General features: G+C 45.3%; 2 protein-coding genes across 3 annotated transcripts in view; one reads left to right on the top strand and one right to left on the bottom strand.

The window, feature by feature from the left end:
* sxph (saxiphilin) overlaps positions 1-60,298 on the top strand; it is a 410,934-nt gene extending 350,636 nt beyond the window's left edge. Inside the window, exons 10-17 of the mRNA XM_088000335.1 lie at positions 33,788-33,878; positions 37,348-37,404; positions 38,333-38,515; positions 41,791-41,953; positions 45,109-45,191; positions 55,463-55,641; positions 59,217-59,403; positions 59,775-60,298. Coding sequence (XP_087856461.1) covers positions 33,788-33,878; positions 37,348-37,404; positions 38,333-38,515; positions 41,791-41,953; positions 45,109-45,191; positions 55,463-55,641; positions 59,217-59,403; positions 59,775-59,824 — 993 coding nt within the window. The 3' untranslated portion in view covers positions 59,825-60,298. The remainder of the gene's footprint in view (positions 1-33,787; positions 33,879-37,347; positions 37,405-38,332; positions 38,516-41,790; positions 41,954-45,108; positions 45,192-55,462; positions 55,642-59,216; positions 59,404-59,774) is intronic.
* A 19,912-nt stretch (positions 60,299-80,210) lies between these two features.
* LOC122562843 (uncharacterized) lies at positions 80,211-141,108 on the bottom strand. 2 transcript variants are annotated; one of them, XM_088000188.1, is made up of 9 exons: positions 140,408-141,108; positions 118,540-118,586; positions 115,364-115,443; positions 108,050-111,299; positions 99,813-99,899; positions 92,596-92,767; positions 87,077-87,210; positions 86,917-86,988; positions 80,211-85,425 (listed from the first exon to the last, which is right to left on the bottom strand). In XM_088000188.1, exons 1-9 carry the CDS (start codon positions 140,984-140,986, stop codon positions 85,173-85,175), a joined length of 4,674 nt encoding a protein of 1,557 aa, XP_087856314.1. In that variant the 5' UTR covers positions 140,987-141,108; the 3' UTR covers positions 80,211-85,172. The 2 variants fall into 2 exon arrangements, with proteins under 2 accessions (XP_087856314.1, XP_087856315.1); XM_088000189.1 differs by lacking the exon at positions 99,813-99,899.
* Between the last annotated feature and the right edge of the window lie 3,071 nt (positions 141,109-144,179).

The following is a 144,179-nucleotide window of genomic DNA, read 5'->3' as shown; positions in this document are numbered from 1 at the left end:
TGTACCTCAACAAAGGATATTGTATCAATAACTGTACACCAACAACGGACAGTGTTATCCATAACTGTACCCCAACAAAGGTCAGTGTACCAATAACTGTACCCCAACAAAGGACAGTGCTCTCTATAACTGTACCCCAACAAAGCACAGTGTTATCCATAACTGTAACCCAACAAAGGACAGTGTTATCCATAACTGTACTCAGTGCTGTCCATAACTGTAACCCAGCAATGGGCAGTGCTGTCCATAACTGTACCCAACAAAGGACAGTGCTATCCATAACTGTACCCCAAAAAAGGACAGTGTTATCCATAACTTTACTCAGTGCTGTTCATAACTGTACCCCAGCAATGGGCAGTGCTGTCCATAACTGTACTCCAACAAAGCACAGTGTACCAATAACTGTACCCCAACAAAGGACAGTGCTATCCATAACTGTACTCCATCAAAGCACAGTGCTCTCCATAACTGTACCCCAACAAAGGTCAGTGTACCAATAACTGTACCCCCAAAAAGGACAGTGCTGTCCATAACTGTACCCCAACAAAGGACAGTGTTTTCCATAACTGTACTCCAACAAAGGACAGTGTACCAATAACTGTACCCCAACAAAGGACAGTGCTATCCATAACTGTACTCCAACAAAGGACAGTGTACCAATAACTGTACCCCAACAAAGGACAGTGCTATCCATAACTGTACCCCACCAAAGTACAGTGCTGTCCATAACTGTACCCCAACAAACGACAGTGCTGTCCATAACTGTACTCCAACAAAGGACAGTGTACCAATAACTGTACCCCAACAAAGGACAGTGCTATCCATAACTGTACTCCATCAAAGCACAGTGCTCTCCATAACTGTACCCCAACAAAGGTCAGTGTACCAATAACTGTACCCCCAAAAAGGACAGTGCTGTCCATAACTGTACCCCAACAAAGGACAGTGTTTTCCATAACTGTACCACAACAAAGGATATTGTATCAATAACTGTACCCCAACAAAGGACAGTGTTATCCATAACTGTACCCCAACAAAGGACAGTGCTCTCCATAACTGTACCCCAACAAAGGACAGTGTTATCCATAACTGTACTCCAACAAAGGACAGTGCTATCCATAACTGTGCCCCAACAAAGGACAGTGCTCTCTATAACTGTACCCAAACAAAGCACAGTGTTATCCATAACTGTAACCCAACAAAGGACAGTGTTATCCATAACTGTACTCCAACAAAGGACAGTGTTATCCATAACTGTATCCCAACAAAGGACAGTGCTATCCATAACTGTATCCCAACAAAGGACAGTGTTATCCATAACTGTACCCCAACAAAGGACAGTGCTATCCATAACTGTACCCCAACAAAGGACAGTGTTATCCATAACTTTACTCAGTGCTGTCCATAACTGTACCCCAACAAAGGACAGTGTTATCCATAACTGTACTCCAACAAAGCACAGTGCTCTGCATAACTTTACTCCAACAAAGGACAGTGTACCAACAACTGTACCCCAACAAAGGTCAGTGCTCTCTTTTAACTGCACCCCAACAAAGGACAGTGCTGACCATAAGAGTACTCCAACAAAGGACAGTACTATCCATAACTGTACCCCAACAAAAGACAGTGCTGACCATAAGAGTACTCCAACAAAGCACAGTGTTATCCATAACTGTACCCCAACAAAGGACAGTGTTATCCATAACTGTACTCCAACAAAGGACAGTGCTATCCATAACTGTACCCCAACAAAGGACAGTGTTATCCATAACTGTACTCCAACAAAGGACAGTGCTATCCATAACTGTACCCCAACAAAGCACAGTGTTATCCATAACTGTAACCCAACAAAGGACAGTGTTATCCATAACTCTACCCCAACAAAGGACAGTGTTATCCATAACTGTACTCCAACAAAGGACAGTGTTATCCATAACTGTACCCCAACAAAGGACAGTGCTATCCATAACTGTACCCCAACAAAGGACAGTGTTATACATAACTGTACCCCAACATAGAACAGTGCTATCCATAACTGTACTCCAACAAAGGACAGTGTTATCCATAACTGTACTCCAACAAAGGACAGTGTTATCCATAACTGTACCCCAACAAAGGACAGTGTTATCCATAACTGTACCCCAACAAAGGACAGTGTTATACATAACTGTACCCCAACATAGAACAGTGCTATCCATAACTGTACTCCAACAAAGGACAGTGTTATCCATAACTGTACCCCAACAAAGGACAGTGCTATCCATAACTGTACTCCAACAAAGGACAGTGTTATCCATAACTGTACCCCAACAAAGGACAGTGCTATCCATAACTGCACCCCAACAAAGGACAGTGCTGACCATAACTGTACCCCAACAAAGGTCAGTGCTGTCCATAACTGTACCCCAACAAAGGACAGTGTTATCCATAACTGTACCCCAACAAAGGACAGTGCTGACCATAACTGTACCCCAACAAAGGACAGTGCTGACCGTAACTGTACTCCAACAAAGGACAGGCTCTGCATAAGTTTACCCCAACAAAGGACAATGTACCAATAATTGTACCCCAATAAAGGACAGTGTTATCCATTACTGTACCCCAACAAAGGACAGTGTACCAACAACTGTAGCCCAACATATGACAGTGCTGTCCATAACTGTACCCCAACAAAGGACAGTGTTATCCATAACTGTACTCCATCAAAGGGCAGTGCTGTCCATAACTGTATCCCAACAAAAGACAGTGTTATCCATAACTGTACCCCATGAAAGGACAGTGCTGTCCATAACCGTACCCCAAAAAAGGAAGTTGTTATCCATAACTGTATCCCAACAAAGGACAGTGTTATCCATAACTGTACCCCAACAAAGGACAGTGTAATCCATAACAGGACCCCATGAAAGGACAGTGCTGTCCATAACTGTACCCCAAAAAAGGACAGTGCTATCCATAACTGTACCCCAACAAAGGACAGTGCTATCCATAACTGTATCCCAAAAAAGGACAGTGCTATCCATAACTGTACTCCAACAAAGGACAGTGCTATCCATAACTGTACTCCAAAAAAGGACAGTGCTGTCCATAACTGTACCCCAACAAAGGACACAGCTGTTCATAACTGTACCCCAACAAAGGACAGTGCTATCCATAACTGTACCCCACCAAAGTACAGTGATCTCCATAACTGTACCCCAACAAAGGACATTGCTGTCCATAACTGTACCCCAACAAAGGACAGTGCTGTCCATAACTGTACCTCAACAAAGGACAGTGTTGTCCATAATTGTACCCCAAGAAAGGACAGTGTTATCCATAACTGTACCCCAAGAAAGGACAGTACTGTCCATAATTGTACGCCAACAAAGGACAGTGTTATCCATAAATGTACTCCAACAAAGGACAGTGTTATCCATAACTGTACCCCAACAAAGGACAGTGCTATCCATAACTGTACCCCACCAAAGTACAGTGATCTCCATAACTGTACCCCAACAAAGGACAGTGCTGTCCATAACTGTACCCCAACAAAGGACAGTGCACCAATAACTGTACCCCACCAAAGTACAGTGCTGTCCATAACTGTACCCCAACAAAGGACAGTGCTGTCCATAACTGTACCTCAACAAAGGACAGTGTTGTCCATAATTGTATCCCAAGAAAGGACAGTGTTATCCACAACTGTACTCCATCAAAGCACAGTGCTCTCCATAACTGTACCCCAACAAAGGACAGTGTACCAATAACTGTACCCCAACAAAGGACAGTGCTCTCTTTTAACTGCACCCCAACAAAGGACAGTGCTGACCATAAGAGTACTGCAACAAAGGACAGTACTATCCATAACTGTACCCCAACAAAGGACAGTGCTGTCCATAACTGTACTCAGTGCTGACCATAACTGTACTCCAACAAAGGACAGTACTATCCATAACTGTACCCCAACAAAGGACAGTACTATCCATAACTGTACTCCAACAAAGGACAGTACTAAACATAACTGTACCCCAACAAAGGACAGTACTATCCATAACTGTACCCCAACAAAGGACAGTGTTATCCATAACTGTACCCCAACAAAGGACAGTGCTCTGCATAACTTTACCCCAACAAAGGACAGTGCTCTCCATAACTGCACCCCAACAAAGGACAGTGCTGACCAGAGGTGTACCCCAACAAAGGACAGTGCTGTCTATAACTGTACCCCAACATAGGACAGTGCTCTCCATAACTGCACACCAACAAAGGACAGTGCTATCCATAACTGTACCCCAACAAAGGACAGTGCTGACCATAACTGTACCTCAACAAAGGACAGTGTTATCCATAACTGTACCCCAACAAAGGACAGTGCTGTCTATAACTGTACCCCAACAAAGGACAGTGCTGTCTATAACTGTACCCCAACAAAGGACAGTGTTATCCATAACTGTACCCCAACAAAGGACAGTGCTATCCATAACTGTACCCCAACAAAGGACAGTGCTGTCTATAACTGTACCCCAACATAGGACAGTGCTCTCCATAACTGCACCCCAACAAAGGACAGTGCTGACCATAAGTGTACCCCAACAAAGGACAGTGCTGACCATAACTGTACCCCAACAAAGGACAGTGCTGACCATAAGTGTACCCCAACAAAGGACAGTGCTATCCATAACTGTACCCCAACAAAGGACAGTGCTATCCATAACTGTACCCCAACAAAGGACAGTGCTGACCATAAGTGTACCCCAACAAAGGACAGTGCTATCCATAACTGTACCCCAACAAAGGACAGTGCTGACCATAAGTGTACCCCAACAAAGGACAGTGCTATCCATAACTGTACCCCAACAAAGGACAGTGCTATCCATAACTGTACCCCAACAAAGGACAGTGCTGACCATAACTGTACTCCAACAAAGGACAGTGCTCTGCATAGCTTTACCCCAACAAAGGACACTGTACCAATAACTGTACCCCAACAAAGGACAGTGGTCTCCATAACTGTACCCCAATAAAGGACAGTGCTGACCATAAGTATACCCCAACAAAGGACAGTGTTATCCATAACTGTACCCCAATAAAGGACAGTGTTATCCATAACTGTAGCCCAACAAAGGACAGTGCTGTCCATAACTGTACCCAACAAAGGACAGTGCTGACCATAGGTGTACCCCAACAAAGGTCAGTGCTATCCATAACTGTACCCCAACAAAGGACAGTGTTATCCATAACTGTAGCCCAACAAAGGACAGTGTTCCAACAACTGTAGCCCAACATATGACAGTGCTATCCATAACTGTACCCCACAAAGGACAGTGTTATCCATAACTTTACTCAGTGCTGTCCATAACTGTACCCCAGCAAAGGACAGTGCTATCCATAACTGTACCCCAACAAAGCACAGTGCTCTGCATAACTTTACTCCAACAAAGGACAGTGTACCAATAACTGTACCCCAACAAAGGACAGTGCTGACCATAATTGTACCCCAACAAAGGACAGCGCTGTCCATAACTGTACCCCAACAAAGGACAGTGCTCTCCATAACTGTACCCCAACAAAGGACAGTGTTATCCATAACTTTACTCAGTGCTGTCCATAACTGTACCCCAGCAAAGGACAGTGCTATCCATAACTGTACTCCAACAAAGAACAGTGCTATCCATAACTGCACCCCAACAAAGGACAGTGCTGACCATAAGTGTACCCCAACAAAGGACAGTGCTGTCCATAACTGTACCCCAACATAGGACAGTGCTATCCATAACTTTACACCAACAAAGGACAGTGCTCTCCATAACTGTACCCCAACAAAGGACAGTGCTCTCCATAACTGTACCCCAACAAAGGACAGTGCTATCCATAACTGTACTCCAACAAAGGACAGTGCTATCCATAACCGTACCCCAACAAAGGACAGTGCTGACCATAATTGTACTCCAACAAAGGACAGTGCTGACCATAACTGTACTCCAACAAAGGACAGGCTCTGCATAACTTTACCCCAACAAAGGACACTGTACCAATAACTGTACCCCAACAAAGGACAGTGCTGTCCATAGGTGTACCCCAACAAAGGTCAGTGCTATCCATAACTGTACCCCAACAAAGGACAGTGTTATCCATAACTGTACCCAACAAAGGACAGTGCTGTCCATAACTGTACCCCAACAAAGGACAGTGTTATCCACAACTGTACCCCAACAAAGGACAGTGTTATCCATAACAGTACCCCAACAAAGGACAGTGTTATCCATAACTGTATCCCAACAAAGGACAGTGTTATCCATAACAGTACCCCAACAAAGGACAGTGTTATCCATAACTGAACCCCAACAAAGGATACAGCTGTCCATATCTGTACCCCAACAAAGGACACAGCTGTCCATAACTGTACCCCAACAAAAGACACAGCTGTCCATAACTGTACCCCAACAAAGGACAGAGTACCATTAACTGTACCCCATCAAAGGACAGTGTTATCCATAACTGTACCCCAACAAAGGTCAGTGCTCTCCATAACAGTACCCCAACAAAGGACAATGCTATCAATAACTGTACCCCCAAAAAGGACAGTGCTCCCCATAACTGTATCCCAACAAAGGACAGAGTTATCCATAACTGTACCCCAACAAAGGACAGTGCTGTCCATAACTGTACCCCAACAAAGGACAATGTACCAATAATTGTACCCTAATAAAGGACAGTGTTATCCATTACTGTACCCCAACAAAGGACAGTGTACCAACAACTGTAGCCCAACATATGACAGTGCTGTCCATAACCGTACCCCAAAAAAGGACAGTGTTATCCATAACTGTACCCCAACAAAGGACACAGCTGTCCATAACTGTACCCCAACAAAAGACACAGCTGTCCATAACTGTACCCCAACAAAGGACAGAGTACCATTAACTGTACCCCATCAAAGGACAGTGTTATCCATAACTGTACCCCAACAAAGGACAGTGCTCTCCATAACAGTACCCCAACAAAGGACAGTGTTATCCATAACTTTACTCAGTGCTGTCCATAACTGTACCCCAGCAAAGGACAGTGCTCTCCATAACTGTACCCCAACAAAGGACAGTGTTATCCATAACTGTACCCCAACAAAGGACAGTGTTATCCATAACTGTACCCCAACAAAGGACAGTGTTATCCATAACTGTATCCTAACAAAGGACAGTGCTATCCATAACTGTACCCCAACAAAGGACAGTGTTATCCATAACTGTACTCCAACAAAGCACAGTGCTCTGCATAACTTTACTCCAACAAAGGACAGTGTACCAATAACTGTACCCCAACAAAGGACAGTGCTCTCTTTTAACTGCACCCCAACAAAGGACAGTGCTGACCATAAGAGTACTGCAACAAAGGACAGTACTATCCATAACTGTACCCCAACAAAGGACAGTGTTATCCATAACTGTACTCAGTGCTGTCCATAACTGTACCCCAACAAAGGACAGTGCTATCCATAACTGTACCCCAACAAAGGACAGTGCTATCCATAACTGTACCCCAACAAAGGACAGTGCTGTCTATAACTGTACCCCAACATAGGACAGTGCTCTCCATAACTGCACCCCAACAAAGGACAGTGCTATCTATAACTGTACCCCAACAAAGGACAGTGCTGACCATAACTGTACCCCAACAAAGGACAGTGCTGACCATAACTGTTACCCAACAAAGGACAGTGCTGACCATAAGTGTACCCCAACAAAGGACAGTGCTCTGCATAGCTTTACCCCAACAAAGGACACTGTACCAATAACTGTACCCCAACAAAGGACAGTGCTCTCCATAACTGTACCCCAACAAAGGTCAGTGCTATCCATAACTGTACCCCAACAAAGGACAGTGTTATCCATAACTGTAGCCCAACAAAGGACAATGCTGTCCATAACTGTACCCCAACAAAGGACAGTGCACCAATAACTGTACCTCAACAAAGGACAGTGTACCAACAACTGTAGCCCAACATATGACAGTGCTATCCATAACTGTACCCCACAAAGGACAGTGTTATCCATAACTTTACTCAGTGCTGTCCATAACTGTACCCCAACAAAGGACAGTGCTATCCATAACTGTACCCCAACAAAGGACAGTGTTATCCATAACTTTACTCAGTGCTGTCCATAACTGTACCCCAGCAAAGGACAGTGCTCTCCATAACTGTACCCCAACAAAGGACAGTGTTATCCATAACTGTACTCAGTGCTGTCGATAACTGTGCCCCAACAAAGGACAGTGCTGTCCATAACCGTACCCCAAAAAAGGACAGTGTTATCCATAACTGTACCCCAACAAAGGACAGTGTTATCCATAACTGTACTCCAACAAAGCACAGTGCTCTGCATAACTTTACTCCAACAAAGGACAGTGTACCAATAACTGTACCCCAACAAAGGACAGTGCTCTCTTTTAACTGCACCCCAACAAAGGACAGTGCTGACCATAAGAGTACTGCAACAAAGGACAGTACTATCCATAACTGTACCCCAACAAAGGACAGTGCTGTCCATAACTGTACTCAGTGCTGTCCATAACTGTACCCCAACAAAGGACAGTGCTATCCATAACTGTACCCCAACAAAGGACAGTGTTATCCATACCCATACCCCAACAAAGGACAGTGCTATCCATAACTGTACCCCAACATAGGACAGTGCTCTCCATAACTGTACCCCAACAAAGGACAGTGCTGTCTATAACTGTACCCCAACAAAGGACAGTGCTATCCATAACTGTACCCCAACAAAGGACAGTGCTGACCATAACTGTACCCCAACAAAGGACAGTGCTGACCATAACTGTACCCCAACAAAGGACAGTGCTCTGCATAGCTTTACCCCAACAAAGGACACTGTACCAATAACTGTACCCCAACAAAGGACAGTGCACCAATAACTGTACCCCAACAAAGGACAGTGCTCTCCATAACTGTACCCCAACAAAGGTCAGTGCTATCCATAACTGTACCCCAACAAAGGACAGTGTTATCCATAACTGTAGCCCAACAAAGGACAGTGCTGTCCATAACTGTACCCCAACAAAGGACAGTGCTGACAATAAGTGTACCCCAATAAAGGACAGTGTTATCCATTACTGTACCCCAACAAAGGACAGTGTACCAACAACTGTAGCCCAACATATGACAGTGCTATCCATAACTGTACCCCACAAAGGACAGTGTTATCCATAACTTTACTCAGTGCTGTCCATAACTGTACCCCAACAAAGGACAGTGCTATCCATAACTGTACTCCAACAAAGGACAGTGTTATCCATAACTGTACTCCAACAAAGCACAGTGCTGTCCATAACTGTACCCCAAAAAAGGACAGTGCTGTCCATAACTGTACCCCAACAAAGGACAGTGCTGTCCATAACTGTACCCCAACAAAGGACAGTGCTGTCCATAACTGTACCCCAACAAAGGACAGTGTTATCCATAACTGTACTCCAACAAAGCACAGTGCTCTGCATAACTTTACCCCAACAAAGGTCAGTGCTCTCTTTTAACTGCACCCCAACAAAGGACAGTGCTGACCATAAGTGTACCCCAACAAAGGACAGTGCTGTCCATAACTGTACTCCAACATAGGACAGTGTTATCCATAACTGTACCCCAACAAAGGACAGTGTTATCCATAACTGTACCCCAATAAAGGACAGTGTTATCCATAACTGTAGCCCAACAAAGGACAGTGCTGTCCATAACTGTACCCAACAAAGGACAGTGCTGACCATAGGTGTACCCCAACAAAGGTCAGTGCTATCCATAACTGTACCCCAACAAAGGACAGTGTTATCCATAACTGTAGCCCAACAAAGGACAGTGTTCCAACAACTGTAGCCCAACATATGACAGTGCTATCCATAACTGTACCCCACAAAGGACAGTGTTATCCATAACTTTACTCAGTGCTGTCCATAACTGTACCCCAGCAAAGGACAGTGCTATCCATAACTGTACCCCAACAAAGCACAGTGCTCTGCATAACTTTACTCCAACAAAGGACAGTGTACCAATAACTGTACCCCAACAAAGGACAGTGCTGACCATAATTGTACCCCAACAAAGGACAGCGCTGTCCATAACTGTACCCCAACAAAGGACAGTGCTCTCCATAACTGTACCCCAACAAAGGACAGTGTTATCCATAACTTTACTCAGTGCTGTCCATAACTGTACCCCAGCAAAGGACAGTGCTATCCATAACTGTACTCCAACAAAGAACAGTGCTATCCATAACTGCACCCCAACAAAGGACAGTGCTGACCATAAGTGTACCCCAACAAAGGACAGTGCTGTCCATAACTGTACCCCAACATAGGACAGTGCTATCCATAACTTTACACCAACAAAGGACAGTGCTCTCCATAACTGTACCTCAACAAAGGACAGTGCTCTCCATAACTGTACCCCAACAAAGGACAGTGCTATCCATAACTGTACTCCAACAAAGGACAGTGCTGACCATAATTGTACTCCAACAAAGGACAGTGCTGACCATAACTGTACTCCAACAAAGGACAGGCTCTGCATAACTTTACCCCAACAAAGGACACTGTACCAATAACTGTACCCCAACAAAGGACAGTGCTGTCCATAGGTGTACCCCAACAAAGGTCAGTGCTATCCATAACTGTACCCCAACAAAGGACAGTGTTATCCATAACTGTACCCAACAAAGGACAGTGCTGTCCATAACTGTACCCCAACAAAGGACAGTGTTATCCACAACTGTACCCCAACAAAGGACAGTGTTATCCATAACAGTACCCCAACAAAGGACAGTGTTATCCATAACTGTATCCCAACAAAGGACAGTGTTATCCATAACAGTACCCCAACAAAGGACAGTGTTATCCATAACTGAACCCCAACAAAGGATACAGCTGTCCATATCTGTACCCCAACAAAGGACACAGCTGTCCATAACTGTACCCCAACAAAAGACACAGCTGTCCATAACTGTACCCCAACAAAGGACAGAGTACCATTAACTGTACCCCATCAAAGGACAGTGTTATCCATAACTGTACCCCAACAAAGGTCAGTGCTCTCCATAACAGTACCCCAACAAAGGACAATGCTATCAATAACTGTACCCCCAAAAAGGACAGTGCTCCCCATAACTGTATCCCAACAAAGGACAGAGTTATCCATAACTGTACCCCAACAAAGGACAGTGCTGTCCATAACTGTACCCCAACAAAGGACAATGTACCAATAATTGTACCCTAATAAAGGACAGTGTTATCCATTACTGTACCCCAACAAAGGACAGTGTACCAACAACTGTAGCCCAACATATGACAGTGCTGTCCATAACCGTACCCCAAAAAAGGACAGTGTTATCCATAACTGTACCCCAACAAAGGACACAGCTGTCCATAACTGTACCCCAACAAAAGACACAGCTGTCCATAACTGTACCCCAACAAAGGACAGAGTACCATTAACTGTACCCCATCAAAGGACAGTGTTATCCATAACTGTACCCCAACAAAGGACAGTGCTCTCCATAACAGTACCCCAACAAAGGACAATGCTATCAATAACTGTACGCCCAAAAAGGACAGTGCTCCCCATAACTGTATCCCAACAAAGGACAGTGATGTCCATAACTGTACCCCAACAAAGGACAGTGTTATCCATAACTGTACCCCAACAAAGGACACTGCTGTCCATAACTGTACCCCAACAAAGGAGAGTGTTATCCATAACTGTATCCCAACAAAGGACAGTGCTGTCCATAACTGTACCCCAACAAAGGACAGTGTACCAACAACTGTAGCCCAACATATGACAGTGCTGTCCATAACCGTACCCCAAAAAAGGACAGTGTTATCCATAACTGTACTCCATCAAAGGACAGTGCTCTTCATAAATGTATCCCAACAAAGGACAGTGCTGTCCATAACTGTAGCCCAACAAAGGACAGTGTTATCCATAACTGTACCCCAACAAAGGACAGTGTTATCCATAACTGTAGCCCAACAAAGGACAGTGTTATCCATAACTGTACCCCAACAAAGGACAGTGTTATCCATAACTGTAGCCCAACAAAGGACAGTGTTATCCATAACTGTACTCCAACAAAGGACAGTGCTCTCCATAACTGTACCCGAACAAAGGTCAGTGTACCAATAACTGAACCCCAACAAAGGACAGTGTTATCCATAACTGTACTCCAACAAAGGACAGTGCTCTCCATAACTGTACCCGAACAAAGGTCAGTGTACCAATAACTGAACCCCAACAAAGGACAGTGTTATCCATAACTGTACTCCAACAAAGGACAGTGCTCTCCATAACTGTACCCCAACAAAGGACAGTGTACCAATAACTGAACCCCAACAAAGGACAGTGTTATGCACAACTGTACCCCAACAAAGGACAGTGTCCCAATAACTGTACCCCATCAAAGGACAGTGCTCTCTATAACTGTACCCCAACAAAGCACAGTGTTATCCATAACTGTAACCCAACAAAGGACAATGTTATCCATAACTGTACTCCAACAAAGGACAGTGCTGTCCATAACTGTACCCCAACAAAGGACAGTGCTATCCATAACTGTACCCCAACAAAGGACAGTGTTATCCATAACTTTACTCAGTGCTGTCCATAACTGTACCCCAGCAAAGGACAGTGCTCTCCATAACTGTACCCCAACAAAGGACAGTGTTATCCATAACTGTACTCAGTGCTGTCGATAACTGTGCCCCAACAAAGGACAGTGCTGTCCATAACCGTACCCCAAAAAAGGACAGTGTTATCCATAACTGTACCCCAACAAAGGACAGTGTTATCCATAACTGTATCCTAACAAAGGACAGTGCTATCCATAACTGTACCCCAACAAAGGACAGTGTTATCCATAACTGTACTCCAACAAAGCACAGTGCTCTGCATAACTTTACTCCAACAAAGGACAGTGTACCAATAACTGTACCCCAACAAAGGACAGTGCTCTCTTTTAACTGCACCCCAACAAAGGACAGTGCTGACCATAAGAGTACTGCAACAAAGGACAGTACTATCCATAACTGTACCCCAACAAAGGACAGTGTTATCCATAACTGTACTCAGTGCTGTCCATAACTGTACCCCAACAAAGGACAGTGCTATCCATAACTGTACCCCAACAAAGGACAGTGCTATCCATAACTGTACCCCAACAAAGGACAGTGCTGTCTATAACTGTACCCCAACATAGGACAGTGCTCTCCATAACTGCACCCCAACAAAGGACAGTGCTATCCATAACTGTACCCCAACAAAGGACAGTGCTGACCATAACTGTACCCCAACAAAGGACAGTGCTGACCATAACTGTTACCCAACAAAGGACAGTGCTGACCATAAGTGTACCCCAAAAAAGGACAGTGCTCTGCATAGCTTTACCCCAACAAAGGACACTGTACCAATAACTGTACCCCAACAAAGGACAGTGCTCTCCATAACTGTACCCCAACAAAGGTCAGTGCTATCCATAACTGTACCCCAACAAAGGACAGTGTTATCCATAACTGTAGCCCAACAAAGGACAATGCTGTCCATAACTGTACCCCAACAAAGGACAGTGCACCAATAACTGTACCTCAACAAAGGACAGTGTACCAACAACTGTAGCCCAACATATGACAGTGCTATCCATAACTGTACCCCACAAAGGACAGTGTTATCCATAACTTTACTCAGTGCTGTCCATAACTGTACCCCAACAAAGGACAGTGCTATCCATAACTGTACCCCAACAAAGGACAGTGTTATCCATAACTGTACTCAGTGCTGTCGATAACTGTGCCCCAACAAAGGACAGTGCTGTCCATAACCGTACCCCAAAAAAGGACAGTGTTATCCATAACTGTACCCCAACAAAGGACAGTGTTATCCATAACTGTACTCCAACAAAGCACAGTGCTCTGCATAACTTTACTCCAACAAAGGACAGTGTACCAATAACTGTACCCCAACAAAGGACAGTGCTCTCTTTTAACTGCACCCCAACAAAGGACAGTGCTGACCATAAGAGTACTGCAACAAAGGACAGTACTATCCATAACTGTACCCCAACAAAGGACAGTGCTGTCCATAACTGTACTCAGTGCTGTCCATAACTGTACCCCAACAAAGGACAGTGCTATCCATAACTGTACCCCAACAAAGGACAGTGTTATCCATACCCATACCCCAACAAAGGACAGTGCTATCCATAACTGTACCCCAACAAAGGACAGTGCTATCCATAACTGTACCCCAACATAGGACAGTGCTCTCCATAACTGTACCCCAACAAAGGACAGTGCTGTCTATAACTGTACCCCAACAAAGGACAGTGCTATCCATAACTGTACCCCAACAAAGGACAGTGCTGACCATAACTGTACCCCAACAAAGGACAGTGCTGACCATAACTGTACCCCAACAAAGGACAGTGCTCTGCATAGCTTTACCCCAACAAAGGACACTGTACCAATAACTGTACCCCAACAAAGGACAGTGCACAAATAACTGTACCCCAACAAAGGACAGTGCTCTCCATAACTGTACCCCAACAAAGGTCAGTGCTATCCATAACTGTACCCCAACAAAGGACAGTGTTATCCATAACTGTAGCCCAACAAAGGACAGTGCTGTCCATAACTGTACCCCAACAAAGGACAGTGCTGACAATAAGTGTACCCCAATAAAGGACAGTGTTATCCATTACTGTACCCCAACAAAGGACAGTGTACCAACAACTGTAGCCCAACATATGACAGTGCTATCCATAACTGTACCCCACAAAGGACAGTGTTATCCATAACTTTACTCAGTGCTGTCCATAACTGTACCCCAACAAAGGACAGTGCTATCCATAACTGTACTCCAACAAAGGACAGTGTTATCCATAACTGTACTCCAACAAAGCACAGTGCTGTCCATAACTGTACCCCAAAAAAGGACAGTGCTGTCCATAACTGTACCCCAACAAAGGACAGTGCTGTCCATAACTGTACCCCAACAAAGGACAGTGCTGTCCATAACTGTACCCCAACAAAGGACAGTGTTATCCATAACTGTACTCCAACAAAGCACAGTGCTCTGCATAACTTTACCCCAACAAAGGTCAGTGCTCTCTTTTAACTGCACCCCAACAAAGGACAGTGCTGACCATAAGTGTACCCCAACAAAGGACAGTGCTGTCCATAACTGTACTCCAACATAGGACAGTGTTATCCATAACTGTACCCCAACAAAGGACAGTGTTATCCATAACTGTACCCCAATAAAGGACAGTGTTATCCATAACTGTAGCCCAACAAAGGACAGTGCTGTCCATAACTGTACCCAACAAAGGACAGTGCTGACCATAGGTGTACCCCAACAAAGGTCAGTGCTATCCATAACTGTACCCCAACAAAGGACAGTGTTATCCATAACTGTAGCCCAACAAAGGACAGTGTTCCAACAACTGTAGCCCAACATATGACAGTGCTATCCATAACTGTACCCCACAAAGGACAGTGTTATCCATAACTTTACTCAGTGCTGTCCATAACTGTACCCCAGCAAAGGACAGTGCTATCCATAACTGTACCCCAACAAAGCACAGTGCTCTGCATAACTTTACTCCAACAAAGGACAGTGTACCAATAACTGTACCCCAACAAAGGACAGTGCTGACCATAATTGTACCCCAACAAAGGACAGCGCTGTCCATAACTGTACCCCAACAAAGGACAGTGCTCTCCATAACTGTACCCCAACAAAGGACAGTGTTATCCATAACTTTACTCAGTGCTGTCCATAACTGTACCCCAGCAAAGGACAGTGCTATCCATAACTGTACTCCAACAAAGAACAGTGCTATCCATAACTGCACCCCAACAAAGGACAGTGCTGACCATAAGTGTACCCCAACAAAGGACAGTGCTGTCCATAACTGTACCCCAACATAGGACAGTGCTATCCATAACTTTACACCAACAAAGGACAGTGCTCTCCATAACTGTACCTCAACAAAGGACAGTGCTCTCCATAACTGTACCCCAACAAAGGACAGTGCTATCCATAACTGTACTCCAACAAAGGACAGTGCTGACCATAATTGTACTCCAACAAAGGACAGTGCTGACCATAACTGTACTCCAACAAAGGACAGGCTCTGCATAACTTTACCCCAACAAAGGACACTGTACCAATAACTGTACCCCAACAAAGGACAGTGCTGTCCATAGGTGTACCCCAACAAAGGTCAGTGCTATCCATAACTGTACCCCAACAAAGGACAGTGTTATCCATAACTGTACCCAACAAAGGACAGTGCTGTCCATAACTGTACCCCAACAAAGGACAGTGTTATCCACAACTGTACCCCAACAAAGGACAGTGTTATCCATAACAGTACCCCAACAAAGGACAGTGTTATCCATAACTGTATCCCAACAAAGGACAGTGTTATCCATAACAGTACCCCAACAAAGGACAGTGTTATCCATAACTGAACCCCAACAAAGGATACAGCTGTCCATATCTGTACCCCAACAAAGGACACAGCTGTCCATAACTGTACCCCAACAAAAGACACAGCTGTCCATAACTGTACCCCAACAAAGGACAGAGTACCATTAACTGTACCCCATCAAAGGACAGTGTTATCCATAACTGTACCCCAACAAAGGTCAGTGCTCTCCATAACAGTACCCCAACAAAGGACAATGCTATCAATAACTGTACCCCCAAAAAGGACAGTGCTCCCCATAACTGTATCCCAACAAAGGACAGAGTTATCCATAACTGTACCCCAACAAAGGACAGTGCTGTCCATAACTGTACCCCAACAAAGGACAATGTACCAATAATTGTACCCTAATAAAGGACAGTGTTATCCATTACTGTACCCCAACAAAGGACAGTGTACCAACAACTGTAGCCCAACATATGACAGTGCTGTCCATAACCGTACCCCAAAAAAGGACAGTGTTATCCATAACTGTACCCCAACAAAGGACACAGCTGTCCATAACTGTACCCCAACAAAAGACACAGCTGTCCATAACTGTACCCCAACAAAGGACAGAGTACCATTAACTGTACCCCATCAAAGGACAGTGTTATCCATAACTGTACCCCAACAAAGGACAGTGCTCTCCATAACAGTACCCCAACAAAGGACAATGCTATCAATAACTGTACGCCCAAAAAGGACAGTGCTCCCCATAACTGTATCCCAACAAAGGACAGTGATGTCCATAACTGTACCCCAACAAAGGACAGTGTTATCCATAACTGTACCCCAACAAAGGACACTGCTGTCCATAACTGTACCCCAACAAAGGAGAGTGTTATCCATAACTGTATCCCAACAAAGGACAGTGCTGTCCATAACTGTACCCCAACAAAGGACAGTGTACCAACAACTGTAGCCCAACATATGACAGTGCTGTCCATAACCGTACCCCAAAAAAGGACAGTGTTATCCATAACTGTACTCCATCAAAGGACAGTGCTCTTCATAAATGTATCCCAACAAAGGACAGTGCTGTCCATAACTGTAGCCCAACAAAGGACAGTGTTATCCATAACTGTACCCCAACAAAGGACAGTGTTATCCATAACTGTAGCCCAACAAAGGACAGTGTTATCCATAACTGTACCCCAACAAAGGACAGTGTTATCCATAACTGTAGCCCAACAAAGGACAGTGTTATCCATAACTGTACTCCAACAAAGGACAGTGCTCTCCATAACTGTACCCGAACAAAGGTCAGTGTACCAATAACTGAACCCCAACAAAGGACAGTGTTATCCATAACTGTACTCCAACAAAGGACAGTGCTCTCCATAACTGTACCCGAACAAAGGTCAGTGTACCAATAACTGAACCCCAACAAAGGACAGTGTTATCCATAACTGTACTCCAACAAAGGACAGTGCTCTCCATAACTGTACCCCAACAAAGGACAGTGTACCAATAACTGAACCCCAACAAAGGACAGTGTTATGCACAACTGTACCCCAACAAAGGACAGTGTCCCAATAACTGTACCCCATCAAAGGACAGTGCTCTCTATAACTGTACCCCAACAAAGCACAGTGTTATCCATAACTGTAACCCAACAAAGGACAATGTTATCCATAACTGTACTCCAACAAAGGACAGTGCTGTCCATAACTGTACCCCAACAAAGGACAGTGCTATCCATAACTGTACCCCAACAAAGGACAGTGTTATCCATAACTTTACTCAGTGCTGTCCATAACTGTACCCCAGCAAAGGACAGTGCTCTCCATAACTGTACCCCAACAAAGGACAGTGTTATCCATAACTGTACTCAGTGCTGTCGATAACTGTGCCCCAACAAAGGACAGTGCTGTCCATAACCGTACCCCAAAAAAGGACAGTGTTATCCATAACTGTACCCCAACAAAGGACAGTGTTATCCATAACTGTATCCTAACAAAGGACAGTGCTATCCATAACTGTACCCCAACAAAGGACAGTGTTATCCATAACTGTACTCCAACAAAGCACAGTGCTCTGCATAACTTTACTCCAACAAAGGACAGTGTACCAATAACTGTACCCCAACAAAGGACAGTGCTCTCTTTTAACTGCACCCCAACAAAGGACAGTGCTGACCATAAGAGTACTGCAACAAAGGACAGTACTATCCATAACTGTACCCCAACAAAGGACAGTGTTATCCATAACTGTACTCAGTGCTGTCCATAACTGTACCCCAACAAAGGACAGTGCTATCCATAACTGTACCCCAACAAAGGACAGTGCTATCCATAACTGTACCCCAACAAAGGACAGTGCTGTCTATAACTGTACCCCAACATAGGACAGTGCTCTCCATAACTGCACCCCAACAAAGGACAGTGCTATCCATAACTGTACCCCAACAAAGGACAGTGCTGACCATAACTGTACCCCAACAAAGGACAGTGCTGACCATAACTGTTACCCAACAAAGGACAGTGCTGACCATAAGTGTACCCCAAAAAAGGACAGTGCTCTGCATAGCTTTACCCCAACAAAGGACACTGTACCAATAACTGTACCCCAACAAAGGACAGTGCTCTCCATAACTGTACCCCAACAAAGGTCAGTGCTATCCATAACTGTACCCCAACAAAGGACAGTGTTATCCATAACTGTAGCCCAACAAAGGACAATGCTGTCCATAACTGTACCCCAACAAAGGACAGTGCACCAATAACTGTACCTCAACAAAGGACAGTGTACCAACAACTGTAGCCCAACATATGACAGTGCTATCCATAACTGTACCCCACAAAGGACAGTGTTATCCATAACTTTACTCAGTGCTGTCCATAACTGTACCCCAACAAAGGACAGTGCTATCCATAACTGTACCCCAACAAAGGACAGTGTTATCCATAACTGTACTCAGTGCTGTCGATAACTGTGCCCCAACAAAGGACAGTGCTGTCCATAACCGTACCCCAAAAAAGGACAGTGTTATCCATAACTGTACCCCAACAAAGGACAGTGTTATCCATAACTGTACTCCAACAAAGCACAGTGCTCTGCATAACTTTACTCCAACAAAGGACAGTGTACCAATAACTGTACCCCAACAAAGGACAGTGCTCTCTTTTAACTGCACCCCAACAAAGGACAGTGCTGACCATAAGAGTACTGCAACAAAGGACAGTACTATCCATAACTGTACCCCAACAAAGGACAGTGCTGTCCATAACTGTACTCAGTGCTGTCCATAACTGTACCCCAACAAAGGACAGTGCTATCCATAACTGTACCCCAACAAAGGACAGTGTTATCCATACCCATACCCCAACAAAGGACAGTGCTATCCATAACTGTACCCCAACAAAGGACAGTGCTATCCATAACTGTACCCCAACATAGGACAGTGCTCTCCATAACTGTACCCCAACAAAGGACAGTGCTGTCTATAACTGTACCCCAACAAAGGACAGTGCTATCCATAACTGTACCCCAACAAAGGACAGTGCTGACCATAACTGTACCCCAACAAAGGACAGTGCTGACCATAACTGTACCCCAACAAAGGACAGTGCTCTGCATAGCTTTACCCCAACAAAGGACACTGTACCAATAACTGTACCCCAACAAAGGACAGTGCACCAATAACTGTACCCCAACAAAGGACAGTGCTCTCCATAACTGTACCCCAACAAAGGTCAGTGCTATCCATAACTGTACCCCAACAAAGGACAGTGTTATCCATAACTGTAGCCCAACAAAGGACAGTGCTGTCCATAACTGTACCCCAACAAAGGACAGTGCTGACAATAAGTGTACCCCAATAAAGGACAGTGTTATCCATTACTGTACCCCAACAAAGGACAGTGTACCAACAACTGTAGCCCAACATATGACAGTGCTATCCATAACTGTACCCCACAAAGGACAGTGTTATCCATAACTTTACTCAGTGCTGTCCATAACTGTACCCCAACAAAGGACAGTGCTATCCATAACTGTACTCCAACAAAGGACAGTGTTATCCATAACTGTACTCCAACAAAGCACAGTGCTGTCCATAACTGTACCCCAAAAAAGGACAGTGCTGTCCATAACTGTACCCCAACAAAGGACAGTGCTGTCCATAACTGTACCCCAACAAAGGACAGTGCTGTCCATAACTGTACCCCAACAAAGGACAGTGTTATCCATAACTGTACTCCAACAAAGCACAGTGCTCTGCATAACTTTACCCCAACAAAGGTCAGTGCTCTCTTTTAACTGCACCCCAACAAAGGACAGTGCTGACCATAAGTGTACCCCAACAAAGGACAGTGCTGTCCATAACTGTACTCCAACATAGGACAGTGTTATCCATAACTGTACCCCAACAAAGGACAGTGTTATCCATAACTTTACTCAGTGCTGTCCATAACTGTACCCCAGCAAAGGACAGTGCAATCCATAACTGTACCCCAACAAAGGACAGTGTTATCCATAACTGTACTCCAACAAAGGACAGTGCTCTCCATAACTGCACCCCAACAAAGGACAGTGCTATCCATAACTGTACCCCAACAAAGGACAGTACTGTCCATAACTGTACCGCAACAAAGGACAGTGCTCTGCATAACTGTACCCCAGCAAAGGACAGTGCTATCCATAACTGTACTCCAACAAAGGACAGTGTTATCCATAACTGTACCCCAGCAAAGGACAGTGCTATCCATAACTGTACTCCAACAAAGGACAGTGTTATCCATAACTGTACTCCAACAAAGGACAGTGTTATCCATAACTGCACCCCAACAAAGGACAGTGCTATCCATAACTGTACCCCAACAAAGGACAGTGCTGACCATAACTGTACCCCAACAAAGGACAGTGTTATCCATAACTGTACCCCAACAAAGGACAGTGCTGAACCATAAGTGTACCCCAATAAAGGACAGTGTTATCCATTACTGTACCCCAACAAAGGACAGTGTACCAACAACTGTAGCCCAACATATGACAGTGCTGTCCATAACCGTACCCCAAGAAAGGACAGTGTTATCCATAACTGTATCCCAACAAAAGACAGTGTTATCCATAACAGTACCCCATGAAAGGACAGTGCTGTCCATAACCGTACCCCAAGAAAGGACAGTGTTATCCATAACTGTACCCCAACAAAGGACAGTGTTATCCATAACAGGACCCCATGAAAGGACAGTGCTGTCCATAACCGTACCCCAAAAAAGGACAGTGTTATCCACAACTGTACCCCAACAAAGGATACAGCTGTCCATATCTGTACCCCAACAAAGGACACAGCTGTCCATAACTGTACCCCAACAAAAGACACAGCTGTCCATAACTGTACCCCAACAAAGGTCAGTGCTCTCCATAACAGTACCCCAACAAAGGACAATGCTATCAATAACTGTACCCCAAAAAGGACAGTGCTCCCCATAACTGTATCCCAACAAAGGACAGTGCTGTCCATAACTGTACCCCAACAAAGGAGAGTGTTATCCATAACTGTACCCCAACAAAGGACAGAGTTATCCATAACTGTAGCCCAACAAAGGACAGTGCTGTCCATAACTGTACCTCAACAAATGAGAGTGTTATCCATAACTGTACCCCAACAAAGGACAGTGCTGTCCATAACTGTACCCCAACAAAGGAGAGTGTTATCCATAACTGTACCCCAACAAAGGACAGAGTTATCCATAACTGTAGCCCAACAAAGGACAGTGCTGTCCATAACTGTACCCCAACAAAGGACAATGTACCAATAATTGTACCCTAATAAAGGACAGTGTTATCCATTACTGTACCCCAACAAAGGACAGTGGACCAACAACTGTAGCCCAACATATGACAGTGCTGTCCATAACCGTACCCCAAAAAAGGACAGTGTTATCCATAACTGTACCCCAACAAAGGACAGTTTTATCCATAACTGTAGCCCAACAAAGGACAGTGTTATCCATAACTGTACCCCAACAAAGGACAGTGCTATCCATCACTGTAGCCCAACAAAGGACAGTGTTATCCATAACTGTAGCCCAACAAAGGACAGTGTTATCCATAACTGTACCCCAACAAAGGACAGTGTTATCCATCACTGTAGCCCAACAAAGGACAGTGTTATCCATAACTGTAGCCCAACAAAGGACAGTGCTGTCCATAACTGTACCCCAACAAAGGACAGTGCTATCCATAACTGTACCCCAAAAAAGGACAATGTACCAATAATTGTACCCGAATAAAGGACAGTGTTATCCATTACTGTACCCCAACAAAGGACAGTGTACCAACAACTGTAGCCCAACATATGACAGTGCTGTCCATAACCGTACCCCAAAAAAGGACAGTGTTATCCATAACTGTACTCCATCAAAGGACAGTGCTGTCCATAACCGTACCCCAAAAAAGGACAGTGTTATCCACAACTGTACCCCAACAAAGGACAGTGTTATCCATAACAGTACCCCATGAAAGGACAGTGCTGTCCATAACCATACCCCAAAAAAGGACAGTGTTATCCACAACTGTACCCCAACAAAGGACAGTGTTATCCATAACTGTACCCCAACAAAGGACAGTGTTATCCATAACTGTACTCCATCAAAGGACAGTGCTCTCCATAACTGTACCCCAACAAAGGTCAGTGTTATCCATAACTGTACCCCCAAAAAGGACAGTGCTCCCCATAACTGTACCCCAACAAAGGGCATTGTTATCCATTACTGTACCCCAACAAAGGACAGTGGTATCCATACCTGTACCCCAACAAAGGACAGTGTTATCCATAACTGTACTCCAACAAAGGACAGTATTATCCATAACTGTACCCCCAAAAAGGACAGTGCTCCCCATAACTGTACCCCAACAAAGGGCATTGTTATCCATTAATGTACCCCAACAAAGGACAGTGGTATCCATACCTGTACCCCAACAAAGGACAGTGTGATCCATAACTGTACTCCAACAAAGGACAGTGCTGTCCATAACTGTACCCCAACAAAGGTCAGTGTACCAATAACTGTACCCCAACAAAGGAGAGTGTTATCCATAACTGTACCCCAACAAAGGACAGTGTCCCAATAACTGTACCCCATCAAAGGACAGCGCTCTTTATAACTGTACCCCAACAACAGACAGTGTTATCCATAACTGTAGCCCAACATAGGACAGTGCTGTCCATAATTGTACCCCAACAAAGGACAATGTACCAATAATTGTACCCGAATAAAGGACAGTGTTATCCATTACTGTACCCCAACAAAGGACAGTGTACCAACAACTGTAGCCCAACATATGACAGTGTTATCCATAACTGTACTCCATCAAAGGACAGTGCTCTTCATAAATGTATCCCAACAAAGGACAGTGTTATCCATAACAATACCCCATGAAAGGACAGTGCTGTCCATAACTGTACCTCAACAAAGCACAGCGTTAGCCACAACTGTACCCCATCAAAGGACAGCGCTCTTTATAACTGTACCCCAACAAAGGACAGAGTTATCCATAACTGTAGCCCAACAAAGGACAGTGCTGTACATAACTGTACCCCAACAAAGGACAATGTACCAATAATTGTACCCTAATAAAGGACAGTGTTATCCATAACCGTACCCCAACAAAGGACAATGTACCAATAATTGTACCCTAATAAAGGACAGTGTTATCCATTACTGTACCCCAACAAAGGACAGTGTACCAACAACTGTAGCCCAACATATGACAGTGCTGTCCATAACCGTACCCTAATAAAGGACAGTGTTATCCATTACTGTACCCCAACAAAGGACAGTGTACCAACAACTGTAGCCCAACATATGACAGTGCTGTCCATAACCGTACCCCATGAAAGGACAGTGCTCTCCATAACTGTACCCCAACAAAGGGCATTGTTATCCATAACTGTACCCCAACAAAGGACAGTGTTATCCATAACTGTACTCCAACAAAGGACAGTGCTGTCCATAACTGTACCCCAACAAAGGTCAGTGTACCAATAACTGTACCCCAACAAAGGACAGTGTTATCCATAACTGTACTCCAACAAAGGACAGTGCTGTCCATAACTGTACCCCAACAAAGGACAGTATTATCCATAACTGTACCCCAACAAAGGACAGTGCTGTCCATAACTGTTCCCCAACAAAGGACAGTGTACCAATAACTGTATCCCAACAAAGGACAGTGCTATCCATAACTGTACCCCAACAAAGGACAGTGTTATCCATAACTGTACCCCAACAAAGGACAGTGTTATCCATAAATGTACCCCAAAAAAGGATAGTGTTATCCATAACTGTATCCCAACAAAGGACAGTGTTATCCATAACTGTACCCCAACAAAGGACAGTGCTCTCCATAACAGTACCCCAACAAAGGACAGTGCTGTCAATAACTGTACCCCCAAAAAGGACAGTGTCCCAATAACTGTACTCCATCAAAGGACAGCGCTCTCTATAACTGTACTCCAACAACGGACAGTGTTATCCATAACTGTACTCCAACAAAGGACAGTGTTATCCATAACTGTACCCCAACAAAGGGCATTGATATCCATTACTGTACTCCAACAAAGGTCAGTGTACCAATAACTGTACCCCAACAAAGGACAGTATTAACCATAACTGTACCCCAACAAAGGACAGTGTCCCAATAACTGTACCCCATCAAAGGACAGCGCTCTCTATAACTGTACTCCAACAACGGACAGTGTTATCCATAACTGTACTCCAACAAAGGACAGTGTTATCCATAACTGTACCCCAACAAAGGACAGTATTATCCATAACTGTACCCCAACAAAGGACAGTGCTGTCCATAACTGTGCCCCAACAAAGGACAGTGCTGTCCATAACTGTGCCCCAACAAAGGACAGCGCTATCCATAACTGTACCCCAACAAAGAACAGTGCTCTCCATAACTGTACCCCAACAAATGACAGTGCTCTCCATAACCGTACCCCAAAAAAGGACAGTGTTATCCATAACTGTACCCCAAAAAAGGACAGTGTTATCCATAACTGTACCGAAACAAAGGACAGTGCTCTCCATAACAGTACCCCAACAAAGGAGAGTGCTATCAATAACTGTACCCCCAAAAAGGACAGTGCTCCCCATAACTGTATCCCAACAAAAGGCATTGTTATCCATTAGTGTACCCCAACAAAGGACAGTGTTATCCATAACTGTACCCCAACAAAGGACAGTGTTATCCATTAGTGTACCCCAACAAAGGACAGTGTTATCCATAACTGTACTCCAACAAAGGACAGCGCTGTCCATAACTGTACCCCAACAAAGGACAGTGTCCCAATAACTGTACTCCATCAAAGGACAGCGCTCTCTATAACTGTACCCAACAACACACAGTGTTATCCATAACTGTACCCCAACAAAGGACAGTGTTATCCATAACTGTAGCCCAACAAAGGACAGTGCTGTCCATAACTGTACCCCAACAAAGGACAATGTACCAATAATTGTACCCTAATAAAGGACAGTGTTATCCATAACCGTACCCCAACAAAGGACAGTGTACCAACAACTGTAGCCCAACATATGACAGTGCTGTCCATAACCGTACCCCAAAAAAGGACAGTGTTATCCATAACTGTACTCCATCAAAGACAGTGCTGTCTATAACTGTACCCCAACAAAGGACAGTGCTGTCCATAACCATACCCCAAAAAAGGACAGTGCTCTCCACAACTGTATCCCAACAAAGGACAGTGCTCTCCATAATTGTACCTCAACAAAGCACAGTGTTAGCCACAACTGTACCCCAACAAAGGACAGTGCTATCAATAACTGTACCCCCAAAAAGGACAGTGCTCCCCATAACTGTACCCCAACAAAGGGCATTGTTATCCATTACTGTACCCCAACAAAGGACAGTGCTGACCATAAGTGTACCCCAACAAAGGACAGTGTTATCCATAAGTGTACCCCAACAAAGGACAGTGTTATCCATAACTGTACTCCAACAAAGGACAGTGCTGTCCATAACTGTACTCCAACAAAGGACAGTGCTGTCCATAACTGTACCCCAACAAAGGTCAGTGTACCAATAACTGTACCCCAACAAAGGACAGTGTACCAACAACTGTACCCCAACAACAGACAGTGTTATCCATAACTGTAGCCCAACAAAGGACAGTGCTGTCCATAATTGTACCCCAACAAAGGACAATGTACCAATAATTGTACCCTAATAAAGGACAGTGTTATCCATTACTGTACCCCAACAAAGGACAGTGTTATCCATAACTGTACCCCAACAAAGGACAGTGTTATCCATAACTGTACTCCAACAAAGGACAGTGCTCTCCATAACTGTACCCCAACAAAGGTCAGTGTACCAATAACTGTACTCCAACAAAGGACAGTGCTGTCCATAACTGTACCCCAACAAAGGTCAGTGTACCAATAACTGTACCCCAACAAAGGACAGTGTACCAACAACTGTACCCCAACAACAGACAGTGTTATCCATAACTGTAGCCAAACAAAGGACAGTGCTGTCCATAATTGTACCCCAACAAAGGACAATGTACCAATAATTGTACCCTAATAAAGGACAGTGTTATCCATTACTGTACCCCAACAAAGGACAGTGTTATCCATAACTGTACTCCAACAAAGGACAGTGTTATCCATAACTGTACCCCAACAAAGGACAGTGTTATCCATAACTGTACCCCAACAAAGGTCAGTGTACCAATAACTGTACCCCAACAAGGGACAGTGCTATCCATAACTGTACCCCAACAAAGGTCAGTGTACCAATAACTGTACTCCAACAAAGGACAGTGCTGTCCATAACTGTACCCCAACAAAGGTCAGTGTACCAATAACTGTACCCCAACAAAGGACAGTGTACCAACAACTGTACCCCAACAACAGACAGTGTTATCCATAACTGTAGCCCAACAAACGACAGTGCTGTCCATAATTGTACCCCAACAAAGGACAATGTACCAATAATTGTACCCTAATAAAGGACAGTGTTATCCATTACTGTACCCCAACAAAGGACAGTGTACCAACAACTGTAGCCCAACATATGACAGTGTTATCCATAACTGTACTCCATCAAAGGACAGTGCTCTTCATAAATGTATCCCAACAAACGACAGTGTTATCCATAACTGTACCTCAACAAAGCACAGTGTTATCCATAACTGTACTCCATCAAAGGACAGTTTTCTCCATAACTGTACCCCAACAAAGGATAGTGCTGTCTATAACCGTACCCCCAAAAAGGACAGTGTTATCCATAACTGTATCCCAACAAAGGACAGTGTTATCCATAACAATACCCCATGAAAGGACAGTGCTCTCCATAATTGTACCTCAACAAAGCACATTGTTAGCCACAACTGTACCCCAACAAAGGACAGTGCTGTCCATAACTGTACCGCAACAAAGGTCAGTGTACCAATAACTGTACCCCAACAAAGGACAGTGTCCCAATAACTGTAACCGCTCTCTATAACTGTACCCCAACAACGGACAGTTTTATCCATAACTGTACTCCAACAAAGGACAGTGTTATCCATAACTGTGCCCCAACAAAGGACAGTGCTATCCATAACTGTACCCCAACAAAGGACAGTATTATCCATAACTGTACCTGAACAAAGGACAGTGCTATCCATAACTGTACTCCAACAAAGGACAGTGCTGTCCATAACTGTACCCCAACAAAGGTCAGTGTACCAATAACTGTACCCCAACAAAGGACAGTGTCCCAATAACTGTAACCGCTCTCTATAACTGTACACCAACAACGGACAGTTTTATCCATAACTGTACTCCAACAAAGGACAGTGTTATCCATAACTGTGCCCCAACAAAGGACAGTGCTATCCATAACTGTACCCCAACAAAGGACAGTATTATCCATAACTGTACCTGAACAAAGGACAGTGTTATCCACAACTGTACCCCAACAAAGGACAGTGCTGTCCATAACTGTACCCCAACAAAGGACAGTGCTATCCATAACTGTACCCCAACAAAGGACAGTATTATCCATAACTGTACCTGAACAAAGGACAGTGTTATCCACAACTGTACCCCAACAAAGGACAGTGCTGTCCATAACTGTACCCCAACAAAGGACAGTGTTATCCATAACTGTACACCAACAAAGGACAGTATTATCCATAACTGTACCTGAACAAAGGACAGTGTTATCCACAACTGTACCCCAACAAAGGACAGTGCTGTCCATAACTGTACCCCAACAAAGGACTGTGCTCTCCATAACTGTACCCCAACAAAGGAAAGTGCTGTGCATTACTGTAGCCCAACAAAGGACACTGGCATCCAAAAGTGTACCCCAACAAAGGAAAGTGGTCCAGTTATGGACAGCACTGTCCTTTGTTGGGGTACTGTTATGGAGAGCACTGTCATTTGTTGGGGTACAGTTATTGGTACACTGTCCTTCGTTGGGGTACAGGTATTGTGTTATCCATAACTGGACCACAACAAAGGACAATGTGCCAATATCTGCACCCCAACGAAGGACAGTGTACCAATAACTGTACCCCAACAAATGACAGTGTTCCAACAACTGTGCCACCACAAAGGACAGTGCTATCAATAACTGTGCCCCAACAAAGGACATGTTCCAACAACTGTGCCACAACAAAGGACAGTGCTATCCATAACTGTACCCCAACAAAGCACAGTGTTAGCCACAACTGTACCCCACCAAAGGACAGTGCTCTCCATAACAGTACCCCAACAAAGGACAGAGCTATCAATAACTGTACCCCAACAAAGGACAGTGTACCAATAACTGTACCCCAACGAAGGACAGTGCTATCCATAACTGTACCTCAACAAAGGACAGTGTTATCCATAATTGTACTCCAACAAAGGACAGTGTCCCAATACCTGTACCCCAACAAAGGACAGTGTTATCCATAACTGTAACCCAACAAAGGACAGTGTTATCCATAACTGTACCCCAACAAAGGACAGTGTTATCCATAACTGTAACCCAACAAAGGACAGTGTTATCCATAACTGTACCCCAACAAAGGACAGTGCTATCCATAACTGTACCCCAACAAAGGACAGTGTTATCCATAACTGTACCCCAACAAAGGACAGTGCTATCCATAACTGTACCCCACCAAAGTACAGTGATCTCCATAACTGTACCCCAACAAAGGACAGTGCTGTCCATAACTGTACCACAACAAAGGACAGTGATCTCCATAACTGTACCCCAACAAAGGTCAGTGTTATCCATAACTGTACTCCAACAAAGGACAGTGTTATCCATAACTGTAACCCAACAAAGGACAGTGTTATCCATAACTGTACCCCAAAAAAGGACAGTGTTATCCATAACTGTAACCCAACAAAGGACAGTGTTATCCATAACTGTACCCCAACAAAGGACATTGCTATCCATAACTGTACCCCACCAAAGTACAGTGATCTCCATAACTGTACCCCAACAAAGGACAGTGCTGTCCATAACTGTACCACAACAAAGGACAGTGTACCAATAACTGTACCCCATCAAAGGACAGTGCTCTCTATAACTGTACTCCAACAAAGGACAGTGCTTTCCATAACTGTACCCCAACAAAGGACAGTGCTATCCATAACTGTACCCCAACAAAGGACAGTGTTATCCATAACTGTACTCCAACAAAGGACAGTGTTATCCATAACTGTACCCCAAAGAAGGACAGTGCTATCCATAACTGTACCCCAACAAAGGACAGTGCTATCCATAACTGTACCCCAACAAAGGACAGTGTTATCCATAACTGTACCCCAACAAAGGACAGTGCTATCAATAACTGTACTCAGTGCTGTCCATAACTGTACCCCAAAAAAGGACAGTGCTATCCATAACTGTACCCCAACAAAGGACAGTGTTATCCATAACTGTACTCCAACAAAGCACAGTGCTCTGCATAACTTTACCCCAACAAAGGACAGTGTTATCCATAACTGTACCCTAACAAAGGACAGTGTACCAATAACTGTACCCCAACAAAGGACAGTGTTATCCATAACTGTACCCCAACAAAGGACAGTGCTATCCATAACTGTACCCCAACAAAGGACAGTGTTATCCATAACTGTACTCCAACAAAGCACAGTGCTCTGCATAACTTTACCCCAACAAAGGACAGTGTTATCCATAACTGTACCCCAACAAAGGACAGTGTACCAATAACTGTACCCCAACAAAGGACAGTGTTATCCATAACTGTACCCCAACAAAGGACAGTGCTATCCATAACTGTACCCCAACAAAGGACAGTGTTATCCATAACTGTACCCCAACAAAGGACAGTGCTATCAATAACTGTACTCAGTGCTGTCCATAACTGTACCCCAAAAAAGGACAGTGCTATCCATAACTGTACCCCAACAAAGGACAGTGTTATCCATAACTGTACTCAATGCTGTCCATAACTGTACCCCAAAAAAGGACAGTGCTATCCATAACTGTACCCCAACAAAGGACAGTGTTATCCATAACTGTACTCCAACAAAGGACAGTGCTTTCCATAACTGTACCCCAACAAAGGACAGTGCTATCCATAACTGTACCCCAACAAAGGACAGTGTTATCCATAACTGTACTCCAACAAAGGACAGTGTTATCCATAACTGTACCCCAAAGAAGGACAGTGCTATCCATAACTGTACCCCAACAAAGGACAGTGCTATCCATAACTGTACCCCAACAAAGGACAGTGTTATCCATAACTGTACCCCAACAAAGGACAGTGCAATCAATAACTGTACTCAGTGCTGTCCATAACTGTACCCCAAAAAAGGACAGTGCTATCCATAACTGTACCCCAACAAAGGACAGTGTTATCCATAACTGTACTCCAACAAAGCACAGTGCTCTGCATAACTTTACCCCAACAAAGGACAGTGTTATCCATAACTGTACCCCAACAAAGGACAGTGTACCAATAACTGTACCCCAACAAAGGACAGTGTTATCCATAACTGTACCCCAACAAAGGACAGTGCTATCCATAACTGTACCCCAACAAAGGACAGTGTTATCCATAACTGTACTCCAACAAAGCACAGTGCTCTGCATAACTTTACCCCAACAAAGGACAGTGTTATCCATAACTGTACCCCAACAAAGGACAGTGTACCAATAACTGTACCCCAACAAAGGACAGTGTTATCCATAACTGTACCCCAACAAAGGACAGTGCTATCCATAACTGTACCCCAACAAAGGACAGTGTTATCCATAACTGTACCCCAACAAAGGACAGTGCTATCAATAACTGTACTCAGTGCTGTCCATAACTGTACCCCAAAAAAGGACAGTGCTATCCATAACTGTACCCCAACAAAGGACAGTGTTATCCATAACTGTACCCCAACAAAGGACAGTGCTATCAATAACTGTACTCAATGCTGTCCATAACTGTACCCCAAAAAAGGACAGTGCTATCCATAACTGTACCCCAACAAAGGACAGTGTTATCCATAACTGTACTCCAACAAAGCACAGTGCTCTGCATAACTTTACCCCAACAAAGGACAGTGTTATCCATAACAGTACCCCATGAAAGGACAGTGCTCTCCATAACTGTACCTCAACAAAACACAGTGTTAGCCACAACAGTACCCCAACAAAGGACAGTGCTCTCCATAACAGTACCCCAAGAAAGGACATTGCTATCAATAACTGTACTCAATGCTGTCCATAACTGCACCCCAACAAAGGACAGTGCTCTCCATAACTGTACCCCAACAAAGGACAGTGCTCTCCATAACTGTACCCCAACAAAGGACAGTGTTATCCATAACTGTACTCAATGCTGTCCATAACTGTACCCCCAAAAAGGACAATGCTGTCCATAACTGTACCCCCAAAAAGGACAGTGCTGTCCATAACTGCACCCCAACAAAGGACAGTGCTGTCCATAACTGTACCCCCAAAAAGGACAGTGCTGTCCATAACTGCACCCCAACAAAGGACAGTGCTGTCCATAACTGTACCCCAACAAAAGACAGTGCTATCCATAACTGTACCCCAACAAAGGACAGTGCTGTCCATAACTGTACCCCAACAAAGGACAGTGCTGTCCATAACTGTACCCCCAAAAAGGACAGTGCTGTCCATAACTGCACCCCAACAAAGGACAGTGCTGTCCATAACTGTACCCCAACAAAAGACAGTGCTATCCATAACTGTACCCCAACAAAAGACAGTGCTATCCATAACTGTACCCCAACAAAGGACAGTGCTGTCCATAACTGTACCCCAACAAAGGACAGTGCTCTCCTTAACTGTACCCCACGATGATGCAGTAGCCACAGTATTTTATCCCATAATCAGCAACACATTTAGGAGTGAATGGTTGACCTATGAGTGGAAAATAAAGCCCATGTGTTTTTTATGCATAGTTTCTAAATGGAATAACAGATATTATCATTCATTTACATGTAAAAGAAAATAGTCATGCGAAAACAATCAGGTAGATGCAGAGACAATTATTTGTCCCATTGTTACTCATCCATCCAAAAATAAGAAACTTCCATTAGCTTATCCCAAAGATTTGAAGTATGTAATTCCACTCATTCAGAAATCCATTTTTATACAGTCATAGAGACGTACAGCACGGAAACAGACCCTTCGGTCTAACTCGCCCATGCTGACCAAGTTTCCCAAACTAAACTCGTCCCATTTGCCTCCGTTTGGCCCATATCGCTCTAATCCTTTTGTATTCATCTCCCAATCAAAATGTCTTTTAAATGTTGCAATCTATCACTTCCTCTGGCAGTTCATTCCATGTACATACAAACCAACCTCTGTGTCAAAACGTTGTCCCTCAGGACTCTTTTAAATCTTTCCCCTCTCACCTTAATCCTCTGCTCTCCGGGGTCAGTGACCTGAAATGTTACCATCGGCACATGCTGCCTATTTGCTGAGAATTGATTTCAGAACGTTTAAAAGACATTTGGATAATTACATGAATAAGAAATGTTTGGAGGGATATGGGCCAGGCACTGCAGGTGGGACTGTTTTAATTTGAGATTATGGTCAGCATGGATTGGAAGGATTGAAGGGTCTGTTTCTGAGCTGTATGACTCTGTCTGTATGTCTCTGTCTGTATGTTTGGTATCTGCAGTATTTTCCTTTTCCATCAGTATTCATTTCAAGAGTTGGTTGCTCTTCATAGGAAGAGGAATCTCTCCCAAAGATAGCCTTTAACGTCAAGGCCCAGACTCCTACTTGAAACAATGAAGTTTCGTTTTATTTTGCAGAAGGATGAGGTGGATGCAGCCTCCCTTGATGCGTCGCATGCTTACATCGCTGGGAACTGCGGCCTTGTTCCCGTGGTGACGGAATATTATGGTAAATAGTGCCGTCTGTTTGGCATCTTCTTTCATAGTGCAAAGAAATGCTGGTGAATATTGTAATAATTGGTTGAAGGTGACCAGTAATTAGATTTGATTAGATTACTTACAGTGTGGAAACAGGCCCTTCGGCCCAACAAGTCCACACCGACCCGCCAAAGCGCAATCCACCCATACCCCTACATTTACCCCTTACCTAACACTACGGGCAATTTAGCATGGCCAATTCACCTGACCCTGCACATCTTTGGACTGTGGGAGGAAACCAACGCAGACACGGGGAGAATGTGCAAACTCCACACAGTCAGTTGCCTGAGGCGGGAATTGAACCCGGGTCTCTGGCGCTGTGAGGCAGCAGTGCTAACCACTGTGCCGCCCACTGCAAGGTAATGAAGCCTTGCATTGCATATATGATCAACATTAAATGTTACCAGTTGGATCTGGGCACCAATTACACATTTGTGGTCCAAGATTCCTTGCAGCTCCAGAAACAGGACAGAAGCATTCCAAGGGAGAGGCACTGAATCCAAAGCAACAAGTAATATAGGGTGGGAAAGCTGAGCATCTGTATGGGAGGAGTTGAGGAACCTGATGGGTATGGTGTCCAGGCTTTTTGGCAGTTGTCAGGATGTAGAGCAGAAAGTAAATCAGGAGATAGATTTGGTATATAAGGAAGGCACTATTACAATAATCATGGGGGAGCTTTCAGCGTGTTGGGAAAATCAGGTTGGTAACAGATCCCAAGAAAAGGAATTTGTGGAATATCTATGAGATGGCACGTTTGGAGCAGCTTGTGGTAGAGCCCACTAGGGAACCCGCAATTCTGCTTTTAGTGATGTGTAATGAGACAGACTTAATTAGGGAGCTCAAGGTGAAGGAATCCCTCGGGGACAGTGACTACAATAAGGTAGAATTCACCCCACAGTTTGAGAGGGAGAAGCTGGAATCAGATTTAACAGTATTACAGTCAAGTAAAGGTAACTACAAAGACATGAGGGAGGGGCTGGTCAGATTGACTGGAAAGAGAGTGTAGCAGGGGGCAAGATGGTGGAGAAGCAGCGGCAGGAGTTGCTGGGGGCAATTTGGGAGGCGCAACAGGAACTTATCCCAAGGAAGCAAAAACATACTAAGGGGAGGATGAGGCAACCATCGCTGACAAGGGACAGCATAAAAGCAAAAGAGAACAGCATACAATGTGGGAAGCCAGAGGTTTGGGAACGAGCAGAGGACAACTCAAAGGGCAATAAGGAGGGAGAGGATGAAATATGACGCTAAGCTAACTAGTAATATAAAAGAAGATTGCAAGTGTTTTTAAGATAGCTAAACCGGTAAGGGAGAGGCAATTGTGGACATTGGGCCACTGGAAAGTGAGGCTGGAGAAGTAGTAATGAGGAGCAAAGAAATGATGGAGGAACTGAAAAAGGTCATTTACATGAGTTTTCACCGTGAAGGATACCAGCAGCATTCCAGAACTTCACAAGAGAGACAGGCAGGGGGCAGAGGTGAGCATAGTGGCTGTCACGAAGGTGAAGGTGCAGGGGGAGTTGAAAGGTCTGAATATGGATAAATTACCCAAACCAGATGGACTACTCCTCAGAGTTTTGAAGGAGATTGTAGAGGAATTGGTGGTGAACTTTCAGGGGTCACTGGAGTCAGGAAGGGTGCCAGAGAACTGGAAAATGTCGAATGAAATACCCCTATTTAAGAAGAGAGGGAGGCAGAAGACAGCAACCTATAGGCCAGTTAACATGCCCTCTGTTGTTGGTAAGATTTTAGAGTCCATCATTAAGGATGAGATTGTGGAGTATTTGGCAGTGTATGGTAGGGCTCATCAAGGGGAGGTCACACCCGACAAATCTGTTAGAATCCTTTGAGGGGATAATGAGCAAGTTAGACGAAGGAGAGCCAGTGGACATATTCGATTTGGATTTCCAGAAAGCATGTGACAAGGTGCCGTATAGGAGGCTGTTAAATAAGATAAGGGCCCATGGTATTAGGGGCTAGGTACTTGTATGGATAGAGTATTGGCTAACTGGCAGAAGGAGAGAGTAGGGGTGGAGGATCTTTTTCGTAATGGTAGTCGGTGACTAGTGGAGTTCTGCAGGAACCACATAGAATACGTGGAGAGCCAGGTACTATTGAGGAAGTGGAGAGGCTGCAGAAGGACATGGACAGGTTAGGAAAGTGTGCGAAGAAATGGCAGATGGAGTACGATGTGTGAGGTTATGCACATTGATCAGAAGAACAGGGGCGTAGACTATTTTGTTAATGGGGAAAGGCTTTGAAAATCTGAAACACAAAGGGAGTCCCAGTTCAGGATACTGTTAGGGTTAAGTTTCAGTTAGAAAGGTAACTGCAATGTTCACATTCATTCCAACAGGGCGAGAGTACAAGAGCAGAGATGTACTGCTGAGGTTGTATAAGGCTTTGGTCAGACTGCAATTTGAATATTGTGAGCAGTTTTGGGCTCCATATCCAGGGAAGGATGTGCTGGCCTTGGAGGGGGTAATTTTAAAAATCTTGGGAAATGGAGAGATTACAGAGCCAATAGGCTTTGGCAGGGTAGGAAAAGGTAACTGATGACTATTAGCATCATCGTTTGCACGTCTGAAATGATGCTAGCAATCTAACATGGAATTCCAAAAGAGTAGAGATTATGCAATGTCATAACTCAAGGAATGGTTAAAATGAATAGTGTGGATGAATTTAAAGGGGAACTGGACAAGTGGAATTTAAGATGGTAGACTTTGGTGAGGAGTGAGAGGTCAGGATGTGATTGCAGCATTAAACGCAGCATGGACTGCCTGTGTCAAATGGTCTGTTTTTGTGCTGTATATCGAGTGTAAATTGACTATTAAAGTTGAAAATTGTGCATGCCCTGCCCACACCACCACCTCCACCATCTGAAGGTTAATCTCAAGAGCAGCATGGAGAGCAACCAAGGGAGAAGACCCCTGGGGCAAAAACATGTTGGTTTTCATTCTGTTGCCTCTTTGTTAGTTGTGAACGATGGGTAAAAAAAACTTTGACTGGGAAAGCCATGAGAAGCCGATGTTGGACTGGGGTGGACAAAGTTAAAAATCATAGCTACCTGATGAAGGAGCAGCCCTCCAAAAGCTGGTGTGTCCAAATAGACCTGTTGGACTACAACCTGGTTGTTGTGTGAGTTTTAACTTTGACTGGGGAATGGCAATTGTGGGAGGGAGGTCACATGATGGATCTTTCAGCACTGGGTTCACAGCCTTAATAGCCCAGTGTGCTGAGAAACCATGCTCTGCAGCCCCAAAGAATTTCAATACCTCAACGTGGTGCCTTTGTCATAACACATTCGCCATTTGTGGCACAGGTCAATCAGTACATTCATGTCACGCATTTTCATGTCACGCACCAAGACTGTGTAAATCATGTGTGTAAATGTTGCAGTGATGCGTTCCTCACTGATAGCTTGTATACCTTCTGTGTTCCAGGGGAGAAATGCCCAGAGGCCAGTGGGAAAGATGGAGAGACTCACTTTGAGGCTGAAGGTACAGTGGTCAGGAACAGTCAGGAAAAAGACGTAACATAATGTGGATTCTGGAAATCTGAAGTAGATTCAGAAAATGCTGGAAATATTTGGCAGGTCAGGCAGCTTTTATGGAATGAAAGTTAACGGATACAATGAAATGTCATTGGCCTGAAACATTACCCCAGCTGCTGCCTTCTCAGACCTGGGCAGTGCATCCAGTAATTTCTGTTTGTGTTTAATGTCTAAAGGGTTGGGTGTAATTTGAAAACCATCTGATTGCAATAATGTCAACTCGGCGAGATGGGAGAGGGGGCCTTATCTGATCCATTTTATCGCTTTGACCAGGGGTGAACAGCCAACTGAACTGCCAGAAGCAGTCGGCCCACTAACTAAGCTTCAAATGAAACCAAGTTAATTGAGCCCACGGTGACTGAAAATTGACGGCGATGAGCGATTCCCTGTGACATGAGGGTCAGTGTGAATGGTGGGGATTCGATCCCTACTTCCTAACCAATCTACTCAGCAATACACATCTCTGGAGCAGGTGCAACTTGAACCCAGGCCTCCTGCCTCAAAGGTAGGGATATTACCTGACAGCTTCCGGGAGCACTGTATTCAAGCTCCACCTGCTGCAGAGGGTGTGTCATACCATCTCTGAACACAGCTTAAAAATGTCTTGCTGGAAAAGCGCAGCAGCTCAGGCAGCCGATTCCTGAAGAAGGGCTTATGCCCGAAATGTCGATTCTCCTTCTCCTTTGATGCTGCCTGACCTGCTGCGCTTTTCCAGCAACACATTTTTAAGCTCTGATCCCCAGCATCTGCAGTCCTCACTTTCTCCACCTCCGAACACAGTTGATGTGGAAAATGTCCACTGTGCACAATGAAGAGCTTTCCATTCGTTGACTCCATTTACTCACGTGCTGCTCCATCTTATACTCCTGCTGCAGTCCTGCCTCCAGTCTATGCCCTTGCTGTGGTAAAGAAGGCTTCCCGAGGCGAGACCATCTTTAATCTGGCGGGAAGGCGAAGCTGCCATGGTCACTTGTACAGCCCAGCAGGCTGGCTTCTCCTCACAAAATACACCATCCAGCCTGACCGAAACAGCACTGACATCTGCGACATCAATAAGGGTAAGAGAGATCTGGGTTAGGTGGAGGTTGAAGCGTTGGATGTAACCGTTCTTCCATGGAGTATTGCCGGAATCGTCCTGGAGTGTCTCGGAATTGCTGAGTAATCTCCAGAACACTGCAGCAAGAAGTTCCAGAAGAAAAGTATTAAAAGCAATATTTTTAATTATACTTGTACCGTTTTGTTCATTGAATTCATAAAACAATTTGAAGGAGTGACAGGGAAAAGGTTGGTTGATCAAAAGTCTAAAATCAGCAACAGACAGGGTTTTACTGTGGACTTCAACAGGAAGAGCCTGACACCAGGACGAAACGGATGAGTGTGGGAGTGGGGTTTACACTTGCTGACAGAAAATGCTGGAAATATTTGGCAGGTCAGGCAGCTTTTATGGAATGAAAGTTAACAGATACAATGAAATGTCATTGGCCTGAAACATTACCCCAGCTGCTGCCTTCTCAGACCTGGGCAGTGCATCCAGTAATTTCTGTTTGTGTTTAATATCTAAGGGTTTGGGTGTAATTTGCATTGTTACTGGAAGCAGTTTCCTAGTTAGCCACCTCCAGGCTCATTATCCAATTCAGGACAACAGGAGTGAAGCTGCTCTACTTAGACACTTGGCAGCACAGTGCCTGAAGGTCACCTGAGATACCTCAGGCCCATTGCCCCACATTCCCATACCGCAATGTGAAACAGCAGGCTACCAAACTGTCTGAGTCATCACAAAGACCCTGCTGCTCACACTGAGCAATGGAGGTGAGGAGTGACACCAGAAATGTGGGCAGTGTCTGAAATTCACCTCCTTAGCCTTGGAGTCATTCTGCACTCAGTGGCAGCTGGGACTAAGATGATAATCAGAAGTTCTTGGGACAGGTTGGGATATGGAAATCAATCTGATCATGGAACATACTCAAAGGACCAAACAGCCTATTCCTGCTCCTAATTTGTTTGATTATATAGGACAGTCTGAACCTTTATCATTGACCAGAAATTGAATTGGATTCACTGTGCAAACACAGTTGGTACAAGAGTAGATCCAAGGGTAGCAATCCTGCAGCAGGTCACTCACCTCCTGACTCTCTAGTGTTTGCCCAACCATCTACAAGGCCCAAGTTAAGGGTGTGATGGAATACTCCCCACTTGCTTGGATGGGGGCAGCACCAACAACACTCAAGAAGCTTGACACCGTCCAGGACAAAGTAGCTGTTTGATTGGCATCATATCATCAAACATCCACTCCCTCCACCACCGCTGCTCAGCAGCAGACAATCCTTAGACACCATCTTCCAAACCTAGAATGACTTGGATCTAGAAGGACAAGAACATCAGATACATGGGAACAGGACCACCTCCAAGTTCCCCTCCAAGTCACTCACCATCCTGACTTGGAAATATATCACCGTTCCTTCACTGTCACTGGGTCAAATTCCTGGAATTCCCTCCCCAAGGGCATTGTGGGTCATCCTACAGCAGGTGGACTGCAGTGGCTCAAGAAGGCAGCTCACCCCCACCTTCTCGAGGGCCACTGGAATCGGTAATAAATGCTGGTCCAGCCAGTGATAGCCACATCTTGTTATTGAATAAAAAGTAACAATAACGGACTTGACACAAAAGCAACCTTATTTGAACAGGTTAGTTACACATCTTAGAGCCTGATTTTCACCATCGAGGTAGGGATAGTGAGTCGGCAATTTTCCCAACATTGTAATCTTAACTTCACCCCCATAGTGTGGGCCATGGGGTTCTTTATTCCACAGATAGGGCAATGTCTTGGAGTTGGGCCTCCTTTTACATGTGTGAGGCCTAAGATGGAGATGGTGGCTTATTGAGTCATAGAGTTATACAGCAATGAAACAGACTCTTTGGTCCAACTTGTCCATGCTGACCAAATTTCCTAAACTAAACGAGACTCACTTGCCTGCATTTGGCCCAAATCCCTCTAAAGCTTTCCTATTCTTGTACCTATCCAAATGCTTTTTAAATGTTGTAACAGTACCTTCATCTACCACTTTCTCTGGCAGTTCAATCTAAAAATGAACCACTCTCTGTGTGAAAAAGTTGCCTTTGGGTCCTTTTTAAATCTTTCTCCTATCACCTTAACGATAGTTTTGATATCCCCTGGGGAAAAGATGCTTATTATTCACCTTATCAGTGGCCTTCATGATTTCATAAACCTCTATAAGGTCAGCCCTCAACCTCTTACATTTATGCCCTTCCATAATCAATTATTTATATTTCTAAAACCACAGACCCTCTACTCTTAAATGTCCCTTATTGTTGAAACTGGAGCAGTTCAGTAACATTCACAGTGACATATGACCGGTTCTGCACAGTGGTCCCCCTAATGCTTACCCAAAATCCTCTCCCTTATCCATACAATCCTCCCCCAACCAGCTCACCCTATATGCGTTATGAGTAGAACTCACAAATCCCATAATAAGACTTGGTAATATTTGAAAATCTCATGAACATGTCAAAATATATGAACATAACTTGATATCCACTTTAAAATAATTATTCTACTTAGAAGCTTCTAAATCTGTGAATATTAACAAGCTGACATTCCATTGGATAATTTTGTGTACTCACCCTGTTGGCAGTTGTTTAGAAAATATCCAAATATTCAAACTGATAGTCTCTGAACAGCTGTGTAAACAAACCCTGCTGAGCAGAATCCAATAATGCTTTTGAAGACAGCCCAAAGCTCAGAATTCTGTCAAAAATTTGAAATAGCCAAGTATTATTTTCACTTTTAAAATCATATTATCTCAATTGACAGCATGTCGGTATCAGAAGTAATAAGCTGGGGAACATATTATTAAATGTGTCACTTACCTTTATAATAACAGCACTGTCATAACTCACTTTAATTGATGCTGCAGTATTTACTGATGAAGCCTAAAGTGTTCAACATAATCTTCTGTCATCTTTTAGACGCTTCTGATCTTCAATCCATGGTTCTCATCTCTAGAAATCCCTACTGACCAGATGAGATTTGGAAAAGCTATTGTTCTGCCTTAACTGAAAATTGCAGGTGTTCTGAAATTGGTGAATTTTCATTTTGAGAATGGTGTCAACACTTCTGGTTAGCAGTGTGGAGGTTCCTGTACTTACTGCCTCCCTTCACTGCAGACTAGAACTGGAAATTAGGGTGGGACTTTCCGATCTCGCCCAGCCATCGAGTTTACATTTTGCCCAATGCACTTTGACCCTGCGATGTGACCACAAGTACTGAACGTTGCACATTAAGTTAGCCTCTTTCTCTCCCTCTGATTTCTAGCATTTACAAACTATTTCCGCAAAGGCTGCATGCCCGGAATGAATTTTAAAGGGAAGCTTTGTAAAGTCTGCATTGGAAGAGAGCAAGCTGGGATGAAATTATTTAATCAAAGGTGTGCAGCTAACCATGATGAACTTTACTATGGCAATTTGGGCGCCTTGCGGTAAGTGTTGGATTATTATCTGCTGAGAAAGGTTATCTGCTTTGTTTTATTCATCAGGTCAGAGGCACATTGGGATGTGCTGAAATTGTGGAAGGTATTACAAAAGTGCTAGCCTTCCTTTTCTGAGTATTCATGTCATGTGAAGATACCATTCAGTACTAGGAAGTTCCGAGGCTATATCCTAATCTCAGGTGCCACATCAGTTTGTGAGTCACTTTTGGCCTCAGCGCCACATGTTAGGAAGAAAACGTCAGATAGAGTTCCCCATCATTAACCCTGCGCCCGCCCCCCCCACCCTCCCCCCACCCCCCCCCCCCCCCCCCCCACCCCCGCCACTGCCCCAACCTTAAAATGGCCATTTGGAAGGTTCACATACAATCTTGGCTGTACTGGCTCCCAGTTCCTGAACCCCACTGCTTTAGCTCATCCAGGACTGATTGATAGGCCAGGCTCCAGGCACTCACAGAATCGCAGGCCCAAAGAACTTTCGCAGAGCAGAGAAACTGAGAACAAAGATGAGATGGGCTTTCACAGCGATTCTTGAGATTAAATTGAATGTTGACAGTGAGTCCAGGATGTGTAATATACAGTGGAAGAAGACATGGGGCATCACAACCAAACCTCAGGGAACGTTAATTGAGAAACCAACACCGAAATGGGATTCAACCTCTCTAATCTGTTCTGCATTCTGCCATTCAATTAGGTCTTGCCTTTCCATCACATGTCCATTTTTTCTTCATGTTACTAGATTTCCTGCCTCACAAAAACCTATCAATCTCAGCCTGGAAAACTCTGTGCCAGCATCCAAGTGTCTCTCTGAGCAAGGCCTGATACACGTGAAACAGCACTTCCTTATTTGTTTTAAACCCGAGAAAGCATATATGTATTTAAAGCTGTTTTGATGTTGAAAGAGCAAGCAGATTGGGTTGAGAGAAATATGTGCAAGGAATACAGTGGACCAGGTAGTTAGGAGGACCCCTAAAAGGGTTATCAACTGGAATTCTTCAGAGTTGGAATAAACTTGCTGAATTATTATTCAAAAGTTCTAGGGACATTTTCATCAAATCACAACTGCCAACTCCATCCCTTTCCTAGTAACAGTCTTGAAATGAAGCCAGTTTCTCATAAGCTTGGTGTGAGTTTTGATCCTGGGATGAGCTCATATTTGTGCCATCATTAACATCCCCTATTCCTACCTTTGTGATATTCACCCAGCTTAGTGGAACTACTGCTGAAAGCCTCATCCATGTTACTATTAGACATGGCTATTTCAAAGTACACCTGACTGAACCTCCACATTCTACCCTCTGTACATCTGACAATATCTAAAACGTCACTGCCTGTCTTTTAACTCAAAGTAAGTTCTATTTGCTTATCACACACCTCTGCTTGCTGGCCTAGGCTGGGGCCTGCTCGAGCTTTGTTTTGATTTTAAAATTCTCTCACTTATTTTCAAATCCCTCCATAGCCTCATCCTTCCCTAACTCTGTCACCTCCTCCAGCCCCTACACCCCCTCCCTATCTCTGTCACCTCCTCCAGCCCCTACACCCCCTCCCTATCTCTGTCACCTCCTCCAGCCCCTACACCCCCTCCCTAGCTCTGTCACCTCCTCCAGCCCCTAAACCCCTCACTATCTCTGTAACCCCCACCGGTCCTAACACCCCCTCCCTAACTCTGTCACCTCCTCCAGCCCCTGCACCCCCTCCCTATCTCTGTCACCTCCTCCAGCCCCTACACCTCCTCCCTAACTCTGTCACCTCCTCCAGCCACTGCACCCCCTCCCTATCTCTGTCACCTCCTCCAGCCCCTACACCTCCTCCCTAACTCTGTCACCTCCTCAAGCCCCTACACCTCCTCCCTAACTCTGTCACCTCCTCCAGCCCCTACACCCCCTCCCTAACTCTGTCACCTCCTCCAGCCCCTACACCCCCTCCCTATCTCTGTCACCTCCTCCAGCCCCTACACCCCCTCCCTATCTCTGTCACCTCCTCCAGCCCCTACACCCCCTCCCTATCTCTGTCACTTCCTCCAGCCCCTACACCCCCTCCCTATCTCTGTCACCTCCTCCAGCCCCTACACCCCCTTCCCTAACTCTGTCACCTCCTCCAGCCCCTACACCCCCTCCCTAACTCTGTCACCTCCTCCAGCCCCTACACCCCCTCCCTATCTCTGTAACCCCCTCCAGCCCCTACACCGCTCCCTAGCTCTGTCAGCTCCTCCAGCCCCTACACCCCTCCCTAGCTCTGTCACCTCCTCCAACCCCGACACCCCTCCCTATCTCTGTCACCTCCTCCAGCCCCTACACCCCCTCCCTAACTCTGTAACCCCCTCCAGCCCCTACACCCCCTCCCTATCTCTGTCACCTCCTCCAGCCCCTACACCCCCTTCCCTAACTCTGTCACCTCCTCCAGCCCCTACAGATCTCCCTATCTCTGTCACCTCCTCCAGCCCCTACACCCCCTTCCCTAACTCTGTCACCTCCTCCAGCCCCTACATCCCCTCCCTATCTCTGTCACCTCCTCCAGCCCCTACACCCCCTCCCTAACTCTGACACCTCCTCCAGCCCCTACACCCCCTTCCCTAACTCTGTCACCTCCTCCAGCCCCTACATCCCCTCCCTATCTCTGTCACCTCCTCCAGCCCCTACACATCTCCCTATCTCTGTCACCTCCTCCAGCCCCTACACCCCCTTCCCTAACTCTGTCACCTCCTCCAGCCCCTACACCCCCTCCCTAACTCTGACACCTCCTCCAGTCCCATAACCTACTGAAATTTGACCTTCTCAAATTCTGGCAACTTATGCATTCGCAATTTTAGTTTATCGATAGGCATCCCTTCAATTGCCTGGGCTCAAAGCCCGGGAATACCCTCCCTACACCTCTCTGCTCCCCCTCCACCCTTATTCCTCCTTTCAAATACTTCTGAAAGCTCACTTTTCCCAAGTTTTTAACCATCCGACTTATTATTTTCTGAAGTCGTTTAGTGCCTTCCCTTCCTTTCATAATGCCGTGAGCTGCCTTGGTGCATTTCATTATGTTCAAGATGTAACTTAACTTCTCGATATTTTGTCGGGGTTAAATAATGTATTTGTATTACTGAAACTCCGAAGAAAAGTGATTGCTATTGATTTGTGACATGTGTGCTGCTTTTCCAGGTGTTTAGTTGGGAATCCCAGCGGGAAAAGCTTTGGAGATGTTGCCTTCCTTGAGCACCATAACTTAATGGAAAACATAGAGAGTGAGTTTGTGACATTTTGATATGAATTGTGGGCAAAGCATGTTCTATATTCACAGTGAATTGATTAGAAATCAGTGAAGATTTGTGATCCGATAGTCACGGTGTAGCAAGACTTGATGACAGGGACTTGGGCCAAAATTAATAATATCGAACTCTGAGAAATGTAATTTTCTCTGAAGATGGATGAGGAGAATTGTCTTTCCCAGTGCGAAATATTACAGTTTGGTACGTGCTGCCTGAAAGGGTGATGGAAGAAAGTTAAATGATAGCTTTCAAAAGAAAAAAAAGTTGTGTAATGGACCAGCCCGAACCCCCTTAAATATAACAAGCAAATCGACTAAACCCGAATCTTTATTTAAAGGCAAGCATAAGGTACTGTGTTCCAGATGTAATTCAATGAGTTACACTATTCAGCTTTAAGCACTTTATTCTTACCCTATTGTTAAAATACAAACAAAAGCACGAAAAGTTGAAATAAGTTAAGTGGAAAACTTAACGGTCCATGTGGCAAACTTCCAGGAGTACGGCCCAGTGAGACTTAAGGAATGATGATATATTTCAGAATGATATGTGACTGGGAGGAGTATTTGCCAGGTATTGGTATATTTGTGCATCTAAAGCCTTTGTTCTTCCAGGTGGTGAAGCTCCCAATTTTTGAAGTTTCTGTTGAGCATCTTGTTTGATATGCACAAGATACCCAAGTCATTTGTTCCCATAAGTAGATTTTTAATAGAGAAGGGATGAAGGGTTATGAACTGCAAGCCAGAAAGTGGAGTCAAGACCATAATCCGATCAGCCATGATCTACTTAATAGGATAGCAGACTCAAAGGGCCAAATGGCCTAATCCTACTTCCAAGTGTGATGTTCCTTCTGTTGCCAATGGCAGTGAGTGTTGAAGGTGCCAATCAAGCAATGTCTCGGATGGTATCAAACTGTTTGAGTGCTGTTAGAGCTGTACTCATCCAGGACACATGGAGAATACTCTGTCATGCTCCTGACCTGTGACTTGGAGTTGGTCAACAGGCTATCAGAAGAATCAGGAGTTGATATATTTAATTAAAATTCCCAGCCTTTGACCTGCTCTTGTAGCCACGGTATTTATTTGGCTGGTCCAGTTTAATCTCTGGTCAATGTTAACAGCAGGATGTTGATAGGAAGATTCAGCCATGATGATGCCATTAGGATGAGGGTTAGATACTCCCTAGGAGATGATAATTGCCCAGAACCCATGTGACATAAATAATACTTTCCACTTATTGGCTCAAAGTTTGATAGTGATGTTCAAATCTTGCTGACAATGAACATGGACTGCTTCAGTATCTGGGGAGTCATGAATAGTGCTGAACATTGTGCAGCCATCAGTGAACATCCCCATGTCTGAGCTTCTGATGGAGGGAAGGTCATTGATGAAGCAGCTGAAGCTGGTTGGGCCGAGGACACTACCCTGAGGAACTCCTGCAGAGATGTCCCGGAGCTAAGATGACTGACATCCAACATCAATAAGTATTTTCTTCAGTTTTGAATATGACTAACCAATCTTTCTCCTTTATTTTGGATTGCCCTCAATTTTGCAAGGACCCGTCAATTCAGCTCTCAGTTAATTGTAGCCTTGTGGTCAAGGGCAGTGACTGTCACCTCACTTCTGGAGTAATGGAGGGAATGATGAGATCAGGAATTGAGTGACCCTGGAAAAACCTAGACTGAGGATTGGTGAAGAGGATGGACAAGGGTTGCTTGATAGCACTGTTGATGACACAATCTATCACTAGGATGATGACTAAGCCTGATTAGGTGGTATTTGTCTGGATTGGATTTATCCTGTCTCTTGTGCACAGGATACACCCAGAAAATGATCCACATTGCCTGTCAAGTGGAGTTGTATCTGTACTACAACAGCTTGGCTAGTGGTGTGGCTAGTTCTGGAACACACTTCTTCAGTACAACATTAGTTTTTTTTCGATTAGATTCCCCTACAGTGTGGAAACAGGCCCTTCGGCCCACCAAATCCTCACTGACCCTCTGAAGAGTAACCCACCCAGACCCATTTCCCTCTGACTAATGCACCTAACACTACGGGCAATTTAGTATGGCCAATTCACCTGACCTGGCACATCTTTGGACTGTGGGAGGAAACTGGAGCGCCCAGAGGAAACCCACGCAGACACGGGGAGAACGTGCAAACTCCACACAGACAGTCACCCGAGGCTGGAATCAAACCTGGGTCCCTGACGCTGTGAGGCAGCAGTGCTAACCACTGAGTCACCGTGCTTATCAGGTTCTACAGCCTGTGAATCAAATTACTGAAAATTGGCATTTGTGCTTCTGTGCTGAGAAACAGGAAGATGATAAAATTAAGATGCATGAGATTGGGGATAGAAAATGGCTTCACAGACAGAAAACAAACAATAGGAATAAATGTTTTTTTCCGAATGGCAGGCTGTGACTAGTGAGGTACTGCAGGGATCAGTATGACCGCCCCATCTATTCACAACACGTAAATAATTTAAATGACAGTATTAAATGTAATACCTCCAAATTTGCAGATGACACAAGGCAGGATGGGAGGGTGAGCTGTGAGGAGGATGCAGAGAGGTTGCGGTGTGACTTGGACAGGTTGAGGGAGTGGGTAAATGCATGGCAGATGCAGCATCATGCGGGTAAAGGTTATTCACTTGGTTAACAAAAATGGGAGAAGCGGATTATGATTTGAGTGGCCGTAAATTGTGTGAGGGGAATGTTCAATGGGACCTGTGTGTCCTCGTGCACCAGTCACCGAGGGTGCACAGGCGCAGCAGGCAGTAAAGAAGGCAAACTGCATAGTGTGTGCAGTTCAGGTCTCCTTATCTGAGAAAAAGATGTGCTGGTGATGGAGGGAGTGCAGCGATTCCTGGGATGGTAGGATTGGCATATAAGGAGAGATTGAGTTGGTGAGGAAGAATGAGGAGTGGAATTTCATAGAAACCTATAAAATTCCAATAGGATTATATATTGCCCATGCAAGGAAGGATGTTCCTGATATGGGAGGGTCCAGAACCAGGAGTCATAGTTTAAGGATCAGGTATGAAGGGAATTATTTTTAACCCAGAGAGTGGTGAGCCCATGGGGTTCACTACCGCTGAAAGCAGTTGAGGCCAAAACATTGTGTTTTTAAAAGGGAGGTAGATATGGCCCTTGTGGCTAAAGGGATCAAGGGATATGGTAGGGGGGAGGGGAGGGGGAGAGGACGGGATTAGGGTATTGAGCTCGAAGATCAGCAGTAATCATAACGAATTGACGAAGTCTTTTCCCTGGGGTCGGGGATCCCAGAACTAGAGGGCATAGGTTTAGGGTGAGAGGGGAAAGATATAAAAGGGATCTAAGGGGCAACTTTTTCACACAGAGAGTGGTATTTGTATGGAATGAGCTGCCAGAGGATGTGGTGGAGGCTGGTACAATTGCGACTTTTTTTTAATAGATATTTTTATTGAAAATTTAACATATTTTAACAAGTTTACAAATAAAAAAAACCCCAAGTATAAACATTGATATACAATTAAATCTTAAATAAATAATAACCAAAATTTATCAAACAGGAAAAAAAGAGATACCAAGAGAAAAAAAAATCTCAACTAACTATTAATCTAACCTACAACTAACCAGAGTGTATAATTAAGTCTCTTACATTATTCAGGGAAAGTGAAAAAACGACAGATAACACAGAAATTGACTAGTGAGATACATGCTCGGAATGTATTAACATCAAATCATAACAAAACCCATATTCGTGCGGGATTCTTCTCCCAAGGGGCCCCGGACCAGCCAGTTTCGCCATCTCAATTAAATAAAAGCCCTTGTTAGGATGACCGAAATATCTGTATTTGTGTAATTCAAGAAGGGCTGCCATATTTTATGGAATAATTCGGTCTTTTGGTGCACCAGATTTGTGAGGAAGTCAAGGGAAATACATTCCATGATTATTCTGTGCCAATTTGAAAGTCCATGGGGGCCCTCAGCCACCCAGTTTACCAAAATAATTTTCCTTGCACAGAAAGAGAGAATAGAAAATAATCTCTTCCCGTGCATGTCCAGGGAGGGTAAGCTCGAAAAGCCCAAAAGGAGAGATACTGGATCCACTCTAATTTCCATTCCTAAGATTTCTGTCAGAGCACTTGCTACTTTAGTCCAATATCTACGGATCTTATGACAGGTCCATAAGCAGTGTACAAGAGTGCCCACCTCTATTTTACATTTGGGAAACATTGGAGATGCTTCTGCCTTAAATTTTGTCCGGTGCTATATGGTCTCTATGAAGTATCTTCAACTGAATGGCCTGAGTTCTGTTGCAAATGGAAATTCTTCTGGCATTTTCCCACATTTCTATAGGGATTTCCAGCCCCAAATCCTGATCCCATGTTTTAAGCAGATTGTCTATATCTCCCGATACTTCATCATTTAATAAATGATAAATAGTGCTGACCGAAGATACCCCCATTGGCCATAACACTCTACGTTCTCTATCTGATTTATAAAGACTATCTAATAGCGTAGTCTTCTTCTGTATGTAATCTCGAAAGAGATCACCATTAGGTAATCCAAATTTCTGCTGCAGCTGTTCAAAAGACATCAGGAACCCTTCCTTAAACAGATCCCCTAAACAGGAGATACCCCTGGATCTCCAGAGTTTGAATGTGGCATCTGTAAGGCCTGGTTGAAACCCCCATGCTCCCACTATCGGAGCATAGGGGGATGTTTTACGTGAATTGCCCTCATTTTGCCGCATTATATTCCAAGCTTTAATTGTATTTAGTATTATAGGGTTTTTACATTGATCCGTGATGATTTTCCTCTTGTCTGAAAATAAAAGATTAATAAATGGGCATTTTACTTGAGAAGCCTCGATTTTCAGCCAGGTTGATTGCGGGTCAGACAAGACCCAATCAGCTATGTAGCTTAACAGGGAACTTAACTGATATTTCCTAAAATCTGGGAAATCCAGTCCTCCCCTTGCCTGTGGAAGCTGTAGCTTCCTCAGCTTAATGAGGGGCCGTCTATGATTCCAGATAAAGTAACCCAGCCAGCCATACAATTTACGTAGTGCCAGCCTCGGCAGCATCACCGGAAGCATTCTCATAGGGAATAGGAGACGGGGCAGGACATTCATTTTAATTAGTGCTATTCTACCCAGCCAGGAAATTGGAAGGTCTCCCCATCGCTGGAGGTCCTGCCTTATCCTTTCCAGTAAATGCACAAAGTTAGCCTTATACAACTGACCAAATACTGGGGTGATAAAAATGCCTAAATATAAGAAACCCTCCAGAGACCACCGAAAGGGAAAGTGGGATCCGTCCAATGGGTGGGATATACTCGCAAGGCCACCCATTGGCATAGCCTCCGATTTTGAAAAATGTTATAGCCTGAAAATGCACTAAATGTATGAATAACTTGAATTAAGCGAGGCACGGACATCAAAGGATTACTGAGGAATAGAAGAACATCATCTGCATAAAGGGTAATTTTATGTTTACCTGTACCAATCCTCGGTGCTGTTATATTAGGGTCAGCCTGTATAGCTTCTGCTAGTGGCTCAATTATTAGCGTAAATAGCAATGGCGAGAGAGGACATCCCTGACGGCAGCCCCTATCCACACTGAAGCTATCCGAGCCTAATCTATTGGTAATCACAACTGCTTTGGGATCGTTATACAGTGTTGAGACCCATTTGGTAAACACCTTTCCAACGCCAAACCTTTCCAACGTGTAAAACAGATATGACCATTCAACCCTATCGAATGCCTTTTCCGCGTCTAATGAGACTACTACTCCTGGTATCTTTCCCTGATGACAGGTTTGAATCACATTCAGAGTCCTTCTAATATTATTGGATGATCTACGGCCCTTAATAAACCCCGTCTGATCCTCCTTTATAATATGTGGCAGTATCCTTTCTAGTCTCAGTGCTAACGTTTTAGAAAGGATTTTAAAATCTACGTTTAGCAAGGATATTGGTCTGTATGACGCACAATCTTCTGGGTCCTTTCCTTTTTTAAGGATAAGAGAGATATTTGCCTCTTTCAGCGAAGGCGGGAGACAGCCCTGACTATATGCATAGTTATACATGTCCATAAGTGGACCAGCCAATATTTCTGTAAATTCTTTATAGAATTCAGCTTGAAAACCATCTGGGCCCGGATCCTTACCACTCTGAAGTTGCCTAATTGCATCAAGTATTTCTTGGAGTGTAACAGGAGCATTTAGGACCGATACCTGTTCTGGAGTTAGGCCTGGAAAGGTCAAATTTTTTAAAAATGACTACATCCTCCTCGTCCTATCTTCACAATCCTGCGATTTATATAACTGAGAATAAAATTCTCAAAAGATCGCATTAATCTTTTTATGATCATGAGTCAAAATACCCGTACTTTCCTTGATAGACGTAATAGTCTGAGGGGCCTTTTTTTTCTTTGCAAGAAATGCTAAGTATCTACCGGGTTTGTTGCCATATTCATATAACCTTTGTTTTGCAAATAATATTTCCCTCTTAGCCGTTTGAATAAGCGTAGTGTTTAGAGCTGTCCTAAGAGCCGTAATCCTTTGCAATTTAATAATAGAAGGTCTATCAGTGTATGCTGTTTCAGCTGCTTTTAAGCGGGCTTCAAGCAGACGCTGTTGTTCTCCCTTCAATTTCTTCTGGGTCGCTGAGTAGGAGATGATCAAACCTCACGTGTAAGCTTTGATGCTCTCCCACATCATTGATGGGTTGCTAGCTGTACCTGAATTAATTTCTAAAAAAGTTTTAAATTCTTGAGAGAAGTACTTTACAAATTTACCATCTTTCATTAGGAAGGGGTCCATACGCCAATGCCAAGGGGGTGTCCCATTGTTCCTCGCCTTGGTTTCCGTATATACAGCAGCGTGGTCGGAAACTGCTATACTACCTATTTTACAGGATGATATGGAATTTAAAAAAATCGAGAGGGCAAAAAGCATATCAATTCTGGTATGACATTTATGTGGATTGGAGTAGAAAGAAAAATCTCTGCCCTGTGGATGAAGACATCTCCACACATCTACTAATCCTAATTCTTTGTTCAGATTCATCAATTGTCTAGATCTGGGAGATACTCCTGCAGTACTCTTGGGAATACTATCTATTTCCGGGTCCAGAATACAATTAAAATCTCCCCCTCTTATTGTATAACGAGCACCGAGAGCCATCAATTTTGAGAAGGCTTCTCTGTTATAAATTTAAAAGGATGTGCCGGGGGGCAATACAAATTTAAAATCCCATATTCCTCTCCATTTATAAGGGCTTTTATCAGAATATATCGTCCAGATTCATCTTCATCTGATTTAGGATTTTGAAAGAGAGATTCGTCCGAATAAGAATAACAACGCCCCTGCTGTTTGAGCTAAAAGAAGAAAAAAAAGGCCTGATCAAATCCACCCTGTCATAATTTCAAGTATTCTTTATGCAATAAGTGTGTCTCCTGTAGGAGAGCAATATCAACCCTTTCTTTCTTGAGATTTAATAATATTTTCTTCCTTTTGACTGGTGAATTACTCCCCTTGACATTCCAGGTGCACCACTTAACCGACTGATCAACCATAATCGTCCGGGCAAATCCGAGACCCCTCGAGAGGGGAAACCCTATCCAGAACATCCCGAGCATAGAACATATAAAATTCACAAAAATAAAGGCTCTTTCATACACTCACATCAATATAATAAAAAACTATTTCTAAATAAAAAAAAATAAAACATATTTAAATGGAGATTTTCTCCCTTGTTTCCAGGGGGCAACACTTCCTTGCCAAAGGTCCATCATATCCTCTCCCAACCAGTGCTCCACCCTTGACTCAGGCACCCCACGATAGGATGAAGAAAATTCAAATATACTACAGAGCTAGAATTAACAGTGAGTACCCTAGCCTGCATCCTCCCCCCCAACCTGGATATATTTGGTAATATTAATATCATGTATAAACATATATAACTATAAAATTACAGACTCAACAAGTAATAATTAAATATAGTAATACAAAATAACAGGGGAAAACAAACCCGCTCCTAAAAACAGAGATAAAATAGGATAAGGTAACCAACTCCCCCCACCAACATTAACTAGACCCCCCCCGGCCTATATATATATATATATATAAAATAAAAAAGGGGGCGGGGGAGAAAATTGCTAAGTAGAGAACAAATAAATAAATCCCTCTCCCCACCCCTTGAAGATAATATTAAACAGTAAGGTAAAGTAAGGGATTAATGTTAAAAAAGGGGGGATGTAAACCGCAGTGGGGGGAGAGCAAAACAACATCAATTAACTCTTACAATTTATCTAAGAGAGTCCAAAAATTCCTTAGCCTTTTCCAGCGATCCGAAGTTATACACGGACCCTTCATGGTTAAAGCGTAGCGCAAGGAGTACTGAATATTTACGTCCCTTAAACACTCCTTCGCTTCGTCAAACACCTTCCTCTTTCGGACCAGAGCTGGGGAAAAGTTCTGGAATAACATGATCTTGGATCCTTTATAGATCATAGCTTGGGGATCTTTTCCAAGATTTCTAGAGGCTTCTAGGAGTATCTGCCTCTCCCTATAGCTCTGCAGCCGGAACAGGACCGGGTGTGGGCGCTGGTTCGAGCCGGGCCTGCGCATTGCGACCTGGTAGGCCCATTCCACCCTTACCTGGCCTGATCCAGCTTCCAGATTTAAAAGCTGTGGCAGCCACTGCTCAAGGAACACTGTAAGCTGGCCTTCCTCTTCCCGTTCGGGAAGGCCCAGCAAACGAATATTTTTTCGACGACCTTGATTATCGAGGTCGTCAATGTGATATTCTAAGGTCCGGACTCTCTGTTCGAGAGTCCGGACTCGGCCACGGTCGATTCTGCTATGGTCTCGGAGGTCGCGGCCTTTAACTCTGCCCCTCCGACTCGGCACTCGATTTCCTTGATGTCTCAGTCGTGCTTTTGTAGCGCGGCCGAGAGTGAGTCCCATCGATTTCGGGACTCTTCGATGAAGGCGTCGATCTTCGCATCGAGATTGGAGATGATTTCCACGAGGCTCGCCACCGTAGGTAAGTCCCCCGGGGTGGCTGTGGGTGCCTCTGCTGCAGCTGGAGACGGTGGGGGAGGGGTTCCTGCTTGCTGAGAACTGCGGGCTCCCTTCCCTTTAGTCATTTTTACAGGAGACTAGACTGTTTAAATTCAGTACTGAGCAACTAATTACATTAAGTAAAAACTATCTTAAATGATTTGGTGAGTGTGGTGGAGGCGGGTGGCCCACTTTGCCCAAGTCTTGGGAGGAGCACTGTAGACTCAGACTTGCTGGGTCGCCGCCATCTTGGATCCCCCAATTGCATCATTTAAAAGGCATTTGGATGGGTGTATGAATAGGAAGGGTTTGGAGGGATACGGTCAGGTGCTGGTAGGTGGGACTAGATTGGGATATCTGGTCGGCATGGACGGGTTGGACTGAAGGGGCCTCTATTCCTGATGAAGGGCTTTTGCCCAAAACGTTGATTTTCCTGCTCCCCAGGTGCTGCCTGACCTGCTGTGCTTTTCCAGCACGACTCTAATCTAGACTCTGGTTTCCAGCATCTGCAGTCCTTGTTTTTACCGGATTGGAGTGAAGGGTCTGTTTCCCTGTTCCCCCTATGACTCTAAATGATGTGTAGGGGCCGAATGTCCTACTCCTGTTCTCATCTTCGATGCTTCTATGTGTGCAACTGAACCGGGTTACTTTTGGTGGGTCAGTCCTACTGGTGGGACAGGACAGTCAGGAAAGGTGATGAAGGGGTATTGGCTGGAGAGAATGAGTTGGGAAGGCTCAGGTTATTGCTTTACCAGTGGGACAACTTCACCACAACTTCCCAGGTGTCATTAGGAGGACTACAAAGCATGAACTGAGCATGGCATTATTTTGTCATTCCTGGTGCCCTTGCCCAGATGGCAAGTCCATGATTTCTAATATTTGACTTTGCTGTAGTGTTTTGATCTGAATGAACTGTTTGCCAGACCACCTTGGAGGGATAGAGTTGGGCTTAACTACATTGCTGTAGGTCCGAAGTCACACGGTGGCCAGATTAGATAAGGACACCAGATTTCATGCCCTACAGGACATCAGTAAACTGACACGGCAGGCTGAGATTCAGCGTGAAGTGGATTGGTTAATGTGTTCACAAGAAATTGCACACCGATTTGTAACACTTTAATGTTTTCTGAGATCTTGAAAGGAAACCATATCAACTGAAGACACTCATGAGCTCCACTGACTATCCCTTGTGCAGGTCTGAGTGAATGGGCTGATGGTTGGAGTCCTGACCACTTTGAGTTGCTGTGTCCGGGTGGTGAACGTGCTCCAGTCACTGAGTGGGAGAGGTGCAACCTGGGCTCCATCCCTCCAAACATCGTGATGACTAGGTCGGTCATTGTCACCAAAATCTACGACTTCCTGATGAAGTCACAGGTCTGTGCCTTTTTCAGTGGTGTGTATTACTCACGCAGCGCCTACCAACGTTGTGGAGAAAAGAAATAGGCTCATATTTGAAAGGTTCAAATCAAAAATATCAGGACACCAAGGGGCAGGGAGATATGTAGAAATCACAGCACACCTCACCCTAGTGCAGAAAATGTAACTTCATTCCTTGATTTCCTTATGCCGGCTTCTCCTCTTTGTCCCAACCTTGGCAGCAATTGCCTTGTCTCCAATGGCTTGCTCAGCACAAACTGAGAAATTGCTGTTTGACTCACCCCTGTGGATCAGGAGCTGCTACAGACCAGCAGATGGGATACAGCAAGGACAAGGTTTCTGCTTAGAGTGGAATCAAATTCTAATTGCAGCTCACCCTCAGCCACAATGCTATCGCCAGGGCACAATATCCTGAAATAGATGGAATAAATCTCCACAAGGAATGATAAGACAATTCCAATTAATAGCAATACCAGTGATTTCCAAGCTGAAGCTGAGCTAATACTTTCATCCTCTCAGAGAGAAGCTAAATAGCAGACAGAGGGAGTGCTGCATTTCAATAAACATTGTTAAACTGAGACACTACCTGCCCACTCAGTAATGTTAAAGCTCTGCTAGACACATGGCAGAGTTGAAGGATGAGAACAGATTTCCATGAACCAAATTCCAATAGAAAACGCTGGAAATACCGCCATACCCAAGGCCTGACCAAGAGTATGTTGAGTTTTTCTAGTATTTTCCATTTCTGTTGCATGAACATATTTTTGTTCCTGTGAGCAGTGTGCCACCTTCCTTGGTCAGCAAAGTAAGTGGGTGGTATCTGACTGCAATTTGACTGCACAGCAGATTTCCAAGCATCATACCTTCACCAAAAATGTCGACAGTACTCAAATGTTGACAATTGACCAGGGCCCATGAGTTATTCCTGGATGGATAATCCCATCACTGGGAACCTTCAGGTTTTGCAGTAATTTATGGAATGCCTTCAATCCCTCAGCCCATTGAGTCCACACCGACCCTCTGAAAAGTATCCTACCCAGACCCACCCCACTACCCTAACTCCATATTTCCAAGGCTAATCCACCAAGCCTGCACATCCCTGGACACTATGGGCAATTTCCAAGGAGCAGGAAAATCGACGTTTTGGACAAAAGCCCCTGAAACGTCAATTTTCCTGCTCCCCGGACGCTGCCTGACCTGCTGTGCTTTTCCAGCACCACTCTAACCAAGACTTTGATTTCCAGCATCTGCAGTTCTCACTTTTGCCTACTATGGGAATTCGGCACGGCCAATTCACCTAACCTGCGCATTTTTGGATTGTGGGAGGAAACCAGAGCACCCGGAGGAAACCCATGCAGACATGGGGAGAATGTACAAACTCCACACACAATGGCCTGAATGTGGAATCGAACCTGGATCCCTGGCAATGTGAAGCAGCAGTGCTCACCACTGAGCCACCATATTATAATTCATACCATAAAGGTCCTGGGAGCAATCAGCTCATCAATGGTCTATGCATGAGTCTGCTGGTGAAAATATGGCAGTCACAGCATCAAAGGATTATTATGGTGTAGAAGGTGGCCATTCAGCCCATCATGTTAACATTGACTCTCCAATTGAGCCATTCTCCTGCCTTTTGCCTAAGTCCTTGCACATTGTTTGTATCCTTGCCCTCTTGAATATCTCACTTGAATCCCCCCACTACTACACTACCCCACAGGGCATTCTAGAATCGAACCATTTGCCATCTGAAAACCTTTTTTGTTGGCACAGCACTTTCAATCTATGCCCTTTAGTTTTCTGCACTTTTGTGAGCAGGAACAGCTTCTCCCTATGTACTCTGTACAGACCCCCCATGATTTTGAAGACTTCTATCAAGTGTCCTCCAACCTTTCCATCTCCTAGAAAAGTTCCAATTTCTCCAACCCACCTTCATAGCTGAAGTCGTTCATTTCCGGAACCATTAGCCAGGACTTGACCAGTCATCTTTGATATTCTAGTAGCAGCTAAACCCAGGCCTTTGGAGAGCTTTCTGAGGCCCTTTGAGGAAGGGGGGCTCACAGCACCTTGGATAACTGGAAATTCTTCACTGGTGGATTCCTCTGCGAGTTTGTTTTGAGATTCGGAGAAGTCACCTTTGAAGATCGGGGAATGGGTTCACAAGACCACATCGAGTTGACCAAACCAAAATCTTTTGATGAATCAGGGAGAGGAAAACAGGAGTGAGGTTAACACGAGAAGATGTGCCTATTAAAGCTGAGTGCTCAGACTCACTGTTAGCCCTCGGTGGGTATATTGCACGCCATTCTGTTGTTCAGACCCGTCCTGATTACAGCTCCACTAGATGGCCTATTCTGTTCTCCCATTTAAAGACAATGTTTTATAAAATTATGCAGGTTGTTCTGCTATAACACTGTAGTTGCGTTCCTCAGCAACTTCATGTTAGAGAAAATGGCGCTGTGGAAACTGCAATAGAAAATCACACTGTATAAAATCACGAATGGAAAATCACTATACCGATTCTGTAGAAAGTTTGCATTATCCAAATAATTTCCATAATTTGTCATTTGCATTACAGTCAATTTGCACCGATGAAATGCACATTCTCGCAGAATGACCTGTATCTGGTTCCTGAAAAAATGTGTGTGCAAAACATTTAACAGTTTGTGCTCTTAAAATCTCAGTGAATTTCCCGTGGAGTTTCATTGGATCGGGGAATATGACAGGACACACAGCGAAAGGCAGCTCTATTCCCTCTGTGCTGCACAGCGCACATTGACCCTGAAATGGGCCTTTAAGTTAGCACTGAGGGAAATTAAGAATTATGGTACTCCAGGCTTTAAGCCCCTTGGAACTCTTGAGTCATAAGGCATCACTAGGAAATCAGGGGTAGGATATTTCATGAGAATAACACTGAAGATGATGACAGACTTGAGGTAAATGGTAGGAAATCTTTTGCTGTGACGTACAGAGCCTGTGGGCACCATGCTGCGTACAGAACCTGTGGGCACCATGCTGCGTACAGAACCTGTGGGCACCATGCTGTGTACAGAGCCTGTGGGCACCATACTGCGTACAGAACCTGTGGGCACCATGCTGCGTACAGAGCCTGTGGGCACCATGCTGTGTAGAGAGCCTGTGGGCACCATGCTGTGTACAAAGCCTGTGGGCACCATGCTGTGTACAGAGCCTATGGGTACCATGCTGCGTACAGAACCTGTGGGCACCATGATGTGTACAGAGCCTGTGGGCACCATGCTGCATACAGAGCCTGTGGGCACCATGTTGTGTACAGAGCCTATGGGCACCATTCTGGGTACAGAGCCTGTGGGCACCATGCTGTGTACAAAGCCTGTGGGCACCATGCTGCGTACAGAGCCTGTGGGTACCATGCTGTGTACAGAACTTGGGGGCACCATGCTGCGTACAGAGCCTGTGGGCACCATGCTGCGTACAGAGCCTGTGGGCACCATGCTGCATACAAAGCCTGTGGGCACCATGCTGGCCTAGTGTATTACATTAATTCTTTCCATTTTGAAACATGACTTCATGGTCTACTTTTCAATTAACAGGACCATTTCGGGGTGAGCTCAGACTCCCAGTTTCAGCTTTTCCAGTCCCGTAAATACGGGGAAAAGGACCTGCTTTTCAAAGACTCCACAAAATGTTTGGCTCATGCGACCCACCTTGACTACATGAGCATTTTGGGTGAAGAATTCTCTAATCTGGCAGAATCCGTTTTCAGTTGCACGGAATCAGGTAATCCTTTCCCTTATCTTGATGCATACATGGCAATATAGGAAGTGCAGAGCTGAAAATGTGTTGCTGGAAAAGCGCAGCAGGTCAGGCAGCATCCAAGGAACAGGAGAATCGACGTTCCGGGCATGAGCCCTTCTTCAGGAATGAGGAGAATGTGCCAAGCAGGCTAAGATAAAAGGTAGGGAGGAGGGACTTGGGGGAGAGGCGTTGGAAATGCGACAGGTGGAAGGAGGTTAAGGTGAGGGTGATAGGCCGGAGTGGGGGTGGGGTGGAGAGGTCAGGAAGAAGATTGCAGGTTAGGAAGGGAGTGCAGCAAACATTACAGCATTGAGAAAAGCTCATTGAGAATTCCTGTACTTGTTATTCAACAGAAATCCTTGAATTCTGCACACAGAACGCCTGCAGCACTTTGCAAGTCTGAAACTCCAACCGATACCCTGACGACATGGAATGATGCAGATTGTGACCTTCCCTTTGGAATTAACTTCCTCCCTACACTCGATTTAAAGCATTGGGAAAACTGCTAAGTCAGATTCTTCTGCTATTTTTAAAGTTTTTTTTTTCAATCAACCTGTTCAGTTAGGACTTGAACTGAGACCTTCTAGACCAGGGTAGGGGCACTACCACTGTACCACAAGAACCTTCAGTGCTGTCGAAAGTGCATGTGTTAAGGCTTGGGCAGTGATTTTGGCATTGAACAATCAAGATGGTCCCTGGCAGCTTACTGAGCAGTTTCAGTGTTCAGTGAGTTTGGCGCTGGAATTAACCCAATCCTCAAAATCAAGCTGATACCCACATTTTGTCAAGACAGCAGGCAGGAATCCACGCAAAAATGTTCTGCTAAATACAAATGAAATCAATGTCAAATTAAAAAATGTTAACTGTGTTTCATGAAACCCATTCTAACAGAATCGTGTCTCTATTCACTGATCTCACAGCTTGGGGAGATAGTGTTACAGTTGAAACTTTATTGCTGGAACAGCACAGCAGGTCAGGCAGCATCCAGGGAACAGGAGACTCGACGTTTCGGGCACAGGCCCTTCTTCAGGAATCCCTGGATGCTGCCTGACCTGCTGTGCTGTTCCAGCAATAAAGTTTCAACTTTGATCTCCAGCATCTGCAGACCTCACTTTCTCCTCGGAGATAGTGTTACAGTCCATCTCTAACCTGTGTTTCACTTAGCTATGGTCTGTTACAATGACTATGATACATGTTCACAGCAATCCATCCAATCGGGGAATGTGAGAAGGAAGCCCATCCACACAGGCCACTTTGTCCCGTTCCAGGGATTATTCGGAATGATTATGTTTAAGCTGATGTTGCTGAGCTCTGCCCTGTATAGGACACAGAATCACCTGAGGAAATAGGCTGCTGCTTGCATTACCAAGCTCCTCACACTGTTAACTCAATTTCTTGAGCTTGTGATAAACCAATGACAGCAAGTTGGAAGCATGTGCGACATCTCTCTCCAATAATTTCAACCCGAGTAAAATTAGGGACTTGTCAAATGGATTGTTACCACTGGCTTTACACGCTGCACAAAGCTGCATTCCCATTGCTGCTCTCACATTGTTGCCCTAATAAACACAGGAAGATTCTGGAGTTAAAATCTGTGAATCATTTTAAAAATGGAAATTGTTGGTTGTGGACAGTTCAACAACTCAAGGCCGCATTTAACTGGGTGTGACAACAAGGAGCCTTAGCACAACTGCAGTCAGAGAGAAACAGGAGGAAACGTCTTCGCTGGTTGGAGTCATAAAGTTATACAGCATGGAAACAGACCCTTCAGTCCAACTGGTCCATCCCAACCAACTTTCCTAAATTGATCTAATCCCATTTGCCAGCACTTGACCCATATATCTCTAAATCCTTCCTGTTCACATACTCATCCAGATGCTGTTTAAATGCTGTAATTGTACCAGCCTCCACCACTTTCTCTGGCAGCACAGTCCATACACGCACCACCCTCTGGGTGAATAAATTGCCCTGCACGACCCTTTTAAATCTTTTCCCTCTCACCTTTAACCTATGCCCTCTGGTTTTGGACTCCCCGACCCCTGGGGTAAAGACCTTATCTATTTGCCCTATCCATGCCGCTCATAATTTTATAAACCTCGATAAGGTCACCCCTCAGCCTCCGACGCTCCAGGGAAAACAGCCCCAGCCTATTCAGCCTCTTCCGAAAGCTCAAACCCTCTGACACTAGCAACACCTTGTAAATCTTTTCTGCACCCTCTCAAATTTAACAACATGTTTCCTATCGCAGGGAGACCAGAAATGAACACAGTATTCTAAAAATGGCCTCACCAATGTCCTGTACAGCCGCAAAAATAACGCCCAGCACTTATACTCAGTGCACTGACCAATGAAGGGAAGCGTGCCGAGTGCCTTCTTCATCACCCTGTCTACCCCTGACTTCACTTTTAAGGAACTATGAACCTGCATCCAAGGTCTCTTTGTTCAGAAATCTTCATCAGGACCTTACCATTAAACGTCTAAGTCCTGAACTGATTTGCCTTTCCAAAATGCAGTGCCTCACATTTATCTAAATTAAACTCCATCTGCCACTTCTCGGCCCTCTGGCCCATCTGATCAAGGTCCCATTTTTCGCTGAAACAACCTTCTTCACTGTCCACTACAGCACCAATTGTGGTGCCATCTGCACACTTACTAAGCTTACCTCCTAACATTCACATCCAACTCATTTAATACAAATGACAAAAGGCAGTGGACCCACCATTGATCACAGGCCTCCAGCCAAAAAAAGCAACCCTCTACCAATACTTTCTGTCTTCTACTCTCAAGCCAATTGCGTATCTAATTGGTTAGCTCTGCCTGGATTTCATGAGATCTAACCTTGCTAACCAGTGTATCATGTGGAACCTTATTTAATGCCTTACTGAAGTTCATACAGATAACGTCCACCATTGTCACTACAAAAAAAACACAATCAATTTCCCACGCACAAAGCCATGATGACTATCCCTAGTCAGTCTTTGCCTTTCAAAATACATGTATATCCTGTCCCTCAGAATCCTCTCCAACAACTTGTCCACCACTGACATCAGGCTCACTCGTCTAAAGTTCCCTGGCTTTTCCTTATCGCCTTTCTTAAATAATGGCATCACATTAGCCAAACTCCAGTCTTCTGGCATCTCACTTGTGGCTGTTAATGATATAAATATCTTAGCAAGGGGTCCAGCAATCACTTCCCCAGCTTCCCACAGAGTTCGAGGGTACACCTGATCAGGTCCCGAAGATTTATCTGGCTTCTTTTGTAATATGGACACTTTTCAATAAGTCACTATTTATTTCCCCTAAGTTCCTTAGCTTCCACATCCTTCTCCACAGCAAAATATTTGTTTAGTATCTCACCCATCTCCTACGCTTCCACACATAGACAGCCTCATACCTGGCACACAGGAAGATGGCTGTTGTTGTTGGAGGTCAGTCATCTCAACTGCAGGGCATTTCAGAATAGACGTTTTCTAATCAACCAGTTCAGATATATTATGACCCACCTCTGGGGCAGGTTGGACTTGAATCCAGGTCTCCAGGCTCAGCAACAAGGACACGAACACTGTGCCATAAGAGCCCTAGTGCCTCAGGGTAATGTCCTAAGCCCAATCATCTTCAGTTGTTTCTTCAATGACCTTCCCTCTATCAGGTAAGAAGTGAGGATGTTTGCCGATGATTGCAAAGTTTCATCAGATGCTGAAGTAATCTGCATCCAAATACAACTACATCTGCACAATATCCATGCCTGGTCTGAGACGTGACAACATTTGTGCCACTGAAGTGCCTGGTAATGGTTGGTTCCAACAAGAGAGAATCTGACCATCGTCCCTTGACATACAATGGCATTGCCATTGCTGAATCCCCCCACTATCAACATCCTGAGGGTTACTATGAACCAGAAACTGAACTGGATTAGCCATATGAGAACTGTGGCTACAAGAGTAGGTCAGAGGCTTTGAATCCTGCAGTGAGTAATTCACCTCCTGACTCCCCAAAGCCTGTCCACCATCACCAAGGCACAAGTCAGGAGTGTGATGGAATACTCCCCACTTGCCTGGATGAGTGCAGCTCCAGCAACATTGAGGGAGCTTACTATCACCCACAAACATCCACTCGCTCCATCACTGACTCTCAGCAGCAGCAGTATGTGTCAACTACAAGACGTTCTGCAGAAATTCACCAAAGATCCTCAGACAGCACCTTCCAAACGCATGACCACTACCATCTAGGAGGACAACTGCAGCAGATGGATGGGAACACTCACTATCCTGGCTTGGAAATCAATCAGCATTCCTCCGCTGTAACTGGATCTAAAATCCTGGAGCTCACTCTCAAAAGGAGTTGTGGGTCAACCGACAGCACATGGATTGCAGCGGTTCAAGAAGGCAGCTCACATCCTCCTTCTCAAGAGTTAGGCAACAATTGGTCTAACCAGCAACGCCAACGTCTTGTAAGCAAATTAAATCAAAACTCCAGCACCACTTGCACTTGCAGAACAGAAACAAAATTATTTTCTACAACTTTCACAACTGCATGTATTGTGGAATATAATACCAGGCCAAATATTCAGTCTTACCCTGACATTAGGCCTGAAAATAGGACTTGTCCAGCCCACCGCCTCATGACTGCTGCAGTCTGAGGATGTTTGATGGGGGCTTTGATGCAGTAGTTGTTCACAAGCACCTTGTATATTGAAGCACATGGTTGAAAGATGCCAGAGAGGGAAACACAGTGTGGAGGCCCATTTACAATGTATTGTATAAACCCCTAAGATGAAGGCCCAATTTAATATAGTTAAACATTAACTTTACATGTGATTATTAGCATTCTTGTTTCATCACATTGGAACATTGGTTGAAAATCCATATATGAGTCTTAGTATTAATGGAGTACAATCACAGCCTAACAATCAACGGTTCTATTGATGAAGTCAAATGACTTGACTTGAACTGAAGTAAATAAACCAGTAAAGTCCCAGGCTAGATTCCTGGTGTGTGTTGAGCTGGTGGGAGCTTTGACAGATAGCTGGGCCAAGACTGTCAAGAGTTAAAACTGTCGAAAATAAGGATTATTTATTGTATGGACCTTCTGAGAGGCCGGAGAAAGATAAAGGAATGGGTAGCACGGTGTCTCAGTGGTTAGCACTGCTGCCTCACAGCGCCAGGGACTTGGCTTCAAATCCCATCTTGGGTGGCTGTCTGTGTGGAGTTTGCACACTCCCCCTGTGAATGCATGGGTTTCCTCCCACAATCCAAAGATGTGCATGTTAGATGAATTGGCCATGCTAAATTTCCCATAGTGTTGGGTGCATTAGTCAGGGATAAACGTAGGGGGATGGGTCACTCTTTTGAGGGTTGGTGTGGACTTGTTGGGCTGAAGGGCCTGTTTCCACAATGTAGGGAATCTAATCTAATCAAGAAGTGCAAAAGAAATCAGGATAAAATGTTTCAGCCAGGGCAGGGGAAAAATTGTCGGGTTGGCTCTAACAATGTAAAAAGTAATGGTAGACTAAGGCCACCAATCATAGAAGTAGGCCATCAAGTCCACACCTACCCCACCCCTCCCCCCCCGCCAAAGAGTGACCCAACCTATCTCTGTAATCCTGCATTTTCCATGGCTAACCCACACAGTTTATATATCGCTGGACACTATGGGCAGTTTAGCATGGCCAATCCAACTACCTCACACATCTTTGGACTGTAGGAGGAAACCAGAGCACCAAAGGAAATCTACACAGACACTGGGAGAATGTGCAAACTCCACACCGACGGACACCCAAGGTTGGAATCAAACCTGGGCCCTTGGCATTGTGACACAGCAATGCTAACCACTGAGCCACTGTGCTGCCCAAAGTTCCCAATCATGATCCACCATTCAATACGATTATAGGTAATCAGCTGCCTCAACTCCATTTTCTCTCTCGGAACCCTCCATAACCCTAGAATTTTAATTTCCTCATTCACCATGGTAGTTTCTAACATCTCTGGGCCTAATGTTTACTTTATCTATTCACTTCTTTTCTATACACTTCTAAGAACTCAGGACTAATTTGTTCTCACTTAATTTTTCCCTCTTTTACCACATTTTTGTCCATACTTCTTTGGTTTCTGAAACTCCCCTAATCCTCAGATATACAAAATTTTGAACCTCGTTTTTAAAAAAAGAAATCTTAACACCATCTTTATCTTCCTTACTTAGTCACAGATGAGTATTCCTCCGTTTGTCTTCAGTGGAATATATTCTTGTGATACATTTTGAATTCTTCCTTTAAATGTTTCCCACTGTTCATTTACAACGTCACCTATCAGTCTGTTCACCAAGACAACCTTAATCACTTCTCCCCAAATATACTTACTTCACTGAGGTTCTTAAACTTAAGATGCTTATTTTAAAGAAGAATGTCACTTTCTTATTTAATATAGAATTCAATTACATGATGATCAATTTCTCCGGGAGGCTATTTTAAATTGAGACGGCTCATTAAAACTGCACATTTATTTATACAATATTGGGCAGCACGGTAGCTCAGTGGTTAGCACTGCTGCCTCATAGTGCCAGGGACCCAGGTTCAATTCCCACCGCGGGCAACTGTCTGTGTGGAGTTTGCATGTTCTCCCCGTGTCTGCGTGGGTTTGCTCCGGTTTCCTCCCACAGTCCAAAGATGCGCAGGTCAGGTGAATTGGCCATGCTAAATTGCTCCAGTGTTAGGTGCATTAGTCAGGGGTAAATATAGGGGAATGCTCTTCGGCGGGTCGGTGTGGACTTGTTGGGCCGAAGGGTCTGTTTGCACACTGTAGGGAATCTAATCTAATATTAGGCCTAAAATGGATTTTCCTTGTTGACTCCAGAATCTATTTGTTCCAGCAAAATGTCACAAAAGGATTCTAAAAATTCGTCTTCCCAATTACCTTTGCAGAGTTGATTGGGTTCATCTGTGTGAGGATTAATGTCTCCTGTGATTATTTCATTGCGTTTCTTACAAGCTCTAAGTATTGCTTGCTTAATGTTCTGCCAATGGTGTAACTATTATTACAAGGTTGTAAAATACTGCCCCCAGTGTTTTCTGTCTCCTCCTGTTCCTAATCTCAAATCATATGGATTCTAGCTCTGGATTCTCTGAGCCAAGATTCTTTCTCAATAACACATTCCTGTACTATCACGTTTACTCCTCCTCCTTTATCGTTACATCTCTCTTTTTGAAATGTTGAGTAATCTGGAACATCTCTTTCTTAAACTTGGTCACTCTATAACTATACTTCTCTAACAGAGATTAGATTTTAAATATTTTCTTTTTGTTCCTTCAGCTCATCTTCATGTATTCAGAGTCTTCAATTTTATCTCTTTCTTTGCATGGACCTTGTGTATTGATGTGCTCATACTGTTAAAAATAGAATCCACACAGTGTGGAATCAGGCCATTCGGCCCATCAAGCCCACACTAACCCTCCAAAGAGCATCTCACCCAGTCCCAGCCTCCTGTCCTATAACCCTACATTTCCCATGGCTAGCCCACCTAGCCTACACATTCCTGGATACCATGAGCAATTTACCATGGCCAATCCACCTAACCTGCACATCTTTGGATTGTGCGAGGAAACCCACACAGACGCGGGGAGAATGTGCAAAGTCCACACAGACAGTCACCTAAAGGTGGAATCAAACCCGAGTCCCTGGCGCTGTGAGGCAGTAGTGCTAACCACTGAGCCACCGTGCCACCGTGCCACCCACTTGAGTGAAACCACTGCTTTATTGTTTTAACTTCTCTCTTTAGATCTCTAAACCGCTCCCTTCCTGGATCAAATGGAATTCATCTCCGGCACTGGTGCCAGTTTCCCATGAATTAAAACTCCTCCTACAAACACGTAGTTCTCAAACCTACTTGACCCCATGCTAGTTGTTTAGATGTTTCATTATGTGAGATCTGCCCTTGGCTCAGTGACTGAAATTTCGTCCTGGGCCAATTCGTCTTGTCATGTTTTGTCAGTTTTGGATGACCAATGGCTTCCATTCTCAGGGTATGGTGAGGAGCCACGGCCCAAGCCTACCTTAGCTAGACCGGGAATCAAACTCATACTGTTGCCATTGTTCTGGGCCACACACAAACACTCTGGGCAACTGCAGCTAGCACCCAGCACTCACTACTACCATGGCTGAATTATCAACCCAGAGAGCGTTACCTTTGGGGATCAACATTTTAAATTAGGCTCCAATTCCTCAAACTCTCTCTCGGCAGAACATCGTTCCTTAATTTGTGTGTGGGTTGGTTCCCAAGTGCACCACAACAAATGGATCTTTCCCCTCCCACTCAAAATTCATCTCCAGCCACAAAGCAATGGTCTTAACCCTTCCAGTGGACAGACCACACAACCTTTGAAATTCCCATGCTCTATGACTTTACTGTCCTTTATCATGACCACATCCCTTTACACTCTTGCCAGTTTCTGCACCACAGTGCTGTGGTCAGTTTGTCCATCCACTCTGCAGATCCTGATCTCATCTGTGCTGGTAGCAAGATTCTCATATCTCTGGGTCAATGTCCATTACTAGGGGTCACGAGTTCAAGGTGAGAGGGGAATAGTTTAAGGTAGATATGCGTGGAAAGGTCTTTACGCAGAGGGTGGTGGGGGCCTGAAATGCGTTGCCAGCGGAGGTGATAGAGGCGGGCATGATAGCATCATTTAAGATGTATCGAGACAGATACATGAACAGCCAGAGAGCAGAGGGATACAGATCCTTAGAAAACAGGCGACGGGTTTAGACAGAGGATCTGGATCGGCACAGGCTTGGAGGGCCGAAGGGCCTGTTCCTGTGCTGTCACACTCTTTGTTCTTTTCTTTGCTCTGCTGACAACATCCTGGATGCCTACCTGTCTGCCATACAGACCTTGACCATTGGACAACTGTAATGTTCTTCTTAACAGAGTTGATTGCCCTGGTACAAAGTGTTGAGGCAAATCTTCCCTCAACGTTGACCTGCAATGCTGGCAGTGTGGACCCCAGCTCAACTTGAGCCAAGGTTCGGGATGGAGGGGGATCGGAATTGAGCGGTTCGGGATGGAGAGGGGGATCGGGATGGAGAGGGAATCCGGATCGGGATGGAGAGGGGATCGGGATGGAGAGGGAATCGGTGTGGAGAGAGGGATCGGGATGGAGAGGGGTTCGGGATGGAGAGGGGGATCAGGATCGGGATGGAGAGGGGGATCGGGATGGAGAGTGGGATCGGGATGGAGAGTGAGATCGGGATGGAGGGGGATCGGGATGGAGGGGGATCGGGATGGAGAGGGAGTCGGGATGGAGAGGTGTTAGTCCAACACTGGCATCTCCACCTCAGGATAAGATGTTGCTCATGTTAAGAAACCTGCAAGCACCATTTGAATGGAATCCTGTCAGCGTATGTTTCAAAAGGATGACAGTAACCGTGCGCTCACTGAGTGCTGTTTATAGAATCTCCTGTGCAGACTAAATGTTGTCCGTACTCAGAAAGGTGCCTGTATTTCCAAAGTAACTAGTGTGCAGTGCTGGGAGACTTGATGAGGTGCCACATAAATCCAAGGATTTCTTTGTGTGAAATGGGATATAAACAACACCTAAGACTGGCACCAAGAAAAACAGCAGCACAATCAGTTGGATGAACGCTCCTGAGAAGTTTTCCGATAACATTTGCTCTTCAAAATTAATGTGTTTCAGAGAAATTAAGAGAGAAGTTGCATCCTGGTTCTGTCACTGAAGTTCTCGTCTAAAACCTGTGACTACCTTCAGAGACACAAGTTCAAATCACTAGGGAGATATAAATACTGGTGTTATGGACCGGATCAAACCTCCTCAAAACATCTCAAGGGAATAGCCTGAATCCTGACTATTTTGAAGGCAAGTGCCAGATGTTGCATTCAAGATGCAGTCTGATTGGTCAAACTATCAGGCTATAAGCAAAACACGCCTTATCCATCCACTGTAGTTACAATACAGACAAAGTTTTTAAAAAAAAGAACTGGCTTAACTGTAACTCCTACAAAATACTTAAAATAATAAACTACTAATTAACTGTTTCAATATAGTAACATCTCATAAACACACCCTTAGCAAAGGCAAATTCAGTAAAATACATTTCCTGCTGCTAGAATTGCAGGTGAGACAGAGAACCCAAGCTTTTAGTTGTAACAGAGAGAGGAATAAGAGCATCCACATCCAGACACCAGCTACTATTGAAAGGAAAACCAAAACCCTGATTTTGTGGGAACTTGACTCCACCCATTCAGGCTGCTTCTATTGTTTCAACCTTGAAAAAGAACCCAAGGCCTCACAAGCCACTTATACAGAGGAACCTGATTGTCTGGCATTCAAGTATCTGAACACCAGATTATCACGCAAGATTGCAAGGTCCTGATGCTTGGCTAAACAATGTTATCTGGCATTTAATTATCCGGAATTTGATTAACTGAATGAAGTATGCCCCTGTCCTTCGGATAATCGAGGTTCCTCTGAACTTTGGCTTTGAGCCTCTGTCTCAACCTCTCTTCACAGAATTAAACCAGGACAAAAATACACCTCTTAAAGCACTTATGGTCACAAATAATTTATGCATCTGGAATTAAAATCCATTCTCAATAATGGAACCAATTCAGTTCACTAGTATTCTGCAGGGGAGAAAAACTACCACCTTAGTCTCTTTTTAAAACATCTTTTCGAGAAAGTGAGCATCGCTCACTCGGTCAGCATTTGTTGTCCATCCATAACTGCTCTTGAGGGGGTTGGGTCTACATGTGACTCCAGAATCACAACAATCTGGTCAACTCAACTGCCCTCTGGAGTGGCTGAGGTGAGTAGGCAGTTTTAGGTGAATCACCAGTGCTTTGTCAACGTGCGATTAGTGATGGATCATAAATTCTGGCCAACAATTAGAATCCCAAGTCAATAAAAAAAGTAATTTAAGCAATATCTTAATTATAATTCAACGACAGTCAGTCTCATACAGTTGTATACCATTGTTCAACAACAGCAAGTTACCTTCGCATTGCCCTCTGCTCATTCCTGAAGAAGGGCCTGTGCCCGAAACGTCGAATCTCCTGTTCCCTGGATGCTGCCTGACCTGCTGTGCTGTTCCAGCAATAAAGTTTCAACTTAGCACAGCATACACTCAAATAAAACAATCCAGTAAGCACAAAGACCCTACCTGCTTCAAACTTGTTTCTTTGTATTTCTCACTCTCCAGATGAGAAAGAAAATAAATGTTTCAAAACACGTTTGCTGTCACCGGGCCGGGAAACATTTAGACATCCGCGGCAAGGTTAAACCTTCGCACATAAAAGACAATTGTCTCAGGCTTTCAACTTTGTCAATGGTGTTACGGACAGTTTCCAGTCTTCCACTCTCGAAAGGTTCACTCAGAGGAAGCACAACATAACGGCAAATCATTCAGGGGAGATGGCAGGGAATATTGACTGACAAAAGGGTAACTAGGGAGAGAATAGGGCCCCTCAAAGATCAGCAAGGTGGCCTTCGTGTGGAATCGCAGAAAATGGAGATACCAAACGAGTATTTTGCATCAGTATTGACTGTGAAAGAGGATATGTAAGATATAGACTGTAGGGAAATAGGTGGTGACACCTTGAAAAATGTCCAGAATACAGAGGAGGAAGTCTGGATGCCTTGAAATGCATAAAGATGGACAAATCCCCAGGACCTGATCAGGTGTACCCGAGAACTCTGTGGGAAGCTGGAGAAGTGATTGCTGGGCCCCTTGCTGAGATATTTGTATCATCGATAGTCACAGGTGAGGTGCCGGAAGACTGGAGGTTGGCAAACGTGGTGCCACTGTTTAAGGGCAATAAAGACAAGCCAGGGAACTATAGACCGGTGAGCCTGACCTCGGTGGTGGGCAAGTTGTTGGAGGGAATCCTGAGGGACAGGATGTACATGTATTTGGAAAGGCAAGGTCTGATTTGGGATAGTCAGCATGGCTTTGTGTGTGGGAAGTCATGTCTCACAAACTTGATTGAGTTTTTTGAAGAAGTAACAAACAGGATTGATGAGGGCAGAGCGGTAGATGTGATCTATACGGACTTCAGTAAGGCATTCAACAAGGTTCCCCATGGGAGAATGGAATACAGGGAGAAGTAGCCATTTGGATACAGAACTGGCTCAAAGGTAGAAGACAGAGGGTGGTGGTGGAGGGTTGTTTTTCAGACTGGAGGCCTGTGACCAGTGGAGTGCCACAAGGATTGGTGCTGGGTCCTCTACTTTTCATCATTTACATAAACGATTTGGATGTGAGCATAAAAGGTACAATTAGTAAGTTTGCAGATGACACCAAAATTGGAGGTGTAGTAGACAGCGAAGAAGGTTACCTCAGATTACAACAGGATCTTGATCAGATGGGCCAATGGGCTGAGAAGTGGCAGATGGAGTTTAATTCAGATAAATGCGAGGTGCTACATTTTGGGAAAGCAAATCTTAGCAGGACTTATACACTTAATGGTAAGGTCCGAGGGAGTGTTGCTGAACAAAGAGACCTTGGAGTGCAGGTTCATAGCTCCTTGAAAGTGGAGTCGCAGGTAGATAGGATAGTGAAGAAGGCGTTTGGTATGCTTTCCTTTCTTGGTCAGAGTATTGAGTACAGGAGTTGGGAGGTCGTGTTGCGGCTGTACAGGACATTGGTTAGGCCACTGTTGGAATATTGTGTGCAATTCTGGTCTCCTTCCTATCGGAAAGATGTTACGAAACTTGAAAGGGTTCAGAAAAGATTTACAAGGATGTTGCCAGGGTTGGAGGATTTGAGCGACAGGGAGAGGCTGAACAGGCTGGGGCTGTTTTCCCTGAAGCATCGGAGGCTGAGGGGTGACCTTATAGAGGTTTACAAAATTATGAGGGGCATGAATAGGGTAAATAGACAAAGTCCTTTCCCTGGGGAGGGGGAGTCCAGAACTAGAGGGCATAGGTTGAGGGCAAGAGGGGGACGATAAAAAGAGACCTAAGGATCAACTTTTTTACACAGAGGGTGGTACGTGTATGGAATGAGCTGCCAGAGGAAGTGGTGGAGGCTGGTACAATTGAAACATTTAAAAGGCATTTGGATGGGTATATGAATAGGAAGAGTTTGGAGGGATATGACAATAGACAATAGGTGCAGGAGTAGGCCATTCTGCCCTTCGAGCCTGCACCGCCATTCAATATAATCATGGCTGATCATTCCAAATCAGTGTCCTGTTCCTGCCTTATCTCCATAACCCTTGATTCCACTATCCTTGAGAGCTCTATCCAACTCCTTCTTAAATGAATCCAGAGAGTAGGCCTCCACTGCCCTCTGGGGCAGAGCATTCCACACAGCCACCACTCTCTGGGTGAAGAAGTTTCTCCTGAGCTCTGTCCCAAATGGTCTACCCCGTATTTTTAAGCTGTGTCCTCTGGTTCGGCACTCACCCATCAGTGGAAATATGTTTCCTACTGCCAGAGTGTCCAATCCTTTCATAATCTTACATGTCTCAATCAGATCCCCTCTCAATCTTCGAAACTCAAGAGTATACAAGCCCAGTCGCTTCAGTCTTTCAGCGTAAGGTAATCTCGCCATTCCAGGAATTGACCTCGTGAACCTACGCTGCACTCTCTCAATAGCCAGAATGTCTTTCCTCAAATTTGGAGACCAGAACTGCACACAGTACTCCAGGTGTGGTCTCACCAGAGCCCTGTACAGCTGCAGAAGAACCCCTTTGCTTCTATACTCAATCCCTCTTGTTATGAAGGCCAGCATGCTATTAGCCTTCTTCAATACCTGCTGTACCTACATGCTTGCCTTCATTGACTGGTGTACAAGAACACCCAGATCTCTCTGTACTGCCCCTTTACATAAATTGATTCCATTGTGGTAGTAGTCTGCCTTCCTGTTCTTGCTCCCAAAGTGGATAACCATACATTTATCCACATTAAACTACATCTGGCATGCATCTGCCCACTCACCTAACTTGTCCAGGTCACCCTGTAATCTCCTAACATCATCACTTTTCACCCTGCCACCCAGCTTTGTATCATCAGCAAATTTGCTAATGTTATTGCTGATGCCATCTTCTATATCATTAACATATATTGTAAAAAGCTGCGGTCCCAGCACGGATCCCTGTGGTACCCCACTGGTCACTGCCTGCCATTCCGAAATGGAGCCGTTTATCCCTACCCTTTGTTTCCTATTAGCCAACCAATTTTCAATCCAATCTAGTACTTTGCCCCCAATACCATGCACCCCAATTTTACTCACTAACCTCCTGTGTGGGACTTTATCAAAAGCTTTCTGGAAGTCCAGGTACACTACATCTACTGGATTTCCCTCGTCCAACTTCATAGTTACATCCTCAAAAAATTCAAGAAGATTAGTCAAGCATGATTTCCCCTTCATAAATCCATGCTGACTCTGTCCTATCCTGTTACTACTATCCAGATGTGCAGTAATTTCATCCTTTATAATAGACTCCAGCATCTTTCCCACCACTGAGGTCAGACTAACTGGTCTATCATTTCCTGCTTTCTCTCGCCCAACTTTCTTAAAAAGTGGTATAACATTAGCCACCCTCCAATCCTCAGGAACCGACCCCGAATCTATTGAACTCTGGAAAATAATCACCAACGCATCCACGATTTCCCGAGCCACCTCCTTCAGTACCCTGGGATGCAGACCATCAGGCCCCGGAGACTTATCAACCTTTAGACCTAACAGTCTCTCCAACACCAAATCCTGGCAAATATAAATTCCCTTAAGTTCAGGTCCTTCAGCCACTGTTACCTCAGGGAGATTGCTTGTGTCTTCCCAAGTGAACACAGATCTGAAGTACCCATTTAATTCCTCTGCCATTTCTTTGTTCCTAGTAATATATTCCCCTGTTTCTGTCTTCAAGGGCCCAATTTTTGTCCTAACCATTTTTTTGCCTTGCACATACCTAAAAAAGCTTTTACTATCCTCAATATTCTTGGCCAGTTTACCTTCGTACCTCATTTTTCCTCTGCGTATTTCCTTCTTAGTAATCCTCTGTTGCTCTTTAAAAGCTTCCCAGTCCTCAGTTTTCACACTTATCTTTGCTATGTTGTACTTTTTCTCTTTTAACTTTATATGTTTCTTTACTTCCCTCATCAGCCACGGCCACCCATGCCTCCTCCTGGGATCTTTCTTCCTTTTCGGAATGAACTGATCCTGCAACTTCTGCATTATACACAGAAATATCCGCCATTGTTCCTCCACGGTCATCCCTGCTAAGGTATTGTACCATTGAACTTTGGCCAGCTCCTCCCTCATAGCTCCATAGTTCCCTTTATTCAATAGAAGTACTGTCACTTCCGACTGTACCCTCTCCCTCTCAAATTGCAGATTGAAACTTATTGTATTATGGTCACTACTTCCCAATGGCTCCTTCACTTCGAGGTCCCTGACCAATTCTGGTTCGTTACACAATACCAGATCCAGAATTGCCTTCTCTCTGGTCGGCTCCAGCACCAGCTGCTCTAAGAATCCATCTCTGAGGCACTCCACAAAGTCTCTTTCTTGAGGCCCAATACCATCCTGATTCTCCCAGTCTACCTGCATGTTAAAATCCCCCATAACAACTATAGGGTTGGGATATCTGTTTCCATGTTGTACATCTCTATGAACACACTGGTAAGGAGTATCTTTCTTCTAGAAACCTGCCGACTGAAAACGTCAAAAGTGAGATTCTGTTGGGGCAAGAGTATTTCAGTGTTATACCTACAAGGCGATCAAATGGAGCAAGAGTGCTGCTCTCATATTCCAAACCTTCTCATGTCTGTAGTCATTGTAATGGTTCTGTATCAGTTCCTGGTCCTCCACCACCTCAAATCTACAAGCCTCCTATTAAAATTCTGAATGTCACTTTAGTTTAGCCCGTATTTTTAGCAAGTAACCAATGTATGATGGATGAGTCAGCATTTTTAATAGTTCCCTGTCTTTCTGTGTTGACCAGTATTGGGAAATAATGTATGCAGAGTTTATCTATGAGTTGGAAATGTTCTGAAATGCAGCCATTTGCTCTTCTTCCTGGTTTATGTTAATAATTGGTTAACACACAATCCCAAAGCCTATTTTCAGTTTTTACAAAGGGTCGAAAATGTTCATGGTGATAGAATTGCCAATTTCAATAAGTCACATGAGGACTTAACGACGATGATATTGATGAAGATTAGGACACTGCAAGCACAAGTAATGTGTTCAAATCCCGAGGTGGCTTCACTATTTATAGCCCTCTAACCTTCCAGCTCTCTACCAATTCAGGCCTTTGTTTTATGGCTGTGTCTTTAATATGCCCCAGATGTTGGGGGATGGGGTTTCCCCAAACTGATTCATCCACACCTTACTGAAGATGCTGTTTACATAGCCACCCCTTGACCAAGTATCTAACACCTCCTTTTGCTCTGCACCAGCCCTGGTCTCAACATATCTTGGGGCGTCTTACCACATCGAAGGTGGCTACATAATTAAGTTAATCCAAGGGTACACGTTCCCATAAATCACCAATGCTTGCAGTGACACACCCAAGGCACAGGCAATTTCATAGAATCAGAGCCCCTACGGTGTGGAAACAGGCCTTTCTGCCCAACAGGGTGTCATTGTCCCTCTGAAGAGTAACCTACTCAGATCCATTCCTCTACCCTACTATCCGACATTTACCACTGACGAATGCACCGAACCTGCACATCACTGAACACTATGGGCAATTTAGCATGGCCACTTCACCCTAACCTACACATCCCTGAACACTATGGGGTAATTTAGCATGGCCACTTCACCCTAACCTACACATCCCTGAACACTATGGGCAATTTAGCATGGCCACTTCACCCTAACCTTCACATCCCTGAACACTATGGGCAATTTAGCATGGCCAATTCACCCTAACCTGCAGAGCCCTGCACGCTATGGGTAATTTAGCATGGCCAATTCACCCAAACCTGCACATCCCTGAACACTATGGGGCAATTTAGCATGGCCAATTCACCCTAACCTACACATCCCTGAACACTATGGGTAATTTAGCATGGCCAATTCACACTAACCTGCACATCCCTGAACACTATGGGTAATTTAGCATGGCCAATTCACCCTAACCTGCACATCCCTGAACACTATGGGTAATTTAGCATGGCCAATTCACCCTAACCTACACATCCCTGAACACTATGGGATAATTTAGCATGGCCAATTCACCCTAACCTACACATCCCTGAACACTATGGGTAATTTAGCATGGCCAATTCACCCTAACCAGCACATCCCTGAACACTATGGGGCAATTTAGCATGGCCAATTCACCCTAACCTACATATCCCTGAAAACTATGGGGTAATTTAGCATGGCCAATTCACCCGAACCTTCACATCCCTGAACACTATGGGGTAATTTAGCATGGCCAATTCACCCTAACCTACACATCTCTGAACACTATGAGCAAATTAGCATGGCCAATTCACCCTAACCTACACATCCCAGAACACTATGGGTAATTTAGCATGGCCAATTCACCCTAACCTACACATCCCAGAACACTATGGGTAATTTAGCATGGCCAATTCACCCTAACCTACACACCCCTGAACACTATGGGTAATTTAGCATGGCCAATTCACCCTAACCTACACATCCCAGAAAACTATAGGGTAATTTAGCATGGCCAATTCACCCGAACCTACACATCCCTGAGCACTATGGGTAATTTAGCATGGCCAATTCACCCGAACCTACACATCCCTGAACACTATGGGTAATTTAGCATGGCCAATTCACCCGAACCTTCACATCCCTGAACACTATGGGGTAATTTAGCATGGCCAATTCACCCTAACCTACACATCTCTGAACACTATGAGCAAATTAGCATGGCCAATTCACCCTAACCTACACATCCCAGAACACTATGGGTAATTTAGCATGGCCAATTCACCCGAACCTTCACATCCCTGAACACTATGGGTAATTTAGCATGGCCAATTCACCCTAACCTACACAGCCCTGAACACTATGGGTAATTTAACATGGCCAATTCACCCTAACCTACACATCCCTGAACACTATGGGGTAATTTAGCATGGCCAATTCACCCTAACCTATGGGCGGCATGGTGGCACAGTGGTTAGCACTGCTGCCTCACAGCGCCGGAGACCCGGGTTCAATTCCCGACTCAGGCGACTGACTGTGTGGAGTTTGCACGTTCTCCCCGTGTCTGCGTGGGTTTCCTCCGGGTGCTCCGGTTTCCTCCCACAGTCCAAAGATGTGCAGGTCAGGTGAATTGGCCGTGCTAAATTGCCCGTAGTGTTAAGTAAGGGGTAAATGTAGGGGTATGGGTGGGTTGCGCTTCGGCGGGTCGGTGTGGACTTGTTGGGCTGAAGGGCCTGTTTCCACACTGTAATGTAATCTAATCTAAAAATCTAATCTTCACATCCCTGAACACTATGGGTAATTTAGCATGGCCAATTCACCCTAACCTACACATCCCTGAACACTATGGGGCAATTTAGCATGGCCAATTCACCCGAACCTTCACATCCCTGAACACTATGGGTAATTTAGCATGGCCAATTCACCCGAACCTTCACATCCCTGAACACTATGGGTAATTTAGCATGGCCAATTCACCCTAACCTACACATCCATGAACACTATGGGGAATTTAGCATGGCCAATTCACCCTAACCTACACATCCCTGAACACTATGGGTAACTTAGCATGGCCAATTCACCCTAACCTACACATCCCTGAACACTGTGGGGTAACTTAGCATGGCTAATTCACCCTAACCTACACATCCCTGAACACTATGGGGTAATTTAGCATGGCCAATTCACCCTAACCTACACACCCCTGAACACTATGGGTAATTTAGCATGGCCAATTCACCCTAACCTACACATCCCTGAAAACTATAGGGAATTTAGCATGGCCAATTCACCCTAACCTACACATCCCAGAAAACTATAGGGTAATTTAGCATGGCCAATTCACCCGAACCTACACATCCCTGAGCACTATGGGTAATTTAGCATGGCCAATTCACCCGAACCTACACATCCCTGAACACTATGGGTAATTTAGCATGGCCAATTCACCCTAACCTGCACAAATCTGAACACTATGGGTAATTTAGCATGGCCAATTCACCCTAACCTACCCATCCCTGAACACTATGGGCAATTTAGCATGGCCAATTCACCCTAACCTGCACAAATCTGAACACTATGGGAAATTTGGCATGGCTAATTCACCCTAACCTTCACATCCCTGAACACTATGGGTAATTTAGCATGGCCAATTCACCCTAATCTACACATCCCTGAACACTATGGGTAATTTAGCATGGCCAATTCACCCTAACCTACACATCCCTGAACACTATGGGGTAATTTAGCATGGCCAATTCACCCTAACCTACACATCTCTGAACACTATGAGCAAATTAGCATGGCCAATTCACCCTAACCTACACATCCCAGAACACTATGGGCAATTTAGCATGGCCAATTCACCCTAACCTACACATCCCTGAACACTATGGGTAATTTAGCATGGCCAATTCACCCGAACCTACACATCCCTGAACACTATGGGGTAATTTAGCATGGCCAATTCACCCTAACCTGCACATCCCTGAACACTATGGGTAATTTAGCATGGCCAATTCACCCGAACCTTCACATCCCCGAACTCTATGGGTAATTTAGCATGGCCAATTCACCCTAACCTACACATCCCAGAACACTATGGGCAATTTAGCATGGCCAATTCACCCTAACCTACACATCCCTGAACACTATGGGTAATTTAGCATGGCCAATTCACCCGAACCTACACATCCCTGAACACTATGGGGTAATTTAGCATGGCCAATTCACCCTAACCTGCACATCCCTGAACACTATGGGTAATTTAGCATGGCCAATTCACCCGAACCTTCACATCCCCGAACTCTATGGGTAATTTAGCATGGCCAAATCACCCTAACCTACACATCCCTGAACACTATGGGCAATTTAGCATGGCCAATTTACCCTAACCAACACATCCCTGAACACTATAGGCAATTTAGCATGGCCAATTTACCCTAACCTACACATCCCTGAACACTATGGGTAATTTAGCATGGCCAATTCACCCTAACCTGCACATCTGTGGATTTTGGCTGCTGATTTTGTCTCTGCCATTTAATAAGATCATGCCTACCTGACTGTAACCTCCAATCCAGATTCCCAACTATCCCCGATCACAGTTCACCCCATTGCTTGCCAAGAATCTTATCCACCACTGCCTGTCAAATTTTCAATGATTCAACTTCTACCCACTTCATTTCAATTATTAGTTTCCATTCCCTGCAATTTTTGCTCCTCTACAGTAGCAGTACCAAGTGTCTGAATATTGGATAATCTAGCTGTTGGGAATTCCTCTCTCTCTCTGGCTGCATCATCAGTACAGAGTTCCTTGTCGTCCAATTTTCCCCTCATGACATAATCTGCTGAAAATGTAGAATTCACTGAGCAGAGAGGTGACGGTGCAGAGAAGTCACGGGATCCCAGTGCAAAGCTGGTTAAACAATGCATTCCAGCCTGCACTTCAGAGAAAAGAATGTAGCTCACTGCATTAAACTGGGCAATGAGGAGAAGCTTTACAAGACCGGTAATTGGTGGGAGTTCTTGTCTTCAGAAGGTAAGGGTATTGTGACCTGCGAAATGGCTTCAATGCCCCTCTTCCAGAAGTTAACTCACTCAGTCCAACACGTCGATTAAGAAACTGTTACACATCAAGGAGGCAACCAATTTTAAAAAAAGATTTTATTAGTATCATCGAAAATATACAGAGACAACTCTCAAACGGAACACGATTATTATAATGTCTACATAAAGGGCACGTGAATCACAGGTACTCAAAAGGTACCAGTTAATGACATTTACAATAAAGCAGTATAATGGATTAGAAGCTGGTCAAGTGCAAGACAACATTATGATCGACGAGACCATTCCAACCCAGTAACTAGCACTATCCTCGAGATATAAGCTTCCTGGTGTCAAACTGAAGTTTGGAACCTCCATTAATAGCATTATAAAGGCAGTCGAAAGAGATAGAAGATCGTATCCAGTCTCTCACTCTCTGGAGCAGGTTACACAGGGGCTTGTGGGAGCAAAGGTTCCCCAATGACTTTACTGAGTAACTATGTCACCTCCAATATCACAGACTTGATCCCAGCCTATGCCAAATTAGCTGATTTTCACTCCAGGTTGCATTGGAGATTTTACATCCCCCCAATGTTGCCGTGGACTGGGATTCAGAAGTGTGAGAGAACAAAGTGAGCTGGCGTTTGGCAGGATGGGCTTCAATCAGCCCCCTGCTCCAGTTAAATAACCGGCTATAACCGATTGCCTGGATGAGGTAGTGCAGAGACCATCTCTGAGGAACACTCCTGGCAATTATGCAACACCCACGGGACTGCACGTCAGGCTCCTCACTACAAAAAGGCCCATGTGCAGAGCTGTTCTCAATAAACCATACAGCAAGGTGTGAACAATACACAGTACGATTCCGCAGAGATTTCAGCTTTTAATTTCTTTCAAAAAAACCTAGTGATTAGGCAGAAGAGTTATTCCAAAACCTGGTACTTTTGGCTATTGTACTGATTATACCACAATTCATTCTGAGATACAAGAGACACTGAAAAGAGAGGAGTAATCTTTCAAGAATACAGGCAAAATGAAATAGTAGCTTGCACCCATATTCCCTACACATTAAGCAAAGAAGTTTTGCTAATTGAAACTTATTTGAAATGGAGATCAAATTCACATTGTACTTTTCCAAAGCAAAATTGCAGGAAATTTTTTTTTAAAAAGAGTGCACACAATACACACACACACACACGCGCACACACACCCGCGAACAAAACCATTCAAGTAACTACAGATTTAATAAAAGTTTGAGGTTTTGTCTGTGGCTCATTCCTGTTTGCAGGAGCTGTTGAGTTTTCTCTAAAAAAAAGTGTTGTTGTGTGGTAAAACTACTGTTATCAGTCCATTTGATAACATAAAAACAGGCCTCAATTCTGTGGACTACAAGATAGAGATTGTTTGGATTGGATGTGTAAGCAGAAACATCAAATAAAGAAAGAATACATCAAATAAATGTGCTCCCATTGTCCTCATCTACCCATTATCCAGCTCAGGCTCTCACAGGTGGTTAAAAAGGACAGCCAGGGGGGAGAGAAAGCTTTGTTTAGCTGATAGCTCACCTTTCTCTGTGCTGAGCAGACCAGACACCAGCCCACATAGCAACAAGCTGGAGGAGGAGAAATCAAATGCCAAATTAGACAAGAAGGTACCAACACCTCCTGGTAAGGTTTCCAATGCTGTCTCTGCCATGTTCCAACAACTACAGCCTCTGACGAAGTGTCATCTAGACTCGAAACGTTAGCTTACTCTCTCTCCACAGATGCTGCCTGACCTGCTGTGATCTCCAGCATCGGGAGCAATTTGGGAGGTTGTGCACAGATTCCTTCCAATTCTATTTGAACTGCATCACTCACTCCTTCCCAAGGAAGGCTGGTCCAGTTGGGTCTTATAACTACCAGCGAGAGAGGGAGGAAACACACCAGTTTGAGCACAGGACTCGTTTTTTAAAAAAAAAAGTCAGGGAAGGGGTACAAAAAAGGTAAAAGTAGCTCATGGTTAAAAATTCCTGCCCGTCAACCACAAACTGGAGCAGAATCTTCGCAATCACTCGTTGCAGGCGTGAGGGCATAATCCCAGTTGGATACTCCCCAGTCAGGCGCCAACACTCCCAGTAGGTATTTGCTGTGTGGAGCTGGTTTGTGGCAATGCAGTGTCTTTAAGATTGCTGCATGATCCTCCATATTAGGGTATTAATCAGTTACTGACAGAGTCAAATAGACTACCTTTTGGCAGCGGCGGTGAACCAGGACCTTGTCTGCCTTCTCTGGTGCATGTAAAGGATTCCATTTTAAGAAGAGAAAAGCAGGAGAGCTCTCAAGACGCCCTGGCAACATTCAGCCAACCAGCATCACTGAAGCCGACAACTTGCAGATTGTCGGAGCTTGCTGTGTACAAACTGGCGGCCCTACTTCCCACCACAGCGACTGCAACTGGAAAAAGAACCCTACGGGACGTCGAGACTGTGAATGGTGCTACATAATTGTAAGTTCTTTATGCTGTGCACAGTCCCCGAATATGGGAGCGGCTATGGAAATAGAGTAGAATCATAGAATCCCTCGTGTGGAAGCAGGCCATTCGGCCCATCAAGTCCACACTGACCCTCCAAAGAGCATCCCACCCAGACCCAGCCCCCTACCCTATCCTTGCAACCCTGTATTTCTAATGGCTAACCCACCTAGCCTGTACATCCCTGAACACTATGGGCAAATTTACCAGAGCACCCGGAGCAAACCCACGCAGACACGGGGAGAATGTGCAAACTCCACACAGTCAGCCGAGGTGGGAATCGAACCTGGGTCCCTGAGTTGAGGACAGCAACGGGCTACAGCGATAGGCTGCACAATGGGACTAGCTGAGGTCTTTCAGGATCCAGTATAGACACAATGGGCAGAAAGGCCTCCTCCCGTACTGTAGAATTCTAAGAGATGACTTGATTGAAACATACAAGATGATGAAAGATCTTGACAGGCTGGAAAGGGAGAGGATGTGTCCTCTTCTGGGAGAATCCAAAAACCAGGGTCACTGGTTAAGATTCGGGGGGTGGGGGGGGTGATCATTCAGAACTGTGATGAGGAACCTTTTTCTCTGGATGCTGTGCATCTTTAGAACTTTCTCCTTGAAAAGGCATTGGGTACAGATTCCTTGAATATTTCTAATGTCAGGGTGGATAGATTCATGTTAAACCCAGGGACAAGGGGTTATCAGCAGGAGATGGGAGTGTGGATTCGAGGTTACAGGTCGGCCAGTACCTTACTGAATGGAGAACAGGCTGGAGGGGCCGAATGGCCTCCTCCAGCTCCCCGTTCATATCTTCCATGTACATCTACACAAATGCCCTGACATCAGCGTGATCTCACTAACATTTCCATCAACTGAAACCATTTGTGCAGACCAGAGCATACAGCTGCACTCTGCTGAAGTTCCCTCATATTAAGGTGTGCTGATTCAGGGGAGCTGTGGAAGGAAAGGGGTTGCATTTATCTTAGTACCTTTCACACTTTCAGAATGTCCCATAGAGCTTGCCGGCACTTTTAAGCATTGTCAACATTTATAGTTATATAATATTAATGTTACTGAACACAGAAGCACAGCAGCAAGGTAAACCAAGGGTTGAGAGATCAATATCAGCCAGTGCGAGAGCTCCCAGCTATTCTTCACATCAGTGGAGTCTCCTATATCCACACCAGAGGGAAAAGGGCTGCTCATCGGTAACGCAGCATCGTCAGCAGCGAGTGATTCTATCAGAGGTGTTGGACTGGATTAGGTGCTCCGGGCTCATGGGAGCACCTTTAGCCAACAACCCGGCAGCTCAGAGGTGAGAAAGCTGCTATGTGAGCTGTAACAGAAACTGAAGATAAATCTTAAATCCCTCATGAGGCGATCTCTGCACCCTGTGAGAGATACGGTGCGGTATTCTTACCATCCTGCTCCTGGAGCACCCTGCACTGTTCCAGCCTACAGAGGAGATGCACCAATCAACTAATTCAGAAAGGTCTTTTTTCCCCAACCTGGTTACTACAACGGAGCAAAGAAAATGTCAATTACTGCCAAGATGATCCAGCGTCCGAATATGAAAACCATTGCTAAAACCCAGCAGCAACTTGTGAAATCCGCAGTAATCACAAATACATGACCGCAACAAATTAAACACTCACCCAGTGTAAAAACTTATTTTTTTAAAAAAAAACCACAATCAACTTGGACAAAAAGGTGTGTACAGGTACCTCCTCAGGCAACAACAAAGCTTACACCTTATTCACTGGAAGAGGAAGCAGGACGTTTGCCCCCCCCTTCCCAATGAGTCAGTGGAACTTGTACTCACTCATTTATTAGGCAACACATAGACAGACAGAAAAATCATTTGTGTTTCAATATTTACTTTGGAATATTCACTTTTAGCACTTTAGGCTCAAGTTGCTTCGAGATATATTCATATATAATATATGTACACTATATTATATATAAGCAAACACAGCAACCACCCAAACTGATCCCAACCAGAAAACACTCAAGAATGGAGTGCTCCACTGAGCAGTGAATCCAGCCCAGCCCTCTGAAGATTCACTGCAGGATCTGCAATCTTTGTAAACACTTTAAGAGACGCTCTCTGCACTACGTTGGAGCCTCTCTTTTCCCCATCGTGACAGTAAATTCAAACTGTGTGCAAAGTCGGAGCAGCAACAGCTTTGTTCGCTTGCGAGGCGGCAAGCGAGTGAGTGAGCATACGAGGTGTCCTTTCCCACCTCGGTTCAGCCCTGCATCGCACTCTCCGTGCAATGAATGACCCTGCTTTGCAGCGCCACTCACCCGCAGCGGGAGTTGCCGTTTAAAAGACCCGTACACCCCACCTCACCTGAACCTCCTCCAACCGCCCCCCCCCATTCTATTGTCGCATGCAGTGGCTTTCGAGCCTGGCACTATTCTCTTCCCCAGTGACCAGAAAACAAGGCAGTACACAGAGTGTAACCGGCCGACCTCCCGGCATGTAGTGTAAACAGACCTGGACACTGTGGGGGGCAAACGCAAGGCGAGAACAGATGGCTACATTTTACGGTGGCTTTAGTCCTCTTCGTCCAGGTAGGCCTCCAGTTCGGTCAGTTTTTGAACAAGTAGTGAATCGATCTCCCCGTCACGTGTGGTGGCCTTTCTGCCCCGTGTCCGGCTCAGAATCTTCACTCCAGCGTGCGCCCGTCTCTTGCGTGGGAGGGTGTAGTCCTGGAATTCTAAGAGGCGCTTGCGTTTTTGGAGACTGGTGCAGACGAAGGAGCCTTTCTTCAAAACAGGCTCTTCAAAAATAGTCTCCAGATACTTGCTGTCGAGGGGAGGGAAAGGAACATTCAGCACCGGGAGAACCATTTCAACGTACCAGTTAAGTAACGAGTGTGCACAACACGTTGCAGTCATAGAATCCCTACAGTGCAGCTAGAGGTTAACTGGCCCACTGAGACTGCACTGAAGAGCATCCTACCCGTATACCCTAACCCTCTCGCCCTGCATTTCCCATGGCTGGCCTGAGCGATTTAGCACGGCCAATCCACCTGACCTGCACACATTGGATGGAGGAAACCGGAGCACCCGGAGGAAACGCACGCAGACACGGGGAGTATGTGCCAACTCCACACAGACAGTTGCCTGCAGCTGGAATCGAACCCAGGTTCCTGTCGCTGTGAGGCAGCATTGCTTACCACTGAGCCACCGTGCCACCAACTTCAGGGAATTGACACTTCGCCGTTAGTGCAGTGGAATCTCTCGAGGTGACAGCTAAGTAAGTCAGTCTAATCACGTGGCCTCCCCAGTGGTTTGGGAAAGTTCTTTCAGGCGACTTGAGCAAGCTGCACTGTGCCTGAATCCCTGTATCATTCCCGACACTGGGGAACGATGGGGTGTCATTGTTGGGAATCTCAGACAGGCGACTGAGGACTTGTCAAAAACAAAATCACAGCTTTTGGAAAAGTTCTAAAGTAGGCGTGGCGATTTCTGTGGGTGCACGCTGAATGGTTCAAAGCACAGGAGCAGACTGGAGGCAGTTCTGAGGTCGGCTGAGACAGGGCGAGGGAGGGATCTGAAACAAGGACTTTAATTTTTAATTCTGAGCAAGGGTCACCGGGTGTGAAACGTTAACTCTGACCTGCTGAGCTTTTCCAGCAATTCCTGTTCTCGTTCCTGATTTACAGCATCTGGAGCTGTTTTGGTGTGTACTTCAATTTTGATGCACGGAACAAATTCAGACATCAGTGTCGTGTCTGGGAATAGGGTTACTGAGAGTGTGGGGCTTGGTGCGAGAGAGGAAATGGGTCGATACCCTTTGGTTAAACTGGAGTTCAGGCCAGCAGGAACAACAGCCTTGAGGGGACTTGATCACAGTTAATGGTTTGAGGGATCTGGGGCTGTAAGTGGGAAGGTGGAAGGCTGATCTTTGATGGTTATGGTGTGGGGTTGTTCATTTGTGAGATTGAGCAGAACACCAGGAATATTAAGAGGTTTAAATTTGGTTGAGGAACAGCAATGGATTCAGAGTTAATGACAAAGATTGATAACTGGATGGATCTGCGATTGATCTCCATCCACATTCGCCCAAAACAATCTCAGAAGAGGCCCCTGGTGGGAGCCTTCTGTAGCTCCAGTCACCAGCCAAGGTACAGCCTTGGGCTGACTTGACCACCCTGAGTCCAAGCTCAGAAAATCTCAGTCAGACCATGCAGGGCTCCAAAACAGGGTGACTGGATCGCAGCAGCTTCTTTAACCACTGTTGGTCAACCCAGACCGCGCTCTCTGCACATCAACATCCAATTCTGTCACGTACCTGTGTGCAGATGGCGACTTATAATTCTGGTTAGTGTAAATCTCCTCCAAGCTGAATTCCTTCTTTTTCAATCTACAAACAGGAAGATCTCAATTAATCACCACAGGAAATCAGTGAATTAGCCAGCAAAATAAGATGCACTGGTATAAATCGCACTAACCTCTTGGGTTTGGGCAGCCCCATGGGGGTAAGATTAGTGTCTTGTTTGGGAACACCTTTCCGGATTCGGATCTGGGAGACCTTCCTCAGAGATCCCTTCGATTTGCTGACAGACTTGTCGTAAGGTATGCGTTCCTGAAGAGGACACAAAGTTGGTTACGACCAAGATCAATGCGAGGACAGGAGGAGGCCACTTCTACTGAGTTGGTTCCACCATTCCATTAGATCACAGCTATCCATCTTTAACACCATCTACACACCTTGGTCCACAAAGCCAACTATAACTAGCTCAATTTTAAAACTTCCAACTAATTCCCAGCCTCAGCAGCTTTTTGTGGGGATAATGGAGTGACAGTGAGAATTCTGTTACAGTCTGCATGTCAACATTGTCAACGCACCCAACCTGAAGGTCACGACCCTTGGTTCTGGCACAACTGTCGCAAGATGTCAGAGAATCTCTACAGTGCGGAACGATATCATTCAGCCCATTGAGCTCACACTGACCCAGCAAACAGAAACCCGATCAGACCCATCCTCCAACCCTATCTCTGAAACCCTGCACTCCCCATGGCCAATTCACCCTAACCTACACATCCCTGAACAATATGTGGTAATTTAGCATGGCCAATTCACCCTAACCTACACATTTGTGAACACTATGGGTAATTTAGCATGGCCAATTCACCCTAACCTACACACCCCTGAACACTATGGGTAATTTAGCATGGCCAATTCACCCTAACCTACACATCCCTGAACACTCTGGGTAATTTAGCATGGCCAATTCAACCTAACCTACACATCCCTGAACACTATGGGGTAATTTAGCATGGCCAATTCACCCTAACCTACACATCCCTGAACACTATGGGTAATTTAGCATGGCCAATTCACCCTAATCTTCACATCCCTGAACACTATGGGTAATTTAGCATGGCCAATTCACCCTAACCTACACATTTGTGAACACTATGGGTAATTTAGCATGGCCAATTCACCCGAACCTACACACCCCTGAACACTATGGGTAATTTAGCATGGCCAATTCACCCGAACCTACACATCCCTGAACACTCTGGGTAATTTAGCATGGCCAATTCACCCTAACCTGCACATCCCTGAACACTATGGGGTAATTTAGCATGGCCAATTCACCCTAACCTACACATCCCTGAACACTCTGGGTAATTTAGCATGGCCAATTCACCATAACCTACACATCCCTGAACACTATGGGGTAATTTAGCATGGCCAATTCACCCGAACCTACACATCCCTGAACACTATGGGGTAATTTAGCATGGCCAATTCACCCTAACCTCACATCCCTGAACACTCTGGGTAATTTAGCATGGCCAATTCACCCTAACCTACACATCCCTGAACACTATGGGGTAATTTAGCATGGCCAATTCACCCTAACCTACACATCCCTGAACACTATGGGTAATTTAGCATGGCCAATTCACCCTAACCTACACATCCCTGAACACTATGGGGTAATTTAGCATGGCCAATTCACCCTAACCTGCACATCCCTGAACACTATGGGGTAATTTAGCATGGTCAATTCACCCTAACCTACACATCCCTGAACACTGTGGGTAATTTAGCATGGCCAATTCACCCTAACCTGCACATCCCTGAACACTATGGGTAATTTAGCATGGCCAATTCACCCTAACCTACACATCCCTGAACACTATGGGTAATTTAGCATGGCCAATTCACCCTAACCTGCACATCCCTGAACACTCTGGGTAATTTAGCATGGCCAATTAATTCACCCTAACCTACACATTCCTGAACACTATGGGGTAATTTAGCATGGCCAATTCACCCTAACCTACACATCCCTGAACACTATGGGTAATTTAGCATGGCCAATTCACCCTAACCTGCACATCCCTGAACACTATGGGTAATTTAGCATGGCCAATTCACCCTAACCTACACATCCCTGAACACTATGGGGTAATTTAGCATGGCCAATTCACCCTAACCTACACATCCCTGAACACTATGGGTAATTTAGCATGGCCAATTCACCCTAACCTGCACATCCCTGAACACTCTGGGTAATTTAGCATGGCCAATTAATTCACCCTAACCTACACATTCCTGAACACTATGGGGTAATTTAGCATGGCCAATTCACCCTAACCTACACATCCCTGAACACTATGGGTAATTTAGCATGCCCAATTCACCCTAACCTGCACATCCCTGAACACTATGGGTAATTTAGCATGGCCAATTCACCTTAACCTACACATCCCTGAACACTATGGGGTAATTTAGCATGGCCAATTCACCCTAACCTGCACATCCCTGAACACTATGGGTAATTTAGCATGGCCAATTCACCCTAAACTTCACATCCCTGAACACTATGGGGCAATTTAGCATGGCCAATTCACCCTAACCTACACACTCCTGAACACTGTGGGTAATTTAGCATGGCCAATTCACCCTAACCTACACACCCCTGAACACTATGGGTAATTTAACATGGCCAATTCACCCGAACCTACACATCCCTGAACACTATGGGTAATTTAACATGGCCAATTCACCCTAACCTACACATCCTGAACACTATGGGTAATTTAACATGACCAATTCACCCTAACCTACACACCCCTGAACACTATGGGCAATTTAGCATGGCCAATTCACCCTAACCTACACACCCGTGAACACTATGGGGTAATTTAGCATGGCCAATTCACCCTAACCAACACACCCCTGAACACGATGGGGTAATTTAGCATGGCCAATTTACCCTAACCTACACACCCCTGAACACTATGGGGTAATTTAGCATGGCCAATTTACCCTAACCTACACATCCCTGAACACTATGGGGTAATTTAGCATGGCCAATTTACCTGGCCTGCACATCTTTGGACTGTGGGAGGAAACCCACGCAGACACGGGGAGAGGCAGCACAGCTGACCACTGAGCCAGCATGCTGCCCATCAACTTGATCACCACCGAGTCTATAAGGTAAAACACAACCTGTCCTCATTGACTGAGCTCTTTGGGGACATGGTGGCAGTGGTCACATCACTGGACTGATAACCAGGTCCAACCACCGGCCTTTCTGTAACCCTCCCACCATCAACTGCAATCCATCAGAGCTGTGAAGGTGACAGGACTCAGACGCACCACTCTCACCACAGCCCTTTGAAATGGCAGCAAGCCCCTTGTTCTCACATGCCCCAATCTTCATGCTGCACAGACTACATCTCATTTACCTTTGCAACTGCTTGTTGCATCAATCTTTATGATTGATGTGAAATCCACCCAAAATCCTGTCAGCATCAACTTTTAATAGGTATCTTCATATAGTACCCTACTTTCCCATGCTGCTGAGCAAGGTGGGTCACTCCCCACATCTCCACATCAGAGACTTTTTGTTACTTTCTTGACTAATAACCAGGAAATATCCCTTTGTATTCTCCTGACGGCTTCTTTTCCCACCTGACTGTACCACCAGACCTAACAACGTTACATCAATCCCCTCATCTGAGACACTGATACAGATTCTAAGTGGCTCAGGTTCAAGCACCAATTCTTGCTTCTGATCACTGCCTGCTAACTGATTCCCAATTTCTGTGAATACATTGCGCCTTGCCCCACTCTTGTGTAGCACCTTCTAACCTAATCCAGACCTACATCAGCCAACCCACCTCTCACTTACCTGCCACTGACCTAATCTGAACTACTTCCTCATCGGAGGGATAGGATGCCCTCCTGGGTCAAGGTGTTCACCCCCTAGCTGATTTGTCACAACACCAATTCTCAAACTCTGGTTCAATAATCCTGGAGTTACAGGCAGCTAAAGCAGATGATGCTGCCTGGGGGTCGCTCTCTTGCACAGGTGTGTGCACACACATAAACAGTCTCTCTCTCTCTCTCTCTCTCCCTGCAGATACGACAGGCAGGGGGCTGTATGATTGGAGGGTCCCAATCTGTCCCTGGGAATGGTGATGGTCAGTATGTCCCCATGAGCTGCCTAGCTGCTGTGTCATTTGCACAAATGACACAGGGCATGCACCAGTGGCAGCACCGATCCCTGTAGGTGAATCCACACACACATGGAGACAGATTACAAAACCTTTCCCCGCACCACAGTGACCCCATTCACAGGCTTGGAAATTGTTGCCACCACTCAGGGGGAACTGAGAGTGTATGAGGAGGTGGGAGGGGCCGAGAGGGGGTGGGTCCTGTTGGAGGAGAGCAGAGCTTGCTGATCCACCAGACCTCCATGGTGCTACAAGAAAGCTCATGACCCCAAAACCTGATCCAACTTGGGGTCCTAGCCCCGACAGGCTGAGCAGTGCTGGTCAATCAAAACTATATATATATATAAAGGCCACGTCAGGGTGAATGTACTCATCTCACACAATTAACTGACATTCAATCTTAGATGAAGGCCTTTCAGTCAAACCAGATGGTGTTGAATTTTAGCTTCCCAACCTGAGTATAATCCAAAACATTCATCCCAATCCTGTCTCCTTTCCCTTTAACTGGGAATACTGTGGTGCAGTGGCAACATCACTGGATTAGCGATCCATTGCTCTCGGCTAACGTACTCAGGACATGGTCTCAAGTCTATCGAATTCAATTAATAATTGGAATTGGAAACTAATCTGAGTGATGGTGGCCATGAAACTGTCATCAAATGTTGGGAAGACCCATGTCCTTCAGGGATGGAAACTGCCATCTTTTCTGGATCTGGCTTGTGTGCGACCCACAGCAGTATCGCGGACTCTCAGCTGCCCCTCTGAAACGGCAAAGTGAGCTCATTCTAAGGCAGTTAGGGATGGGCAGCCAATGTTGCCCTAGCCAACGATGGCCATATCTCACGAAAGAATTTAAAAAAGACCAAATCCATCAAGAGGCATCATAGAATCCCTACAGTGTGGAAACAGGCCCTTCGGCCCAACAAGTCCACACTGACCCTGCAAAGGGTAACCCACCCAGACCCATTCCGCTATCCTATTTCTTTACATTTACCCCTGACTAATGCGCCTAACCTACACATCCCTGAACACTCTGGGCAATTTAGCATGGCCAATCCACCTGAGCTGCACATCTTTGGAATGTGGGAGGAAACAGGAGCACCCGGAGGAAATGCCACACAGTCGCCCAAGGCTGGAATCAAACCCAAGAGCTATGAGGCAGCAGTGCTAACCACTGAGCCACAACATGAAGTCCATGCCATGGATATCGATAAAGGAAGTGGGGTACTAATCAGCTATGATCTGATTACACGGTGGAATTTGCTCAGGGCTGCATTTCACAGCTTTTTCTCGATCTTTCTCCACATTCTATAATAATCTTTCGATCTACCAAATTTCAGTTAACCCCCAGCTCCAGCCAGGCGTCAGTGCGAGGGGGCTTGAACAGGGAGAGTTCTATCTTTTCACCCTGAATGGTCCAGCTCTCACACTCAGGCAGCACCTCCTTCGGCAGTAACATGGATGGATGATGAAGACCGGTCTCACTTACCTCTTTTTCTTCCGAGTGAAGTTGGGTTTCGACGTAAGTAATGCTTGGGACGAGGGGTGCAGAGGAGCTGAAGGTGCTGTCAGTAACAGTGCATCCTGGTGTTGAGGTAGGCGGGTCTGGTAAAGTGGGGTACGGCTCTTTAATGCAGGCAAAGTTCAAGGGCTGCAGGTCACTGTGGAGGAACAGCACAAAGGTTACACCAGACCCTCCCTCAGGACCAGGCTGGTCACTGACACTAAAAATGCCCAGTAAAACAGAATCACAAAGACGGACACCAGCAAACAGTTTTCTCCACGCTCTCCTGATCCTGCAGAGTGTTGATTCAGGAATGTCTCTGTCTCATAGACATCACCAGCTATCGTACCCAATTGCAAGATGCTGCATGCTGCTAACATGCTTAACTGAGCATAACGGCATTCCAGCCATGCCTCACCCAGCATCCACACGACTGAGGACTCACCAATACAGACTGTCCAAAGGTAGGAGCGTGGGCTCATAACCAGGTGCATGGGTCATGGTCCCTTCCTGCCCTGGCCAAGTTCATCACAATCTCATGGGACCTAAGCTAAACATTTTCGGCTCCAATTGCACTCAGTAGCCAGGCTAGTACACCCTTCATACCGAAAGCTACAAGATAAACCTTCATCAATAGAAACAATACAGATTGTGCTCCTATCCACTCTGGGCAATTAGAATCAAGAGATTCTCTCTTGTTCAGGTCACTCAAGTGTTACCTCCTGGTACTAAGCAGACAGAGAATACTGAATACTGGGAGACTGAAAAGAGGCACACACTCCTCTCCAAGTCAGGAAGGAACATTGCAATTTTCACAAATGCAAAAATGTGGTTGGCATATCATTAATTATATTCAGGAGGAGACAAAAGGACCAGAGTAGGAGGATCTGAAGGGAGAGACCAGGGTCCTACACCAACTATACGTGTGAACAGAAGAACTGATTCTCCACAGCAACTGCAAACCTGTACCGAGAACCAGTGTTCCATAGTAACCGCACACCTGTACTGAGAACCAGTGTTGCATATTAACCGCACACCTGTACTGAGAGACCAGTGTCCCATCGTAACCGCACACATGTACTGAGAACCTGTGTTGCATAGTAACCGCACACCTGTACTGAGAACCAGTGTTCCATAGTAACCGCACACCTGTACTGAGAAACCAGTGTTCCATAGTAACCGCACACCTGTACTGAGAACCAGTGTTCCATAGTAACCGCACACCTATACTGAGAACCAGTGTTCCATAGTAACCGCACACCTGTACTGAGAAACCAGTGTTCCATAGTAACCGCACACCTGTACTGAGAAACCAGTGTTCCATAGTAACCGCACACCAGTACTGAGAACCAGTGTTCCATAGTAACCGCACACCTATACTGAGAACCAGTGTTCCATAGTAACCGCACACCTGTACTGAGAAACCAGTGTTCCATAGTAACCGCACACCGGTACTGAGAACCAGTGTTCCATAGTAACCGCACACCTGTACTGAGAACCAGTGTTCCATAGTAACCGCACACCTGTACTGAGAACCAGTGTTCCATAGTAACTGCACATCTGTACTGAGAACCAGTGTTGCATAGTAACCGCACACCTGTACTGAGAACCAGTGTTCCATAGTAACCGCACACCTGTACTGAGAACCAGTTTTGCATAGTAACCGCACACCTGTACTGAGAACCAGTGTTCCATAGTAACCACACACCTGTACTGAGAACCAGTGTTCCATAGTATCCTCACACCTGTACTGAGAACCAGTGTTCCATAGTAACCACACACCTGTACTGAGAACCAGTGTTCCATAGTAACCGCATACCTGTACTGAGAACCAGTGTCCCATAGTAACTGTACACCTGTACGGAGAACCAGTGTTCCGTAGTAACCGCACACCTGTACTGAGAACCAGTGTTCCATAGTAACCGCACACCTGTACTGAGAACCAGTGTTCCATAGTAACCGCACACCTGTACTGAGAACCAGTGTTCCATAGTAACCGCACACCTGTACTGACAACCAGTATTCCATAGTAACTGTACACCTGTACTGAGAACCAGTGTTCCATAGTAACCGCACACCTGTACTGAGAACCAGTGTTGCATAGTAACCGCACACCTGTACTGAAAACCAGTGTTGCATAGTAACCGCACACCTGTACTGACAACCAGTGTCCCATAGTAACTGTACACCTGAACTGAGAACCAGCGTTGCATAGTAACCACACATCTGTACTGAGAACCAGTGTTCCATAGTAACCACACACCTATACTGAGAACCAGTGTTGCATAGTAACCGCACACCTGTACTGAGAACCAGTGTCCCATAGTAACCGCACACCTGTACTGAGACCAGTGTCCCATAGTAACCACACACCTGTACTGAGAAACCAGTGTTCCATAGTAACCGCACACCTGTACTGAGAACCAGTGTTCCATAGTAACCGCACACCTGTACTAAGAACCAGTGTTCCATAGTAACCGCACACCTGTACTGAGAAACCAGTGTTCCATAGTAACCGCACACCTGTACTGAGAACCAGTGTTCCATACTAATCGCACACCTGTACTGAGAACCAGTGTTGCATAGTAACCGCACACCTGTACTGAGAACCAGTGTTCCGTAGTAACTGTACACCTGTACTGAGAACCTGTGTTGCATAGTAACCGCACACCTGCACTGAGAACCAGTGTTCCATAGTAACCGCACACCTATACTGAGAACCAGTTTTGCATAGTAACCGCACACCTGTACTGAGAACCAGTGTTCCATAGTAACCGCACACCTGTACTGAGAACCAGTGTTCCATAGTAACCGCACATCTGTACTGAGAACCAGTGTCCCAAAGTAACCACACACCTGTACTGAGAACCAGTGTCCCATAGTCACTGCACACCTGTACTGAGAACCAGTGTTGCATAGTAACCGCACACCTGTACTGAGAACCAGTGTTGCATAGTAATCGCACACCTGTACGGAGAACCAGTGTTCCATAGTAACCGCACACCTATACTGAGAACCAGTGTTCCATAGTAACTGTACATCTGTACTGAGAACCAGTGTTGCATAGTAACCGCACACCTGTACTGAGAACCAGTGTTCCACATAGCAACTGCACACCTGTACTGAGAACCAGAGTTCCATAGCAACCGCACACCTGTACTGAGAACCAGTGTTCCATAGCAACTGCACACCTGTACTGAGAACCAGTCTTCCACAGTAACTGCACACATGTACTGAGAAACTAGTGTCACATAGCAACCGCACACCTGTGGTGAGAACCAGTGTTCCATAGCAACTGCTCACCTGTACCGAGAACATAGAACAATACAGCACAGAACAGGCCCTTCGGCCCACGATGTTGTGCTTAACATTTGCCCTAGCTTAAGCACCCCATCCCTGTACCTATCCATTTGCCGCTTAAAGGTCACCAATGATTCTGACTCTGCCACTCCCACAGGCAGTGCATTCCATGCCCCCACCACTCTCTGGGTAAAGAACCCACCCCTGACATCTCCCCTATACCTTCCACCCTTCACCTTAAATTTATGTCCCCTTGTAACACTCTGTTGGACCCGGGGGAAAAATCTCTGACTGTCTACTCTATCTATTCCTCTGATCATCTTATAAACCTCTATCAAGTCACCCCTCATCCTTCGCCGTTCCAATGAGAAAAGGCCTAGCACTCTCAACCTATCCTCGTACGACCTATTCTCCATTTCAGGCAACATCCTGGTAAATCTTCTCTGCACCCTCTCCAAAGCTTCCACATCTTTCCGAAAGTGAGGCGACCAGAACTGCACACAGTACTCCAAATGTGGCCTTACCAAGGTCCTGTACAGCTGCAACATCACCTCACGACTCTTGAATTCAATCCCTCTGCTAATGAACGCTAATACACCATAGGCCTTCTTACAAGCTCTATCCACCTGAGTGGCAACTTTCAAAGATCTATGAACATAGACCCCAAGATCCCTCTGCTCCTCCACCTTACTAAGAACCCTACCGTTAACCCTGTATTCCGCATTCTTATTTGTCCTTCCAAAATGGACAAGCTCACACTTGACAGGGTTGAACTCCATCTGCCATTCCTCAGCCCAGCTCTGCATCATATCTAAGCCCCATAGCAACTGCACACCTGTACTGAGAAACCAGTGTTCCATAATAACTGCACACCTGTACTGAGAAACCAGTGTTGCATAGTAACTGCACACCTGTACTGAGAACCAGTGTTCCATAGTAACCGCACACCTGTACTGAGAAACCAGTATTCCATAGTAACCACACACCTGTACCGAGAAACCAGTGTTGCATAGTAACTGCACACCTGTACTGAGAACCAGTGTTCCATAGTAACCGCACACCTGTACTGAGAACCAGTGTTCCATAGTAACCGCACACCTGTACTGAGAAACCAGTGTTCCATAGTAAACGCACACCTGTACTGAGAACCAGTGTCCCATAGTAACTGCACACCTGTACTGAGAACCAGTGTTCCATAGTAACCGCACACCTGTACTGAGAAACCAGTGTCACATAGCAACTGCACACCTGTACTGAGAAACCAGTGTTCCAAAGCAACTGCTCACCTGTACTGAGAAACCAGTGTTCCATAGTAACTGCACACCTGAAGTAAGAGACCAGTGTCACATAGCAACTGCACACCTGTACTGAGAACCAGTGTTCCATAGTAACCGCACATCTGTCCTGAGAACCAGTATTCCATAGTAACTGTACACCTGTACTGAGAAACCTGTGATCCATAGCAACTGCTCACCTGTACTGAGAAACCAGTGTTCCATAGTAACTGCACACCTGTACTGAGAACCAGTGTCCCTTGGCAACTGCACACCTGTACTGAGAACCAGTGTTCCATAGTAACCACACACCTGTACTGAGAACCAGTGTTCCACAGTAACTGCACACCTGTACTGAGAAACCAGTGTTCCATAGTAAGCACACACCTGTACCAAGAAATCAGCGTTCCATAGTAAGCACACACCTGTACTGAGAACCAGTGTTCCACAGTAACTGCACACCTGTACTAAGAGACCAGTGTTCCATAGTAACCGCACACCTGTACTGAGAACCAGTGTTCCATAGTAACTGCACACCTGTACTGAGAAACCAGTATTCCATAGTAACCACACACCTGTACCGAGAAACCAGTGTTGCATAGTAACTGCACACCTGTACTGAGAACCAGTGTTCCATAGTAACCGCACACCTGTACTGAGAACCAGTGTTCCATAGTAACTGCACACCTGTACTGAGAACCAGTGTTCCATAGTAACCGCACACCTGTACTGAGAAACCAGTGTCACATAGCAACTGCACACCTGTACTGAGAAACCAGTGTTCCAAAGCAACTGCTCACCTGTACTGAGAAACCAGTGTTCCATAGTAACTGCACACCTGAAGTAAGAGACCAGTGTCACATAGCAACTGCACACCTGTACTGAGAACCAGTGTTCCATAGTAACCGCACATCTGTCCTGAGAACCAGTGTTCCATAGTAACTGTACACCTGTACTGAGAAACCTGTGATCCATAGCAACTGCTCACCTGTACTGAGAAACCAGTGTTCCATAGTAACCGCACACCTGTACTGAGAACCAGTGTCCCTTGGCAACTGCACACCTGTACTGAGAACCAGTGTTCCATAGTAACCACACACCTGTACTGAGAACCAGTGTTCCACAGTAACTGCACACCTGTACTGAGAAACCAGTGTTCCATAGTAAGCACACACCTGTACCAAGAAATCAGCGTTCCATAGTAAGCACACACCTGTACTGAGAACCAGTGTTCCACAGTAACTGCACACCTGTACTAAGAGACCAGTGTTCCATAGTAACCGCACACCTGTACTGAGAACCAGTGTTCCATAGTAACTGCACACCTGTACTGAGAACCAGTGTTCCACAGTAACTGCACACCTGTACTGAGAAACCAGTGTTCCATAGTAAGCACACACCTGTACTGAGAGACCAGTGTTCCATAGCAACCGCACACCTGTACCAAGAAATCAGCGTTCCATAGTAAGCACACACCTGTACTGAGAACCAGTGTTCCACAGTAACTGCACACCTGTACTAAGAGACCAGTGTTCCATAGTAACCGCACACCTGTACTGAGAGTCAGTGTTCCATAGTAACTGCACACCTGTACTGAGAAACCAGTCTTCCATAGTAACTGCACACCTGTACTGAGAAACCAGTGTTCCATAGTAAGCACACACCTGTACTGAGAACCAGTGTTCCATAGCAACTGCATACCTGTACCGAGAAATCAGCATTCCATAGTAAGCACACACCTGTACTGAGAACCAGTGTTCCACAGTAACTGCACACCTGTACTAAGAGACCAGTGTTCCATAGTAACTGCACACCTGTACTGAGAAACCAGTGTTCCATAATATGCACACACCTGTACTGAGAGACCATCGTTCCATAGCAACCGCACACCTGTACCAAGAAATCAGCGTTCCATAGTAAGCACACACCTGTACTGAGAACCAGTGTTCCACAGTAACTGCACACCTGTATTAAGAGACCAGTGTTCCATAGTAACCGCATACCTGTACTGAGAGTCAGTGTTCCATAGTAACTGCACACCTGTACTGAGACACCAGTGTCCCATAGCAACTGCACACCTGTACTGAGAAACCAGTGTTCCATAGTAACTGCACATCTGTACTGAGAAACCAGTGTCACATAGCAACTGCACACCTGTACTGAGAGACCAGTGTTCCATAGCAACTGCACACCTGTACTGAGAAACCAGCATTCCATAGTAACTGCACACCTGTACTGAGAGACCGGTGTTCCATAGTAACTGCACATCTGTACTGAGAGACCAGTGTTCTATAGTAACTGCACACCTGTACTGAGAAACCAGCATTCCATAGTAACTGCACACCTGTACTGAGAGACCAGTGTTCCATAGTAACTGCACACCTGTACTGAGAGACCAGTGTTCCATAGTAACTGCACACCTGTACTGAGAGACCAGTGTTCCATAGTAACTGCACACCTGTACTGAGAGACCAGTGTTCCATAGTAACTGCACACCTGTACTGAGAGACCAGTGTTCCATAGTAACTGCACACCTGTACTGAGAGACCAGTGTTCCATAGCAACTGCACACCTGTACTGAGAAACCAGCATCCTGCTGTCACCCATACAAGCTGTTCTGACACTTACATTCTCTTATTGGTCTGCAGAATTAGCAAGGACTTGGCTTCACTCATATTGGCTCCATTTCCAGCGATGATATTGGACGGATGGAAACTGAATAAACAAAGAGAAACTCAGTGTGTTGATAAGTGAATCCTTCAAAACGACGTGCAAGGGTTTTTGTGTGTGATGGTGGGGTGGTTGAAAGGCAGGAAAACCGCTGATGTGAGAGATAAAAGACTGTTGCATCATGAAAAGACACACAATGTTGGAAAACAGTTACAAAGGGTAAATCCCTCAACATTGCAAAATCTAGAATTGGAACATAACAGCTAAGGATTTTAACTTCAGTCCGCAGCACGCCAATTTCAGAAAGTTTGAAGTGAAGAATGTTGCAGGTGGTCTTCTGTCAGAGATATTTACGCTCAGGTCTGAACAGAACCTGAACATTCATTGCACTCCATTGACATGTACACTTGATTTCTGCCAAGACAAGCACCAATCATCTTCTGCGCTGTTTTGTTAATTACTAAATCAAATGCTATTTCCCAGTGAAAGGAGTCAAAGGGACAGAAAGCTGTGCACATACCTCGCTGCTCAGAGGAAGGGGTTTCTTACTTGGTGCTAAGGTACACAGAGGCTGTTAACTGGTAATGGGGGGTGAGGAGATCCAGGTTTGGTGATCAGTGGGGGGGGTCAGTGACAGGGAAGGAGGCTGGAGGGAGGTGACCCTGTTAAGGTGACGTCAACAGCTGAATCCTCACAGTTGGCAATCAATGGCTTTACTACATTAGACCAAAAAGGTGTGTGAGATTGGGAAGGGAAATGGCTTATTGGCATTTGTGGCAGGTGGATTAGTACAGAAGAACAAAGATATCTTGCTACAACTGAATAGGGCCTTGTTGAGATGACATCCGCAATGCAGGGCACAGTTTCAATCGGATGAATGGACTTGCTTTGGATGTGGTACTGCAAAGATTCACCGGATTAGCCCCTGGGATGAAGGGATTTCCTTACAGGAAACTCAAGAAATTGGGATTTTACTCTCTGGAGTTTAGTAAAGTGAAGATCTTACTGAGATCTCCCAAATCACTGAGCTTGCTTCCCCCAGGCTGGGGAGTCTAGTGCTGAAAGGGGACCACCATTTCGGACTCAGTTAAAGAATCTTTTGTGAACTGTGAAGAATTGCTGTGAATCTTTGGAATGAAAATAATGAAGGGCATCAATAAGATGAGGGTGGGGGTGTCCAAAACTAGAGGGCATATATTCAAGGTGAGAGGGGAAAGATTTAAAGGGACCTGAGGGGCAGCTTTTTCATGCAGAGGGTGGTTTGTATTTGGAATGAATTGCCAGAGGAAGTGGTGGAAGGAGATGCAATGACAACATTTAAAAGACATTTGGACAGGCACACGAATAGTAAAGGTTTAGAGCGATATGGGCCAAACACAGGCAAATGGGAATAATTTAGTTTGGGAAACTTGGTCGGCACGGACTAGTCAGACCAAAGGGTCTGTTTCCGTGCTGTATGACTCTCTGCCCTGGAGAGCTCCATTGAACATACTTTTAAAAATCTGTCAGCTTGACTCAGCCTTGCGTCTTATGAATTCACAGGAAATGGTGGTCAGACAGGAAAATAACGCAAGGTCGATGATCAGCTACGACCACAGAACAGTAGATAATACTGGATGGACCGAATGGCGTACTCCTGCATTTTACCTTCTTATGAAAGGAATAAAGTGGGTCACAAATGAATCTTTCACTAGAAAATCATGGAATAACAATAGCCTGAAAAGTAATGAGGTGAGAATAAAGATCAGATCGCTAGGTACCATGAATGGTCAGGGACCAGACAGTTGGGAAATTGCTCGAGGTTCAGTCCCTGTTCTGCCATTCAACGAGATCGTGGCTGACCTGTAACAATTCCACACCTCAAAACCAAGGATAAACAAAACGCCTCAGTTTTGAAAACAGCAGAAAGATAATCAAATTAATTTGCCCCTACTGCAACAGTATGTTAAACAAAACTGGGGAACTGGGGATGGTAACTCTCAAAAGGCCTCTTGAAGAATTGGACCGATATTTCAATATTACAGGATATAACGTATTTGGAAACTATATGGAAGTAATGCAGGGTTACTACAGTCAGGTAAAAATGGCAATTGGAAAATAAATGATCAAAGTGACATTAAGACACAAACTATCTCTAGGCATTAAGACATGGATAAAAAGGAATCGATCATGCTAATCATTTCTGGTCTCCTTCCTATCGGAAAGATGTGAAACTTGAAAGGGTTCAGAAAAGATTTACAAGGATGTTGCCAGGGTTGGAGGATCTGAGCTATATGGAGAGGCTGAACAGGCTGGGGCTGTTTTCCCTGGAGCGTCGGAGGCTGAGGGGTGACCTTATAGAGGTTTACAAAATTATGAGGGGCATGGATAGGATAAATAGACAAAGTCTTTTCCCTGGGGTCGGGCATACGTTTAGGGTGAGAGGGGAAAGATATAAAAGAGACCTAAGGGGCAATATTTTCACACATAGAGTGAATGAGCTGCCAGAGGAAGTGGTGGAGGCTGGTATAATTTCAACATTTAAGAGGCATTTGGATGGGTATATGAATAGGAAGGGTTTGGAGGGATATGGGCCGGGTGCTGGCAGGTGGGACTAGATTAGGTTGGGATATCTGGTCGGTATGGACAGGTTGGGCTGAAGGGTCTGTTTCCATGTTGTACATCTCTATGACTCTATGACTGCACCCAAATAACAGAGGGAAATGATATAGGCAAACTAATAAAATGAGAAAAAGACATTGACATTAATTATGAGAGATATCAACTAGCTTAAACCAAACTTTTAAGGATTGTGGAAAGGGAGATAGGTTTTTAAAGAATGTGAACTGGCCTCCTTTCTTACCCAGTATAAAAGGCCCAAGGACAGTGCAATCACTGCTGGAAACAAGCAGAGCAGGTCAGAGAAATAAACATGGGGGACCGGCCAGGCATTAGCAACCACAAAGTAAGATATGAGCTGGTGACTGAGACAAATATAAGTGATAGATTATGTCAACAGATTGAAGAAGAAAGCAATTATAAAGTGAATGAGAATGGAAATAGTGAAGGAAATAAGAAAAATAAATTGACAAAGGCCATGAGAAATAAAAAGGTCAAGAAAGCATGAAAATATATTCATCTAAAAACATAAAAATACCCTATAACTTAAAATATTTAGGGAGCACATTTAATGTGATAAAATATCCCAAAGTGCTACACAGAAGGATTACCAAACACAGTATGAGATCCAACCATACGAGGAGATATTATGAAAGCACAGGACTGCTAGATAAAATGACCGAAAGCTTGGTTAAAGTTAGGTTTTAAAGAATATTTTCAAGAGACTAAGTGATATAAAGATGCAGAGAAGGGAATTCTAGAGCTTGGAGTCTGAGGCAAGGTCACTAGAGGAGTGTTTAAAGAAAGGGGATCATAGAATCCTGGCAGTGTGGAAGCAGGCCATTTGATCCCTTACATCCACACTGACTCTCCAAAGAGGATCCCACCCAGACCCACTCCCTCCACCCTATCCCTGTAACCCTGCATTTCCCATGGCTAATCCATCTATCTTGTACACTAGGACTGTATCCCTAGACACTAGGGGCAATCCATCTAAGCTGCACATCTTTGGACTATGGGAGGAAACCCATGCAGACACAGGGAGAATATGCAAACGCCAACACAGACAGTCCCCCGAAGCTGGACTCAAACCCGGGTCCCTGTCGCTGTGAGGTAGCCGTGCTAACCACTGAGCCACTGTGCTGTGCCGCACAATATGAAAGAAGCACAAATAACGTTTGAGGGTTGTCGGGCCAGAGGTCACTACAGAGGTGTGGAGAGGGCGAGGCCATGGACGGCTCTGAAAACAAGGAAACATGTTTCAGGTCAGTGAGCATGGGGGAGGATGGCGAGGTGAAACAAACAGTTCTTGCTGACAGTTAAGACATGAGACAGGAGAGCTCTGGGCTAGGTCAGGTTTACTGAGTTCAGAAAGTGCGGGGGCAGCTGCCAGGGTGCTGCAACAGCTACATCTCAAGGTAACAAAGGCATCAATGAGGGTTTCAATAGCACAGCAGTGAAGACTGGGTGAATCAAAGGAGGTGGAAATAATCAGTCGTAAAGGAGGCACGAACTTCAGATCACATGACAATCTCGCACTCACATGGGACACCAAGTTATAAACAGTCTGGTTTAGTCCCAGATCATTGCCAGGGTGAGGGATGGGGTCAGTTTCTCGGGATGAAAGCAATGGCTTCGGTCATCCCAACATTGAATGGGGAGGGGGGGTGGACATTATGGCTCACTCAGAACTGGATATTGGACATACAGCTGGATAACCGAGCAGCTGCAGAGTTGTTGGAAGAGTTGGTGGTGAGGTCAAGCAGGTTACTGGCAGTGGGTGTGTAAATTGACCTTTCACCTTCGGACGATGTCGTTGGGGGTCAACACAATGAGGAGTAAGAATGAAATGCCGGGGTTGAGTAGAGATACTGATAATCACTCCGTCTTAAGATTGCGTGTTAATTATTGGACAGTAAAAAAACAAAAAAACCCAGAAAGTTCGGAAGGAAGCCAGTGAAAGGTCAAAAATACAAAGGAAATAATAAAAAGTATTGTCCAGACACAAACAGGAATATTCAGATATGGACAGTGCCTCGAAAGACAAACTCTCAGATAACAGCAGCAAAATTAGAAAAATATTGCCTGATCATTTCATCTCAGCATCCACAGAGGAAACATGACGTTAGCAGAGATTTGAAAGGTTATTCAAGTGATAATGACAAGTGATGAAGGTGACATGATGAGCCAGAAACTGGAAAAGATAAAGCCCCTGTTTTTTTTAAAAAAATGCATCAAGGTGATTAGGGGGACAGAGGCGTTAAAATGTACCAATTAGAAAAGTGGTATATAGCTAAAATTATGGCTACTTTCCAAAAGAATAAACACAGGAAACATACAAACTGATCATCGTCATGGTGATCAGAGGAAGAATGATGGAATCTTGATTCCAAAAGAAAAAAAAAGGCAAGTTCAAAAATACTGCCAGGGATTGAAAAAAACATAAGTCTTGACTTTCCGTGTTGAATTCTGTGAAGTAACAGAGAACATAAAGGTAATGCGGTGGATGGAATATATACAAACTTTTAAAAGACCTTCAATAGGTATCTGAAGGAGACCTATGAGTAAGGTCAGAGCATGTGAAGGCAACAGGGCAAGTAGCAAAAGGACATGAGAGTCAAGGTGAGAGGTCATTGCTGCTGGGACAGAGGTCAGAGAATTCTGATTGGTTTTGTTGCCAGTGGTTGATGAATAGGTTTATCCACTTTCAGTTTTGAACTCAGCGGAAATAACTCGAGTTTCAGAAAAGCTGCATTTGGGTATTGACCTTTGGGTAATGTTGTCAGAAATGTGCTCGAGAGCTTTTATACTGTTGCATACTCTTACCTCTATCCATAAGAATGTGAGAAATTACGAAATGAGAAAAGGTCGAGAGATAGCTCATCAACAAACCACAAATAAATATCCCTTGTTATGGGGAACTACAGTTTACTGCTTTAATAAGTGAGAAAACTGGAAATACAATTCCAGAAATTGCAGCTGACCAAACATTTTGTGGTGCTGCTGATGCTGAGCAAGACTGGCACTAGTACGGTTTGCCAAATTGGAGAACAAAGAGACACGTTTCTAAATTCAGCATTGTTGGAGCAGGGGTCAATGTAGGTCAGCGGGTTTAGGGGTGAACAGGTGAGAACTTTAAACGAGTTCCACCTTATACTGACTTCAAGGTGGGAGGCTGGTCAGGAGGACATTGGAACAGCTGGGCCGAGAGATAGGAAAGGTACAAATGAGGGAGTCAGCCCCAGGTAAGTCAGGGACTGGAGCTGAGATGGAGAATGAGAGAGAGAGAGAGAGAGAGAGAGAGAGAGAGAGAGAGAGAGTGTGTGTGTGTGAGTGGAGTCAGATGCACAGGTTACACCCAGGTTAGCGACAGATCTGACATGGTACAATCTTTGCGAGCGTCAGCTGTGGTGAAGCCACAGATAGCAGGCACACGAAAACTCCAAAACTTGAAAAAAACTGCAAACCTATTGTAAAAGAAAAGAGAGAAAAAGGAAAGAGAATGTCCCAAACAAAATCTGACTGAAGGAGCAAGCTATTTCAGATCAGCATCTGTATGTATGGAATAAACTGTGAGCATTCCTTACATTCTGCAATGTAATTTTACAGAAAAAAAATTTGATAAGGAGGAAAGTATGGCACTAATGTGTCATGATAGTATATTTGTCATTAACCTGATCAGAGACGTTTCTAGCCCACAGACAGGGACACATCCACCATACCACAAAGCCCTCTCTAAGTACAGTCGGTTCTGATATAACGTGATTGTGCGAGACAAGAAAATTGCTCAGGGGCTGAGCAATTTAAAATAATGGGGCTGGAATCACGTTATAGCCAATCCAGGTAAGGAAAGTGTGCGTTCCACAAATAACGGTCCAAATTCTTCAATCGCATTAAAGCCAATTCGCGTTGAAAAAACACGCAATATGGAAGAACCGACTCCATATTACAAACTTTATAAAAATGGCTAATCTGATCTTTTCAAAATATATGATGCAGCATCCGACAAAGTGGCTCCCTCGAATCACTCAGCTCACTGCTGTCAGAAAGGCAGAGACATCTGGAATTAACTGAAGCCTTGGATAATCAGGGGGGGCACCATCGAAGGTGTGAGAATTCAAAGCTTCTGAGGGAAAACACAACAAGAGCCTCCCAACCCGCACAGGGAATTCCAACATTATTACCTTTGCTTTGTGGGGCAACGGTAAACTTAACCTTGATCTGTATAACACTCTGTAAAATACAATTTTACAGCAGAATACCAAGGAGGAAACGGAGGCAATATCAGAGGTATGGGGGGGGGGAAGGAGGGTGAAAGAGAGACAGACAGAGAGATGGTGGGGGGGGGGGGGAGAGAGAGGTGGGGGAGGGAGGGAAGAGGGGATGAGGGGAGGGTTGGGAGAGAGCGGGCAGAGAGAGGGAGGGGGGTGAGACAGATTGAGGGAGGCAGGGGGGCAAGAGAGAGAGAGAGAGAGAGACAGAGAGAGACAGAAAAGTGGGGGAAGGGGGAGGAGAGAGAGCAGGAAGAGAGGAAGGGGGATGAGAGAGAGCGAGGGAGGTGACAACCCGGGGGGGGGGGGAAGAGTTTGGAAAGAGGGGAATGGGGGGAAGGTAGGCGAGAGAGAAGGTGGGGAGAGTGAGAGAGATCTCTGTTATATAGAGCTAAAAACAAAAGCTTTCAGAAAGCAGCCACAATTCTTCCAGGAGTAAAGGCAACCTGTAAGTGCTGTAATCATAAAACTGAGGAGGAACTGGAAATCTCTCTCTCAAAGCCTACTCTATCCATGAGTATAGAAGCCATCACACCCACTGAACTGACTTCAGCTTTGCAACCCGTGCACCTAGGAAAGAGAAATCTTCAGCAAGTAACAGGTCTGAAATTATAAAAAAACCTGATCTTTGATTCCGCCCTCAGGAGACTGTGTGGAGTGGGCACATTCTCCCCGTGTCTGCGTGGACTTCCTCTGGACACTCCGGTTTCCTCCCACAATCCAATGATGTGGGGGTCAGGGTGAATTGGCCATGCTAAATTGCTCGTAGTGTTCAGGGATGTGTCGGTTAGAGGAGTTAGCCATGGGAAATGTGGGGTTATGGGGTTGGGGTGGGATGCTGTTCGGAGGGTCAGTGCAGATTCGATGGGCCGAATTGTCCCAATCTCCACTGTAGGGATTCCATGATCTTGTTCTCAGGCTCATATGTGTCGTCCGCACGCTGACTTTTAAAATTTGTACCTGTATTTTATCTAAACTATCACATCTCAACTTAGCTTCCTCATCTTGTTTTATGTTGCATGTTACTTTTACTTAAGTGTCAAGCTCTGCTGATGCTAAATGGACAAAGTGATGCAGTAAGCCATGAACTAGAACTCGCTGCTGAATACAGATTCAAAGCTTTCTTTCAGATATTGGATGTATGCTCGGACAGGAAACGTGAGGGGAAGAGGAGAGCGGACAGATCTTTCAAAGAGGCACCAGCACAGTGGGTTGAATTGCCTCCAGTGACCCTATAAGATTGCACGATTATTTATCATTTTGGTTCAATTTACAGCGAGTAGCCTCTCTGAATTCCATGAGATAATATAAGAACCTTGTACTAACCTGGGAGTGCTCCTCCCACAGTTATTGGAAGGGCTGGTGCTGAATCTCAGTGTCGGACAGTGCTGACTCCACCACGACACCACACCGCCAAGGGCGCAGTTCAGACACCAAAACGGTCTGTCAGAACCAACTGGGAGAGTAAGCTTTCCCAAACTCTCTCCAAACTGAGTCAAGAATGGCCGGTGGGCGTCAGGGGCTCTGCCGAAGTGACGCTGCCGTGTCCAGAGTCTGTAGCAGGTCGGCGACGAAAGTGCTAGAACAGTGTGTAACCCAAACCTGGAACGGGCGCAAGGGCACCTCCCGGTCGTGAACGGCAGACCTGGTGTCCGACGGGTCTTGCCAAAGCCAGCGTGGCACTGGGAAGCCGTCTGGGAATGTTGTGGAGCGACTGTCCTTTCGCAGCAGTGATCGCCTGCCTCACCGCCGCGGGTTAAACACGACAGTAAGGAAGCCAGCTCAACAGGAGGCGAAATCGGGAAGTCAGGACAACGGAACTGCATCGACGGTGGGAAAGGCCAGCGCGGGTCCTTTCGGTGGGACTGAGCAAGAGGCTTCCCACTGGCAGACTGCTCCGAACCTGGGGACGAGAGGCGGCAGAAAGGATCCAAGTGGGGCACTCGCTCAGAACTCAAGCAAAACGGTCGGTCAATACCTTTTTGGAATTGAAACCTACTGCACATTCCCAGAGCTACAATAACGTCAGAGAAATCCTGCTGCATTTCCACACACTCGGAAAACACACCCAGACCGTTGGCGATGGCAGACAACTGTTCGAGGAGCATGAGCGTTCTGCACTGTTTACCATGCCCCAAATCGTCCATCAGCAGAACAGGCTGGTTCTTTAGTCTTACCCCTTCCATATGTTGGAGCTTGTGTCCCATGTAAACACTCTCACATTTGCTGCAGCCACAATCCACACATTTCAATGTCCTATCCTCCCAGAACGTTTCCAGTGTGGGGACATTCTGAGCACAATTTGACAAGAGCACAGCACGATTTGATTCCCTCACCTTTAACCTGGCAAAATCTGGTCTCCTCCTCGTGTTTCTCAGTGCTTTCAGTTTTACAGCGCATGGGGCTGCTTCCTCACACACTGGTACCGTTCCAAATTTTCCAAAAGTGGTTGTACCGTCCGTAATTAATTGACTGCTTTTCTTTTCTACGCAGTTTACCTCCTGCTCTCGGCACGGATCATGCGTGGTCTGTCCAAGTGGCAGTGGAACAGAGCCTGAGTCACTGTGATGGAGCTCAATATTTTGGCATTCATTAACCTTGCTACTCATTGTATTATTGCCAATGGCAGCAACTCTTTTTGGCGTCAGTGGCTCAGTGTTTCGGAAGGAGTTGTGGACGGAAGTTTCATTTGGAGTCTGGTTTCCCTTCATATCTCCTCCAAGTGTTACCCCAGGGTCTGCCCCAGCATTGATCAATACTGTCGTTACTTCATCTCCTGCAGAGGTCTCCACATCAGCTGCACCCAGAGGTGGCTTCAGCAAAGCACTCTCTGCAAGCCCTCCAGCAGTCACTGGGCCCTCTGCAGAAAGATCTCTGACCCCCTCATCCTTTAGGGAGGCCAAAGGCTCTTGAGAAAACTTAACTAATTTGTTCTCGGAGAGCCTATCTTGGGAAAACACCGCTCTTGATGGCCCGGTGTTATCTGATGATATCACAACTAACCCATTTTCTGCAAAAGTTCCCTTGGTTAATCCAAAATCAAAAGCTATCCCTTCATTCTCATTCTCTCCAGTTAGGTCAATAATGACTATGTCTGTGGGTATGTCGACCAGCTCCCCATCGAAGTGAAGCTCATAAGTCACATCTCCAGCTGTTTCAGCTTCCTCGGCTGGCTCATTCACCAGCGGTTTCTCTGGAAGTAGGGTACTAGGTGCCACACCCATTTCCTTGGCCAGTTCCACTGCTGTACAAACCTCCACAGCAGCCGCACTGGTATCTGCTGGAATGTCAGCCAACTCGGTCTCCATTAGTGTTTCATCAACCACCTGGCTGCTTGTGGGCAGCTCGTCCTCAGAGGTCAGCTCATACTCTGTGGTCAGCTCGCTGTCAGAGCTCAGCTCATCGTCCGTGGTCAGCTCGTCGTCTCCCGAATCCTCAGTGATGTCTGTCGGCACATCGACCAGCTCGTTCATTCTGAGCATAATGCTGGCCATCGCCTTTTCTACAGAAAATCCGTCAGGGAACCCACGTTCCGCGGACATCTCCGCACTCGTTTCTGCAGGGACGTCGTTCTCGGGAAGAGAGCTTTTAGTAGCTGTAACTCGCGAGGGTGCTGAGTTGCCAGTGTCTGCAGCCATCGGTGGATCTGCTGTTGCGTCTGCGCGACTGTCAGTCACCCTGCGCTCAATTGGAAACTGAAAAATCACAAGTCCCGCACCTGCCTCTTCCTGTGCTTGGCCTTCGGTGGCTGGCTGAATCACAGTGAGTTGTCTGCTGGTCAGTTCCTCTCTACCAGGCCTGTCTGGGGTCATCTCCCTTTCTGCTTGCGTCTCCACCATTTCTGTATTCCCAGATGGTGCACCAGGCATCAAACCCTGAATGGTACCATTTGATGCCATGACCTTGGCTGCGGTCAACTCGCTGTGTGCTGTAGGTCCCTCAGGGTGCTGAGCTGCTCTGAGATTTATGCAGGTCATATGCTCACTGGTTATTCCACCTTCTAAGGCCTGAAAGACCAATACATTGCTGGTGATTTCGCTTCCCACGGGCAATAGGACAGTGCCGTTATGTGAAGGTGCCTCACCAGGCCTGGTCTCAACAATCATCCCAATCGTCACTAGGCCTTCAACAGACACAGAGGAAGGAATCTGATCAGGCCCATCGCTGTTCACAAAGCCTTCCACAGGCGTCCCCTGAACCAACACAGTCTCTGGAAATGTCTGGCTGCTCGCTGCATGGGTAACTACTGCATTGTCTCTAAATGCGTCACCAGTACCCTCACCTCTGTCTAGCTTCTCAACTTTAGTGTGCTTCACTGGCCTGGTGGGGTGGCTCGGGCCTTCGGCGCTGGTGTTTTCGGGATGCACGTCGTTGGTTGCTGTGTTTTCAGTGCCCGTTTGATTGGCAGGCGCCCGCCCCGGCCCATCACCGCTGGGCGGCTGCTGCGCAGTTTGACACAGGAGATGACGACACTTGGTTACACACGGGGGTACGTCAGCAGCGGCAGGGATCCGCCTCCCACACCGGTCCATTAGAGCTCTCTCATGCCTGGCCCCACTGCTCACGTCATCTCCACCTGCCAAGAGGACGACAGAAGGAAGGTTACCCTCAGAGTAGTCAGCACAGGGGAATACCACACAGACAGGCAAAGCCACAGTTTTCCCTTCCCTGATTGAAGCCCACCTCACCACTTGGCCAATGAGTTAACTTGAGGTTGCTCAAAATGTACGAAAACGACTAGGAGAGGGAGACGTGAGGTTCGCTGATGTATCTGCCAATCCAAATACACCTTGCCTCAATGCAGAGTCACCTCAATAAATCTCAAGACGTTCAGCATCGCCACTTGCCAATATGAATGTGAAAATTTCTTTCCCTTGTTAAAACTGTGATACTTTCCTTGCTATTTTCTGTTAAAGTTAACTTCGACTGGCACACGAGTGCAATAAAAATTCAACTTAGATACTGGATAGCCACTTTTGAGAAGATTTGTAGCTCAGGTTGAGATTCTGGATCTAAGTTAGCTCGCTGAGCTGGAGGGTTTATTTTCAGACATTCTGTCACCATACTCGGTAACACCAGCGCTTCACCGGAGGCTCACTGACGATGTTACCTAATATGGTGACGAAATGTCTGAAAGCAAACCTTCCAGCTCAGATACTGGATAGAACCTCTGCGGGAATAGTTCAAAACCCTAGACTGTAAAAAGATGTAACCTGAGAAGGAGATGAAGAAACATTTGCAGGCTTTGGAAGAAATACAGAGGATTTGGATTTACTGGATAGGTCACCTGAAGAGTAAAAAGGCCGAATGGTCTCCTTTCCCCTTTGCTCTGGGAGAGCACAGAGCTGGTTTACCTCATAGGGAGGAGCAGAACTTCATAGCTTATTGAAACATTTAAAAGGGGATCCTTGCTTAACAGATGCAAGTTCTTGAGGGTGGCATGGTGGCTCAGTGGTTAGCACTGCTGCCTCACAGCACCAGGGACTCAGGTTCGATTCCAGCCTCAGGCGACTGTGTATGTGTGTGTGTGTGGAGTTTGCAAGTTCTCCGTGCCTGCGTGGGTTTCCTCCCATAGTCCAAAGATGTGCAGGCTCAGTAGAGTAGCCACAGGAATTGCACGGTTGCAGGGTTAGGGTGGTGGGGTTGGTTTGGATTGGATGGTCCAAATGGCCTACTTTCACACTGTGGGGATTCCAAGAAAAGTGCTGCTGTAGCTGCCTCAACTTACTTGGGAGTAATCCTGGAAAAGCAGGTGAGACAGAAGAGTCTGCCAAACACTCGTTCCTTTTCTCTTTCCCCCGCTCAACACAGAATTTCAATCAGAGTGGCCGCAGGTTTGTCAGATCCATAGGTTAGCAATTAGCACATAGGCACAACCAAATACAATGGATTCACTGATACTACAAGTTGGGGGTACAAAAGGGAATTCACATTTGTTCAAGACATCATTTCCCTATAGGATAGTCCAAAGACTAATGTGGGCAATGTGTCAGAAGCTGGGAACAAATACTGAGCAAATGTCCGTTTACGATGGGCTCTTGGACAGGACAGGCCCATGCTTATTTTTACATTTGTTTTCACTCATTCATGGGACGTGGGCATCATTGACTGGACCAGTATGTATTGCCCTTCCTCATGGCCCTTGAGAAGGTGGGGGATGAGTTGCCTTCTTGAACTGCTACAGTCCACGTGTTGTAGGCAGACCTACAATTACAGAGGGAGTTCCAGGTTTGACCCAGTGACATTGATGGAGCAGCGATACATTTCTAAGTCAGGATGGTGAGTGGCTTGGACGGGAATTTACAGGTGGTGGTGTTTCCCTGTGCCTGCTGCCCTTGTCCTTCCAGATGGAAGTTTAGATTAGATTACATTACAGTGTGGAAACAGGCCCTTCGGCCCAACAAGTCCACACCGACCCGCCGAAGCGTAACCCACCCATACCCCTACATTTACCCCTTACCTAACACTACGGGCAATTTAACATGGACAATTCACCTGACCTGCACATCTTTGGACTGTGGGAGGAAACCGGAGCACCCGGAGGAAACCCACGCAGACACGGGGAGAATGTGCAAACTCCACACAGACAGTCGCCTGAGGCGGGAATTGAACCCGGGTCTCTGGCGCTGTGAGGCAGCAGTGCTAACCACTGTGCCGCCCACTAAGGTGCTGTCTTAGGACTGTTGGGCGAGTTACTATTATACACCCTATAGATACTGTAGGACGGGACTTGTGCATTGTAGATGGTGGACAGACTTTGGGGAGTCAAGAGGCAAGTTACTCATTGCAGTATTCTTAACCTCTGACCTGCTCTTGTACCCACTGTGTTTATGTGGCAAGTCCAGTTCAGTTTCTGATGAACAGTAATTCCCAGAATATTGATAGTGGGAAATTCAGTGATGGTGATGCTATTGACCGTAAAGGGGCAATGGTTAGATTGTCTCTCATTGGAGCTGGACATTGTTGGCATCTGTGTAGCACAAAGGTTACTTGCCATTTTTCAGCCCAAGCCTGGATATTGTCCAGATCTTGTTACATTTGAACAGATTGCGTCAGTATCTGAGTCGTCATGAATGGAGCTGAACATTGGTGAACAACTCCATTTCTGTCCTTATGACAGAGGGAAGGTCATTGATGAAGGAGCTGAAGATTGGGCTGAGGATCTGAGAAACTCCTGCGATATCTTGGAACTGAGATGACTGACATCCAACAACCACAACTGTCTTCCGATGACTAAACAGCAAACAGTTTGTCCTCTGACACCCATGATTCCCGTCCTACTCAGGCTCCGTAATGTCGCACATGATTAAATGCAGCCTCCATATCAAGAGCAATCACTCTCCCCTCCCCTCTGGAATCCAGCTGGCTTGTCCATATTTGAACCTGGGCTATAATCAGGTCAGGAGCTGAGTGACCCTGGGGGAACCCAAACTGGGCGTCACTGAGCAGGTGCTGCTTGGTAGCCCTGTTGGTGAGCCCTTCCATCACTTTACCGAGGGTCGAGAGTAGACTGATGAGGTAGTAATTGGTTGGGTTGGATTTAAACTAGTTTTTATGCACAAGGCAGAATTATGACTGTACTGAATCAACTTGCACAGGTTTGCAGCAAGTTCTGGAGCATGGATCTTCAGCACTGTTACTGGAATATTACCTTGGCATCAGACAATGGATACTTCAATTTTTTGACATCATGTGGAGTAAACTGAATTGGTTCAGGACTGGTATCTAACCCTAACTCTAATCTCTGGAGGTGTGTTATGGGATCTTTTATATTCACCTGAACAGGACTTGGATTACAATGTTATAAATTTTGGAGTGCAAAATGCCTGATATAGGCAACCCATAAAAGCCAATTCATTGTCTCTTCTTGATCAATGCACTGATACTTTCCAGATAATGCTACAGCACCTTTAGCCCCCATGTCAAGAGTCTATCAGAACGATGGCGCAAACACCTTTCTTAAAAGGAGCAACTCTTCATTGGTGACAACCCAATCTGATTTGTGACACTGAAGATTGAGGTCAGTGAGGTCAGTGCTTGCCAATGTTTGTAGACTGGCTGCTGCCCCAGTGAGGGGTAGGGTAAACCCTCGACACTCAGCAAAGCATCACAGCAGCTGGAGATGGTGACTGGAGGACACGGAAGTAACCAATAGAGTTACTGGGAACCATCAGGAAAGACAAGCGCTGGTTGGTTTGAGCCAAACTGGGCCAATTTACCATTGGTACTGGGCAAAGCAGCCACAAGCATCACACGAGAGTCACTGATTTTGGATACAGTCCAGTGTGTCTCTACCCCACTGTCCTGCAAACACATTGGGTTTTGGGGTTGGAAATGATGTGACTCTGCTGAGGTTCGACATTACAATTCAATACAGCACAGGAACAGGACCCTTCGGCTGACCAAGCTTGCAGTGAATCCAATCCTTACTTAGACACGTTACTTAATGCCCATGCATGGTTTCCATCCCTCTGTTTGCCTCTTGCTCATGGTTCCTACATTTGAAACTGCTGTGGGCAACTCTGAAATGGTTTTCCAGGGTGCATAGAGATTCCATCTATTCAGGAACACACGAGCTCTGTTGACACAGGGAACTGAATGATGCCACTGGCTGAACGCTAACTATGACTGTATGCTCACCGCTCGGACTGACTGCTAAAGCAGCCACCTCTTCACCAGAAGGGATATGGGCTTCAGGCAACTTGACTCTCAGCTCGATACTGTGAAACAAGACAAAAAGACTAAGCAAACAAAACATTTTACATAAATCGAACACACAAAGGAGCACTCTCCCCACTCCCACGACCTTTTCTTGGAACGCCAGGTTTCCTGTTACTTTTCTTGCCTTCCTTTCAGCTCTTAAATCTTCATGTCCAGCTAACCCTTCTGCTCTCCTCCCCAGCGGTTACTTTGAGTTTTCCCCTTCCCCCAGCGTAATCCATGCGATTGACCGCAGAAGTTTAAACAAGCGATCTGAAAAGTGCAAGTTTAAAAAGCTCTGCTCTAGGAACAGGCCCCTGCCACATAAATATCTGTTCTGTTGCACAAATTAATAACCACTGGGAGCCTGTGCTAACTAAGGAACATTTTAAGCCTATCCAGATATTAAGTTGCAAGTTGCCTCCTAAGGCTCAGAGGCTAATTGTAAATTGCTTTTGAACGTGATTGTTTTTTTCTAAATTATTTAGTCCAAATAACCCGTGAACAATTGTATTTTAATGAAGGAGTTTTAAAAATTAACCACTTGTGGTGGGGGACTGTCCACGATTAAAAACGCTCCCAGTTTTGTGCTCAAGCAATCTTTGGTTGTATTAATCAAGCAAATCAGACCATTGAGAGGATATTTTTAAAAGGAAATTTTGAAAGGGAAGTTGTATTTTGAAAAGCCGTGATCTCCAAGTGGGTTTGAGCAGAATCTTGAGGGGAGAGTAATTCCCTTCCGAATGAACGTAACTCCTGCCCATTCTGTCAACTGCATTAAAGGTGGAAACCAACAACGCAAAAGGGCAGCAAAGGGGGAGGGTGGAGGGTTGCTGGTTTGTCATAGCCATGAAGAATTTCACTCTAACGGTTCTATCATCCAATCACACTGAACTTAAATGTTTTTCTTCAAGTCACTACTGGATTAATAATTGGCTATCTTCTGGTTATGACTCTTAACTTTCTGTAACTGAATCACATTCCTCCCATTCCAGCGACCATGGGAAATCTGAGTGAACTCAATTAACCTGTCTTGAATTACGCATCTTTACCTTTGACAATGAGACATATGTGGTCTGCTTGAGCAGGTGTGAAGACTCAGTGGCACAATTTGAGAAGCCTGAGAGTTAGCAAGTGTGTCCCGGGCAATATTTATTTCAGACAAATAAATTAATTGGTAATTCAGCTCATTCGTGCTCGTGGAACACTCTCATGTGCAGAGCCTGCAATTCACAGGCTGATAGTACATTTAAATGGAGCCTCCATCTCCAGGACATCTCAGTCAGGACTGTACCCATAGTGATCCCAGTCAACAATACGCAATGTACGAAGGAGCAGGGAGCTTCGGCACGTGGCAACCTGATCACCAGTGACAGCCTCGGTGATACTGGGTGATCAGCTGGACCGCTATCTGTGGTATCTGTCACTATGGAAACCGCCTGAGCAGACGCAGAGTGGGAACAAGAAGCCAATCAGGGGAAGAACTGCACTGATGAAGCAGTACTGAGAGAGGTGGCCAACCTGAAAATATTTAGCAATTGAAAGCTGCAAGTGAAGGAATTGAGAGCTTAACGTTGACGTCTGACAGACTGGGTCATGTTTTCTTTCAATGAGGTGAGCAATAAGCCATCAGACAATGTACAAAAAACGGAAGAAAATACAGGCCCATGTGACATGGGGGAAGCTCCAATGATACAAGCCCATGTGACTTGGGGACTGCTCCAGGGAAACGGGCCCATGTGACCTTGGGGCAGCTCCACTGAAATAGGCCCATGCGAATGGGGACTTCCCCAGGGAAATAGGCACATGTGACTTCAGGGCAGCTCCATGGAAACAGGCCCATGTGACTTGAGGACAGCTCCATGGACACAGGCCCATGTGACTTGAGGACAGCTCCATGGAAACAGGCCCATGTGACTTGAGGACAGCTCCATGGACACAGGCCCATGTGACTTGAGGACAGGTCCATGGACACAGGCCCATGTGACTTGAGGACAGGTCCATGGACACAGGCCCATGTGACTTGAGGACAGGTCCATGGACACAGGCCCATGTGAATGGGGGCTTCTCCAGGGAAATAGGCACATGTGACGTCAGGGCAATTCCATGGAGACAAGCCCCATGTGACTGGGGGCAGCTCCATGGAAACAGGCCCAGGTGACTTCAGGGCAACTCCATGGAAACAAACCCATGTGACTTCAGGACAACTCTATGGGAACAGGCCCATGTGACCTGGGGGCAGCGCCATGGAAACAGACCCATGTGACTTGGGGGTAGCTCCGTGGAAACAGACCCGTGTAACCTACAGACCCATGTGACTTGGGGGTAGCTCCGTTGGAACAGACCCATGTGACTTGGGGGTAGCTCCGTTGGAACAGACCCATGTGACCTACAGACCCATGTGACTTGGGGGCAGCTCCAGAAACAGGCGGTATGACTGGGTTCTGCAGGAGAGAAAAGAGTTGCAACTGAGAAAAAGGTGAACTTGAAGGCAGGATTTGGGAACAGAGAGAAGAAAAATAAGGTAGTGTCACTGTTTTGGTTATTTTGAAGGAATGGATTTACCAGAACATCTATACAGAGCATAGGACTGTTAGCGAGATTCTGGATGAAGGTGACTCTGATGGAGCCACACCAACAAACAGCCATCATGGAAATGATACAGCCCTGCAGAAGTACGCCACTTCAGTGCAGACCATGTTATGGAGCTCGGACTGTTTGGGAGCTGTCCTTGGAAGAGATTCAGCAGCTAAATCCCTAAAGGAAAAGACTGGAATTTTACCTGAGAACTTTGAGACTGAAATATGTGCCATGAACATTAAGTTGACTGTTCAGCAAATTTGAAATTCATCTTTATTGCACCTGCTACTTAGTGTGTAATTTGTATTTCATATTGATTGCAATTTACCTGTACACTCACATTTAACTTATTTGAGTTTGGTTTGATTGTTAAAGGTATTGGAAGTGAAATCTTATCCTTCTGTGTTTTTGTAAGGATCGTTTGGTAAAATTTGGGTTCTTTTAGTCCACACGGAGGTCCTAACAAGTGATTTAAAAATTGGAAGTCTCTAACTGTGTACACACAGCTAAACGAGACTTTCACTGTTCAGACTTACTCAGTAGCGGATGAAAGCCGAGTCCTGGGATGTGTTTCACAGCTGGCCTGTTGACACAGAAACGTTGATTAATAATCAGAGAACAAAACCAAAGTCACACACAAAGTGTGTCAACAGCAGCCCACTGCACCTTTCCCAGGATTCCCTCAATAATCACTGATACGCTCCAGAAATGTTAATATTCCCGACATTTAAGATGCTGTTAAGCTAAAGTCCCAACTGCCCAAAGAAGACACAGAAGATCCCGGGTGCTATCCTGAAGAACAGAACATTTAAAAGGCATTTGACTGGGTACACGAATAGGAAGGGTTTAGAAGGATATGGGTCAAATGCTGGCAAATGGGATTAGATTAATTTAGGATGTCTGAACAAAGAACAAAACAGGAACAGGCCATTCAGCCCTCCAAGCCTGCACCAACGCATTTTGCCTACCACACTGTCTTCACTTACAGGATCCTTATCCCTCTATTCCCTTCCTATTCATGGATTTGTCCAGGTGTTTCTTGAATGCTGCTGTTGTGTCTGTTTCCACCACCTCCTGTGGCAGTGTTTGCCAGGCACTCAGCACCCCTTGTGTGAAAAACGTGCTTCGCACGTCTCTTCTGAACTAGCCCCCCTCCTCCGAACCTGTGTTCCCTAGTAATTGACCCCTTCACCGTGGCTGACCATGGTCAGCGTGGACAAGTTGGACCGAGGGGTCTGTTTTCACACTGTGCAACTTGGATGACAGCAATAATGCCCAGGCTCTAGTATAGTTGGGTGTCATTGTGCAGGAGGACAGCAAGCTGATTTTGTTTTGACCCAAATGGAATTCTCCTTTATCGGGAGCTCACTCCCTCACCAAGGCTCCACTTGAAGGCAAGTCCTGAGCACACTGTCTGCTAACAGTCTGTTCTGAGCAGTCATTGTCAGCTGCTGATTGCCTTCCAATCTCTGAGCAAGGTGAGGTGACAAGTCCCAAGTGTACCTCAACTGAAATGGGCACTGAACCCACGCTACTGGCCTTATTCTCAAGCACAGGTCAGTCACCTAGCCTGTAGGCAGCTTTAAAATGAAGTGCAAACTGTAATTAGATGACCCTGGGATCAGATTTCTCAGTTTGAGTCGTGGGGGAAGTACCTTACTGAGGGGACCGCCCGCTCATGGTCTCTATAATAGTTTTGTTTGGTACAAGTTACATTTGCAGGGCCCTTCTGCAAAGGGTGCTCCCTTTGATTTAATGGTCACTGAGTGTAAAGCACATAGTTCAACTTTATTCTTAAGGTATCAGTGAGGCCAACAGTTATAACTTCCCCCAGTTACCCTGCATCAGTGGTATACCTTTGTACACAGCACATCAGAAATTATTTCAAGTCATCCACTTTGTAACAGAGTAGGCCATTCAGTCCCTCAAATTTGTTCTTCCATTCTATCATGGCTGACCACCTACTCTCCACAGCCCATTCCCAGATTGTATCACAAGAACTGTCTTAAGTTTCCATGAGATTGCTTCTCATTTTTCCAAACTCCAGAGAATACAGGCCCAGCTTCCTCAATGCCTTCCCACAGGACAATCCCACCATCCCAGAATCAGTCTGGTGAACACTCCCTCAATGGATAATAGATCCTCCTTTAGGTAAGGGCCCCAGAACTTTTAAAATTCATCATGGGATGCAGGTGTCGCCGGCTCGGCCAGCATTTAATGCCTGTCTCTGATTGGCCAGAGGGCAGTTAAGGGTCAACCACAGTGCTGTGGGGGTTTGAAGTCAAGTGTAAGGATGGCCGTTTCCTTCCTTAAAGGACATTAGCAAATCTGATAGATTTTTCTGACAATTGGCAATGGATTCATGGTCATCATTAGACTTTCAACTTCTATTTATTTTTAGCGAATTCAAATTCCATCTGCCACGTTGGGATTTGAACTTGGGCTCCCTAAATTTTATCTGGGTCTTTGGATCAACAGTCCAGCAATAATACCACTGGGCCATTGACTCTCCTGAACTGCACAGTTTATTTGGTGCAGTTTCAGTTTGAGTCACAGACAACGTAGCAACCGATTACTTACTTAGGGGGAGGGAGAGGAGGAGAATCTCTTATATAACTAAAGCAAGACTTCAGTGCTCCTTTACTCAGACTTTCTTATGACGAAGGCTAACATACTGTTTGCTGCACCGATAGAGTAACTTTCAGTGCATTATGGACAAAGATATTTTCCAATTGCTCCCCGATTAAGAATTAAGCATCTTTGTTTCTCCCTATCAAGGTGGGTAACCTCAAATGTGTCCACATTATTATCCACCCACCATGTTAGTTGTCTCTCACCCAACCTGTCTAAATTCTCTTGAAGGCTCTTTGAATAGAATAGGATAGAATAGAATCCCTGCAGTGTGGAAGCAGGCTCACAACCCCACCCCACATTTACCTCTGACTGATGCACCTAACCTATACATCCCTGAACAACAGACAATTTAGCATGGTCAATTCACGTAACCTGCGCATCTTTGGACTGTGGGAGAAAACCGGAGTACCTGGAGGAAACCCACGCAGACACGGGGAGAACGTGCAAACTCCACACAGATACCCGAGGCTGGAACCAAACCTGGGTCCCCGACACTGAGAGGCAGCAGTGCGAAGGACTGAGCCATTGTGCTGATAGTTGGATACACCATATTTGTTCCCAACAGTCAAAGCAGCGATTGTATAAACTGCTGTGGCCCAACCAGTGACCCTTGCGGTAGCCCCACTGGTAATATGCCAATCTCACAATCACCCATTTATTCCGACTGTCTCATTTTCTTTCCATTTACCAATTCTCGAGTCGTGTCAATCCATTAACCTCTATCCCTTACACTCTAAATTTGTTTAATAACCTCTGTGTGGGACTTTTATCAAAAGTCTCCTGAAAATCCAAATCCACATATGAATCCTGCTTACCCAATCTGCTAGTTAACATCCTCTAAAATCTCTAGCAGGTTTCCTGAATGATTCCCCATTGGAAAATCCATTATGTCTCTGTCCAATTATCTCATTTATTTCCTAAGAGCCCTGCGACCAGTTCCTTTATAATGGATGCTGGCATTTTCCTGATTGGAGGTTAATAGGGGTCTGTAATTACCCACATTCTCCCTCTCCCTCCTTTCCTAAACAGTAACCTTTGCCAATTTCCATTCTGCAGAACCATCCAGGAATCTATACAATTTGAAAGGTGTTCACCAGATGTACACTCTGGGGTGTAGATCCAAGCAGGTTTGCTCATTTTCAGTCCCAGTAGTCCTCTTCTACGATTACAAATTTCTTTCAACTCCTCATCCTTACGTGTCCCTTGTAGCTATTTCTGGGATATTCCTTGCATTTTCTTCGATGAAGATAGACACAGTCACTAACTGATGATCACTTCTGCGTTGCCCCGGTGACGGTTGTCATTGGGGAGATGGAAAGAACTTGGAACTCCTTCTGCACAGTAGCTTCCAGTGGCCTGTAGTGCCTTTGTCATCACTGCAGTCTGACGAACACAGGCCTGACTGTACAAGTTCTAAACGGTGCCAAACTAGCTCCTTGGCTGCCCAGTTGCCATTTAGAAACTGAGATACTTCTGAATACAGTTCCAGAGAAGTATATGGTGTGGTCCCATCGAGTCCACACCAACCCCTTGAAAAGCATCCCCCCCAGACCCACTCCATCCCTGTAACCCCGCATCTCCCATGGCGAACCCACCAAAGCCTGCACATCCCTGGACACTGTGGACGATTTAGCACAGCCAATTCACCTGACCTGCACATCTTTGGAGTGTGGAAGGAAACTGGAGCACCCGGAAGAAACCCACGCAGACACAGGGAGAACGTGCAAACTCCACACAGTCAGACAGTCACCCAAGGTAGAATCAAATCCTGATACTGTGAGGTAGCAGTGCTAGCCACTGAGCCATCGTGCCACCCCAACATATCAGCACAGTCACAGTGCAGGAAGCTTGGCTTCCAATTCACGCACAGTAAGGCCTGTCCTAGTGGGATGACTTTTAATGCAGAGTATTAAGCAGGACATTAAAACTAATGTTCCCACAGTAATACAAAGGGGGGTCTTCCTAAGTCTATGATTTAAACACGTTCGATGTTAACTATTTAAAAATTGCTTCAGAAATGTAATATTTCAGCTTGTTTCGCAAACAGGTCATCAAATTCTGCCCTTTTTTTAAACTAGATGATCGAACTTTTCAGCATGTCTCCCACACAGACCAAATCAGCTCTCAATGAGCCATTATTCCTGCTTGCACACACACTCCTGCTAGTCTTCTGTCCATCTGTCAATTCTTATTTTCCATTTTCAAAGCCTTGTCCTGCTGATGTTATTTTTCTTGGCCTCTGTCACCTCTGCAGCGTGGAATTCTATGCCCTAAGTGTTAGCTCAAAGAATACTCTGAGCTTCTCCCTTCATTCCTTCCATTGTCATCAAATTAAACACTTCCAGTCAAGGACGAGCACTGAAGTATTTTTTGCAAATTGCCAGAATTTTGAACATTTCCAAAATTTCCTCCCACTAGAAACAGCTGAGGTTTCTCTACTCCTAACAACTGCAGCTTCTCTGCACAGTGCAAACATACAAATAAGGAGCAGGAGCAGCTCCTGCTTTGTGTTTCGATAAGACCATGGCTGACTGGATTATGGCTTCAACCCCACTTCCCTGATATCTCCAGACTTCCTTTGTGGCCTACGTCAGTCTTGGATATTCTATGGAAAAGCAACTCTGAGTGGAATGTCTCTTCAACCCCATCTTAAGTGGGAGACCACTTATTTTTAAATCGTGTTCCCTCGTTCCAGTCTCTTCCATCTGGTATCCACCTTATCAAGTCCAATTCATGTTTCACTCAGATCACCTCTCAATCCTTGTAAACTGCAGGAGATTGGCACTCGATGACAGGACCAGATGAGGCAGGATGGATTGAACGGCCTCATTCTGCACCATGATGACCCTGTGATTCCGGATACAGGGTCCAACGTATCCAACCCTCCCGAATAAAATAACCTCCCTCGGCCAGGAATTAGTCAAGTGAACCTTTTCTGGAAGGATTTGATTTTGATTTATTATTGGCACATGTATCTAGGTACAGTGAAAAGCTTTGTTTTGCGTGTAGTACAGACAGATACCGTACAAAGAGCATTAGGGTGGTTGAACAGAGCGAAGAATACAATGTTACTGCTGCAGAGAAGATGCTCAGTACACAAACAGCAAGGTCAACATTAAATTTCAAGTTTGAGAAGTCCATTCAGAACGTGTAAATAACAAGAAAGAAGCTGTTGGTACGTGTGTTTAAGCTTTTGTACCTTATGCCTGACAGAAGAAGTTGTAATAGGTTATAACCAGGGTGGGCGGGGTCTGTGATGGTGTTGGCTGCCTTTCTGAGGCAGGGAGCAGTGTTGATGGAGTCAATGGATGGGAGGGTGGCTTGTGTGAATCATTTATTAAAGTTCTTTATTTCAGAGTTATTTATGTGAATGATTTGGATGTGAGTATAAGAGGTATAGTGAGTAAGTTTGCTGATGACACCAAAATTGGATGCCGATTGGACAGCGAAGAAGGTTACCTTAGATCACAACGTGATCTTGATCAGATGGCCCAATGGGCTGAGAAGTGGCAGATGGAGTTTAATTCCGATAAATGGGAGGTGCTGCATTTTGGGAAAGCAAATCAGAGCAGGACTTATACACTTAATGGTAAGGTCCTAGGGAGTGTTGCTGAACAAAGAGACCTTGGAGGGCAGGTTCACAGCTCCTTGAAAGTGGAGTCGCAGGTAGATAGGATAGTGAAGAAGGCGTTTGGTATGCTTTCCTTTATTGGTCAGAGTATTGAGTACAGGAGCTGGGAGGTCATGTTGCGGCTGTACAGGATATTGGTTAGGCCACTGTTGGAATATTGTGTGCAATTCTGGTCTCCTTCCTATCAGAAGGATGTTGTGAAATTTGAAAGGGTTCAGAAAAGATTTACAAGGATGTTGCCAGGGTTGGAGGATCTGAGCTACAGGGAGATGCTGAACAGGCTGGGGCTGTTTTCCCTGGAGTGTCGGAGGCTGAGGGGTGACCTTATAGAGATTTATAAAATCATGAGGGGCATGGATAGGATAAATAGACAAAGTCTTTTCCCTGGGGTCGGGGAGTCCAGAACTGGAGGGCATAGGTTTAGGGTGAGAGGGGGAAGATATAAAAGAGACCTAAGGGGCAATATTTTCACGCAGAGGGTGGTACGTGTATGGAATGAGCTGCCAGAGGATGTAGTGGAGGCTGGTACAATTGTAATATTTAAAAGGCATCTGGATGGGTATATGAATAGGAAGGGTTTGGAGGGATATGGGCCGCGTGCTGGCAGGTGGGACTAGATTGGGTTGGGATATCCGATCAGCACGGACGGGTTGGACCAAAGGGTTTGTTTCCATGCTGTACATCTCGAAGACTATGGAAGATGAGGTTGGCTGGATGACTGGAGTGTGGTGCAGAATGGCACAGTTCAATCCCAGCCTCCTGCTCTGGTTGATCACAGAAACTGCTTGCTTACCATCCCTACACTTGTGGATAGGTGTACATTAGTCATGGTCTAAATAACCAACTACCCCTCTTCAATGAAGAGGGGGGACCTAATTTCCTTCAGGGGCCGTGGCTGATTTCCTGACTCATCCCACACGACTGACTCTGGAAGCCCTCTCACTCCCAGCTATCAGACACATCCTTTGTTGAACCAAGTGTCGGTGGTTTCCTCTCAGACGTCCCTGCTGTTATTCTGCTCTACTTCCCTAATTTCCCCACTTCTTTTATTCTGCAAATACACTATCGCAATGTCAAGGCGGCACACTTAGCACTTCTGCCATCCCTTCAACCACAGAGACATTCTGCAGGGGAAGTGGCCATTCAGTACATTGTGCCTGTACCGCGTTGGCAGAGATACATACTTGTTTCACTTTCATGCTCTTTCCCTGTGGGCCCACCAGTTTCTTCATGTGAGTGTATCCAATTCCCTATCACAGTAAGTGCTGAGTCTGTTGCCGTGCACCTTTTGGGTGGCATGCCCCAGATCTTAACCTTGCTGAACAAGCTCTTCCCCCTCTGAATCTTTTACCAATTATCTTAAACCGGTCTTCTGGTTGTACAGGACTTGAATATTGTTGCAAAAATAGACAAGTTTCCAAACCTTTCCATCTTGCACACAGGACAGATGCAAGAATACCAAATTTCAATCCATCACAATAATTTACTGTACAGGTGAAACCGGATAGGCTGACAATTCGACTGATCAGCTGAGGCAGGGTGATGGAGAAAGCAGTGCAGCATTACAGGTCATTGCAATGACCTCTTTGCAGGTCAATGAAAAAAGTTACAATGCTTGAATGTACTTCTGCGTAGAGAATGGATTCCTGTACGTGCATGTATATCACTTCTAGTAAGTGTAAATGAGTCACTGTACGAGCTCAACGTGTTACCTTAATTTGTGTAGCTATGAGTAACTCTGGATTGTTTGGCAAGTGCTGTTCAATTGTACAACCAGATCGAATAGTGCATATTTGTTTTGGGTTTTGCAAACACAGGTTGTCTGACTATGATTTGTACATTGTCCATAAACAGTCAACATTTGAGCAGCAGCATGTATTAATGTCACTGTCGGTGCAATGCCAAGTATATGGGGCCCACAAAAATGCTTGACTGAATCATAAAGACCTCGAGAGAAAAGAACAAGAGGAGGCCATTCAGCTCCTTGAGCCTGAACCCTCATTCAATAGGACAGTGGCTGATCTGACATCCCTCATGTCCACTTTCCTGTTAACCTTCAATTCTCTGACTGATCAAGAATCTCTCTATCTCATCCTTAAATATACACAAGGGCTCTGCCCCATAGCTCTTTGTGATGTGGAGTTCAAAGACACACAACTCACTGAGAGACAAAATCTCTCCTCATCTCAGTCTTAAAGTGGCGTCCTTTATTCTGAGACTATGTCCGCTGATCCCAGATTCTCTCATGAGGGGAAACATTCTCTCAGCATTTACCCTGTCATGCCCCTTAAGAATCCTAAATGTTTCAATGAGATCACTGCTCATTCTTCTCAGCTCCAGTGAGTAGAATCCCAAACCTGTTTAACCTTTGCTCATAGACACTCCTTCCATTTGGCGGCGGGGGTGTGTGTGAGCGTGTGTGTGGTGGAATCACCCCAGTTGTAAACAACAGCGTTGATTTGCCAACCAAATAGCACTCCCTTCTCCTGGAGTAGAAATTGTTGTGATGGTTTGAAAGTTAGCATTCTTGTAAGTGTCCTGATAAGGGGAAGACAAAAACTTTCAGTAACATGTCGCTCTGTTCAGCGAGATCTTCGATCTGTATCCTCACATTGATTATTGCCATGCCAGTGGAGTCATTCTCCCCATCTACTGGATCACAACACCTCATAGTTCTGAACATTTCAATGAAAATCATCTACTCTGCTCTAACAAAATCCTTAGCTTCTCCAGGGTGTCCATCTAACCAAGTCTCTTCCGCACCTTCTCCAACATGTTACCAAATGTCCTAAGACGTGGTGCCCAGAATTGGTGTAAATATTACAGCTGTAACCTATCTAACAACATAATAGGAATATACAACCTAGATAATCTATCAACTAAGTATCCAGGTTATAAATCTTTTGGCATATCTTCTTCACTTTGGGACGGCACAGTGGCTAGCACTACTGCCTCACAGCACCAGGGTCCCAGGTTCAATTCCACCCTTGGCAACTCTGTGTGGAGTTTGCACATTCTCCCCGTGTCTGCGTGGGTTTCCTCCCGCAGTCCAAAAATGTGCAGATTAGGTGAATTGGTCATGGGAAATGCAGAGTTAAAGGGATAGGGTAGGGGGTTGTGCCTGGGTGGGATACTCTTCAGAGAGTCAGTGTGGACTTGTTGGGCCAAATGGCCTGGATCCACACTGTAGAGACTCTGGAAAACTTCCTTTCTCTTGCACAGTTAAAAAGACCATGGACCTTGTATGTTATTTATTTTTTAAAAATTGCATCAACCCATCCCCCCCCCCCCCCACCCCAACCTTGAAATGTTTGCACACATGACCATCCATTTTGTCAGTTGTATAAATTAACTTAGATTGTCCCATTCCTGAACACTTCTCAGCATCAAATCGATCTGCCACGTGACAACCCACTTTGGCAGTGTATCCCCTCCCGAAATCTGTAACTATCCTCCATTCATGACATTCACAGAATCCCTGCAGTGCAGAGAGAAGCCACTTGGCCCATTGAGTCCGCACTGAAGAGCATCCCAGACCCACCTCTATCCCTGTGACCCTGCATTTCCCATAGCTAACCCACCTAGTATGGCCAATCCACCTAACCTGCACAGCTTTGGACTGTGGGTGGAAATCCATGCAGACATGGTGAGAACGTGTAAACTCGGCCCAGACAGTTGCCCGGGGCTAGAATTGAACCTGGGTCCCTGGTTCTGAGAAACAGCAGTGCTAACCACTGAGCCACTGTGCTGCCAACTTGCTTCCAAGCTAGATGCTGTTCTGTGAACTTTGTACTCAAGATCTAAGCTTTCTCAAGCTAGGTCATAACATCAGGAAGAGCTGCAGTCCTCATGCTGACCCCTGGGGAACATGACCACGTACCTCTCTTTAATCAGAAAAACAACAGTCCACTTGACTCTGCTTTCTGCTCAAGCTAATTTTGTAACGGTGCTGCCCCTGTATCTTTAATCTCTTGGGCTTTTGAGTCTGATAATGTTTTTATTCATTGTGAGCATCACTGGTTAGACCAGCATTTACTTATTGCCCATCCCCAATTGCACATTTATTATTTAATATTTTAAACATCTTCTGAAAGTGCATAAACACATCAACTACACTATCCGCACCATTACCTGCAAAATTGTTTGTCTAACAGGACATTAGACTTTGAACATATCTTGCTGCCAGGTATTTAGCAAACCAGGTTTTTTTCCCGCAGAAGGGCAATGTTTTTCTCTTCCTGAGATTTCCCTTCTCATCTCCAGTAATCAGCCTCAACCATACGTTTTATTTTAAAAAAGGGTTAATTCTGTATTTTAAAGTATTTATAAAATCTCATTTAGCATATGTCTTGTATGAGCCCTGCGAGCTTTTCACTGGATGCCCACTTTGATAAAAGTAGACCTTTAAAAGACACCAGTTGACCATTCGCAACTGCTTAACAAACAGAATGCCCCCAACAACCCTCTGCTGTATTTAAAACCACAGCACAAGCTGAAACTTCGTAAATCACTTACTGAATACAAGGGAAACCTATACACGGGCTGTAGATGAATTCCATAAAGATGATGCCAGCAGAGATTCTCTTTCAATAAAATAGCTGGAATGTCATGGCAGTTTAGTCATTTGGCCATTAATAATTCATCTCAGCCTTAAACAAGTATTTATACAGACACTTTTAACCCAGTAAAGCCTCATGAGGCAAACACAGAATGTTGGAGAAACTCAGCAGATCTGACAGCACCTGTGGAGAGAGAAACAGAAGTAATGATTAAGGCAGCACGGTGGCTCAGTGGTCAACCCTGCGGCCTCACAACGCTAGGGACCTGGGTTCAATTCCAGCCTCAGGCGACTATCTGCACAATCTCCCTGCGTCTGTGTGGGTTTCCTCTCACAATCTAAATGTGTGCAAGTTCGGGTAGGTTGGCCATGGGAAATTGCCCATAGTGTCCAGGGATGTGCAGGTTAACTGGGCTAGCCATGGAAAATACAGGGTTACAGGGTGGGGTGGGAAGCTCTTCAGAGGGGCGGTATGAACTCGATGGGCTGAGTAGCCTGCCCACACACTGGAGAGATTCTATGGGTGTGAAAGGAAAGTAAGAGCAGATTCGAAACGTTAGCTTTGTTTCTCTGTCCACAGATGCTGTGTGCTTGTTCCAAAATTCCAGCATCAAATATTTTTCTGTTGTCTTTATGAAAGCACGGTGAAGGCCTCCCAGAAAGACGGTGACTGACACCAGATCAGGAGATGATGGTGAGTTTGTTCAAATAGACCAGGTCTTACAGAGAGAGAGGAGATTAGATTAGATTACAGTGTGGAAACAGGCCCTTCGGCCCAACAAGTCCACACCGACCCGCCTAAGCGCAACCCACCCATTCCCCTACATTTACCCCCCTACCTAACACTACGGGCAATTTAGCATGGCCAATTCACCTGACCCTGCACATCTTTGGACTGTGGGAGGAAACCGGAGCACCCGGAGGAAACCCACGCAGACACGGGGAGAATGTGCAAACTCCACACAGTCAGTCGGGAATTGAACCCGGGTCTCTGGTGCTGTGAGGCAGCAGTGCTAACCACTGTGCCACCGTGCCGCTTAAGGAGGAAGGGTTAGGACTCTAATTCTAGAGTTGAGGTAGAATCAAATGATTGGAATGAAGGGATACGTGAGAAGTCTGGACTTGGTGGCACATGGAGCTCAGTGTTGTGCAGTTGGAGGAGGAAGGAAGGAAGAGAATCTCAAAGGTGGGCAAGTGGGAAGAATAATCCGTACTTGATGTGTGACTCAATTGGGGGGGGGGGGGGGGGGGGGGGGGAACTGATGGAGATGTTTTGCAGCAGCACAGGTAGGAACATGAACTGTGGTAAGCAATGATATAACTGCAAAGGTTGGGGACCAGTAAAATTAGATCTCAACAGGACACACAAGATAGGCATTCCCTCTAATCGTCTGCTTCGAACATGAAGCACTCATTCTCATCCATTAAACTGACTTATCAATTCCTGAACTCAAACAGCAAGCCCGTGACCCAGAGTTTGCCATTCAGGGGTCCATCAGGGTCCTGAGGTTAGAGGATGGACCAAATAAAGAATTAGGTGGCAAGGGCAAAAATGACACTGCAATTTGAGAGGGAGAACAGTATTCCAGCTGAATAAAGGCAACTACAGAGACATGTGGGAGGAGCTGGGGAGAATTGACTGGGAGAGCAGCCTAGCAGGAAAGAGAGTGGAACAGCAATGGGAGGAGTTTCTGGGAGTAATTCAGGAGACACAGCAGAGATTCATTCCGAGGTAAAAGAAACATAGTAAAGGGAGGATGAAGTACCATTGCTGACCAAGGAAGACAGGAACAGCATTAAAGTAAAAGTGAAAGCATATGATATGGCAAAGGGCAGTGGCCAGCCAACAAAGACCAACTGAGAACAATGAAGAAAGAAATAAGAGGGAGAAGATTATATATGAGAGTAAGCTAGCCAGTAATATTAGGAAAGATTGCAAGAGTTTCTTTAGATATATAAAGGACAAAAGTGGACATTGGGCCACTGTTCCTCATTACTACTACTTCAGCATCATTTTTCAAAGAAATAGCTGAGGAACTGAATAGAGTCATAGAGATGCACAGCATGAAAACAGACCCTTCAGCCCAACCTGTCCATGCCGACCAGATATCCCAACCCAATCTAGCCCCACCTGCCAGCACCCGGCCCATATCCCTCCAAACCCTTCCTATTCAAAGACCCATCCAAATGCCTTTTAGATGTTGTAATTGTACCAGCCTCCACCCCGTTCTCTGGCAGCTCATTCCCTCTGTGTGGAAAAAGTTGCCCCTTAGGTCTCTTTTATATCTTTCCCCTCTCACCCTAACCCTATGCCCTCTAGTTCTGGACTCCCCCACCCCAGGGAAAAGACTTTGTCTATTTATCCTATCCATGCCCCTCATGATTTTATAAACCTCTATAAGGTCACTCCTCAGCTTCCGACACTCCAGGGAAAACAGCCCCAGCCTGTTCAGCCTCTCCCTATATCCTCCAACCCTGGCAACATCCTTGTAAATCTTTTCTGAACCCTTTCAAGTTTCACAACATCCTTCCGATAGGAAGGAGACCAGAACTGCATGCAATATTCCAACAATGGCCTAACCAATGTCCTGTACAGCTGCAACTCCTGTACTCAGTACTCTGACCAATAAAGGAAAGCATACCAAACGCCGCCTTCACTATCTATCGATCTGCGACTCTATTTTCAAAGAGCTATGTACCTGCACTCAGAGGTCTCTTTGTTCAGCAACACTCCCTAGCATCTTACCATTAAGTGTATAAGTCCGGCTAAGATTTGATTACCCAAAATGCAGCACCTCACATTTATCTGAACTAAACTCCATCTGCCACTTCTCAGCCCATTGGCCCATCTGGTCCAGATCCTGTTGTAATCTAAGGTGACCTTCTTCATTGTCCACGAGACATCCAATTTTGGTGTCATCTGCAAACTTACTAACTGTACCTCTTATGCTCACATCCAAATCATTTATATAAATGATGAAAAGTAGTGGACCCAGCACCGATCCTTGTGGCACTCCACTGGCCACAGGCCTCCAGTCTGAAAAACAACCCTCCACCACCACCCTCAGTCTTCTACCTTTGAGCCAGTTCTGTATCCAAATGGCTAGTTCTCCCTGTATTCCATGAGATCTAACCTTGCTAATCAGTCTCCCATGGGGAACCTTGTCGAACGCCTTACTGAAGTCCACATAGATCATGTCCACTGCTCTGCCCTCATCAATCCTCTCTGATACTCCTTCAAAAGAATAAATACTTGGCGTTAGTCTTCACGGTGGAAGACATGAATAATATTCCACAAATTCGAGAGAGTTGGGCGGGGGAGCAGAGGTGAGTACGGTGGCCATCACCAAGCAGATGAATGCGCTAGAAAAGCTGAATGGCCTGAAGGTGGATAAGTCACCTGAACCAGATGGGCTACACTCCAGAGTTCTGAAAAATAGAACTAAAGAGAAAATGGAGGCTTTAGGAGTGATCTTTCAGGTATCACTGGAGTCAGAGGGAGGTCCCACAGGACCAGAAAAAAAAATTGGTAATTAACCCCCCCCAACTTTTCACTTCAGACATGAATGATCTGGATGAAGGAACTGAAGGCATTCTGGTGGCATTTGCAGATGATACAAAGATAGGTGGAAAGGCAGGTAGTACTGACAAAGCTGGGAGGTTTAGACAGGTTTGGGAAGTGGACAAAGAGTGGCAGATGAAATACAATGTGGGAAGGTGTGAGGTCATGCAGTTTGGTTGGAAGAATAGAGGCATGGACTAATTTCTAAATGGGGATTAAAATTCAGAAATCTGAAGTGCAAAGGGACTCTGAAGGTAAACTCGCAGGTTGAGTTGGTGGTTAGGAAGGCAAATACAATGCTGTCATTCATCTTGAAAGGACCAGAATAGAAAAGTAGGGATGTACTTCTGAAGCTTTATAAGGCTTTGGTCAGATCACGTTTAGTTTTGAGAGCAATTTTGGGCCCCATACATCAGGAAGGATGTCCTAGCCCTGGAGCAGGTTCAGAAGAGGTTCACGAGATTGATCCCAGGAGTGAAAGGCTTAGCATATGAGGAATGTTTGAAGACTCTGGGACTATACTTCATGGGGTTTAGAAGGTTGAAGGGGAACTGGATTGAAACTTACAGAATACTGAACGGCCTGGACAGAGTGGATGTTGGGAAGATGTCTCCAGTAGCAGGAGAGACAAGGAGCTGAGGGCACGGCCTTAGAGTAAAGGGAAGACCCTTTAGAACGGAGATAAGAAGAAACTTCTTTAGACAGAGAGTGGTGGATCTATGGATATCATTGCTACAGAAGGATGCGGAGGCCAGGTCATTGATATATTTACAACAGAGATTGGTCGTTCAAACCCATTTCTCCCCCTTCTTCTAATCATTGACCTCCTCGGCAATCAAGACATCACCTATCAGCCATGATTGAATGACACAGCAGATTTGATGGGTTGATTGGCCTACATTCTGCTGCTGTCTTATGTTGGGGGGGTTGGTCCAATTAACTTGCATTTGCGTAGATTGCAAAATATGACGATCCGTCAATGTCTAAATGATCAAAAGTTTGGTTAATGAGGTTTAAAAGAGTACCTTTTCTTACAAAAAAGCAAGTAGAAAGCATTGAGGGGAATTCCAAAGGGGAGAATCTAAACAGCTAAAGAAAGCCACCAACAAGGAGAAACAAGAGGACAGTGGTGACAGGAACTCCTACTTAGCTTGAGGTAACCATGGGACCATCATTCTCATGCAGGAGGTGGGGAATGGGAGAGGGCTTCTTCCCCATTCAGCACTTTTTTTGGTCAAAGGAAACATAAAACTCAAGAGGTAGGAGACTAAAGCAATGCAAGGTTCAAAGTCTGTTTATCTACAGCTCACAGTATGGGCGGGCCTCATGTACATGCAATATCAGCAAAGTTCCAGGCAAAATGATGAGTCTCATTTCATCAGATGTTACCCTTTCTGGCCAAAAGCTAGATTTAACCTACATCCATGCATTGCTTCAAACATCGCAGGTACTGGATTTTAGATGCATTATTTTAATATTGCTGATATGACTGGTAGGTTTGGAGTTCAGGTGGTTTATGTGCAGGGAATTCCAGGAGAAAAGGTAAGGAAGCCCTTTAAACAGTGCATTCCTGTTCCTAGTCTAACCTCCATTATTATCTAACTGTTAATCATTTGGTAGTACAGAACTTGAATATTATTGAAATAAAGACATTTGTCAAACTTTTTCATCTAGCACTCATCAGGGTAATTGGCAGGAATGGCAAAGTACAAGGAAATCAGCATTTGTTTTGTTTGAGAAAAGTGCTGACTGGTTGGCAAGGTGGATTCTGATTGGTAGAGGGGTTACCAGAGAGAGTGCACCAGCTTGATGACTGACAGTTAACCATCAAACTTAGTTTCAGTTTAATCCAGGAAGGTTAGCCCTCAATCATCACAGGGATTTGCCAGAGAAATTAACCAGCAAATGGCTATCACCGATTTCATGGAGTTGTAACAGGTGTAGTGTGGATGGGTGTTCTGTCGGCAAAGAATATATGCAGCTTTGAGTAGGTACAGGTGCACCATACTTCCAGCTTGAATGAATCTCAGATTGGTTGTCAGTGTGATTCTAAACATATTCAGGATTATTGAGCAAATGTAGCCCAACAGCAGAATCAAATCTAAATGTTGGATACCAATTTGAGAGTTTAGCAAACAGGGAGACCCTGGAGTGCAGGTTCACAGTTTCTTGAAAGTCGAATCGTAGGGAGACAGGATAGTTAGCATGCCTTCCTTTATTGGTGAGAATATGGAGTACAGGAGTTAGGAGGTCACATTGTGGCTGTACAAGATACCGGTTAGGCCTCTTTGGAGTATGTGTGTGCAATTCTGGTCTCCCTCCAATAGTAAGGATATTGTGAGACTTGAAAGGGTCAGAAAAGATTTACAAGGATGTTGGAAGGTTTGAGCAAAAGGGAGAGGCTGAATAGACTGGGGCTGTTTTCCCTGGAGTATTGGAGGCTGAGGGGGTGACCTTATCGAGGTTTATAAAGTTACAAGGGGCATGGATAGGATATATAGACATAAGGTCTTTTCCCTGGGTTGATGGAATAACAGGGCATAGGTTTAGGGTGAGAGGGGTAAGATATGAAAAGGACCAAATGGGCAACTTGTTTTTCGCACACAGGTTGGTGCACGTATGGAATGAGCTGCCAAAGAAACTGATGGAATCTGGTACAATTACAATATTTATAAGGCATCTGGATGGGTATGTGAATAGGAAGGGATATGGGCCAAGTGCTGGCAAATGAGATTAGATTAATTTAGGATATCTGGTCAGCATGGATGAGTTGGACTGAGGGTCTGTTTCCGTGCTGTACATCTCTGTGACTCTAAGTGTGGACTGGTTGGGGTCAGTCACTTCTTTGCCTGTGACAAACAGCCAAAGTGATATGCTGTTTGATATAGTCCACCAGTCTGTTGGACATCAGGTCTCCACAGCTGGCATAACAGAGCACTGAAATTTGTAAACTACATTACTCATTTTTGTATGAGGCAGATCCTGTTAGTGGCGAACATAACTAATCTTGCTCCCACATAGTATAGGGCAACCCCTGTACCCGAAGAATCATATTCCTTGGTTTCACTTCCCCATGGCCCAAGCATATTGTAGGGAACATTCCAGCACCAGGGACTGGGGGGCTGCCGGGAAAGTACATTTCCCATTTAAGTGAATGGGTTCACTCCTATCGGTGTTAGGTCCTGGAACATAACGGTTCATTATTGAGGCTTGTCAGAGTTTACATGATAAATAATCTGATCAAGACAACCATTATCCCACAGGATGGGTGTGATATGGGCTATTTCAGCATCACGCTTGCACAGTGAACAAATGTCTTGTAGCCTGTTTACAAGGTTATTGACAGAGGCCGATCATACAGTGCACGGAAATGTATCAATTCCGATACACATACTGACCTGTGAAGGTGGTCTTGAGGCAAACAGAAGAAACTGACAATTAATTGCCAAAGGAGTTATCATCTAGTTGGTGCACTGTCCATAGCAACACCTTTACCAAAGTCCACCTGCCAAACTTCTCACAGTATGAAAAGGATGTTGTCCCTCTGCATTGTTATTTCTATGAAGTGTTCCAATCAGCTTCAGACAAAAACATTCAACAAAATGGCTTCCATTTTAGACTTGATTCTCCCAAATTAGTCATATATTTACTTTTCTAGCGATTAACTGATCATTTGTCTTTTTAAAGCCTCCGCTTCAGAGAAAGGTGAAGGGTCAAGATCTCAGTTAAGGACAATTGAATAGTACAGTATAAATATGCAATTAAAACTCATACGGATGGCAGGACAGGTGATGTGTCAAGGCTGCAGTATGTCCGAGTTCTTGAATACTATTGTGGTCTGGGACACACATCTCTGTAATAAGTAAAGATTGAGCAGCTTTGACACAGTTGATGAGCTGGAGGCTGAAACAGATACCGTGATGCGCCAGGGAAGTGGAAAGGTACATGTATTCTTTATACCAGGAGGCAGTCCCACCACTCAGGATAGGGCTTCTGATTTGGTTAAAAGTCAGGGACATGAAGGTGCCACCATGAATGAGGCAGGTCAGGGGACCAGGAGCTACAAGTGAAGGGATGTCAGCCTGCTGGGTGAGGAGGGGGTCTGCAAGGAGGATTAGCAAACGGACTACAGCAAAGTCATAGAAATGGGTTGAGCAACAAGCACTGTAGTTTTAGTATTAATAGCAGTAGTAGACAACAGCATAGTGAAGGGAACTGACTCAGTTGAATATAAAGAGCGAGAGTCCAGGTAGCCGATGTTGGGACATCTACTCGGTGGGGAAGAAGCCTGAGGAAGTTGCAGGTGGATTGAGCAAGTGGGCATCAGTCTGTCAGATGGAGCGTGACATGGGAAAACGCAAAGTTGTTCACTTTGGCAAGAAGAATGGAAACTAAAAGCAATGTTACTTAACAGGACAATATCTGCAGAAAGCTGAGGTGCAGAGGGATTTCGGTGCTTCGCTGCAGGAGTCATAAAACATTAGTATGTAGGAACCACACAATCAAGAGGAGACTCGTGGGATGCGATCCTTTATTATGAGAGAAATTGAACATCAAAGTAAAAATGTTATACTTCAGTTTTACAGGCATCAGGGGAGAGCACATCTTAAACACCGTGTGTAGTTTCCTTATCTAAGGAAAGATGTATAAGTGTTAGAAGCTCAGAGGATGTTTAATTGATACCTGAAATGAGCTGGTTGTCTTCAGAATAGGTTGAACAGGCTGGGCTTGTTCCCACGGGGGTTTAGAAGAATGACAGGTGATTTTATTAAAGTGGAGAAGATTCTGAACAGTCTGGAGAAGGTGGATATGGAAAGGATGTTTCCTCTTGTGTGTCAGTCCAGGACCATGGAGCACTGGTTTAAAGTTAGGGGGTTATCCTTTCAGGACAGAGATAAGAACTTATTTCTCAGAGGGACTTCGGAAGACTTTATAAAAGCAAAATACTGCAGATGACTGAAATCTGAAATAAAACGAAAGTGATGGAGAAACTCAGCAGGTCCAGCAGCATCTGTGGAGAGAAAGCAGAGTTAATGTTCTGAGTTCAAAATGACACTCCTTTGGAACTGCAAGAGACTGGAAAATAATGTGTTTTATGCTGTTGACAGAGGGGAAAGGATGATCAGGACAAACAGATGGCGAAGGCGCCCAGAGAATAAGACAAAGGAAGCACTAATGATGGTAAAGGAGAGACGGAGATATAAGAAATGGTGTCAATGATAAGTGTGTGAAAGTCTGTTCAAATGCAAGTTCAGCAGAGGAGGAAGTGGGTTGGGGTTGCGGAGAGAGGGGGAGGAGATGAAGCAGATGGCTGTAATCAAAATTGGTAAGTATTCATGCTCTGAAGTTGCTGAACTCCATGTTGATCTTAGAAGCTGTAAGTGCTCAAGTGGAAAATAAAGTCTGTTCCTCCAGCTTATGTTGAGCTTTTGTTGGAACTTTGGATCAGGATCAGGATGCAAATGTTTGCATAGGAGCAAGGGCATTTGAGTTTTGAAGAATACGTTCTCATTACAACTTACAAAATTCTCACAGGGTGTAACAGTGGGAAAAAAAGAGAGGACATTTCCCCTTGGTTGTGGAATCGGGGGTGTGTGGTATGCTGTTTAAGTGAGGAACTTCCTCTTCAGTTCAGTCTTAGAGTGTAGTGAGTCTTTGAAATTCTCCAGGCCACAGGACTGGACATGCTCAATCATTCAGCAGATCAACAGGTTTCTGGAGATACTAACTTCAAGGAGTGTGGCAATGGTGGAGGCAAATGGAATTCAGGCCATGATCCAATTGAATAGCAGATCAGGCTCAAGAGACTGAATGGCCGACTCCTCTTCTCAATGGACAGAAGCACTAACATACAAACATAACAAATAGCAATAGACCATTTGGCCTGTCTTGCCTGCTCTGCCATTCAATAAGATCTTGGCTGATCTGTTTGCTTTGGACTGTACGTTCCCACCTCCCTCCAAGTGCCTTCAATTCTCCAGCCGAACAAGCACCTATCCAGCTGGTTTAAAATTATTTAAGCTCCACGACTGAGGCAAAGACATCAGAGTGTTCCTCCCTCCTCAGTGACCAAGGGTGCAAAATACATCTTCCAGGTGAAGCAGCAATTTACCTGTGCTTCTTCCAAACTAGGCTACTGTATTATCTGCTCACAACACGGTATCCTTGACACCAGCGAGACCTATCGGTCTGGGTGTTTGCTTTACAGAACACCTCCACTCAGTCTGCAGGAGTGACCCCAACTTTCCAGTTGCTTGGGACTTCAATAAACCTCCTTGCTCCTTTCCAATCACATTAACACGCCGGCCCCAAAAGATGGCGACGACCAGCAATCCATTATAACCATCCCCAGCACTGCTCTGGTCTCCTCAGCACTCCTCAGGACAAGAGCAGAACTGGAACAGAATTCAAACAGAGCAGCAACTCAAACAGCATGATCAGAAGACAGTCCTACTAAAGTATCTAAACACATCCGCTGAGCTCTATGGATGGAAACACAAGGTGTACTCCAGCTGTGTCGAGCTACAGGAAGATGTGGAACAGCATCAGCACACAGCGCTGGCCAAATTAACCACAGCTTGACCTCTTCTGGTGAGGATTTCATTGATGGCTATGGAATAGTTTGCACTTTTGCTGATGGTTTCAGCCGATGACCAGATGTTAATACGGCTACAGGAAAACCAAATCAGTTAGGAAGGGCAATAAATATCACATAGATGAGAGCAGCAAATTACAAAAGGCACAGACAGATGATAGCGATGTTGGTGGATGTAGTGCAACACGAAGAGTTTGGGATCCAGGACAAAGGGAGAATATTTCTTTCACGGTGAGAAACTAAAAATTGCAGAGAAACGGATTCACGTCTCCAGAGCCTAAAGGTAACGGAAGGTCAATGCATTGTGACCTGTACCTCAAGGTGCCTGGAAAACAAGGCAGGGGACAGGGCAGGGGAAAGCACTGCTTCAGTTGTCTGGGTGTCTGAGTGGCTCCCATCTTGTAAACACTGTTCAGCTCTGGACACTGCACATCCACAAGAACATATTGGCATTGAATGGAGAAGCAGTATAGATGCATCAGACTTTTACCGGGGCAAACATTATATAAAATGTTACACTATATAAAAACATCACGTAAGATTAACTGGTATTCCCTGATATTTAGAAGGCTCAAGAATAATCTAATTGAGCTGAGCAGCAACTATTTTAAAGAGAAACTACTGTCTTTGACAGGGGAGTCTAAAATAAGGGAGCATAAATTTAGAGCCATGATTGAGGCATGAAATTTGGAAGCATTTCTCTCACATAGAAACCTGGAATTCTGTTTTCCCAGAAGACTGTGGAATACTGGTTACAAGTGAACACATAGGGCTGAATGGACTACTCTTTTTAAGCTATGAGCCTGGTCCATTACCAATAATCACGTGGCTGATCCTTTCCTGCTCCTCCCCGATACCCTACAACTCCATCCATTCAAGAATTAATGGTGTGCGAGTTCATTAAAACGCCCAATTTGGTAGACAGACTTTTGCTGGGGCAAGGCTGTCTGAGGCTGGAGGGGTGAAATAGCTCCCAGTATTCGGGTAGAGATCGACAATAATCCAAAAGGACGGAGTGACTAGGACTGAGGGCCGAAGCACTTAACCATTCCCATGTCCTGACTGGTTTTAACAGTGATTCAACTTTTGCACCACACGGCTTCTAATTTTCTTCAACAGTGGTGACAGGGGTTGAAGGTGAAGTGCATAGGACCACTTCCGCTCACTATTACCAGCCCTTTGAAATTTTAATTTGTGCGGATGTCTGAGGCAGTACGACACTGCAACCTTTCATTCAAGATGCAATTTGACCAGACACTGCGGTTCCCAAAAAAGCTTTCCTTTTCAAGGTGGTAAAGGTCAGCATACCCCGTTGGTAAGAGGTCACTCAAATTACAGATTTGTCCTTGGCCCCAGCACACCTGCAGACAGCCAGCTCACCACCCAAACTTTGTTCACTGTCACTGCTCAGATATGGTTCTCACCTGGTCACTGCCTGGCTTCACAACTGAGCGGGCCTTACTCCGGCGAGCTACGGACTGGCTCTTGAGAACAGGGGCTGTAGGCCTCCTCTGCACCGCTTCAACTTCCTGGGCCTCGTGCTCCTCCAGGTGCCCTTCTGTCGCTGGATCCTTACTCCTGGGCCTGGCATTCCGCTTGGTGGCAGCCGCGTCTGTCTGCAGGAGGCCCCGGTTCGCCACCTTGCGGTAGTTCAGCTTCCTGACCATCCGCCCGCTGGACTTGAGTGTATGCGTACGAACGTGCTGCTCTGGCACGTGGTGAGGGGGCCTGCCCTGGGAGGACGCCCTGGTCGCCCTGCGGTCCGGGAGGAGGAGGAGGGGGGTGGAGGCGGAGGCGGGAAGCTGCCGGGCTCGGGGCCCGAGCCTGTGGGCCTGGTGAGAGGCCTGTGGCTGATGAGAGGGCCTACTCTGGGCCGACATCCTGGTCACTCTCCGGTTCCGCAGTCCGATACACAACTCCTGGGCCAGCAGAAGGGAGGCAGCCTCGGGCGTCGAGAGTTGCTGACCCCTGCTCACCCCTCCACCCACAAGAGCTGAAAGCATGACTCCTTTGGTCCAGCCTTCTCGGCGTGGTGGTGGGGGGCGGGGGGGGAGGTTAAGGGGGAAGGGAGGAGTTTATACTGTAGACGCTTAGGCACACATTTTACACAGCAATACCTATAAAACAAAACAAAAACAAACAAAACAAAAACTGTAGAACCCCCTGAAATAATTCCCAATTCCAAACTTATAATAACCTCCAAAAAAAAAAACTCACACAGAAGCTAGGGAAGGCAGGAAGTAGGATGTAACGTCAACCATTTGGCCCCTTGAGGGGATCACGGCTGGTCTCCAGCAACATCTTCCCACTCCCCCCCCTCCTTCACCAGTCTCAAAAGGTACTCCGTGACTGAGCTTTCCCAATCCCTCTCGGGTGGAGACTTCACAATGTATGCCAACTCTGAGGAGGAGGAGAACCTCAGCCCGAAATGGGCAACCCTTTATTTGGGAGTTCCGGATCCCTCAGACAGGGGAGAAGCGAGCGCCCAGCACCCAGCCCATCGAGGCACTCGAAAATTTCATGATGCAATTCGACCTAATCTCAGGGAATCTCGGTCAAGTCTGCTCAATGCCTCTTCACAGGAGGATCCCAGGAACCAGCCTTGTGCACGTTTACTGCACATTCGGGAAGACAGGTACCTACTACCTTGGGTAAAGAAGCCAAAAACGCACACAGTACTGCAGTGAAGCCTCACCAGAGCCTTGGGCTTTCAGAGTTGATCTTTTCCAAAAATTCTGAGTTTGATGCAACTTTAATCTTGTGGTTTTGTCCACAGTTGGTCAGTAGATGGTTAGGACTGGCTACCTGATCAGCAGGGTCTGTCTCAGACTGGGAATGTTTGCTTATAAAGACAAGAGGCCTTCCCTCAAACACCAAAGGCCTACACAGCGTTTCACCCAGGGACCACCACCCAGAGGGGCAGCTCGAGCACTTCACAAAAGGAACAAGTAGTTCTAGAGATAGGGGGATATTTGGGGGGGGGGGGGGGGGTAAGAAATCAGGGAGAGGGAGGAAAAAAAAAAAGAGACATGGGTTGGGGAATTGGAGAGCCGGGGTGGAGGAGGGGGCAAGAGGATATCGGAGAGACAGAGGGGGTGTAAACTGGAGACGGCAGATGGGGGAGGGAGGGGTTGTGAATTTGGAGTGGAAGAGAGAAAATCAGAGGGGTGGGGTTTGATGAGGCTGACGCACACCAAAGCACATGGTGGGCAGACCCTGGCACCATTCCTTGGACAGAAACGAGTTGCAAAGAATAGGCCCTACTCCACTTAAACCAGGATAAGGACCCGTGCTATAGCAGAAGTATAAATTGCAAAGGTTGGAATACAGGAAGACTGAAGGGAGGAGCTACAGCAAAACACAAGCAATCTTACCATGGACAAAACAGAGTTGAGGGACAAAGGAGCCCATCAAATAAGGAGAACTTTTATGACAAGGGAATAAACAGATTCTAAAAAGGTGGTTAAACATAATGCAAGAGGCAATCCTACTCAAAAGGGAGTCAAGATGCCTGTGCAGCAGTCTGCACAGCGTACTTAAGCAAATAAAGAAGTTGAAGGCAATATGTCCAGGGGAAACCCGACGCAGTAGGGATCACGAAGAAATGGCTGCAGGAACGTCAGAGCGGGGCACAAGACCTTCAGAAAAGTTAGAGGGGGAAATAGGTGGAGGATGTGTCCTTGCTGACAGAGTGGCAGCAGAATAAAGGGAGACATCGAGGCAAAGGGATCAAGCTGTACATCTCAATAGTCCACCACAAGCTGTACATCTCAATAGTCCACCACAAGCTGTACATCTCAATAGTCCACCACAAGCTGCGGTCTCCAGACTATAAATAGAAGGCAGAGTAAAAGAAATATGCGTGATACATTAGGGAATCAAGTAAACATGAACAGAATGCAAGATTTCAACGATTCTGGTGATACAAGGACAGAGGCAGCTAAAGGGGAAAAGTGATTGTTCTGATACGTGCAAGATTTCTTTCCAACTCAGCACGTAACAAGAGGATCTGCAATGCTGAGCAAACTGGAGTAGATAAATAAACTAAAAAAGGAGGGACAGCCTCTGGTCTGTAGTGATCTGAACAAACACTTTAAGATTCTGGTTGAGGAGGAGGTTTGGATGATGCAAATCATGTTTATAGACCAAAGAAAAGCTGATGACGATGAGGGACTAGGAATAGAATTTGAGAAATCAAAATGGGTGACTACATTAGCAAAAAAGGATGCAGAACAAAAATGGGAAATATTTAAGACAGTACTCAGTGCAAAAACATATTCCACCAGAAAGAGAAAATAAATTAAAGGCATGTGAGACTTCATCAATGAAGACAGACAACTGAGTGTCAGGAAAATGGCATGCATTAGATATCACGGGTTCAGGATAAGACAGCACAAGAAGAGAGTTAACACTTTGGAAGATAAAGAGAAACACTGAAATTAAAATATGCAGGCATCTGAAATAGCAAAATATTTTAGATGCATATCCATAAGAAAGGAAGGCTGCGATGGAAGTACAATCAGCAAAGGGAGAGTCAAGATCATATCCTGAAAATGACAGACCTCCAAACTTCTGAAAATTATTTTTGCTTCAGTATTTACCAGGGAGATAGGACAAAGAGTCATGGCATTGGAAGATGAGATGAGTAATGGGATAAGTGCATTTAAAAAAAAACAAAAAGATATATCGAATAAAAGAAACACTTGAGAGAGGCTAGTCCAGATGAAATCTATCCACACGTTAAAATAATGTGGGGGGAAAGCCTGCAGAGGTGTTACTACGAACAGTTAATAATGTTAGAAAAAGAGGACTGGTGGACACCTGAAAAATCCTATGGTTTGAGGGTCAGAACATGTTAAGGAGATTACAGATTAGTCAGCTAAACAGAACTAAAAGCTCCTATTTTTCTTTTGACAAAGGAGAGATGAGTAACTAATCTTTTTTTTTTAAACACAATAATGAATAGTCATTGATTTAAAAAAAAACTCCAAAACTTGATCAGACAGAAGACAATAATAATGTAGATGTCATTAATTGGGGTTTTTAAAAAGGCTAATTAATAATTCAGAGATGAGGAATTATTGGCAAATGCCAAACGAGATTAGAGTAGATTCCTGCCTCGAGGAGATGGTTAGATTCAGGACAGAAGCAGAAAACGTAAACGAAGGGTAATTATTGAGAGTTGCAGAAGTTGGG

Source organism: Chiloscyllium plagiosum, unplaced genomic scaffold, assembly GCF_037043375.1.
Source record: "Chiloscyllium plagiosum isolate Xiang-an unplaced genomic scaffold, Cpla_swu_hap1 HiC_scaffold_24, whole genome shotgun sequence".
NCBI lineage: Eukaryota > Metazoa > Chordata > Chondrichthyes > Orectolobiformes > Hemiscylliidae > Chiloscyllium > Chiloscyllium plagiosum.
This window is presented reverse-complemented; position numbering and strand designations above follow the sequence as displayed.

Coding starts and splice junctions, on each gene's coding strand:
- LOC122562843 (XM_088000188.1), bottom strand. CDS start 140,986: ATGCTTTCAGCTCTTGTGGGTGGAGGGGTGAGCAGGGGTCAGCAACTC. Junction 111,300..115,363: donor TTTAGCAGTCAGTCCGAGCG/GTGAGCATACAG, acceptor TCCTCTTGGCAG/GTGGAGATGACGTGAGCAGT. Junction 85,426..86,916: donor AAGTCGCCATCTGCACACAG/GTACGTGACAGA, acceptor TCCCCTCGACAG/CAAGTATCTGGAGACTATTT.